A 144,179-nucleotide genomic window follows, 5' to 3' on the forward strand; every position below is an offset into this window, starting at 1 on the left:
TCTGTCTTGAGTATATGATTGAATGTGACATGTGACTCTCCTCTAAATAACCTAAATATTTAAGCTTGATTGAACTTTCTTTACTTACATTAACTACTGTTTGAAAGTCATGAAACACACCTCAACTATGTGCTGTAAATTGTAGGCTGCACTATCATATTATGATTTTAAGATATCATCATTGCAAGGACCCAGTAAGGCTCTGAAACTGCATCATTATGCTTTGAACACCTGTTATCCTGTATCTAAAAATCTATAATAGGGAGTCACTCCTGCGAGAACAATAAGAAAACCCTAAGAAGTTCTCCGCTAACAACAAATTTCATGAGAACAATTGGTGGAAGTCCCTTGACTTCTTCTGGGCCGGGACAGGTTAGGACTCAGAACAATGAGCGAGAGAGGGAGGGAGAGAGACAGGGAAAGAGAGGGGTTATGTAGTGGACATGACCAGAACTCACTGAGCACTGATACTGTACTCTTGAGTTGAAGCTATTATGTCAGAGTGGTAAAGCCTGGGAAGCAGCATTCAGGGCCATCATGGGACACAAACTCTCATTTAAAGTCGACACCAATTTAATTATATCAGAGATAGCAGCTCTTTAAGAAAACATGAACAACCCCACCGAGCAAGAAAGCTCTTACTATTTAGAAGTGAAGGAATATTTTCACCAATGTAATACATATGAATAGTATCTTCAAAAATAATCAATTATATACCCTAGAAATATACCATGTTTAATGAAGAATCAATTGTGGTCCTGTATACTTACAAACCATCAGTCTAACCACAGCACCTACATTCAGAGCAGCCTCTTGTGAATTCACCATGCCTTAACCTCAATGCAAATTTGACATTTATTATGGGGAGTGCATGAAACTCTGCAGACCATCAAGAAATACAGCAAAACTCAAACTTATCATCGTGCATTGCGTCTGCTGTGTTCATGCCATGTCATTTGACAAAAAAAATCTGCTGTGTTTCATGTAGATTGACAAAAATGTCAATGAGATTCTCATCATGTAACAGCTTGCCAAGTTAGTAGCCTGATCAAACTGATCAAACAGAAGGACAAGCGGTGCCTTGCAGGGTAGATTCTTGGCTCAGAAAAAGCTAACAGGTGTGCCTTTCTCAGTTTTTCCATTCTGCGGCAGTTAACAACACCAGTGTGAACTATCTCCAGAGTGTTGTTTGCTTTATTATTGAAAGTATTACCCATCTTATGCTCATTTGCAGAACTTATCTGCAAAAACTTTAATAATTTCAGCATTTGCGTTAGTGAAACCTGCTTTTTCAACTGTGGGGCGTTGGTTTGCTTCCTGTTGCTGATGGCCCCTGTGGTACATAGTGTGCACCGCTACATTTGGCTAGCAGCTGAAGTGAGCAGTGCCCACCTGGTGCATCTGACTCATAATCTGAGATTTGCAGCCTCAGAAGAGGAAGACAGAAGGGCATTAGCGTGCTGTGAGTGCACTCAGTGACACCTCCACCTCTTGTGTGGTACCTATTTGCAGTTTATTTGGGTGAAGTGTGTTGCATTTTCACCATGAAACTATATAGAATTGTCCTTTAACAGTGGCACAAGGTAGTAAATATAGTACCGAGTTAGCAATAAAAGCCCTATAAATCTCAACGCAGACAGGGCCTCTCATAGGTAAACAGTGTTGCGTGACATTCATGAGCTTTTAAAATTGTTATGGCTGGGCAGAAATATCGTTATAGTGCTTGTGTTTTAGAGGACTTTTGCTGTGAGCAATGTTCGCTTGAATTTTCTGCGTTTCTGCCCCAACCTCTGACTTAATCTTTGATGGACTGTGGTTTGCTTTGGTCTAACGTCACAGCAACAGAAGCCAGTCTGGCTTTTTCATGCTTTCCCTGACAATTTATCATTTGTTTAATTTTCCTTACTTATGTGTGATTGTAGAGCTGGGGTGTCTGGTTGCAGCTTTAACCTTTTAGAAACGATTACGGATATTTACAGAATGATAGGCATGAAATCAAAGTGACGTTGAACGAAACTTGACAGGATGGCTTTATTGTTCATCGCGCTTCATCAGAGCAATCATTTCAATCACCTGTTGTCTTCAATAAGCAGGAAAGGAGCTGACAGGTTTCAAGTCAGTCATTTGATAAGAGTGGTTAGGTGACCAGTGAGCCCTGCTGCCTTCTAACATATCTATCTTACATTGTGTCATGCTTTATCAACCAATAAACCTCCTGATCTTATTGTAACCTGGAAATAAATTTAGAAATAGATTTGAGTCTGTTGTGGTCACATCAAAGAATAGACTAATGAAGAGTTATGGCGAAAACGTTGGCAAATCATGTAAGTAAGTCACTCAAAGAAATAAATCAAATTTTGATGTTTGTGGTGACTCGTGGGCAGTGATTCATGAAGGCATGTCAGGCTGGTGGCCATAGGGCTGTGAGTGACTGCATATATTTGTCAGGCGGCCCAGATTGAATGTCAGCTTCTGAGGTAACAGGTTGGTCATTTACCTTTTAACAAACTCTTTTTGAATGGTTGGGACGTTCACAGTAGTATTAATAATAAGAAGAACTACTTTATTAATCCCCCTCGGGGAAATTCAAATTTCTTTAACTTTTTTTTCATTTTTACAAACAGGCCCAAAATAAACAGCACAGCAAATGTCAGACATAAACACAAAGTACAGGATATGGACATTTGTGAATGCATCTTACATTTCATCCTGAACCTCTTTTCCCTGCATGAGTTTTAAACTCCAAGCCATCCTTTCTAACCATCAAGGTTTATCAAGAGACAGAAAAACAATTACGTCATCTGCAAAAAATTTTTTTACGTTTTTCTTTTGTATCTCCGAATAGGCTTGTGCCGACCAACTCTCTTGTGACTACACTTGAAAACAAAATACATCTATAGCCCTTTGTTTGCACGTTTTATAATCATTTAGATATTCTGAAGAACAGGTTTGCCAGTGTGACAAATTTAGGCTAACACAGCTGGCCGTATATGAGTGCGCACTACAGTAAGTAATGAATGAATGGACATGGCATACAGAAATGCATGCACAGCTTGCATGGCTGTATCTTTCAGTTGGGTGAACATTTGTGTTAGTGGCCAAGGCTTTCTGAACAGGGATGCCCAAGTACACACCTAGTAATGGCGACCCAGAAGTATTGGATCAAAATCTGCGAGGTTGGCAGTGCATATGCCAAACATTACAAATTGTTATGGAAACAGCAACCTCATTAATGATCCTGCTGCAGTTTTGTCAATCCCTTTGATCAACAGGGAACAAAATAGAATCTCTCTTTAGCAACTGGATGCACAAAATGTGCATTATTTTCTCTCTGTAGCTGATGATTATGCTTCCTATATTCTCCCAAACCTGTCATTCTCTCTTTCTTGCACCCTCTCAATCTCTCTCCGCCCCGCTGTGTCTTCTTCTACTCAATTTCTGTCAGTCTGACTCTACCTCTGTACCTCTTTCTGTCTCTCCTTCCCACATTCTCAGACACAGTGAACTATTCCTGTGTTACTGAAATGTCATCAGCAGGAGTGGGTGAAGAGAGAATAGATAATGACTACAGTTGGCCAGTGCCATGGCAACTGTTTCATGTGTGTGCCTGTGAGGCGCGCTAGGTTGCAGGGAGGAGAGACGGGGGGGGGGGGGGGGGGGGGGGCGGCACACAAACATATGATGCCATGCCTGTCACATGAAGTAAATCTGAGAGGGAGTGAGACAAGGGAGGCAAAGACAAAGGTGTGTTATACAATACATGCGTCCGTCTCTGCCCATGTGTCATTTCAGGATTACTTTAGAAGGAATGTCTTTATTTAAAATGTTGCAATCCACTTGTAAACAAAAATACTGGAAATATAATGGAATAAATGAAAAACTCTCATTCTTGCCTTTGTGGCTGCCAAGCATACACTGAATCATTCATGCAGAGATGGTGGGGTGGTGTGTGAAGGATAAATAGTAATTCCACTTTGCACAAAGCAAACACTGCTCCTCTTAAATTAACGAAGAAAAACCCCTTGCTCCCGCATCCAATCCTCCGCTGAATGTTGCAAAGCATCGCTGCAAGATACAATATCTGGGTATATGGACACAAAGGACAGAACCTGAAAGCTGCTGGATTAATGAGTGTAGAAGCTCGGTTTGGTTCTTCACTCTTCATGTTTCCCTCTCAACCATCACGACAAGCATGAAAGCCTTATCAGGCTAAACAAAGACAGTCCAGCCCTCGCTGAAGCGGTTCACACCCCTCTGACTACCCAAACAGCACATATAGACGTGCACTCTTCAGTGGAGTGCTGACACTCAATGGACAAAGGAATTACCACAAACAGCTGCTCTCCTATTCAGAAAGGGAAAGGCTAACATTTGTGCAATTGTCTCTGCAGGGGCACCGCCGACACACTGAGAAAATACCCATGTCAGATTTACTTAAAGAAACCTACCCAAATATGCAAAGAAATACTTTTCTTACCTTTCTGGGTCTGCCCCTCATCCATGTCTTCTTCCATTGTGCTGATTCTGTTTTTAGAGCAACAAGAGATATGTAAAGCAAAATGCCTGTTTGGGCTGCAGGTTCAAAACCTTTTATATTTTTAAGGGGTAGTCCACAAGCACTTCCGCTTTCTCTCGCTCTGTCTCACTTTTCCACTTTATCTAGATGTCCCTACTGAGTGCCAAGATCAGCCTGTCAGCTGTGGTTTCTGTCAAGCGTCCGGGCGATGCGAGGGATCACTGAGTCTTTGTGGTGCTGTCCATTGCGAGCTGCCGTGGCAAGTGCTGAAAACCTCCTTGGTCCCTGGTGGAGGAGGAGGAGGGGGGCTGGATGGAGCAGAGGGTGGTCTCTATGGTAGGCAGGAAAGCGCATGTGTGACGGAGGGTGTGCAGTTGAAGAGGCAGGTGTGGGAAAAATGTAGAATTAAAACATTGAACGCATCATTGGAATAGAAACTGAGCAGTGAGTCTAGACCTCCTTACTGTGTCATGTTTAGACAGGGGTGTTCATGAGTGTGGGTCACTATTACTTGCCCGGCCCACCCTAAACACCCCTGGCTCTCAGACAGAATGGTTAAGCCTGTCGCCCCCCACGGCAGTGACTCTACTGCATTAACTCAACCTCTCCTTAAATAAGGGGGGGGGCATCTGATTTCAAAATGGGATTCTCCTAATCTTATTAGTCATACAGATTCAATTATACGATCACCAAGGAGGTGTCATTGGATTCTTATCATGTAAATGCACACTATACAAGCAGACAGACCCTGCATAAGCAAATTGTTGCCCACGTTTGGTGATTTTAAGACGTTAACTCAAGGTTTTACAGCTCATGGTTGAGCCAAGGTGGTCAACAGATTGCTACTTTTCCTAATTTCCCCAAAAATTGATATTTTGAGAGAGATGCACTCCGTCATGGGTTAACTGCCTCAAAGTGTTTCTACACTGTACAAGTTAGTTCCATGTTAAATTCCATATTGAATTTAATGTTATATATTGAGGAAGGTTGTGTAAAAGTCTTGAGCAGCAAACAGTGTAGCAGCAAAATGCATAATACAGAATGAATGATTTGTCAGCATTTTCTGAAAGTCATAATTTAATGCAATAGATACAGAATAGTGATAACTCACAAGGTGGCTAATACCTTAGACTGATAAAGACCAGGGCCAAAGGCCAAACAACATACATATATTGACAAATTGAAGGATGGATAGAGGGATGGGAGGCATAGAGGAATGATTAGAAGATCATTGAGGTACATTAAGCTGCTGTGGGATGAAATGTGCAGTATTAATAAAACCTGACTTGACTTGAAGAACAGACAGATGGGTGTATAGATGGATGATCAGACAGGTGGATTAGATGAAACTTTAATGATCCCTGAGGGGAAATTGAGCTCCTGCTGCAGCAGAGAACTGGAAAGCAATCAAGGAGGAGGCAAGTTAAGAGTTCTGAGAATGATATAAATAAACACATTGAATTAAATAATACAGGGATGGATTGGTGCAGGGAAAGACCAGTTTGTTATTGAACAGATGGGAATTGCTTTTAGAGTGATGGTTTGACCCCTCAGAACCAGCCTAATTGTTAAATAAGGTAATGGATGGTCTTTACTAACACATGAACATGTTAGAAGTTATCTTTTCCTCAGCCTTTACATTGTTCTTGACCCACTGTATATCCGCCCTAATTAAAGGTACTCTAACACTGTCATTCGTAGGCCTTCTAGAAGAATCCCCATCATCTTGATTATGGTCTTTGTTTATGGTAATTATGCTAATGTTTCAAAATGAATGTCATATTTTATTGATGTTAAAATGCAATGCTTTATTAATGTTTAATTGCTTAATGCAACATCTTTAATTAATAATTGAATTAGCCTTCTGTAGCATATTGTCCAACCCAATGGTCTAACCTCCTGTGTCCACTAAGTACCTCTTGTTGGTTTCATTTAGCAACTTAGCTTTTTATTATCCATGCTAGCGGTATGGCTCGAGGGATGGCACTGTCTGTCTGTTTGTCAGCCGTTATTTCTGATGGTTGGCAACTTGGTCGGTCCACCACTTTGATCCAAATCAAGTTAGCCTGGACTCTCCTCCAGAGAGAGACTATCTGCTGCCTAACCCCCATGTGCCACACTGCAACAGGATGAAGCTTGTACCTCCGGTCAACAAAATTCCACATATTGGTGACATTCAAACATCCTTGCACCTTAAAGCTTGTGGCCTGTTTCAGGAAATGGAGCCTGATTGTTTTCTTTGGTCAACACATAGTTAAAGAAAATAAAAAAAACTTAAGTTGTGTAATTTGTGCTATAGGCACGACAGGTAGGTAGACGTTTGAATGGATATTTCCAGGTAACCTGCCTTCAGTGTGGGGGAATCAAAGCAAATGTTTCCAGTTGCTGTAAAATTAGCCAAGATTTATTGACTTCTTTGCCTCACTCGGTCTTAGTCTTTGGTGTTTATATCAGTGAAGAGCATAGATAAAAAATACTGACTGTGAGCAACACTTTTGAATATGTTTTGCCTTTAATTATGAAGGTAAGCTTTTCCTAGTATTGGGAATTAACTTGTGTATATGGAGACTGATGCTGCCTGATATCCATCACCTACCCATTTAACCGTGTATCTTGTGTAGTCATGTCCTGCAGTTTTCAATTAAATTTGGTGATATAATTTGGTCCCACACTAATTCAAATATCACTCACTCTCCACAAGTAAACTGCACCGCAGAGTTTGAAATAAAGTCCAAATTTACTTTATACGAATGCACACTTTGGAGTATACAGAAGGGTAATATATAAACATCTTTATATATACATTTTAATTCTGTTTTTAGTGGGTTATTGTACTACAAAGAATTGTTGAGATATGACCAACTAGATCAATTCACCAGATGTACTGTGTTGTTGTAAGAACTGAAAAGTAAAGTAAATGCTGGTTCAGTATGTAAGACATTTTCTTTTCTTTTGTTTGACCCAAAAGACATTCTGCCTTTGTCTTGTATTTTTACTTTAATGTACCTTCCTGTTGCCGTTGCCCTTTCTATTGTGAGTCTAATTCTAGCAGGTTAGCTCACTCAGCTGGGCAGTTTTCTAGCATGTAAAGGGTATTGTGGTCACTTACTTTCACTGAACAGAAGTATTTAAGGGCCACTATTCTTCTGCTTAGTAACCTCATAAAGTCAGGTTGCTGAAATGTTCTGATTCAGTTGTTTAGTTTTTCCCTTTCCTGTTATCATTAGTCACAAAATAGGAACTTCATTACAAGCCCACTGTGCTCTCTTGGTACTGTTTTTCAATTTTGAAATAATCTAAATTCTTGATCTAAATGATCTAAGTTCTTATTTTACACAAAATATTATGTCTTTCATTTTGAGTGTTGTTCTTTAATATTAATATTTGTAATGAATATGATTTTAAAAACTGCAAATAGCAGTAAAGAAAGGCTGAATTGTGTTCCAATCTAATGAATAATGTTTAATATTTGGTATAAGTGGTATTGTTTGCATGTAGCACATAAAAAAGAAATACTCATTTGCACTTAATTAGCTTTAGTCTGCTGGGATTGTGAAAATTAACAACAACAGGAGCCAGCAGCTTGCTAGTGACGAATGCATTGCAACTAAATTGAAAATATGTAAATAAAAGCAGTTCATTAGTGGATACTGAATAAATACATATGAATATTAGAATCTGACATGCACATGACTTTTCACACTACTGTCTGCATGCCAACATGCAGGCTCACAAAGTGCCCCACCCTTGGCCTGGATAACATGGCCACACACTAGCTTACCGTGGCTTTGTTAATAGGGGTGGGAGATCTGCTGTGGGGGAATGGGGGAGGGCTTTTTTTCTAGGGGAATCCTAAGCTTACAAAGACTACCCCCCCCCCCCCCCCCACCCCAGCTAGTCGTGTTCCTATCTGTGCTTCCAACAAGGCCCCCCTCCCCTGCATCCCCTCGCCTTCGCCGCTAGAGCTTCCTTCACACTGTGGGTACCATGATGCCGATAGGAAAAATCGGCAGATGGTGAAACACTTTCTTAGGGCATTTTAGGCATCCTCCGTTTCTAACATCAGTTGCCTGGCATCTCCGATTTTCATCACAAAATGCTGTCTGTGTTTTGCACGACTGTAAGTGCGTATTTATCATCTTGAATGAATGTGCGTGCATATTTCTTTGCATGCATGCACGTACGGCTTCAAAATCCTGCAGCCACTGCCCATGCTCATGACCAACAGAAGGAGCCAAAGAAGCTCACAGTAAGCTTATTAATGTCTCCTGGTCGCTCTCCAGTATGGGCTTGCTAGTTGCCATAGCAACCGGGCCCTAGATATTGTTCAGGAGGAGAGGCGTGTGGATGTAGAATAAATATAAACATCACCCTGTAACCCTGGCCAGTGCTTTTTATGTAAAGCAGCCCATCTTACTTATCATTATAAGTGTTTACAGTGTAATTTATTGCACATTACAAAAAGAATATATCAGGACTCTATTGTGCTATTCTGTAGTATACGTTCATTATTTTGCTTTTATATGGTATCTGCTGACTCTAGTTGTACCTAGCAATCTGGATTTTCAGGATAAACAAATGCAGCCGAATGTGAGGCTCAACACTGGAAATCCAAATTCCGATGCTCATCTCCCAGCGCCTGCAGAAATCAACAGGCGACAGTGTTCCTCGTCTTAAGTGCTGATGTGTGTTCACGCCCAGTCAAGCTGAGGGAAATCAAAAGACACTGAAAGATTAAGGAGGTCAGGTTTTACAGCTCACTGGGGGAGGCAGGGAAAGAGGCTTTACCAGCCATTGACTACCATGGAAAAAAGGACGGGCTGCTTCCACAGAGACATGAGATATATTACACGAGGTTGGATTTGTTCAAATGTCAGATATTCACACTTACACTCAAATGGTTAATAGATTGATTTTTAAGTGTTGTTTACAGTTTAACAGTAGCTGTTGTAATTGTTTGATTTTGCTGTTGACCCAAATGCTTCCCCCCTCTACAAAAATGTAACAGTCAACTTCTAGTGTATAGCTATAGCAGCAATAAATCTCATGGTCATCTGTAGCTAATAGACTGTTGAGGCTGTGGAGATCATATCATTACAGCATTGTCCTATCTCTCTGTTGGAAGCCCAGGCTCTTAGACCACATGAGAAGCCAGGCAGTCAGCCAGAAACACTTACCATCCTGTCATCCGTTTTTCACTAGCTTCACAGCTCAATTGTACTGTACACTGAGAATCCACGAGTGCTTGGAGATTTGGGGCCAACAGAGTGATCGGAGTGGCTTTGGCACCAGAAAAGAACTAAATAATGTTCTCCATCAAGTATGCAAAAATAGACACACAGGAGAAGACAATATCATTTGTTTTGCAAAGGTGCATTGATCTTTATGCTGATCTGCCACAGATTTTCATGGATGTATACTTAGTAAATTCAGTGTGGATTCAATTGGTTCTAAAACTGTACATCCATAAATCCAATAGTACTATTCAGTGTGTTCTTAATGCAGGTTAGACCAAATTATTTCTCTTAGCAACAGCAGTAACCATAAAGCATATTCAGAGTCAGAATCAGAATCAGAAATACTTTATTGATCCCCAGGGGAGAAATTATACCCCCTGGGGATATTAGTGACAGAATTAAATATTACACCATCAGACAAGTCTGTAAATGCTGATTGATGACAGTACCAGCTGCCTGCGTAAGGACCAAAAATCAGTTATCGTATAGTAAATGTAATACAGCTGATGTGTGTGTGTGTGTGTTTGTCTCCATTTGTACATCTGTTAGCCTTTTGAGTGAACAAAAGCTATAAAACCATACAATTTTATTGTCCTCAAAAGATAAAAGCATCTTGCATACATTTAGTTATAAGACGCTGTTGTCGAAAGGCCGAATAAATCCATCAACCACCAGACCAGAGCAGAAATTCTCCTCTGTAACTGTCTCACAATGACTAAATAATAAACTGCTGTGGGATGAAATGTTTTCTATCCTGATACACAAACTTCTGCAGTCATTAGCGTACAGATGAGGTGACGTGACACAGCCTTGAGGTGATCCAATGAAAGGGCACAACATATGGTGCCATTAACGCCGACACATTGGGATCTGTCTGTCGAGTAATTCAATATCCATTCAACAAACCCAGGATGCATATAGAAAGTAGACTGCAGTTTTCAAGCTAAAATATAGGACTGGGTTATGTCTCTCCCCCCATCTTCCTTTTCAGTTTTTTTAATCCCTTCCTTAAAAAAGGGATTAAAAAACCTGCTATACAGTTATTATCACAGGTATGGGATTTATTTTGCCCCACAATTACGATTATTGAGCTTGTTCTGCTGCTCTAGATGGCACATGAAGATGTGTCAGTACATTCAATTCATGTTACCATGGGCAGTCTTAAAAACAGCAAAACATCTTTGGCCATCAACACTTTTGAAAGTCCAGGCCAGTGATTCATCATTCAGTATTCCTAAAATATAGGCAGTCCAGTTCATATGAGGGCTGAAATGTTTTCTACCAAAGGCGATGACAATTTGGAACATTAATGATTAAATGAGACAGAGAAAAGCTTTCATGTCTACATGCCACAGTGACTGGTTATTCTCCAAATCTAGCAAGCCATTTTAGGAATTGGTTATCAGGAGCATACATTTGGCAGGTGGCTGATCAAAATTTCCTAGAATGCAGATTGAGAAAAAGGTCTGTCTGTTGCCTTAGTAATGGCAAATGAGGGAAGATGCATAATCATTAATGGTTGAAGGAACTCTAAATAGCATTTGAATACTTTGCACAGTGAACACAAACAGATTGACAGTAAGGCCGGTCAAGTTTTGCTGCATACACTGGTTTATTTCTTCTTTTTGTCAATGATACACCTACAGCAGTGGATTTTAGTCTCAAGAACCATTGAGGAGAGCTCTGCTCATGACTCAATGCTGCCGCCTGCTGGTACAAACAGACATAGCCCAAACATGATGGTAGAGGCACTGAACATTACATAAGCCAAAACAAACATTGACGTCATCTGTTTTTCAAAACAAATTACACTTAAGTAAATACTTGTGTGGAATAATCATTAAAAACAATACAACCATAGAGCACAGATCTCCGTCCAGTTCCTTTAATAGTTAACCAGAGAGCGTCTGACAGGCTGCCGCACCTTTATCTCCTTAAAGGAAACAACAGCTCCACTCCATGTTGACGAGGAGCACGACTCTAAAACAGAAGATATGGGAAAATAGATTGGTTAAGTTATTTGGCAACAATGGAAATAACAAAACACAGTAACATTTACAGTATGGCAAAATAGTGACAAATGGCCATTTGCAATTGCACCCTTAATACAGACATCTAATGGCATACTGACTCTGAGAAGTGAAATTTGTATTTTAAATGTGTATGTCTTCCCCTCTCAGAGAAACTGTAAAAATGAGCACTGTGTCGTTATGGCAAAAACATTTGCATCTGCTACTGTTGAAAGAGAATATACGATTTGACACTTATTTGATGTTGTAGTGTCTCCCGATATAGGGCTGTCAAATCACTCCTTACTGTAGCTGGATGGCACAAGATTATTGGCTGTCAGCTGACCCAGATTTGGCTTCCCTTTAAAACGTCCTGTCACCAAACCAAAAAAATTGGCAAAATTGTGTCAGAATTCAGAGAAATATGACTTATGAGCTATACAAACTGCCATGTTGAAGATAATGAAGTTCTTATATCGAACCTCATATCCTAATCCTTAGTATGCCAATATTCTGTCAGTCCATGTGACTGTTACATCATTGTCATAATAAAGCACAGTGCATCAGTGTGACATTATCTGACGTGATTTGGACCAAAGAGAAAAAAGGAAAATAAAAAAGTATATTATAATATTAGCCCCCACAGGAAGCTCAATATGACCCCTGGGTGGCTCACCGGGGTTGAGAACCCTCTCTGCAGCCTTGTGCTCCAGGTGCCTGTGGAGGATGACTTCTGCCTTCCTGTGATTTGTGCTGATGTCGGGCTCAGCCATGATCTCTGTTATCCTCAGGTTGTTCTTGATGGCCTTGGAGGCCGTGGAGCGGGCCAGTGGGGGCAGAAGTTCCTGATACTCTTTGTCAGTGAAGTCTGACTCTGGGTACTGAACATCTCTGATGCTGAGAAGGGAGACCTTAAAATATTAGAATACCTACAGGATTGTATTTTTATATTTATGTGTTTTGCATTTGTGTGAGTATCATTTTTACACTGTGCAAATGTAATATATACCAACTGACTGGCATCCTTTTCAGTCGTGTTTTCACAGTTCAGTTGGGTTCAAGTGCACTAGAAGCCAGTTAGTGGAGTGTTGATGAGTGTTTTTCATCACCCATATATTATTATATAAAATATCTTGGTGACCCTGCTATAGTCATTGTACGGTGTCAGCATCCTTTCATTTTCAGTTGGAATACAAAGCACTGAAGTGTGTAAGTTGTAATAGTAATGCCTTTGATCTTTCCAGCAACATCGGTATTAAATGAAATATGAGAATGTGACGATCAACCCTGTGACAGTGTCACAGGAAGGTTACGCTTATATTAGTATAGGTTTATGAGTAGTTACATCTAATCTAGTAATGTCTCAAAACAAAACAAAATCGAAAAAGAAAAAAACAAATAAAAGTCAAAACTGGGAAACTTAGCCAATAACACATGAGCTCAACTGCCTTACTGATACATTTCTAATGTACCAATATCAAACTAAAAAATAAAGATTATACAAAACAAAATAGTTAGAACAATTAGTTTTATTAACCTCCAGGTATACATCAGATGCTATACAGTATAAACATCTTATCTGCCTGGTTAAAAAAAGAATATGGCTGATGAAGTTTTGAATCTGTTAATTTCCTGCCCTGCTCCCAATCCACTCTTACCTCTGGTTAGTTAAAATAGTATAAACCTCCTGCACCAACAGCTCAGCTGCTCCTGGTTTACAGTGGATGGTTCCATCAATGACCTCTTTCATCAAGTGCAAATTCTGCTTCTGTAAAGACTGGGACATTAAAAACTTTCAGTAATTATCTGAGTCAAAATAAGAACTTCCTGTTTCAAATCCCTTAGTACATGTAGGTTAAGAATAAAGAAAGAATATCATTCAGTATAGATTATTTTATATCATTTGCTATTTAAGGATTTGTGCTGTTGTGCTGGTAGGTTGAGCATTTTCACAACACCTAAAAGTAGAGTCTTTTTTAAATGCTAATTCAGTTGTCTACACATGTAAAGGGAAAGTTAAACAGTATTAAATTCATCATATCATACTGTACTGTGTTTTCCTCCTCTTACCCTCTCTATCTGGCTCCAGTTGCTCTGTTTGGCCGAAAGGGATGTTCCTTTGTCATATGGATGCACTGGAAAGTCTTGGGGGTAATAACGAGAAAATATCTCTGCCACAAGGTAACCATTGGAAACATCTCTGGAAATAAAAAGGAGGGAGAACAGAGTGAGTATATTTACTCTTCCAGTGAAATCCCCTTTGAACAATTTGCTGTCTTGTCAGCATTGGTGTTTCTCTACACCTTGTTATATTATATCTATTGGACATTGTTTCTTCTGATTTGTTTTGTGATCCTTGATTATTCCACTCATATTGTATCTCATTGTAATGAGTATTTCATTACAAGTCTGTTATGTGTTTGCCATGTTTCATGGTGCAACAGTAAAATAGATTTTTAATCTCAGTGAGGCCTTTTCCAGATTAAGAAAAGTTATCATTGCATCAAGGGAGGAAATGCTCAATCAAAACGACTATGGAGCAGTTGTTGAGGGCTGATGTGGAGATGTTTAAGTCAAAGGAAGGCGAGGTGTGTATCAGCTATAGGTACAACGTCGGCGAAATGTGGTTGGATTTGTTTTTACACATTTAAACACACATTACAGCAGCTATTACACTAGCTATGGTTAACTAACAGTTAACGCTAGCTTAATCCTATTGAAACAACAGTTAACGGTAACGTTAAGTTACTAAAACCTGTGAACAACTGACTTTTCAACCAACTAAAGTTATTTATTTATTTAAAGTCTGGACATTGACCGGCAAATAGTTTTTATCAGTGCTTACTTGGAAGTGTATACTGAAACTTAGGCTAGCTAGCAATAGCTTAGCTAGATGTTTTATGTAACGTTAGCTAATTCTTTACCTGCGCACATTCTTCGGATAAAATGACAAGTCGAGGCTTTGCAGCCATTTCACCACTTCTCTCGCCAGTCCAGTCTTTGTGGGGGACTGTGCATAAGACATGCTGCTCTGAGCCTGACAAAGTCCAGAAACCAGGGATGTTTTTATCCGTGTAATCTTGCTAAAGCCTAATTAACTCGACCAGTTTCCTCTAAGTTACAGCATGCAGGTGACGCACTGGACTTTTTTTGTTTATGTTTCCATGGCAACGACACGACACACTTCTTCGACGTGTGGCAGCACACAGACAGCGGCGGCGCTTCACTGCCCCCCAGAGGATGTTTCGCTTACTAGGAATTCCAATTAATACATTTTTACCATTATTTAATTTTACATATAGAAAAGTAAGACATTATGAAATACATTACTTTATCAATACAGGTGCATATTAATAGCATTTATGAAAATATGCCAGAAAGGCTAATTTCCATCGGCAGTCCCTGGGCAGGTTAGTTAAAAAGAACTCAGCTGAGTATCATGAAATGTTATTTCATACTGCTACTTTATTCATGATTATTTTGATCATAATGCCTTGGGAGCGTTATTTAATTGCAGTATTAGCTATTGTCTTAGCAAAATAAACAAACGCTGCTCCACCCACTCTTATTTTCCATTTGGGACTTTCCAATAAGGTCAGCCTCCTCCAGTTGTCAATACTGAGTAATCCAAGTTGAAACTCTTTTTGTTTTCAACATTTTTGAATGAATAATTCTCCTTTTATCAACCATTGTTAATTACCAACACAGCCTGCGCATGTACTTTTACAAAGACAACATATTTTGGAATGCACCAGGTTTCAAAACAATTTTAATCATCTAGTAGCGTGCAATGCATTATATATCAAATGCAAAACTACGAATACTCATTCACATTCATTCATTGTACATATACATAACAGTATAATCTTCATCTAAAGTTTTCAAATTTCATCACTCTCTGGTAGCTATTGCAACTATTAAGGCATCTTCTAAATACGGCAAACCTGAATAGCAAATAATATTATGTTTATTATATTTTTTGACCAGGCAAGTCTACAAGCTCTTTTAGAACATCCTGCTTTACATTCATCCGGGTCCACAATCACATACGGGATGCAGGCCAGCTCAATACAGCTTGGTACTACCAGCTACTTGGTGGCTACTCTGTGGCTAATTTCAATTAACTGCTCTGACTGTATTGACTGGTAGCTAAAATTAAAGGTAGGAAGAGTTCATAGAGTTGATGTGCTCTTTGTGTCAAGGGCTTCTCTCTGTAAGTCCCATTTAGGCAGTTTGGCAGTTTACAGTTTGGTTGTTCTGTCTGTCATTGGTACTGCAGGTAGTTCCTGAGCCTGTTGGGCAGGGGAAGGTGGGAAAGAAGGTGGAGTCTGTCACGGCCGACGCAGTTCCTGATGCACTGACGACACACCTGACTCAGCAGTCGTGGTGTAACTATGAAAAGGAGACAATGAAACTTTATATAAACTGGGCATAACGCATAGATTACATCTCAAAGAAAACCATTGACTTAGGTTGGACAGCATTTTTCACGCTACGAGCTCAGATAAAAGCACACTTTTTATATCTGTTGATGGAGATGTTCAAGCACAGACATAAATATGACAAATTAGACAAAAAAGATCCAAACATAGGACTATAGTTTCTCACAAAAACAAGTTACAGTTGTTGTCGTACCTTCATAGAGCAGCAGGAAGCCCTCTGTTAGACTGCTGGGCGGTGCCACGTCTACTGGCCTCTGAAACTCGGTGTTCCGGGCATTAATGTCTGCACCAAAGTCCAGCAGCAGCTTCACTACTGCTGTGCAGTCTTTTTCTGCAGCTGCATGTAAGGGTGAATCCAGGGATTTGCCTTTCTGTACATTCGCACCTGTATGCAGGACAACTTGATTATCCATTCTAACATCCAATACTTCCACTGTTAGATATCATCAATATATGTTGTTCATTGTAATCCAGGAGTTACATTGTGACTACGTTTACTTATTTACATGTATGTACTTGCCTTCCCTCAGCTGCCCTTTTCTACCTAACAATTTCTGTCATTTCCCAGAAATGACTTTCAACAGCCCTGAGAGAATGGACGTGAGCTTGTTACTTTCAGTCAAAGGTAGCAAGCAATGTGGGCTCACAAATAGCTTGAAAATGTAATCAGTCAGCTGTAGGCTATATGTAAGTGCTGTACCGCTTTTTACTCAAATTGCAATATGTGATGTGTCAGCGTCGAAATAAAAAAAATGGTTTGCTTCCTCTGATTGAATTACCCGTATACGATCTCTAGAAAGAGACTGTTAGCAGTCTTGGAAAAAAACTGACAGACTAACACCTACCGTTGGTGTTTACCATTGCCTTGATGATTTACATAACTGGCTGTGCTGGAAATGCCATCTGCACTAACACAACTAAGTAACTGCTCACTTCAAAAAGTTTTGAGTTTTTGTGCGTCTATTCTTTTTCAGAGGCTTTTAAAATCCACTGTGCATTCATATGTGTTTGTGTATTTATTTCCTTGTCTGTGCACAATAAACGTGCTTGTGTATCTGTGTATGTATGTTCATACAGGACGTGTGCCTGTCCGTATGGAGATGTAAAGATCCACACTGTGTTGCGAGCTGACCTTCCCTCAGGAGTTTCCTGGCACACTCTAGCTCTTGGCATACGCAGGCTGTATAGAGCGCTGTGCCCAGGTGAGGAATGTCCATGTCCACATCTGCCCCCCAAGTCACCAGAGCCTCCACACAACCGTAATGACCTGGGAGTAATGGAGCATGAAGACAGTAATCAGTAAGTGACAATGAGAGATAATTCTCGAAGCTGTCTGCTCGGGCCATTTTGGGATTTATTTTTAAAGCTGTTTCTCAGTGCAGGTTTGTTAGAAAGTACTTTATAGCACAGCCAAGGACACAAATACAGATTGAAAGACAGGTTGTAATGAGCAGAGCTGATTGAATAACATATAGAGTGGTGGATATTGAATATCAGCAGCAAACAGATAAAATGGTATTTCAATTGATTGCCCTTAACCTGAACTTACTTGTGACAATTAACTGTCACTCAATGCTGTTTAGATGTACAATATAAATAGTCAAAAGAAACCTATGCAGTTGCTGATATGCATTTTGTCATATATGCGGAATATTTTGTCATAATATACCTTTGCACGTAGCTTCATGGATTGGTGAGGGATGGTATACAAGGCTCTGGGGTTTTGCTCCATTTTCTAAAAGAATTTCAGCACATGCTACACTGCCCACTGTACAGGCGTTGAACAGAGGCGTGACTCCATCAATTGTAGAAGCATTGACCTGTAAACACATTTTTTTAACTGTTATTTTTAGGCCTTGCTTAACCATGCAAGTCGACTAATAGCAACAGCCTGGGGGAACAGTTGAAGGGGAACAACAACCTAATAGCTCTACAGTGACTGTAGAAGAAGAGCAGTGCATTGCTCATTTGTTACCCCAACCCAGCTTTTCCCAGCCAAGGAAATGACATTTGACCTGTGCAGCATAGCAACATTAAAGGCCAATACATGACTTACATTAGCTCCTGCATCAATTAGAGCTCTGGCACAAGCGACATGGTCTCCAACACAGGCCTCATGAAGGGGTGTCACGTGGTCTATAGTCAGAACATTTACACTGTGACCCTGGAAACAATCAAACAGCCACAGACATTTAGATGTTAAAAGGGGCGCTAAGCAATACATGACCTTTGTCAACCTCTATTGGTGAACACCAGGTATTGCAAGAACATCAATAAAGCTCCTCCTCTGTAATTGACAAACTGTATTGTACAGTTTACACAGTCACAGTCACATTTGAACAATAGAAATTAATAAGCTTTTTAATTAAAGTGCAGAATCAAAAGGGTTCTGGTAAAGAGCTAATAAATCACTGCATACAATATTGTAATTATATCACTGCTTTGTCATGAGCTTGTCTGAGTTAAGAACAAGGCATTGTTGGCTTTGTAGCTGAAATGGCTTACTCTCTTGTAGCACGCTGCTCAATCTGTGAGCAGCTGAAAATGCAAGTGAGAGAGTGGATTCTCCCAGTCTCCCATTTATTAGTCTTCAGCGCTGATAAGCAATTCTGTCCACCCCCTCAGATACTTTATATAATGCTTCTGTAATATTGTATGTTATGGTTATTTTGTGCGGTATGGCAACTAAGATGTATTATTTTACTTACTAAAGTGCTGTATCTAAGATGAAGTCATGGTTTTCTAAGCTTACACAAACATCAGCTTTTCACTTGACATTTACTTAAAACACAAGATTTATTATTAATAGCCAAATGTTGCCTGTTTACATTTTATGCTGCAGACATTTATTATTATAACTTACAACTTGTGTAACAGCAGAATTGCAAGCAACCAGTAATGGCCAAGAGGAAGCTTTGGCTTTAGACTAATAATGAAAGACTGATATTTGCTAATCATACAAGGTCAAGTTAATCTTGTTATACAATGTTGTTATTCTCAGTAAAAGCGAGAGGTATTCTCAAAACATACTGAAGTCTTGACTTGACTGTAGGAATGCCACAAGTTAGTGTTGTTTATATATTTTTTTAGATAATTACAGGTAATCATAGATCCTTATTTTCAAACCTCTTTTTCTTTAAAATCTAAACCGGGAATCTACAACGGCACTGATGTAAATTTAATTGCACAAGGGACATTTAAAACAGACTCCATGTGCACAGAGGAGGAGATGCACATAACTCTCTCAGGGGATTGTGTTCTCTGCACCTGTAAAATGAGGGTCCTCAGAGCCAGAAGGCGGCCCTGACTCGCAGCATCATGTAGGGGTGAGCGGTCTGCCCAGGATCCTGCAGGGAGAATAAGAATTAATGTATTGTTATTAGGCTAATGCTCTTATCCAGAGGCATTAACAGAACAAGCCTCAAATCCTGAGTTACTAACAGTACGAGAGGATGTTAATTCATCGTGTCTTATAATATTATAATTCCTTTATTATTTAACCAATTACAGTGGTTAATGAAATTCCAACCACAAACCTGAATTAGATCAATTCTCCATCTTCTTTATATGTTTATCAAAGTCATATTTTAACCTTTCAGGTCATGTTTTACCCTTCACCTTCCAAGAGTTAATGCGTGGGGCAGCATATTATTATGTGACTAACAGGGCTTGAGAAGTCCTTATGCAGTCAACTCCACTCATTCACACTCCAAATAATAATAAAATAAATAAGTGTGTCTCATTAAGCACACCTGAGTCAATGTCCAGAATAACAGCTGATGCATTCCACACGTTATTATCATCATTCCCATCTTCCTCCATTTTAATCATAATTTATAGATAATAATCGACCTAAAATTTCTATAAAGCTCCAGTTCTTTTATTCATGCAGCCTATTCTCCTTGACTGACATTAATTTGAAATATGGGTATAAAAGACCTAGCTGCAGACATCAAACAGATTTCTCAGAACAAGGAAGACAATATCTACAGCACTGTGACTAATACTCTAAGCTTGGCTAATTAGTATTCCGCGGAGTGGGTCTACTTTAAATTAAACATCCCCTTGAATGATAGATACAGATTATGTTGTCGTCGTGTCTCTCTTCCCCCAGAATGTGCCTTCGAACCGCCTGTCCCCGAGAATGTGGAGTGTTGTTTTGGTTGCTGTCTGTGTGAAAGGGTGCACTGCATAGCTGGGAATGGAAACTAGGGCAGGATGGGGGTGGGGGAGGCTGAAGGGGGGGGGGGGATATCATGACTGTGTTCTATTAATACATTAGAGAAAAAGACCTGCCAGCCTACAGTGTCTTCGTTTAATATTGAATGTACAGTTCAGGATTTATAAGTAGCTATTAAGCTAATGAAAGAAAAGAAGGCTATCATTTATATCTACAGTATATATTAATGTGAATACAATTAATGGCTCTTATACTTGGATTGGATTTTCAATGCAGTATTTATAGCTCATTTGTAAACAGGGAAATTGTGAGTGTGTGTGGTTGTGTGTGAGAGGGGAGCACTCTAACCTTAACATTTTAAAGGTAACAATATTAATATTTTCTGCCTATCACCATATACGCCTGAGGTCAAACATGTTGCTTGGTGTATAGATGTTAACAGAGTTGTATTGCGGTCACTTTTTACACCAAATTTGGCTTTAACACACACGTACATATGCTTAAAATGATGCAGTGTGTGGAACAAAGAAACCACCTTAAGAAAAAAACAACTCTTTAAAGCTTTTTATGTTTTTTTCTCAGAGTACTCACTGTGTTGCTGACCATAATCATAGAACTCTGCTGATATCCTGGCAGCCTCTTTGCGGTTCCCACGGACAATGTAGAAGTATGCCAGCAAGTTGAGAGAGATTTTAACAAAGAGCTTAAAGCAGAACAGTGCCAAGATGCTGAGGTAAACATTGGACAACTGTGCCGCAAAGGGCTTGTTGGGGAGTTCCTCTGTTGGGTCTGACATTTCCTCCGGCACGTTACAGAGGGGCTTTGGTTATGATGAAGGCAGGATCAGATGCCTCTCCAAAAAGCACAAGAGTAGCCGACTTTTTCTCCCAGTGTACTCACTGGTTGGCTGGTCCTGACAAAGTACAGGCTGGGAAAAAAAATGCTCTGCAGCTGCTACTGTGCCTGTGAAGCAACTACTGCAATGTTAGTGTACAATGTGTGTGTTCACAAGTTATACAAATGACATGTTACATATGGTGGTTCCAGTTGCAAATGTGACATAAAACGTTAATTCTGGATAAATGAGATTTAGAAAACGTTTTGAAAAATGAATATTTGCATTAGTTTCAAATCATGATAGTACATAATTCTGCATGAATGAAATGAAAAAATATTTCAAGAGTACATTTTTGCATGATTTTTAAGTCATGATAGTATAAAAACAACAAAATAAAAATGTAAAATCCGGATTTATATCTATATAATCAATATAATAAATTAATTATTAATTAAGTTACTAATGTATTTATTTTTAATAGCACTAAACAGGTCCGTGGTGCCTGCTTGTGAATGGTACGTTACTTTCTGTTTCCAAGGAAGCGTCTCTTGATCGCTGCGCATGCGCTACAGATAACGCCTCACCTTTTCCGCCAATATCACTTTTTTTATTTACTTCCCTAATACATCCACGTTTTATCTCTGAATGTTTTAACCGACAGTCCTTCGTCAAATGAGGGTCGGCCATCCGTATTTAGTTGTTATAGCAACCGTCTCCACACTCGTTTGTCCTCTGTGTGGTCAAAATGTGAGCTCGGGTGAGACTAAGTTGAATGGCTCTGCAGTTGATTTCGAGTCGTTCAGAGATCAGTTTCACCGCATGTGTAAAGTCAACCGCGAGGAATTTAACCGTCGACATCTGTATTTTCAGGTAGGAGACCAGAGAGAGGGAGACAGCCAGCTGTGTAGAAAAACTCTTCAGTTTTTACGCACGTCTGTAAACAAACGGCCGCGTACGTCACTAACGTGCAGACAACGCCCACTCGTGTAAATGAAGGAAATGTGTTTCTATATGGTACAAAATGATATATTGAATTTGGTGGAAGAAGCACCGAGACTAACGTTCACACTTAAATAAGTAACGTTAGCGAGGTGTACAGATGTGAAGACATCCTATACATACCTATATTATAATATACCTATATTAAATACATCCGACCTTCTTGAAGGTTATAATTTGTGTTGTCAAAAAAGGAAAATAATCAGCTGTAGATGTGATGTTTTTTCATGGATTTTGTTCTTTACCTTCATGTCTGTATTATTTTATGCCAGATTTTTTACTTAAACAGCTCACGTTGATGACTGGAGTAGCCCACATTTTGCTGCCCCTTCAGTTAAGTTTACTACACCCAATGTGTCATGTGTGTCATTGCAGAATGCTACAAAGCGCCATGCATACCTAAACGCATTCTCCACAGTACCACAGTCTGCCAAGTACGGCGTAAACCAGTTTTCCGACCTCTCACAGAAGGAGTTCAGAGGTAGGCTGAAGTTTTGTTACATTTTGTAAGTTTGCAGAATTGGATTAGGTACATGTACTGTATCTTGGTTTATATCAGCTTCATCAAGCGAAATGTATTAACTTATATCTGTTCAGTGGAAATACTTACTGAGCATCTTACTCCCCAGATGCCTGGGCTGAATCTGCAAAGTCAGTGTTTACATGCATCTTTGTATCCAGGAATGACTTTGAAATGTATCTGTTATCCACAGATCTCTACCTGCGATCAAATGCTGACAGAGCTCCTCTCTTCTCTGGACTGAAGACAGAGGGGCTCCCAGCCAAATTTGACTGGAGGGACAAAGCAGTGGTGGCACCGGTCCAGAACCAACAAGCAGTAAGGGTTACACTGAAAGTACATATACTTTATAGGTAGGAACATACTGTAGGTACAGAGGCACAGTTGGGTTTCGTTGGAACAAATGAATGTCCATTTTTTTATCAAATCATTTTCCATTTTCCATTTCATGTGCTCATAATAGGCAGAAGTCGCAGAAATGATGCAGTCAAAATGGTGATGTTTTCCTTGCTTTTCCATTCTTACTAGATATAAAGTTCATGATGTCCAGTGAGAAATATTTCCATGCCTCAGCAGTAGGGATCATCAATTTCAATTTATTTAAGATCCCCCTCAGGCATGTTTTAAGGTGTATAGAAATAATCATTATACTTTTATTTATGTAGAGCTTTTCAAGCTTTAGCAGAAAGTGCTTTACAGATTAAAGGATTTACACAGCACATACAGTATGTAAAGCAGCACTGAGCCCATACATAAAAAGCTAGAAGCGCAAGTGCAAATAAAATAAATAAGTTCATATATGTAAATAAGTAAAATGTGGATAAAGAAATAAGCTCATATAAAGCAGGTAAAATTAGCAATATTTCCTTTAAGAAAAGGAAATAACCACATATATAAACAAATAAGACGCAAATATAAGAGATGATCTCATACAAGGCAGATGTATAATGAGCTCATATGAAGCAGATAGAAAAAAAGAACAAACTCTTGAATTTAAAACAAAAGTGCAAAATATATGGAAGTGCATAGAAAAATATTTGAATAATAATACTAAAACAAGCACAATTAAAGTATTTAATGACAATAAAGTTAAAATAAAACACCATGAAATAGTAATGTAAAGAGGAAATATGAATGAGATGCGATGGAGAAGGAAAACAATAAGTGTAGGCCATCTTGTAAAACTGAGTTTTAAGGAGGCACTTAAAAGCTGCAGTGCAGTCTGCCGATCTCACACTGAGTGGAAGGCCGTTCGTAAGCCGAGGGGCCATAACCGAAAACGTCACCCTTGGTTTTCAGTCTGGTCGGTGGAGCAGCTAAAAGGTTTTAATCAGCTGCTCTTTAGGGCCTGCCAGGCTGTAAGGAGTTAAAATGTATTAAATATATCCTGGAGCCAGACCATGGATGGTCTTGTATTGGTAAATATAATGGGCAACTAGTTAATAATACTCTGCTTGGAATAATAATTTGTGCCCGATATGGTTTATCCACAAGAAAGTTAGTTACCTACTCCTTCTCCCTGATTGAAAAATTTGGAGCCTATGAAAATGCAAATATTGTTTCAAAAATGTAAGTACTGGACACATGATGTCTCCTACTTCACTGGAAAGTCCATTCTAGGTGTACCCTGAGGCTTCAAGTGTCCACATCACACAGTATGATTGGCTTCCAAACCTGTTGTGATATCACAAATTCATGATTGGACGAACACATCTCAAACACTTTTAAGGTGAGCACAAAGAACCTTTCGCCCTTCAGCTGATGAATTTAAAAACAGCCCTCTAGAGTCGAACTCAGCACAGGCATCATTCTGCACAGTGAAGGTCAGACATCCAAGTGAAGTAACAATAAGCAAACCAAATTTTTGAGTGGAGAGGGACTTTAATAATGGTCAAGGAGCAGGTGGAAAATGATAAACTAAGCCATTAAGTGTGACCTTTGCTGAGAGAGCAAAGTGAACCTGGGGACACAGCCAGTGAGAGGGTTAGTGAGATGGAGCTGCTGCTTGTCCTCGCTGAAGGTTCACTTTCTGCTCCTTTTGTCCTTAATCTCTTTAGCCAGTCAATTTGCCGTCAGGGACGATATTTTTACTGTAAAACTGTTGTCCTGAGGGAGAGGCATAGACCATACAGGTTAAAGCCAACACAATAACATATGTTTTACTCTCTTGAATTCAGCTAAGTCTTACCACTCCAGGGAGAGTTTGTACATGACCACACTCACCTACCACTCTGCTGCAGTTTTTCTGCCCAGATTTATTTTTCTCTGGCTCTGTCTGTGGACCTGCCTCGGCTGAGTTTCCACAACAGATAGATAGATGGACGTACGGAAAATAAAATGCAGTACCATCCACAAAGACACAAAATATCAACCCACTCACATCTCATGAATTCTTGATTATGAGACGTGAAAAACTTGATCCAGTTTTCCCTTATCTTGATTCCACTTTTGTGATTGGTGCGCTTCAAAGGAGAGAGCAGATGGTCCTAATATTTTGTATACTGAGCAAATACTTATCTCCAGTCCAAGCAATAATGACTGATTTTGGTTTCAGTATTGATTTTAAGCCATGGCACCATATTGAGCAACAAAATATTGGATTTTTACATGGAGAGCTCAGGTTTTCATCACATTTATGGGAATTTATGCTGAGCAAGTGAACTGAGCATAGTCTGATGTTGTTTGGAGAACGAGATTGCCTGTGCAAAAATGCACTCTCACATAATGAAATACTGTATGTTTTGACTAGCTGACTAGTTTCAGGAAAGCAGCGTAATCTATATCAGATATGAAGTATGAGAGCAACTTTTGCAATCAGAATATCTCAAATGATCCTCAGCCTGAAAGCTTAATACATTAAGTGAAGCAAGACACAGTATACCTGAGGTGTTTCTGTCAGTAGATGGCAGCAGAAAACAATTAGTCACAGTTCACTCAGACTGGACGGATCATCTGACCTCATCAACATCCGCACCCACTGTAGAGATCAAAATGTCTTTAAAATATAGATTTGATTCCAAATGCCGTCAAATCCAAAATTGTTTGTTTCGGAACAAATCTTTCAAGTTTAGTCAGTTTGTTTGCCACCATTTCAAAATGTCTATCTAAATGTTGTGTTTCATGTTCAAATGGTGAATTACAGCATTGATTTGGACATCAGAAATAGCAGAGACCATCATTCAGCAGAATTCAAGTCTTTATCCTGTCTCAGTTTCTCCTTCTGGGTATCATAAGATATGACTGTATTCTGGAGTTTGGCTCCAGTCCTGAAGGATTTTTCAACCTTTCCTTTGTAGTTTTGTTTTTCCTGATTACTGTAATTTTACCTCTGCAGTGTGGGAGTTGTTGGGCTTTTAGTGTGGTTGGTGCCATGCAGTCTGTCCATGCTATTGGTGGCTCGCAGCTGGCACTACTCAGTGTGCAGCAGGTTCTGGACTGCTCCTTCCAAAACCAAGGCTGCAATGGAGGCTCCCCGGTCAGGGCTCTGAATTGGTTAAAGCAAGTATGTTGATTTTTTTTATTTTTTTTACATAATTTCAGGCCTTTCACATATTTTCAGGTCTGATGCTTCAAAATGGTTTACAGTGAGTACAAAGACAGAATAAACCTTTTCCCTGGCTGTTTATGACAGAGGACACTTGTGGGAAGATACATCCATGCTGTTTTAAATTGTAGCTTTTAAAAAATAAGGTAATCTTGTCATGTATTTTAATTAGAGAGATATGTAGCGGCAGTAAGCAAAATAAGATTGCTGTCTATAGTCAAACATAAATTAGGAAACTGCCTCTGCCAGGATCTTTCATAAACAAGATGAATGGATATTTTGTATTCAGAGAACACACTCACTGAGATAAACGATTTTCTTTCTAGACCAGAGTGAAATTGGTGCCTCAGTCGGAGTATCCCTACAAGTCCAAGACAGGAATTTGCCATTTTTTCTCTCAGTCACATGGTGGTGTTGCTGTGAAGGACTTTACTGCACATGACTTCAGGTAAAAGACACCTTTTTGCAAGTTGTCTCTAAGCAATAAAGGCTAAAAATTAACAATGGTATATTTCAGTAAAAATCATATGAAATGTGGTTTTCACAAAGTACCAAGGACAGAGGAGAGGGGAGGGGGATTGGTCCTGTGCAATGACAGACCACAGTGTTTACTGTGTCAACACAGACATGGATTGCTCAGTAGCACAGAGGTTCTTTACTCTGGGCCAAAGTGACTGGCTCACAGCTACCTTGAGTTAAAGTGAATCAGATCTTTATTTAATATTGAACAGGGTCATGACTCACACTCTTGCTATGTAATGCCTGTTATTTTTGTTGTATTGTTACCATAGCTAGGATCAGGCTCCTCTGTTGAGACTTTCACAGTTTTGGTGGAGCAGAGTTAACAGTGTTTCCAAGATTGTTACATTTGCCAACCTATTGTAACATTTTTCTTGTCTCTCCTTCTTTATAGTTCCTTTCCTGACATACAACTTTGTGTTAAATGGAGCTTTTATATTTTTTAATATAATGGTATCTTTTTTAAATGATTCTTAAACAGAACCTAAAAGTAAAGATGCAATAATTTTCAAACATAGTAAATGTAAATACTACTAAAAGACCTCTTTATCTCAACAAATTTGCCTTTTGACTTACCCCCGTCGTCAGAAAGGTCAGAGTGCTGGATCATTGAGTACATCAAGCTGCTGGAATTGGGCACTTCTGCAGGGTGGAGACTCAGGGGTCATGGGGATGTCTTAACCTTGTGGTTAAGAGGCTCATCAGCCAGATCTTTACTGCTGCACTGCCAAAGAAAAACAGCATCATAATGTTTTAACAAGACAAGACTTCACCTCACCATGAATGGGGTGTAAAATGGCTTTTTTCAATATAGTTTTGGCACAGACCTAGACTCCATGGCCCATATGTCATGAGCCTGGCAGAGGAGGGCATCACAGCCATCCCCAGTGTGGAATCATCTGGTAGAAGGACAAGGTGACAAGATGAGGTTGCAGAGAGGGTGTCTGCATATGTGCAACAGACGGAATGAGGAGAATACCAATTCTTTATGAATGAGAAATAGTGCAATAGTTACATGATACATGATAATGCAACAAAAAGCAGTGTAATCACAGGATCAATGTTGCTGCCTCAGGAGTATATTTGTTTTAAATTTTCCTTCAGTGGTCAAGAGGAGGCCATGATGGGTCAGCTGGTGGAGCATGGCCCCTTGGCTGCTATCGTGGACGCTGTCAGCTGGCAGGATTACCTGGGTGGAATCATTCAGCACCACTGCTCCAGCCAATGGTCTAACCATGCTGTCCTGATTGTTGGATACAACACTGCTGGTACATGCTGTCCCTACACTGGCATGAGAATGAATCATAATTCAAGAAAGAAAGCAGGGATTTTATATTTTACTTGAGCTAACGCTTACCTTTTTAGGTCAAGAAAGTTTTGCAACCCTCAGGCCCTGTGAAAGTAATTTAAAGCTGCACTAGGCAAGATATGTAGGTAAAAATATGCCAGTCTTAATCACAAATGGCTGCTGCAACAGAGCAGAGTCTTTCACCCCCCATTAAGTGCTAAAACAAAACAAATTATTAACAAGCCATTAAGCTTATTATTGAGCCCCAAAATTATGATTATATTGTTATTCATATTGTGAAAGTGAGACAAGTGAAATATCCACTGCATGTTTCCAGCGACATGCCTTACTCTGTCTTGTTAGAAGATATCGGCACTCATTTCTAGAAAGTCCTTGGAAGAAGTAGAACTGCTTTGGAAACATGTCATTATGTCACACCACTGGTGGTGAAATATTTCTATTCTGTCTCAGTTTTAAGAAAATTAAGAATTGAAAGCAGAATATGAAGCTCAGTTATTGTGAACCCTACCTTTGGCCTTTTCTTTTGTGTGTGCTACTAAATGTCATGTTACGAGACGAGCAGTTATACTCACTGTTTATACCTTGTTCACACACATCAGTATTTTATATTTCTTGACATTAATTATTTCACACACACTTTCTTTGTGGGTATTACACAACGATATGAGTGATGATGTAACAGTCTAAAGTGGTTGCAGCTGCGGTGCACACACTCACACACACATCCTGTAAATGATTAAATCTTGATTACATGTTGTCTGATTTAGGGGATATTCCATACTGGATTGTGCAGAACTCCTGGGGAACCACATGGGGGAATGAGGGTTATGTTTATATAAAAATCGGTGGCAACATTTGTGGTAAGTATGATCTTTGCCTCTTGTCAGTTTCTGTTCATATCTCCTTGTAGTTTGGTGTGTGTATGTTGCTGTGTCCACTATCCCCTCAGGGATTAATACAACATCCTTCTTCTTGTTTCTCTTCCCAGGTATTGCAGATTCAGTGGCAGCAGTTTTTCTTTGAGGAGATTGTGTATTTTTGTCTCTGTCAATGTATGTGTTTGTGTGAGTGACTGTGTGTGTGTGTGTGTGTGTGTGTGTGTTCACTGCTGCCAAAATTTAAATAATCTGTTTGTCTTCAAGTGTCACTTTCAGTAATGTTTTTATTGAAATGTCACCATGTTACATCACTAAAACAAAATAAATTGTATATACTTTATATGCTGATAAGTGTTGTATCATACCTGAGCGATCAACACACACAACACTGCAAAACTATAATAACAGATGATAGATGCACTGTACAAAAATGTATCTTGTTAAATACACAAGGTAGATACATATTATGGGTGATATGGCTCATAACTTCTCTATACAGAGATCACATCAATCACTACATAAATACATAAAATAAATGTAACACCATACAGTATACTATACAGAACACATTATTAACATTATGTACACATTTTGTGGTTCATATTTTATAGTTTGACATTTATGCTGTGAAAATGGTTCTATTTTAGATGTTGATATCGATTCTTTATACAGAGGTTTCTTATCATTTTATGTTCTCCTCCTCACACCTAAGCCACATCCCAATAGTCTGAAATAGCTCCCTCTCTGACACCTTCCCCATGACATGAAAAATAATGCTTTCGTAAAAACCCATCATCGCCACCAGTTTGATCACTGCTCTCACCGATCCATTTTCTTTCAGGTCAGTCACAGTGAATTTACATAATTGTATTGAGAAAACATCTAAGCAAATCTTATCAAGGAGCCATCTGCTATACTTTGTGACCAGTCAAGATCAGAGATTGGAGTAAAATACTATTATTTGGCTGTTTGACTTATTCAGGGTCAGACACTGCGTCGCCAGTTTCTGAGGTATGAACCTTGGTGCTGCAGCCTGATGTAACTAATGAACTGTTCATTGTTAGCATAATTGGAGGATATTTGGAATGCTTTTAGTGTCACAATGAGATGAAAAAGAGATTTTTCATCTTGCTTGATATTAACATTAAAAGGAGCACATTTTGTTATTTTCCTGTATTTACATGTCACAATCCCAGTACTTCCTTGAAAAGTAGATATTCTAAAAGTCCAAACCAATAATACCATAGATATTTTGATGGTTTACACTGCCCCGTTTTAAAAATGCCATCGTATCAAGTATGAAGAGTTTCCTTCATTATCCTATGTAGTATATTTAGTATTTAGTATTTTTAGTATAGTATTTTTATATCTGCATTTATTGTATGTATATTGTTTTTTAAAAAACAAACTGTGTGTTTCTGCACCTTTCTGTCTTTGCTGCTGTGACTTGTAAATTTCCCCGCTGTGGGATAAATAAAGTTTATCTTATCTTACCTTATCTTATCTGATTTGAGAGTTTTGTGCAAAAATTGGATGTATTTTATGTATTTCTTGAGAAAACATACAATTTTTCAATGAATGGGCTTTCTCAGGTACATCACCCTGCGTATCTGAGCTCCCATTATTAAAATATTGCCTGTCTTCTCAACGAAATTTGTGTTTCTTTGCATGTTTCGATGGCTACCTGTGCACCTGTCCTTCGACCTTTCAGCTGTGCAAAGTATCTACTGTTGTGAGGTCAGTTACGGTGAAGGAAAGGAAGCCAGGGCAGACGACTGAGAGGGCCCCTAGTCTGAGTCTTCACTGCTGCAGTAAGAGCTGTCGCAGCATTCGGCCATGTAGAGGAACGTATGAACATTGGGATTTAACTTTGGCACCCAGTGGCGAGGTATCAGGAACGTTGCCAGGTTGAACAGATCCACAAACACTTTGTAGCGGTCACTAAAGGGAAAGAAAGTAATTTATTAAATATTTAACTCAAGTACTCGTACAATTTAATTGGGCATCTGTTTCAAATTGTACTTTCTGAAAGACAAGGGCTAACTAACTGCTGAAATTGAATGGACACTGAATAAAGGACTTGTGTCGTAGCTCCTTTTGAAATTAACTTTTAAGTATAGTTTGTGCATGTCAGGTGGAAGTGACCATATGACAGGTTAATTTAGATAAGCACAGAGTAGTAGTGTCCTGCCCTTATCTAAATTAACTCTGAAGTGTTTAAGATACTTGCAGTGTAAAGTGTTTAATCAGTAGGTTAAAGTTTATTGCATACAATACCTGACAGTAGATCTCAGGTAGTGGTAGCCAGATGAGCCCCCTGTGCCGGCTTTGCTGCCAATCATACGATGCACCATGCATACATGATTGTCTAAAACAGGAAACAGAAATATCCTTTATGATATCAGCAATGTTTTGGCTCTGCATGTTTCATTTAAACTGTAAATTGTGAGTAAGACATTCCATGGGAATAGGTTGTTGAATTCTTCTGCTTGAACAAACTTTTAGCTGTGTAACACACATTTTTCTGTTCTTGTTCACTGGTCAGCATATGCAGCACCTGACAGGAATGCTACAGTACTTACATCTCCATTTTGTCATGAGGGTGTCAATATCCATGAGGGATGTGAGCAGCTGGAAAGGAACCTGGAACCTCGGCTCTTCCCTAAAAGGTAAAATACGACTTTAGCATTTGAGGATACCTTGTACAGATGATCAAGTGGTGCATGAAAATGTGTCTAAGTGGTGCGACTGACTATCACCTTCTCATGACCCACAGTGCAGTTAACATCTTTTACCCAGCAGTTTCACATTAATTATCACCATCCAGTGACAGTGTCACACCACTCTGTTGACTCTCATGGAGCCTTAATGAGTCTCATGTGACGTGTCCTTACTACACAGGTTTTTAAAGCGTGGTTACCACACCTTTTAGTAAATCTGGCTCTCAGATGAAAGACGAGAGATCTCAAAACTGTACAGCAAGTCCAACTGCTAGTGTTTCTGACCTGGATGACTGACAGGGTTTCAGAAACATGCTTGTGACATGGGAATTTTAGGTTGGAATAATGAGAATAAGTGAGTAATCCTGCCTCGGGAACTAAAACCCCAGTGAAGCAACAGTAGAAGACTGTGTATGCTGTGCAGCTCTCAGGTGTAGAAGTGTAGAACTATATTAATCTGAAGCAAACATAAAACAGATGCACTGCGTCAGCAGAGTTTCACTAGGCAATTAAAGGTGAGGGATCGCAGTAAAAACCACATACCTGTAGAAGTAGATCATCAGGGCACCTTGGAGAGCCTTGTAAGAGAGCCGCCTCTCACCTTGTTAGCAAAATTGAAAATATATTACTTTTAAAGTAAAACAAATTGTCTTTATTTATGTGGTTTTCTGAGCTATAGCCTAAATGTTTAAGTTCACAAAGTAATATAAAGCATTGCTACAATGTTGAGTCAAATCTAGACCACAAATACAGATATGTGAAGCCCTGACAAACACTGGATTATGACAGTTGATTAATCGGTCTTATTTTTCAATTTGTAGAAAGCACTCACCTTTGCTAATGAGATGGTCATGGCGCTTTTCATCAAACAGAGAAGTGAACAGCTCTTTCTGTTTGACCAGCTCAGCCATCAGTTCCTCCTTCTCCTCAGAATCTGGCATTTTCTTTTCAAAAAAAAAACCCGTAAATAAAAATACAGTCGCTGTCAGTCATCTGTGCACTCCAGGGGGAGCAAAGAAAGATTGTTCTGAAAGCTGGTGTCATCTCCTACCTCAATTTTCTCCTTCTCCTGATTCAGCCCATCAAATATATTGATTTCCAGCCTTTCCCAGAAATTGAATCCATCCACTTCCAAACCAGGAGTTCTCTCCAGCCACTCCTGAGAAGAACAGGCCATTGTTTCTATCACAATTATACCTTGTTCAGCAGCAGACGAGCTTATGCAGAGCAAGATACAGACAAACACAATGTTGAAAAAATAATAAAATGATGCCTGCTTTAATTAACTCTTGACGAAGTTTAAAAAATCGATGACCATGCGCAGGTGTGTGGTGGTTGTAAGACGTACCTGGACTAGTTTCAAGAGTGTTGGCTCCTGTTCAGTGGCGAGCAGCATCTCACTGTCATTACCCTTGAAATTGTCCCTGTAGTGACGTCTGTTGTACGGAACCCTCTGATTGTCCGGGACACCGATTTTGTTCTCCAAGAGCCGAAACTGAAGGCTTTGAAATCCAGAGGCTGGAGACAGGTATTCCCTACAAAATAGAAAAAAAAGCAGACGTAAGCATACATGCACACAACACAGACAGAGTGCACTACCATTGAGGAGAGAGCATCTTATAAAATTTTTAGCACTGAAGTAGAGAGGGCTCGACGTTATTTATAAGCTTACCTAAAGTCAAAAAAGTCCAAGGCTGTCATTGTTTCCAAAACCGCAAACTGGTCGACCAACAGTCTGAAGATCATAACAATCCTGTGGATGCGAGTGTTGACTTTGAGCATATTGCGTTCGTCTCTGACCTGGAGGAATAGTAAAATATTTAAGGAAATAAATTACTAATCAATAGTAAAGCTTGTAAGTCAAGATATCCTGGCACAGGAAAACAATCTAATTACTGAAATAATTAGAGTTTTAGATTGTTTGCATCATTATTTCATCAACCTAATGTGTGTCTCCTCTAGGAAAAAAAGTAAAAATGTAATGTAAAACATTACAACAGTTTTTTTTAGCCAGGGTGATGCACAAAATGTCTTATTCTTCCCTGACTGAACTCCAAAGCCAGATTGACTGAATAAGACAAATAATTCCTATTGAAATTCCCTTTGAAACAGAGGTACTGCGAGATCCGACTATCCTAGTGTTCTCCTTCATGATGATTTTGTACTCTTCAATTTATTTCAATTGTTCTACTTTGTGATTTCATATTGTGAGCGTTTGATATTCAACAGACAGTTCACATCTAAAAAATTTGAATTTCGTGATACAAAAAGTTTTTTTCTATTTCAGAATTCTATCTAAGTGAGGGTACTTGAAAACTAGAAAATGCAATTTTTTTTAAATTTGATTCATGCTAATTTTCCTTCTGTCTTCATAAACAAGACATAAAAACACAATCACACAACCTTTGTAAGATTCTTTCACTCCAGAAATGTGACTTACATGCCCACTGATGAAGATCTCTCGCACTGAGTCAAGTTCAAACAAAATCTGTTTGAACCACAGTTCATAGGCTGAAATAAAACACAAACAGTTTAAGCATCAGAAACATTTTAGGATAATATTACAAGGTAAACAAATCGGTCAGTAAGCAGTCAGGGCTAATTACCATTTCAACAGGCTACTCTTTTGTATTCAGCTTTAAATACAAGATGAAAAGAACAATTCTATTTCTGTGAGACAAGTACAGAAAATGCTCTTAAATACTACAAAGCTATAGTAGTTTTACCTTGATGGGTGACGATGAAGAGGTGCTCATCATGGATCTTATTACCCTTTACTTCACTCTGCAACACCTGGGCTGAGACTATTTTGTCGAGCTGAGAGTTGGAAAGAAATGAAGCACTTAACTTAAAAACACACATTCCAGTACTTGAAAGCGGCTACAAAGACTGATACGTATTATAGGTGGTGTTTTGTACCTGCAGGTAGTCTCCATAGATGATTCCTCCTTTACTGGCCTTGTTAACCCCTGCCTGTGAGGCATCCTCCTCTTCTTCTGTTTTGGGAGGCTTGTTTTTGAATAACCTGCAGTGCGAAGAGAGAGCCTTTTGTTACTTGGTGTTTTCTCATCATCATTAGCAATGAATGAGGGCTCCATTTAATTTAATTTGAAAAGATTAAATAGAAATGGAAAAAAAAAAATGACAATTTGAACGTACAAATGCCTCTTCTCAAAGTACGGACATCCACTCATGGCTTGTCCAAATCAGTAGTAGCAAAGATGTATTCTTCTTCCTCGACTATTATTTACTAAAATTGTCTTCAACGCAAACCAGATTTTTAAAGTTTCACCTCATCCAATCACTCATGAGAATACGGTCACCATCCGGCCCGCCTCTATTTGCCCCATTGAGCTGTTGTTTACCTTGAACCAGGACCACCTTCTGGACTTTGTTTGACATGCTGAAAGAACAGTCACAGCACCCTTTTCAAATAATAAAATGGAAAAACAACAAACACTTTCATGCAAATAATCAACTTAACTGGAATATCAAATATATTCAACATAAGAAGATTTTAAATGCTCAATTACAACCTTTATAATAATGGAAAAAACTGTATATTCAGGACACTTCTCTGTGGACGTTGCTGTTTCGGTCACGGGGTGTCTTCAGTGTTTACTCTCCTGGGTTTGCTGTTTATATCTGTATGTTTTGTCTCTTTCAAATGGTGGACTTGGTTATATAAGTGTCTGACTGAGGCGAGTGGAGTTACGTATATATATGTCCTGTCTGGCAAACCTGACATGCACTCTCTATCTTTTTTATTTTGACATGAAAGTTTCTAAATGATAAATATCATTTTAAAAACAGGAAGAATATGTAAAAAATCTGTTTTACTTAGAAAAGAGAGCTTGTTTTCAACCACAACCACCCAAGAGGTTTGATTTCTATTTGATTAATACTAAAAACACATCCTTGAATTATACTGTAAGATGCTCAAAGAAAAATAGATTTAATAGATAGATTAAATGGAGTTAATGTTAACTATGTTGACACTACTGTAATTTCTAACCAAGAACTCTTGTGACAGTCTTTACCAACTGCAAATGCATAAACAGTCTTTCAGTCTTTCTATGACAAAGCTCTCTGGGAATCATGATGATGATCACTGGACTCATCTGTAAATATTTGCCATTTGGTTAATATTTTATTTACCTCAGTGAACATCATTGGGGATGTGTGGTTCCGAGGTTATTGAGAAAGTGTGTGGACTTTACATAATATGTTCTTAAAGTACACTGAGCTCATGTTTGTGTATGTTCCCGTGAATTTGATGAATCAGATATACATACCTTTATAGCTGGAGCTTGTGACCACCCTAAGCTTGTGTTGTCCTGTATCCTGTTAGGCCTGTGCTATCTGCTGTCACATGAAGTTCATGGGAAATATCTGTTTGTTTTCATTTACAATTGGCTAAATAGGTTAAGAATAGTCCCTCCCTACCCCCCTGAACCACACCACAACACACTGTCAATCGCAACTAGCAAATTCTTTTTGAACTTTTGAACGAAACAGTTAGCCCATATTCATCAGCGTAAAACTCAGAATCCACAATAATCCACTCTCTCTAAATCTCTCCAAGATCATTAGTGCCCTTGTTTTTCACCCACACCCTTTGTAGACTCCTCTAGTACAGTCCCAACAGCCTGTGCAACTGTCCTCAGAAGATCAGAGGGATGATAACAAGCAGCTATTTCTGAATTGGGACATGGTACAAGCCTAGCAATATAAGGCTGCAGACTGAACACGAAGAGCAGAAGCAGCGCCAAAATGCTTTGTTCTGGTCCCATTTAGCTGGGATGAATGCGATGTTAGTGAGGGGGGGGGGGCAGTGGGTGAGACGCTTGAGACAAGATGAGACAATCATTGTAAATCTCGAAAGCTTTTACAGACCTGTCCATCTCACTGATAGGACGCACGTGTCATTACACATTATCTCCAAGGTCTGAGTGAGTCATTGATTAAAAGAAAACAGGGATATGGTCTGTTTTTGCCTTACTGTCACGTAAAACCCCCAATGAAAGTTGAACTGTTTTCCTCTGTGTATGCCCTCTGTCCTTCAACTCTGCAGTTGTGCTGTAGGTGTGTAAACTGTCGGCTGACTTCATCTCCACATCAGTTTTGATTTTAGACTTTTTGTACTCTCAAACCATTATTATAAGACCTTCAACAACAATTAAATCCAAACAGAATTAATATATTTAACACTGTATTTATTAGCAGGTTGAACTATCTGGGACTGACAATGCTGTTTTGTTGTATGCAAGTTTAATGAAAGTTGAATTGAATTGAACAGATAAAAGGCAATCAACTAGAGATGTTATATGTTTTATTTTTTGCATTATATTGTAGCCTAACTGGTTTACATTATGTGAATATTATAAAGGAATTACAATTTGGTCACTAAAACTCACACTATTATGTGTAAATATTACAATATTGCAGCAACCTAAGCTACAGTAACATTGTGTCATAATGAGAAGCAACATAAGTGGTAGAAACTGCTTAATGTCTGCTGCTTATACATGATGACCACATCAGAATGAATTCATCATTGTACTCATCTAATGTCATTTTAGGTTATGTCAAGATCACAAGATTGTAACTTTGTGTCCACAAGCTTTGTTCTGAGCTTTGACATAAGCTCTGTTTTCTCGTTATGTCGAGATAAAATAATTGTTCTGTGATCTCCAGAAAACAAAGCCTGCTGGCACTTTTGTGACGTCTGTAGTTCAAACATTGTCCATGTGTTTGAAGAAAATGTCAGCAGTTTGTGTAATTTTGGCACCTGCACGTACGGCAATCTCAAGATAGAAAAGTGTTTTTTTGTCCTTTGCAGTGAATGTACAGTAAATTGGTTTGTATAGTGCACAGAATTGAACACAATACTTACAAGGTCACGAGTGCCGGTGCTCGATTCATTGTAGTAGTATCATACCTAGCCTTTCCATTGTCCATAGCAGATTTCTTCAGATTTCTTATTTTTATATTTTGTACATACTTTTAGTTCTACATTATGCTACTTTCTACTCTTGAATGGGAGCACCGGTACTGTACAATTTCCCCCCGGGGATCAATAAAGTATTTCTGATTCTGAATCCTTTTGCTTTTGGAAATTGTATATGCATTGTCTTCTTAATTTATTGCATCCTTATTATCTGGAATCATTTGAGTCTCAGAGAGTTTTGTTGAGTTTTCCCTCTATAAAATCCCAGGTTTAAGAGTTAAATTCATACTGTATATATTTTGAAATCCTGCAAAGAAATAACTTCAAATGATTTAGAGATGGAATTTTGGCTTTCTGTCACATACCTCAAATTTAATTTACCTCGACAGGTCCTTCTGATTTTGTGTCGAAGAGTAAGTCCGCAAGTTGTCAGCTGAAGGTGAGTAAAAGCTATAATGAACACTTTCACCTCGTGTGAATATGAAAATCGAATAACTCTGGTTGGCAGAAAAAGCAGGTCTGGCAAAAGTCACAGAGGGACATCGAGACTGAGATGAGTTTTACAAATTGACATACAGAGTATTTGTTGAAATGTATACCATAAGAGGAGGAGAATGACAAATAAAGATTGTGTAATGCCTTTGGAGAAGCAATCAGCTACACTCTGTTATTTTATTTACTAGAAGCTCATTAGAGAGCTCAATCTGTTGACTATTCCATGTGTTCATAATTATCTAATCAGCTCGGTTGATGCACTCGATCGCACATTTCTAATATCTCATCACAGTTTGCTGTATTACTACTGTAAATTCAACTTCACTTCAAATTACTGTAGCATTCCTTACTCTCAGCTCTGCGTCGTATGATCTTAATTCAATTTGAGTGGCTTTTAAAAAATGCCAAGTCCAAGCATGTTTTTTAAATCCCTGCGCCCACCAGATTTAAACCTGCATGGATGCAAAATGTATAGTTATAGATATTGTTTCGCTTCAGTAACCATTTTGACACACATCAAAAGTCAAAATCAACCCACTAAATAAATCCAAGCTGTGTGACGTCAAACTCAAACATCATACATGATGTATAACACCCTCTTCAGTGCTGTATTGCTTGATCGTGCCTCCAAGATGGAATCGTTACATGTTTGATTCCATATGGCTACCTTTTGTGTTTTGTGCATAAAATGAGGCTCAATTGAATTATGAAACATGCCTCATTTTTTCGATTGCTCTGATGTGGCTATTGCATGATGCTTTTGGGTCTTTGATGTTCTTTGCAAAGTTGAGCCGTCTCTTTTATATAAGCCTTTGAAGTAGCTTGAGTTGCACTGCGTAGTGATACGCCGCACTGTTGCTTTGGCAGTGCCTACTGTGGTCACAGTGTGATACTGCAGCAGTACTGCGGATCATTTTAATATTACTGGCTTATCTATTCCATTTGATTTCTCTTTAAATTAACCTGCAGTATTGAGACGTGATTTTCAGTCATTTTCCCCCAACATCTGCTGCACTAATCATGAGAATTCGACTGAATTATTTGAAGTTGGAGCTCAAAGCAACAGCATTTCCTGACCTCTCTGACAGTACAGTGACGTTGGCTGTTATAATTTGTGTATTGCCACATGGTATGTAGATAAACAGTCACCTGGATGACTTTCTGAACTATGCACTTTGTGCCACTAGGGAGCATCAGAGGACTTTTAAGAGAATGACAGATTTGAATGCTTTATATTTTGGAGAGCTGAGTTTAAAGATTTGAAGATTTTTCAACAGGGTTTTGGTGGGGTGTGAAACTCTTTGTATGCATATATCAAAACAAATGGGGGGTTCACTGTAATTTCAGTGTGAAGGAACAATAGGCAATGGCTCACAGGGAAACTTCAATAAGACATTTCATTATAGGTTGGTGGTGAAGGAGGGTGGTATACCCTAAGGGAGTCTGATGAGAACTTTGAAAACATGTATTTCAGATTTTGAGCTGAGCAACATTCAAAGAGATGCCACTTTGTTGAGCTCTATACATCATTAAACATTTTTAAATTTCTGAAACCATATAAAGAATCTGTGGGATGCTGGAGCAGCAGAGAGGAGGTCAAAAACAACAGCATAAAACAACCTCCCGTTTGGTTTGAAATGCTGTTTGAAGTTTACCATGAAAAAGAAACCACTTTCATATGAAGGTGTTATTTTCAGAATGATGCATTCCATCGTCAGAACTCCTCTGTGCTTTGATGAATAACACCTACCATGAATGTGGAAAATGTAATTTTAAAAATTGAGCTATCAAATGTTCACACATAAACTTACCTAAAATCCTTTTTAATTATGATTATTTAGATTGTTTTCTGTTTACATTTCAGTTACACTTAAAATTTCTTCAGCTAGAATTCACAAACCTCATTTAGAATAGCTTCAAACAGCCGATTTAAAATGAATGTTGCATTTGTCTCCTTTGGCTTTGTAGCTCAGATGTATTTTTAATCATTTATGTACTTTATGATTTTGATATTTTTTGGAATATTGAGGCCATGCATACATAACTATTTGGAAAGACTTTAAGCATCAATGATATCCAAATTAGTGTCTAAGTAACCTGCTACCAAATACCACATTTTCTCACTTCTCTCGTTCATTTAAAACAAAGCAGTCGATTTGTGAGATGACAACAAAAAGCAGAACTTTGTTTAGTTCTTAAAAAAACAACACACCAAAAAGAACCCCAATATCATTTTAATCCATGAGTGCATTTGACATTCAAAAAAAATTATACCTACCGAGAACATGGATGTGATCTATATTTGGATCCACTGTAACCTTGTTTATGTGAGATGGGTTCATGAAATATTTGTGTTGATGAAATATTCATTGGACAGGAAGCCAGGTCAAAAGGCATTATGCCCAATAAACATTAAATTTAGTGGAAATAATAGTTGACTGCATGTTATAGATACATCACCACTTGTAAATACTTGTCACTACATGCACAGGTTTCTGTTAATTACTTAAACAGAGCATTGTGAAAAAGCCTCACATTAGCCATATTAGGAGGAACGTAGGCAAAAAAAAAGCAATGCATGTTTGAAAAAAAAAAAAATGAAAAAAAATCAAAATCAGCTGAACTTTATTTGTCATGTATAAACACAACATAAATTACTGTTAATATGACTAGTACAGACATTTATTCAGTTTCTTAAAAAAACAACATAAAACTCTTGCATAATTTACAAAACATGGTGTCCCTGTGCTATCCAAGACACATATGTGCCCCCCCCCAAACAGAGTTTTCATACCTTTACTGTCCTTTTTTCACAATGAATATTGGGTATTCAAACATGGAAACTGTGTCATTTTTTCTGTTTAAAAACATCTCAAAGAGAATAAGACAGTTGATATTTTGATGTTTACAGTGCTAAATCTGGTATACATAGTGGTTGTTTGGTGAGGATATCTCTAACGCCAGAAACAAACATTTGCTCAAGGACGCTGCTTGCTCTCGGAGTGTGAACTCTCGAGCCCCATACTTCTAAAGAAGTGCAGATATGCATAATGTAAACATTTCCTTTGCTATTATACTACTTGCTGTTGAGCTCAACTTTTCTTGATGAAAACAAAAGAAAACAATAAAACACCTAAATTAGCTCACTGTTTCCCCAAAGACAGCACTACTCTTCCTCTGCTTCAGAGTCCGGAGTCCAAAAGGCTTGTGCAACAGAGGAACTGACCTGTAATTGCCATGTTAAGGCTTGGTGTAGTTATACATTTACTCTGTAGTCCCTAGGTCACAATGCACAGCATTGCTTTTGACCCCGTGTATTTTTTCTCTTTCTTTTTTTTTTTTTTTTCTTTTTTACAAAAACACATCGACACTCAGGGTACATAACCGCAACCTTTTGATTACAGTTGCTTTTCATTTTGTCCACTAGTATGCCTCTACCAAAACTAAGTCTCTTTGGCAGAAAATGCACCTCGTATTGTTACCTCTTCCCGATTTCACTTTGCCGAAGAAAGTGGATGTTATTAGCGCTGTCTGCTAATTCTGGGTACTGCTCAATGGAGAGCACATAGTATCCGTCATACCCCAAAACTTTTCCACTACTCAGAAGCTGCCTCTTCTCCCCCTCTGTCCAGGGGCGGACCCCCTCCTCGCCATCTCGCACTCGCTGCTGTTCTCTCGCCCAAGCACCTGCGAGGGCACGCTGACGAGCGAGCTCAACGACCCGCGCTTTCTCCTCGTCCACCGTGGATCCATAGCGGATATGAAGAGCTAGAGCACCGGCACGAATCTCCACATCTGCAAAACGCCGAGTCCGACTATCCATGACTGTGGTGGACTGGGAAACAGTCACATTGACACCATTCTCCAGAGTCTTGTGTCCACTAGTGAGGTGCAGTGCAGCAAGGTCGGCATCTGGAAGGCCTGGTTTGACAAAGTAGTGTGTGTCCCGCCCTTCTATAGTGAAGTGGAGGTCTTCCAAATAGAAAGCGTTGTTGAGTATTGTTGCAACCTTGATACAGTCCTCACTGGCCACGTTGAGTGTGTGAGTGTGAACGCTGCCCTTGTAGATAGCAAACATAACGGCTCTTCCGATGGGAGACATTGCAGCTGAGAACCACAGCCAAGACTTTTCACCTCTGCGACCTCGACTGAGATGGACCTCTGGCAGCCGCTCGAATGACAAGAGAGAATGCGCTTGTCTGGTTACTTCCTGCTGGACCCCCGAGATAGACTGTAGGAAAAGTGCAGTGAAACGTTAACGCCTGAACATGGCAGAACCTGACTCTCCAGGCCATTTAGAACCAGCTACTGCTCTGCTTCAGAGAGTTTTTCATCCCCGTCTAAGATAATGGTGTTTTCAAGCTGTGTTCTTAAGCCAAAAGTAGATAAATCCCCCATGACAATTTTACAGCAACACTTTGTGTTAATGCCTTAGACCAAAGACGACCTCGCATAAATAGCTTCAAAAGATAGTTTTAACAGTAGCAATATTACATAAAAGTTAGACAGTTTTAAAATGTGTTCAACTGGTAACTGAAGCAACGAGACGGTGGAAAGTACACTCTGTGCTTATTATGCGTACTATTATGCAATTGTTATGCAAATATGGCCCAATTAAAATTGATATTCTATGAAATACATAGCAATCCAATTAAGAGATGGCAGCTTCAAAATACTGACGTAAGAAAAACAAATGAAGTCATTTTTTGTTGTCTTGTCTGAACCCCTACACTTTCAAAAGCATGTTGTCTGTTGGCTGAAGGAATATAACAGTTGCTTCTTTTCTTTTCTTTTTATTTTGTGTTTAATATGCATGAGAGATATTAATTTTACCCACCGGCAGATCATCCCAGCGCTGACTCTTCCTCAGTTCATAGGATGGCATGCTTAAATCAAACTTTGGGACCGGAAACCCAGGAATGGTGTTGTGAAGATGAAAGCCAAAGGTTACAAGCCAGCTGTTCACATCTGTGCAAGAGAAATAAATGATATGAATATCTTTGTAGCGTACCATACATTTTTATTAGAAAACCTTTTTTTTTGAGAATTTTGATAAAACCATTACACTGTATATTGAGGCAAAAAAAGTAAAGCCAAGTAAATTATTACAAAATAAACTCAATTCAATAAGTTAAGAAGTACAGTTACTAAAATCCTTAAATTTGATAACATCAATAATGATCGTTGGACTCATGGTCAGATAAAAAAAGGATTTAATATGCAAATTATAGTGGAACGTTTTTCATTATCACAGGTTATGGATAAATGGATTAATGGAGAAATTAATCTGCAGAAAAATCGATAACAGAAATAATCATTTGTTGGGGCCCTAATAATAATCATCAACAGTGCCAGCAGATGCCACTGTGATATGTCTTACCTGCAACATATTCTCTCACTTCATGGACTTTGCTGATGGGGTTGTTATTTCTGAACATATATAAATTAAAAGGAGCTGGCTCTTTGCCAATTCTTTTCCAAGTAGAGACATCTGGTACAGTCCACCTTCCAGACATGATATCATAATCTTGCTCCCCGAAGTGCAGCAGTTTGGTCAAGGGTTCATACAATCCTCCGTGAAACCCGAGCACAAGCTGGAAGTCTGGGTTTGAATCGAAGTAGACCTCCCCGTATGCTGTGTACTGGAGCTGTTTGACCAGGAGGCCGTTGCTGGTGAAGACAGCCAGAGGTGTGCCGGTGTTATCACAGGCGATGTAGAACTCCTCCCCGCTGCTGATTTCCATAGCAAACAGGTGGCCTTGGAGGTCATAGTAGAGCGAGGTGATCTCTGAACTGGAGTGGTTATATACATGTGTAATCCTGGCTGTGTAGCTCAGGTCTGCGTAGAAGTATTGCAGGTGTTGGCCCAAGCTCGTCTTGGTAGACACTCTACGTCCGAGTCCATCATAGCGATACTGAATCGTCCAGCCACTGCTCTTGCTGTAGACCCGCACCAAGAGTCCTTTGGAGTTGTACTCAAAGATTTCTGCTCCCCTCTGACGGAGGAAACCGTCTTCATCCATTCTGTATTGGATATCTCCAAGGCGGGTGATGCGGTCTCTCAAGTCATAGCGCAGAGGAAGTAGTCTGGCACTGTTTCCTGCATTCAGCAGGTGCAGATTTCCATTAAGATCGTACGTGTAGCGCCACATAACTTTTTCGTTCAGATACACAGTCTGGAGCTGGCCATCCACGTCATACTCATAGCTGTACTTAGTGGTGTTGGCAAAGGGGCCGATCTTGATCTCTCGCTTGGTGACTCGGCCCACATCATCATACTGGAAAGTGATCCAGTACATGAGTGAGCGGAATATCTCATACTGGATCTCCTTGATGCGTCCATGTGCATCAAAGTGCTTGGTGTAGGTCATGACTGCTGTGGATATGATCTGATTTATATCATAGTAGATCACCCCAAACTTCCCAAACTGTTCAACCTTTCCTGAGATGTCATCAAATTGGTATAGATCGATGGGTAGTGGTGTTTCGTTGATGACGCCTTGCACACTGGTGACACGCAGGCTGCTGTCATAGGTGTAATCAAAGCGTGCATTGACCATGCCATCCTCACTGAAGCGGAAAATCTGACGATCCACCAGGGGACCCACTTGACGATAACGAATGGAGCAGATGAAACCTTCATTCTGCAGGTTGACGGTCTTCAGCACACCTGCCGTCTCGTCGTAGGTGAAGCTGACCCTCGTGCTGTCATACAGGATCTCTGACAGTTTGTTCTGCCGGCGGTACCTGTACAGGACCCTACGGCCCGTGCCGAGGTGAGCCACCCTTTGCAGGAGGCCATCTTCGCTGTAGTCCACAGCCACTGAGGCGTTGCTCTCTGGGGGGTGATAAAGGTTCCTGTAGTAGCCCACTGAACGGATGGTCTGCATGGTGTAGCGGGCTACGCTTGGCATCGTGACAGCAGCAAGCCGGTCCAGAGAGTCGTAATCAAATATGTACTGCCGCTGACTGTGGAGCAGGAGAACCATGGACTAGAGGGAAAAGAGCAAAATAGCAAGTGTTGTCTTAAGTTGCATAATATTTATACATAATATACAGTACGTGTAATGTCAGGCGGGGTTACTACAGGCAGGGTGAGCAGAACTTTCCTGTTTGAGAAAAGGAGAAAGAGGGCAAATGAAAAATGCACTAGGTAGTGTTAACCATCACTGTCGTGAGACAGCAGCTACCAGCTGTGCTGCCCATTGTTTAATGTTTATCTATTATCACAAGTACTTGAATGATATATTGATGTTAAATACTACATAGAGCTCCTGTCAAGAACATTTACTAAGAATGCTGGTTTGTTCTTTTAAATGTTCAATTGTTGATGATGGTCTAGTAGTTAACATACACAATCTGACACAAGAAATGTTTACTTTTAACACCTATTACCCACATAGACTACTTTAATTCATTTAAAGTATATGCAGTTTGGAGAGTGGTCTGTCTTCTAAAGGTTTGCCACCCTTTCTGTTAAAATGTCATGCCCAGTCATCCGTTGCTACATAGAGGTTCCCTGTGCTCCCTGAGCTCTCTGTGTTCCTTATGTCAAGATTGTTGACATGGCCTCTCCAGGTCACGCAATGAAAGGACGCGGCCAGGAGTGACTGAGGAAATCTCTGCATGGGTTTTATAGCTGAGCATCTCAGTGCAATCTTAAATACACTCTACAAAATAACTAAAGGATATTTTTGCGGAGGAGATGGATGGAGTGATATGTTGCTTTTTGACATGATGGAACAGCAGCATGCAAAAGACCAGAAGCTACCTACAATCTTTATTTTTGCGGAGTATATGTGTGTCATGATAAACACTACGTACATGATTAAGCCTCAGTGTATTCTTTGTTATTTAGCAAGAAAGTATATTGCTAGAATTTTCTGTAAAGCTAGAAGCAGACCTGAAGACTACAGTACAAAGACTGGACAAATCACATAACCACGATTTCCTCAAACATTTGCACAGTTTGAGTTGTGGTGGTCAGAAAGGAGCACACATTTGTGTAAATACAGACATTAAATATGTGAAAATTGTGCATTCACAGGATTTCATATAATCAAAGCCTGCCTATCACCCAGTGTGTCGTCTCCGTTTTTACTCAGTCTTTCAATTCGCACTCCTCTGGCTTCTAAGACTGAAAACGGGTGGAAACAGTCATTAGGTGTGGGATGTCCAGTCTTTGTAGGCTATTTAATTAAGGTACTTCATTTTCTATTTATTTATTTATTTTATTTGTAAGGGACCATAAACAATATTAAGTACATATGTTTGCATTTGATATACTGTACCAGAGTTAGCTTAAAACGGATTTTCATCTTCAGTCCCCTGGCAGTGCACAATGCGCTTAACAAACTCCCCAGATGTCCCCAGCTTTACACACAGTGATTTAAAGAGTATACTGTTCTATTGCACATGTACTATATACTATACACTGCTGCCAATTTATTTTGAGTTAGTTCAGGAAGCAGAGTTGCGGATATTGCCATTCAGTTCAACCTACCACACATTTTCTAGGACAAGAGATATGTTACTAAGGCAGAGATGGTCATCCGCTCTACTGTTTAAACCATTTTTGGGCCTTGGTTAACCTTGAATTACTGTAGAAAAGCAGTATTCAATTTTTATACTTACCTCCTCAGTCTGCCGCTGAATTTTAATTACTGGGTAGAGGGTGAGGTGTAGCTCATGATTACAATCCTTCAAAACATTTTTATATCTAGAGCTTGTAAATGATGCTCATTAATCTGCAGTTAGTGTAAAATGATTACTGTGTTTGCTAAGTACCTCTATAATAAGCAGCATTATATACATGGAGCTGGTGATTATTGCAAAATAAGCCTCTTGAGTGTGACCTCTGCTACATGTCAGGGTCTTTCTTCACCCTGTGGTGATAATGACAAGCCTGCTGTACAATATAGCTTACATATTGCTTCCTCTGGTCATGTTATTTTCTCACCTGCTCCAGGTAGGTGTAACTCCATATCTTCCCATCAGCAAACACCCTGGAAACCAGGCGGCCTTGGCTATCATACTCGAGTCTCTCAGTGGTGGGACCTCTCTGCAGGGCACTGATTTGCCCACTGCTAGTGCGGCTCACATTAACCGGCAGTAGCTTACTGCTGGGCACCCAGAGTACTGGGTGGCCTGCTGTGTCGTAAATAATCTTTAAGAGGAACTTCCTGTGGTCATCATAAATCTTCTCTGTCCTCAGGGTGCGATCATAATCGACAGAAAGAATGTTCCGTCCGTTCACCTGTGGGAAAGATTTGATTTAAGAACATGTCAGACAAAAATGACAACTACTCCTACAAGTGACAATAATATAACAGGCAGATAACACTTAAAAAAATGACACAACCAAATGCACATTTACTTACACACAACAGTGCGATATTGAGAAGAAATTCTTGGTTTTGATCTCCCTGTTCTTTGTCTGGATGGCTCTTTAAACTGTATTCACATGGATTTTCTCTACAGTTGTCACAGAGATTAACACCCCTTCCCGAGGCTCATTAAACTGAGAGACACTCTGGCGATTGTTCAGGTGCACTTAAATCACAAATTTAGTGGAGACTAAAATTACTCGGAGGCAGAGTAACCACCCAAGTTAAGTTCATGAAGTACTGTAAATCATAAATCTGAGTGTCAGATTCTAAGAAGAAGGAATAAGAAAAGGTGGACATGTGTACAGTACTAGAATATTGATAACTCTCTATATCAGGAAATAAATGTTGATGTGACTCATAAATTTCAATGGAAAGAAAGAATTGCAGACATATTTTTGTATGGCTGCAACAAGGGCAGTGACACAGCCACAGACATAAAATAACATCTGTCATTTTTCGGACAGTTTGATTTAATTTTTGCATAAGTAACCTGCAAGTGATCCCTGTCCCAAATAGTGCCACTGCCATAATCTATCTACCACTGAGGTAAGCAAGGCCACAAGAAATACTCACTTTTGTATGCATCATTTGCGTATGCCACAAGGAAGAAGAAGAAGAAAAAAATCAAACATACCCTAAGCTTGCGTCCAAACACGATAACTTTCCCTCTGGCTTGTTCTTTGCGGAAGCGCCACTCAACCAAGTTTTGCCCACTCTCCCCTGGCAAGCTCATGTTGCGTCTGGCTACAGTTGGGTTGGCGGCGCCTGCCAGGATGTGGGGCTCTGTCTGGTAGTGGGTGTCCATCCCGTTGGCATAGGTAATCCTCAGCGAGTTGTCAAAGCCCACTTGATAGCTACTTCTACATTGGTCTGTTGATAGTAAACAAAAAATGAACAAAATGTGCAACTTAGGACAAAGCTATAGGTCACACACTGGAATTAATGAAAGAGTCCTGAGGTAATTACATGTTGTACGTCATTATGCTTTATGTCCTTTGTATTTCAAATTAGACATTTTTCAGATGAAAAGAATCAACATGAATGATGTGCTGAAATAACTGGACCATCTGGCTCTGGCAGAGAGTAGAAACCATTTAGATACAAGGTTGATGCGTCTCCCTGACACCCCAAACTCGTACACTGAGAGAGTAATCATTTACACTGTCGTCTGTCAGACCCTCTGAGCTGCAATGATACACGACTTAAGCTTACTCAACATTGCCCCGACGACCCCTGAATAACAAATAACCGCTCACAAAATAGCTGCCTGAGTTGGGGAGATGAGTGTCGCGGCCTTACCCTGAGACAGAGTGTAGAAGGCACGAATGGTTGAGGTATTCGTGGTGATGCTGATTTCTTCTTCAGTCATGGAGCTTTCAATGTCCACTGTCAAAGTGCTGTATATGTCTGTGTACAAGTTATTCACCATTCCAGTGGGGAACGTCACATTCATTAGCCGTCCTTCACTGTCATAGCTGTTTGACAAAAAGAACATCAAATGACAAAGCATTGATATGTATGAGGGCTCTCAGTGCCACAGTGCATTCAATTATCAGCTCTTTACTTGCTAGTAAGAACATCGACTTTATTGTAATTTAAATGTCTTTTTTTTTTCTTTTTCTTTTTTTATATGTTCAATTTTCATTGCCAGAGTGAAGGGGCGTCTGAAACAACCCAAGGGGCAATCCAAATATTTGTAATGGGAGAATGACACATCTCATCAGCTATCAGTTTTACATAAAAAAAAAAACCCAGACTTGTAATGAATTCAATTATTTGGATGATTGATGTGTCATTATAATCTCAACTGAATGCTTTGCTTTTTTAGTTATGGTGAGGATATCATTCATGGCATAATGTGACATGACAGGGAATTACACAAGGGAGAAAAATTCAATCACAGAGAGGCAAAAATAAAGTGCCATATGATAGAGTCCAGGTGGCTCAGTATAAAGTCATTATGTTCAACTTTACTTTTTTTTTTTTTTTAAACGTATGCATGTCAAAACAATGTCCTATTTAACCAAAACTTCTGTAGCTCCTCCTCTGCTAACTACAACATAACTGCTAACTTCACACATCTGAGGCAAATTTTATAATTAGGTTTCAATTAAATGTGTAGCCTAAAGCAGTTTGCAGGTAAGTACGGTTACCAATTATAGAGTAAACTTGTACTGAGCTGTGAGATAAGAAAAAACACAGACAGAGTTACACACATGCAAGTACACACAGGGAACATTTTTGTCTTTGTAACTGAGGTTTTAGCTTATAATTAAAAAAGGGATATAAATATTTGTGTCAGTTACAGCCAAACAGTAGGTGGCAAGCTCAAACAAAAGCTTGTTTAATAAATTCTTACACTGCAAGGCTGTTGATATTGCCTCCTCATCCATGAGAAGCAGGGAATACTTTTGTTTTTATAACTAAACATTAACTGTCAGAATGCAAAGTGCATTTGTTTACATAATTTGTATTAGTATGCAAGAAGTAGGAGGTGTTTAAATTTGTACCATGGGCAGGTTACATATGCAAAAGGCCTAAATAAATTGCATTCATTCATTCCTAAATCAGTCCGACTTTGGCAAGTGATGTAAAGATTTCCGCAAAATGATTCCGCCAATCTCAATTATACTTACTCGTAGAAAGTTGTCCAGCCAATCTCTGATGTCTTTGTAGCCAGCAGGCCGTTGTTACCGTGGTAAGTGAGAAGCACTAGCTCCTCGCCCTGCGCTGTAAGTGTTTTCAGTCCGCCATTGGTGCCCATGGTCAGCCAGATCACTTGGTTGTCAGGGGCGACGATACGCACCGGTGTGCGGTTAGGATCTCTGCGGATTCTCAGGGTGTTGCCACTGCTGTCAGTTACAGCTGTGATATCATTCTCTGTGCTGTAGCTGAAAGTATATTTCAAGTCGCCAGTCAGCAGGCTTGCAGTGTGTTGGTGGGTGCCATTGCTGTCAAACACATACAGCTCCTGGGCATCAGGGGAGGCCACCTCAAACGTACTGGCACTGGAAGTCACAGTTGGCCCATTTCTAGAGATGGCCCGGATGCGGATGTTGCCCAGGTCGGCCACGTAGAGTGTTCCATCTGGAGCTGCCACTAAAGAAGATGGCGCATTGAGCCTCGCATCTTTGGCATAGCCGTCCCCTGTCTGGTAACAGTCACAATTGGCATCATTCTTGCAATCGCAGTCGGAGGGAGCCCCGGCCAAATGAGTTATCTCACCATCCACAGAAACCTTTCGGATCCTGCTCATCTTTCTTTCATCTGTCTCTGCAATGTAGATGGCCCCATGATAAGATATGGTGATGCAAACAGCAAATTCTAGAGGAGTTAACTGCGCCCTTTGACCACCGGCCACACCGCGCTCCAGTCCAGCCAATGGGCAGTGGATAGGTCGGCCAGCTGCAATGCTCACTTGGCCGTTCTCTGTGATGCGCAACACAATGTTGTTGTCCAGGACATACAGCGAGTTGTCCATGGGGCTAACTGCTAGGTCCGTGGGCCACTCCAGAATCACCTGAAATACAAGACATAATTAGTTTGTTTTTTGTCACAAGATCAACATTATTATCCATTTGAAACAAAAAATGTAATAGCTGCTTACTCAAAGTAATCATGACTCATAATTGATTTAAATAAATACCCATTTTGCTAGCCCTTTTTCTGATTAATAAAATGCAGCAGTGACTCAAGCATAAGCCCAGCTCATGAACAGTAAAACACCTTCCAGATTTTCATGGTGGGATTGTCTAAAATCAGCAAGCAAAGAAAAAACAACAACAATGTAGTGACGACTATGATGAGGACATTTTCAGTCTAGTCTCGTATAGGCTGATATTCAGAATGACTTAGGCTGTGAGTAAGCTATAAACAAACTCCTGCTCTTTGAAGCTATCCACTGTTTCACTAGCCTTAGACAGACAATGTATTTTATTATTATTACTTTATTTTTATGCATCTTTCTTAATCGGTGAAATATATCAAGTTGAGGATTAAGACATTGGCTGGTGTGGAAATCAAACATGACATTTTAGTTGCAGGGTAGTCTCTCTTTCCATTATACTAGTTTGTTTATTTCAGTGAGTCAGAAATAAATATTTTTTTATACCTTTGGGGTATATGATATAGTATAGCTACATTTCTGCTGTACTAACTGGTGCTGCAACCTGAGAGAGGGGATCCCCATTGGGTGATCAATTAAGTGTATCAAATTAAATCAAAATGAAATAATAAATATTTCACACACAAAAAAATGGAAACAATATTAACAGCACCTTGAAAAAATAAAAAGTAGATATCACAATCCAAAGCTTTAACCCGGGCCAACCATTACAGTCTGCTTGTCAGAAACGTGTCAGTGGATAAAAAGCTTATTTGTAACGGCACAAATGACTGGCCTGGTCTTCAAATACATAAATGTGTCATTAAAACTGTCAAAACGCTCCTGAATTGTGCTTTTCCACAGGGTGATTAATAATAAAACACACTGCCTTTAAGGCTGCCACTAGTTAAACTGCACTGAGCCAATTCTCGAGCTGGGATGCCTGAGGATCATACCGTCTCGCCAAAACCATGTCTTTATTGGCTCAAACCAAATGACTTGGTTAATTAGCAAAAAGTGACAAGCTTAATCCTTTGTCTTCATGTTCTCTTATGTTCTTCCCCCTTCATGTTCACCACCCACACACACATACACACACACAAACACAGATTGCTTTCTCTTCTGTTCACATTAAAATGTTCTTATGCTGCCAAAAACGCCCTTTAATTTTCACCCTAGCTCCTATTTCTGTTAATGCATTTCTATTGTTATCTAACCTTTCAGCAAGACAAGAATATTTGTGATATCTGCTGTCGGGGTCATTTGGTTTTGACTGTTGCAGTCCTTCCTATCTACTTTTGAAGTGTTTTGTTTGTAGTCTGTCTTTTTGTAACCTGACCTGCATTAGAAAATCTAATTAAAATGTAAATTGGTTAGTTAAAAAACAAACAAAAAAAACACTGTTATGTCTGGTGTACACATGTAAGAGGTGGGAGAAGGTGGAGATCCTGCGGCAATTTCATTTTCAACAGTCAATACGCTTACAAGTTCACTTTCTGCACAAACAGGATATCGACACTGTGAATGCATCCATTTTCATATGATAGATGATGTGATTTTCTGTTTTTTATTTTTCTTCATTATTCATGAAGTCAGATCTCAAAACTCTAAAGAATGAAATGAGGAGGGATATTAATGTTTAAGTGCAAGGAGCTGCACTTCTGCTTTGAAAGTGTCAGAGTATTGTAATGTTATAACCTATTGTGTGGGGTCAGGACGCTGCTTTTATGTTTCCTCATTCGCAGGGAGTTGGTATAATTTTGTTGGACAAATCCAGCCGTTGTCAGGTGCTGCTGAAGAAAAGGTTTCATGTGCGGTGAACTCGCTAACGAGTGCTGCTTCATTATCATGTATGGTGTAAAGTGTCCTCAATCCTGAGTATTTCTAGTGGAACACTAAACACTAATTCAGCTCCAGCCACATCAAAACAAGCCCCCCAAACTGAGTAATTATTCTTCCCTCCATATCATCTGCCGTGACCTGAAAACTCATCTCCTCAATAAACACTTCAAGTCTCCACTTCCTGCTGAAATCACATCTTCCTCCTTGCACATATTTTCCTCCTGTACTTTCAGAGAAAATGCTCTGCTCTTGTCGAGTTGAGAGCAAAAACACAAAAGTATTTTTCTCTGTTTTTTCTTCACGAAGCACCTTATAATGTTTGTGTTCTAGGAACTGGAGCTTATTCCACTAATGTCACTATATGTTTCTCTGGAGATCTGTCAGTTAAATGTCTATTTTGAAATTTAATTTAACCAGGAAATTCTCATTGAGATTAAAATTGTGTCCTGGTCAAGACAGGCTGAAATAATAATGTTACAGACCAACATCATAAAGCAGACAACAGAAAAGATCTCACAAGATCAGAATTAAACAAAAACGGGATTATAAAACCATAAATACAATTGCCAATAAGAATCATTTAAAAGACTATATCCTTGAAACATACTGAAAAGGCTCTTTAAAAACAGCCTAAGGGCAATCTAAAACCATCAATATAAATAAGAATAATCTAATCCTATCGAACATAAATGAATTACACTAAAACATCCCGATTCTAATATTCTCTCAAATAGCAGCCAGAAGAGAGAGCATACACAGTTACTGCAGCGTTGATTTAAATTCCCAGAAAGAGACCCGTTTTTGCAATTTTAAATTTAATTGCAGAAGGTTCCAGACAGAGAGAGCAGCATGCCAAAAACCTCTTTTACCAAGTTCAGTGAAGAGTTTGGGGACTGTTGATAATAATGTAGACTGGGAGGTAAATTAAAAAAAATGCCCCTTGCTCTCACTCGAAAACCAGTTGCCCAAAGAGATTATCATTCATGAAAAGATGAGTTATACTGCATATGTAAAATATATGCAGTTATATAACACTGCATATCAATGATGAGTCATGTGTGAGCAAACTGAAAGAGGGTTAGAGGGGTGAGGGCAGAAGGTGGCGCTGTGACATGCTCTGTGTGAGCATACAGGCAGGGTTAACAACTGTCTGGCACTTGTGCATATAAAGTCACCTGATTGATGTCCATGCTGTTGTCACAGGTCAGAGGGCGAGCCGATGTCAGGTCGTTGGAACCGAGGAAAGTGGAGATGATGCCGTTCTGGTCCACTTTTCTGATTGTGGTGCCGTCAACAAAATAAATCAGGCCATTCTTGTCCACGGCGATGCCTGTTGACATCAGGTGGGGTGGGGGGGATAACAAAAAGAAAAAAAACCTGTGATAACATGAAAACATGGTAGATATGCGGCATCTCAGCTTGCATGACTCAGTGGACAGAACAAGATGGTTACATGTGTCAAGCTTGCCTTCCTATTATTCAGGTCACTGCAAAAAGCACAGCCATCAATTATTCACGGGCTGCTTTTCTGGTATTAAATAATTTCTCAGGCAGAAGTGGGAAAGGCTGTATTCATACGGTATATATGCACTTGCCGCATCTTGTAACCCTCCTCTCTAAAAAAAGGACCTCAGGAGGTGGGGGGTGTCAATGAGTGGTGAGTTTGAGAGATTTTTTGACATCGGCAATCATCAACAATCTGCACACCATTTGAGAAATGAATGAGCGAGGGAGCGGAAATGACAGCTTCGGCCAATTTTAGATGAAAGGGGTGAAAGACAGGCAGTTGCCATGGTGACAACTGTGGACTAAATTGTGTCAATGATTGAGTGTCAGCTCAGAGTTGTAAGTTGCAGCCGAGCCAGTGTGGAGTTGCAATAACCATTTGTCCCAAACTGGGAAAATACATTAACGGGCCACGCCAGCCTCCACATCGCTCTCCGTGTCACCGCGCTGCTTAATAGAGACCAGCACCTGTGGGAATTCAATCACACCTCACATGCAGGGAGACTAGTTTCCATTCTCCACATTGGTTTTTACATTGTGGTTTTAGGTTTAACTCTAAAGACTGATGTCAGGAACACGTATGTACAATGGGAGATTGTTGTTTAGTTTTTGGAGGATTTAAAGTGTTTTGAATGAGCTTCAGCTTCAGTTTTACCTCCAGAGTGTGATTTCTCTTTCAATGCAGTCTTTAAGAGCTTCTATGGAAGGTGAGTGGTTTGGTTTGACCTGTGGCTAGGTCTGCACAAGATTGCTTTCTGCTAAAACATTGACGAGCCGAGGGAGCCCACGGTGAATCCTTGGGAGCTGGCTATTTGACAGTCTGAGATTCTCAGACAGATGAAAAGTGTCACATTTGAGCAGAGTTCACCAAATGTCTGGGAGGAGAAAAAAATGGAGCCATCTGCTGTTTCTTCTCTGGTCTCGGCTTCCACCCACTCCATCATTAGAGTCGCTCCCTCAGATTGCCTTCACTCAAGCCTTTATCACCCAGCTGAAGCTGAGCTATTGCAGTTGGCATTCAGAGTGGGCAACAACTATCGCAAAACAATTCATCTTAGCCTTTTCATCCAGAAGAATTTATGGAAAAGTGAGCAATCCAACCACAAATAGCACAAATGGCCATGTGCTATTTGAATGCGGACAACTGGTTGTGCATAGCGGTTATCAACTTGTGGATAGCTGTCACTTCAAGCTTTAAAGGCCTGGAGACTTTCACACGAGCCGCTTGAGAAACAATCTTGAAGAATCAAGTATACATTTCAAAGGATATTTACAAGAATATCCAATTATGGAAAATAACAACAATAACTTTTTGAAAGGCAACAGTACACAGCCTGAATTTACAAAGCGTCTTTTACTTTTTCTTTTTTACAGTTAGCAGTCCTGCTTACTTTTACTTCAACACATGACCCACAACTCATCCATTAAAATAAGTAGAGTTGGCACAGACCCCAATGGTGCACATACATTTAAAGTTAACAGTTGCCACTCTTGACTGAGAAACCCATCACTGTGTCCCGCCCCTCCATTTGAGTACAACATCTTCATTAGTTTTAAACGATACCTTTGGGTCCAGTGAGAGAGGCCTCTGGAGCTTTGCCTCCATCGCCACAGTGGTTCTCATCAAAGGGCAGACAGTGCTCCCCGGTTCCTGCCACCACCTCTGCGTTCGACTGCAGATCCTTGGTCCCCGTTAAGGTTTTTGGACGGTAGATCCTCCGGGAGTTCGTGTCTGACACGTACAGCTGGCCAGTTACTGGATCAGTTGCCAGGTAATACCGGTGTGCCGGGTTGTTACTGCATTCAAGACAATATCTTAGTTATACACTATACACTGCCCTTTTCTTTCAATGCAGCCAAATAGTCCTTTAATAGTAATATAATTACAATCAAATCAAATGCAATAATTTGCAATAATGTGAAATAGTTGAAACAACCTCTTAACCCCAACTAACCCCTCATGAATTTTTTTCCCTCTAAATAAAACATTTAGAGTCAACAATATTAAAGAGATGATTCAATTATACCTCTCCAGAGAGTTAACAAAGTTGTGTAGATAGAAAACCCATTTTAGAAAATATTCTCCGAACATTCAAGGGACTGTAGAAAGGTGTATTGTTTAAATACTAACAGCAAGTCCTGCGTACTTTCACACATGTTTTAAAGTGTAATGGAAATACTGAACCTTCTTCAGGCTCATGTTTTGTTTTGTTTTTTTAATTGCATTAAAAGAGATGACAGAAAGTTAATGACAATGTTCAATCAGGTTACGTTCCTAGCATTTAAACTGTCATTAAGAACGTTATTTTCTAAAACACACACCATAAATGGCTAATGAAGCGTAACTGTTTATTTCCAGTCCAGTCGCAGCTTAAAATATAAATCTTATTATCAACTTGTAGCATTGTCATCACTAATGAAGTGAAGACGGAAAGAAGGTCTATTTTTAATGTTGTGGAAAACTGTGTGAAGAATTTCCACAGCAGGAAAAAAAAAAAAGGTAGAGCCTTTGTGAATGAAAAATAAAAGACAAAAGACAAAAAGTGAAACAGAGGAGGTTGAAAAGATGGAAGTCAAACAGAATTGAACAGGATACCACTGCAGTGGGCTTCCAGTTTGCAAAGCGAAAATGACAACTTGTGTGCCAGATCATTTCATTTGTTATCACTTCCCTGTGGAGAAAAGCCTTTGGAAATTACAGAAATGACTGGCTTATGTTAACAAAGTGCAACAACTAATGGCGTCGCATCTGGCTCTGCTTCTTTGCATTCTTGTCTCATAATGGAACCAACCCTTTTTAATTCAGGGAGCAAATGTGTCAAGAATTCAGAATAACAAAACTGATATTTAGACTTGAAGAAAGTCAATTAAATTACTTTTTTAACAAATTAAAAACAATGAAAAACGGTTGAATTAACCTTTTCTATTAAGTCAGAGTTGATCCATAGCAGGTGCTCAAGTGTCATTAAAGAGCTAAAAACAGAGGCAGTTAACATGAAAAATTGCTTGCTTTACAGTGCAGTCATAAATATGGCTTCTCTGGTTGTACTCCAGCGTAATGGTACCTCAGTCAATACTGGTTGGCTTTGAAAGTGGGATAATGTGACGGCAAAATAAATGTGGCAATGAAACATCTTTGTAAAATGATGAAGATGGAGTCATAAAACCTGACAGCTATTATGAGTCAAAGTAAATGCCCAAAATAGGGGGCTGCTATCAAGTTCCTATAAAGAATTCAGCAAGACGTACATTTGTAACCCTTTCTTTTACAGTCAACCTTCAGGGGGTGGACACAATAAATGAAACACCTGTATAACATTATGCAGTCCAATATAACAGCCCTGCAATAAATAATAACGTTGTGAAGCGTCCGTTGTTAAGACAGATAAGACAGGTAAGCTCTAAGGCTTTATTATGTGATCTGGTATATAATATTTTGTTTTATAACAGTCTGAACAAAAACTACATCTCAAAGGTTCCATCATACCTGTCCCAAGTTGTGGTCCAGGTGCCAGTTAGACTATCACAATGTGCTGTTTGCTGGCATTGCTTCTCAGGCAATCAGAAGCGTCCAACTGATCCATAATTCAATTAAATTAAAAATCCAATAATGAAATAATGCTTCTGCTAAGATACACTTAAACGTCTCTGTTAAGCTGCACAGAGGAGGGTAACGTGGGTAACGGTAGGTAGGCTTGCAGAGGAGCCAGCGCACACACCTCCCAAATCTCAACAATGTGTCGTGCCGACGTGTGCGTCAAGCAAGCTGATTGGTTCATTCAACTCTTTTGGGAGGCGGGCTCGAAACAGAGAAGAAAAAAAAATGTAAATGAAAGAGGCAGTTTCCTCCGTCATGTCTTTCCTTCATCTAATTCTAGCTGCTCAGATCTCACGCAGTACAGTTTTGATCAACGCCTGTATCAGAGTGTTTCCTTGTAGAGGAGATATATAAAGCTTTCCAGTGCAGTGAAGTGAGACATGACATGTTATCAGTCACCAGAATAAACTGTGTTTTGATTCTCCTCCAAAGGTCCATGTGGCTCTGATGATGACCACTGCTCAGGTCACTGTCAGTCCATGTGACTTATGTTTCTTTTAGGTTTGTTTTTGTGAACCCTAAGTGGACTACACCTAAAAGGCAACAGCAAATCTTTTTGTTTTTATTTTCTTTGGTCCATATCAAAGGAAACAAACTACAGGTGTGAACACACTCATTTAAAAAAACAGGAACTAAAATTAAATTAACTTGGCTGCATGAGCTCGGGAGTTTGAAGATGCTCATAACTTTTTTTCGATTTTAAATTCAAACAAGACTCACATATTCATATCACATACTCCCGTTCTCACAGCAGACACCAGTTTACTCTCCGTGGCACCTCTGGCCCTTATGGTCAAGTTTACCACTGGGACAACCTAATTGCCACCAATGTGCATCTTCACTTGATCTGATGCAGTTGTCTTAATCATGAATACAAAGCGGTTGTGTAAGAACCCTCTGGATAACAGCATCTGCTGAACACCATCACTATAAATGTAATTATTCACAGTGGTACCGTTTATTGCAGTGCTATTGAATTGGACTGCTATATTTACCTAACTTCCTTTTCTATGTTTATACCTTGAAATACTTTAAATATGCAAAGCAGTGTATGTTGTAGCCATTTCATGTAATTGTCACATTGCACAAATTCCGACAGACTGTGCACTCTTCCTCTTGTTTAGATGTAATCAAGCCATAATTGGCTTGTTATAATTACACATGGTAATCACTGGTGCTAAAGGCGACTGTAAAAGACAGAGTTATCCATATACTTAAAAAGAGAATGATAGAGATGATGATGTGAACAGAATACTAAAGCAACATGCACTGAGATAATACACCTACCTGTGTCTAAAGTCTTTATTTCTATGACAGGGTACAGAGGGAGCAGGGAAAGAGGAGAAAGAATCAAGACAATGAAATTGGTAAATCTTAAGGGGCTACTTTTACTTCTCATTTTCAAGGTTGTTACTTGCCCAATCAGACGGTTTTCTTGTCATAGGAATAACTTATAGGCTTGACTTGATTTAATGCTGAAAGCCTTCTTATTCCTCATTGAAACCATGAAGAGAAAGTGCTAACAAGGACACAACATTTAGCAATAACATAAAACAGCCTTTTTTCCCCCTCACAGTATCTACTGAGGAAAAAAACAAACAGCTGAAACTCAGAGAGTCAAAGTATCCCCTTGAGGAATCAACACAGCCACGAGAAAGTCGCAGGCAATGACAATCCGTCATCCAATCCGTTTGGCAGGAATCAGAGAGGCGGGACTGTGGCTGAGAGTTACAACCCACAGAGAGGAAAATATGCGCTCCTATCTCCATAAAGCCCCATCCTGCATTACCATTGTTTATCTCAGTTTGACCACTCATATTGAAATATTGATTCGGCCACTTGTTACTTTGGCCACTGAAGCCAGAATCTAAACACAGACTTCACGCTAACAGCACTTGAAAGATGTTCAGGGAATCCCATATGGAGTGTTTGAACACTTACATAAACAAGCATGCATTATACATACCACAAACTGAAACCACTTTGGTCTTTAAATGTTTGGAAGAGACTAACATCAAATTCAAAATAAGACAGATGTGGTACGTTATGCAAAGAAACTTGCACTTTTTCTACAGTACTAGTTTAAATATGCACTGCAACTGCCATCATGTGAACAAAAAAAGTCCTTAGTGTGTCTTTTATGTCGGACTAAATTTAATTTGGCAAACACAACAAGTCTTCATAGCAGTGCTTTGTGTTTCTCCTTGTAAACAGAGTAAAATAGTTGTTTGGAGACACAAACCATTCCTTAAATCATTATTTATCCAGGAAAGGGTTGCTGAGCATGCATGGTCCTTTCCTGCAGCTCCCTGCCTCCCATTCACACTGTGCACACATTTCCCCACATTAGAGAGCCGCCTATAATGGCTGATTACTGCACAGGTACACTGGCAGGTTCACAACATGGAGAGGAATGTTTTTCAATCACTTACCCTCTTAGTTTTTTGATATTTGGTCAACATCCACACGTGTAATCTTAACACTAATTTACAGAGTGCTTGATGTACAACTACCTGCCAACTTTAACGTCCTTATAAGGCAGTTTTCATATGTTTGTCATGTATGTGTCTCATGGAGGATGATAGCCCAATGTACATTTAATCAACATCTGCCACTTTGAAATAAGCCAACTGGCCGAATCAGAGTCATTGCTGAGAGACGCCAATTTGGCATGAGGGCGTAAATCATCCCAATTACATGCTGAAGACAGGATGTTTTTCCTAATTATGGAGACGGATAGGGAAAAGATTTCAAATTTATATGGGTAGGGGAGAGATGCATGTGACTGGAAGTCAGTCCACCATGCCACTTTAGCGTCCCTCTCCACACTGCGGACTAAATGTAGAAATGTAAAGTGCGATCCAAACTATTTAAATGTCCATATTTTCCATGTCTCAACATTTTTAGGGGTCAGCTTCAGGATGTTGCATGTTTTTGTTTGTTCTTGTTGAACTTGAGTTGGAAAAAATATATACAAATCAATATAATACATATAAAATCACTATAATGTTAATACTATAACACAAAACATGATGATATATAAGTATCATCTTTTTTCATTTCATCTTGACTTTATACAAACTCCATACAAATTCCAAGGTTAATAAAAACCTTGGAATTTGTACCATTTGATGATGGGACAGAGGTAAAGAGTCAACAGGTTGCATAATATCGACAAATCGACAAACTAGGTGTAACATGCAACCAGGCCTTGATCTTACCTGAGCTCCATGATACTTGTGACATTGCCAGATGGGTAGATGCGTCGGATGTAGTTGAAATCTCCGACGTACAGACTTCCATCGATGCCCCACGCCAGAGCCACCGGCGCCAACAGCTTGTTGCCTTGGGCCTGTCCATTACAGCTGGGGCACGAGATGCTTCTGCGCCGCCCGTTCCCCATGACAGTGGAGATCACAGGGGGCTGGAGAGAGATGAACTGGTTCTCCCCGCTGCCTTTGTAAAGAATGCCTGGGAAACAAAACAGCAGTTACTTCAATGATTGGTGTTTGTCACTGGTAGCAAATACTGGACATATTCCTCCAGAGATGCAGCTTCTTTTTTTTTTACAAGATCGACCTCGTCAAAATGAATTACACCGGAAAGGAAAGTACACATATTCAATTCACAATAATAACATTTAACATTAAAGAGATAGTTTGACATTTTGGGAAATATACTTGCTTGATTTCTTGCCGAGAGTCACATGAGAAAATTGATAACACTTACATGTCTGTGTGTTAAATACAGACCTGGAGCTAAGAGCTTAGCTTCACAGACAGGCAGCAAACAAGAGGAAATGACTAGCCTGGCTCTGTCTAAAGTTCAAATGTATGCCCACCTAATTAACGTTGTGTCTCGCTTGTTTAATCTGTACACAAAATGACAAATTGTGGTTTTAGAGTTATGTGCTGTAACTATTTCTTTCCCACTGCTTCCGGTCTCTATGCTAAGCTAATCTGGCTCTGGCTCCATACTTAACACTTAACTGGTACAGATCGTCTCATCGAACTCATGGCAAGAAAGCGAATGAAAGTATTTTACAAAATGTTCAACCATTCCGTTAAAGAAAGACATGGAATAAACAGAAGCCTTGCCTATTTAAATAACAGCATTCATCTACGAATCTATGAGGTGAATTAATTTAACTTGTGAATTCTCACATATACTGTGTAACTAATTGCTATTTTAGGGCTTATTAGCTTAATATGCAAGAATATCTTAAGACATTTATTTCACTTCACTAGTTCTTAATATCCACAAAGTGTGCTGTAGCTGACTCAGGTTATTGCAGTCTAAATGTCATTTCACCAACTTGGAAACAGAAGTAAAACTAAGGCAACTACATTCCTTTGGATCTGCAGTAACTAGACACTTTTTTTTTTATCATAACTAAAAAAGATTAATGAGTGAGGTGTTTATTACACAATTCAAGGGTGTTTAATTAAATGTGCTTAATAACTTTTACTCCACCATAATCCAACATTCTGTCCATAAATAATTTAAACACAAATACATCTATGACAGCTTTAAAGTATTGTAGATTGGGAATATGTTTTTCATAGAAGTTAAGAAACGATGACTTAAATTAGTTTTGTTTATGTTATTGTGAGTAAAGATCAGACAATGATTTACACACAGGAAACCTACTGACCATCAGTCCAACTGATATACCCTAATACTTCACTCCCTTGTATTATTATAGAACTGCTTCCTGAAGTGAAGTCAATTTCAAGTAAAATAATGTTCTTTTAACTTAATAGGGAGATGCTTTTCCCCCCCAAGTAGCAGAGATATGGTAAACATAAATACAGTGCAGTGTACCTCCCCCTAATAACAGTGCATACCTTTTCACCGAGGACTCACTCAAATGTGGTGAGTCACTACAGATTAATATTTTAACAAGAAGCAGATATAACTGGCTTTTTATGGGGGGTACTGATATAGTGCGACTCTCTTCAAAGGGGGGAAAAAACACATCAAAGGGAAGAAGTGCATGCTGGAAGCCCTTAATTATTCACATCCAACAAGTTGTTTGAATTCACACTGCCTCTGTCCTAATTAGTGGATCTATGACACCACTGAATGGCCACATAATGTCGTTCTCCCACAGCGTTATCCCATAAGCCATCGTAACCCTGGATGTATGTGAAATCGAGCATGCGGCCGCGCTGCTTGTCCCTTCTCTGATTAGTTCCTTTCATTGATTTAATTGATTGAAGGGCAAATTCAAATGAAGGCACGGTCCGGCGAGGCTCTTGACAGGACGATCTGACCAATCCGTCTTTTGTATTCGAGAGCATTATACATGAGCCTCTAACAAAGACAAATAGGTCCGGGGGACGGCTTTATGCGTGACGCCATCAAACGCGCGACCTTGGGACTTTAATTGAACTGTGATCCATGTGTCTGCTCACTGAAAGAAACGCAGTGTGATGAGAACTCTCACTGAGCTGAAAGGTTGACGCTGCACCCAGAAACATAGCTACAAATAACAAATAAGCTATGTAATGACTAGAATTTTAATGTCTGTTTGTGTAATAGCTCCTTAACATCCTCTGGGAAAACAAAGACGTTTCTAATATGCAGGAGCCTAATGCAGTGTGTAGGACATGGATCAGTTGCAGCAGTACAGCAGTTTGGCTGACGTTCAGCTTAGAAAAAAAAAAAAAAATTAATGGTGAGGTCATTTTGGCAAGCCGCCGTGGTCCTCTCTATTTACACTTCCATCCCAGTTTACTGTACACTCAAGTCTTACCATAGGCTATTAGACAGCGTAATGGTATGGATTAAATACACTAATCAATCATTGACTACCCCCCACGATCACTCCACACTTAGCATGGACGCTATACTCTTTCACTTTCATTTTCTCACACAACTTCTACCGCTCTTATGTGGTTCAACTTCGAGTGAGTGAGCAGATTATGGTTCAGTTTTCTTCCCTCAAGGACACTTGGTCATGACACATTACTGCTGATGATTGTTGCGAGGATCAAGCTTGTGACGTCTCAGCTGGAGTGCTGCACTGATGGGAATTTTGGCGTCTGACTATCCAGTGCCCCAGGCGGATGTGGGGGACTCCTACAGTGCCCAGACTGAAATGGCTTCAAAGTCATCCAATGTATTTAGAAATATGTTTTACTTTTATTTCAATCTGTTATCTCTTTTTGAAGCAGAGTTTGGGCAAAATCTTTAAAACTGTAAACATACTGTTGTTATGTGAGACAAGCAAGTTCTGTTTTTCTGCACAGACTGAAACAAACTAGTGCTGCTTCGACAGATTTTGCAGAGGAGACAAAGTCAAAGTATAAGTATGGCAGCTGAATGGATCAACCATTAGGGATGTGTCTGCTCATTGATTAGCGAACCAATGTGTGGAGGCGTGTTTGGGTTTTGGATAGAAGTTGGTGAAAGAGAAAAATCACTAAGAAAAATCTCTTGGCATAGTGAGAAAAGGCTTTTTAGAAAGTCTGAGAATCTGTTGTCTCTCTTGCTCCAAGATCACTCCAACAGTGCTCCATCCAGCTAGCACACAGCTCATAATGTAATGTAACTGCACGTCATGCAGCTTTTACCACATTATAAAACACTCAGACCCAGTTAGGCTCTGACAGTAATATGGAATTTGCCATATGATAACCGAAAGATATTGAAAACAATCCAAAATACAAATGTGTATGAAAATAAAAGACAGTGAATGTGAATGTAGAGACGTGCATCAACCGCGAAGGCCGTTTTCTATCATAGAAACTAAAGCAGAAAAAAAAAAACCTAGACAAAGAGTCCTTACAGAAACATTTGAGCAAGCAGAGGAAATTTCCGTTGTCCTTTTGAGCTGATAATTTATTATATGCTGTCACAAACTACAAGGCCACCTGTGAATATGTGTATTCACTCATTGATGACTATTTTTTCAATTGATTCCTTTATTAGAATCATTATAGAAGGTGATAATCTATTTGATAAAAGGCTAATTTGAGTCGTGTACTAGGAAAGAATGCCAACATCACAGCTTCCAAGATGACTAATGGTACAAATGCAAGGCAGAGCCTCCATACCTGATAAAAAAACTGGATTGCCCTGAGCAATGTCACCTTGGTGACACATAGAGACTACATAGATTGGTAGGGGAGGAGCAGGAGTGTGTCTTAATTGCCCCCTGTCCTTCTTTATTCTCCTGTGCACTGTGTCATTCTCTAAGATACCACCCAGGCTCCCACCGATCCACCATGATAGAGGCTAAAAGTGGGCAGGAAACCTCTCAGTGCTTCAAATGCAGCATGCATGCGAGCTGTACAGTAAGTACAGATCCGAGATACTGAGTCGCTGAACTCTGGCTGTGTCCAACAAGAATCGGCTATGTTACCCCCTGATAGAGACAGGCTGCAGATTGTGGGGAAAGCATATCCACTTGTGCTGAAGAAAGGAGGGGCAGGAGGACATGACTAAAGCACAGACACCGGCAATTTGCCTTATCTAGTTTGACAGACTCTGGAATGGAGGCAGACAGCTTTTGCTCGGGTCTTTTGCCACAAACGATGAGAGAAAAAGTCCTCAGATGTTAGAAGTGGAGCAAAAATGAAGCAGGAGTCATAACAAAGAGCGATAGCAAGTGTCTAGAGTTAAACCGCTGTGCAGCTGCAGAGGACCACCGCTTGCTAACATGTTGGGTGAGGACATTAGTCAAGGTTTACAGCATTAAAGAATCAATACTGGAGCAGCAATGAAGGCAAACAGTGATATTTGGATTCATCTTCGAGCCAACCGAGGATATCGAACGGCATTCCTTGCCCAAAAACCCATGTGGGCCATAAATCTCAAATGTCAAAAAGTGGCTGAATGCAAGACTGAATAATTCAGTTTGGATTGAGAAAATGCAGGGGGGAAAAAACTAGGAGCCCACTCACAACCTGTACGGTAAAAAAATTATATGTGTGAGGGCAAAGACAGATAGGATTACAGATTGGGTTATGATACTTTGGTATGCTAGTTTATACTGTTCACATCAAAGTCGCAAACAAATACCTTTCACAGTCTTAAAAGAGCCCACTGTCGTTGGGTTGAGCCAATAGGATTGTGGCATGAAACCCTTTTGGCAAATTGATTGAGCTCCTGTCAGACAGGGGTAAATGAGACAGAACAACACCAGTTTGCTAAACTATTTGTGAATCTTTTAAATTTCGTCAGACTTGATGCAATTTATTTTTGGGGCGGTGCTATAATAGGACAAGTGAAAAGTGTGAAAAAACCTCAGGGAGGCTGCAGCATTTGCTGCATAAGAAAAACTCGACACCATCTGGTTGTTGTTTTATTTCCGTCATCACTGTTTCCATGTACACATACAACACTGCACATGATTATTTTTCATGCACAGTAACATCCAATTTTCTGATAAATCCAGACACCCAGGACAGCTCAGTCTAATAAAGGATGTAGCATACATTAGCATATCACACGTACTGCACCTATCTGTTGATCACAAACGCATCTCACAACAACTACAACTCCAACTGTGATGCTGCCACAGTGAAGGCTTTGGAGATGGGTGTGCTATACTTTGAGACAGGTGGGATGAAACGCAAGCACCAGAAGCAGTCAAGCTAGAGGCATATTTCAGTGTTCTTTTACACACTTCACAAACTTCACGTTCTGGACGGCTTGACAGATTGGGTACGGCAATGGGCCCCTGTGTCTGTTCTTTTAATGTTCAACAAAGAAGCAGGACAAAGTAGCATCAAGGTTTGAACAAAGTAAAGGAAGACTCAGTTTCAGAAACTGGTTCTATGTCATGTTTTCCAGAACCGCACCCGACAAAAGACAGTTTGTGCAATCTCTGAGATGTGAGAAGACTGTTATACATGCAGAATACATGGATGATATTACTGTGCAAACCCACTGAGCATTGTGGGATGAATAGTGTTGCTCCTGCCAATTGTGGGTGTGCATGTAAGATGCTATAAAAGACTATATTCAAGAAGTAGGCATAATGGAGTTCTAGTTACATAAACATTCCTTGTTGAAAACACACCTCCTCTTGTTGCCAAAATATCTGGTAACAGAAATAACCTCTGAGGTTTACTTTGAGCTCCATGGACCGGGCCAAAGAGACACTGGCTGAAGCCAGATTTATAATTTTGTGTCAGGCGGTTGCGGAGGATAGGTAAGGAGGCTCTGAGGCTCCACCAGAGCTCGTGTGAACCTCCTCATAAATGTAACTACACATCTGAGCTGCAGAGACACCACACAGAGAACACAAGATCTTTGATTGGTCAGCTTGCGCTTGCATTTTCTCCTATTTGTTTCTAATGCCACTACAGATTAAGAGAATACATGAAGCAATTCAAAGTCGATATCAGCACCATGAATAAATATAAAAGGGGTAGTCCATTTTCACGCACAATTAGCCACACAAACACTTTAATAGTGTGCTGTTAAACCAGTGAACCTCATTAACCTCTTCAACCTCACGGGACCCGCTGGTGGTGCCTTATAAAGTACTACTATTTATTCACACACTGAGGTTGTGTCATTTAGGAACCAAGCCTTCGCAGAACTGCAACTGCAAAGCATCAGACATTGCACTTGAACGAAAATAAAGGAAATGTAATTTTTAAAGCTGCTGAACCAACCTGTTGCCCGATAAAAAGCTCACTTAAAGCTGAATTTGTACAATTTTGCTGCTTTTTGAGGAATTAACCTTATTTCAGCTGATCAGTACGACCTCTGAGTGAGTGAGTATAGGTGTTCAAAACAACTCTGCTGGGTGGAAGTTAGTGCAAAGGCATACTAGGTAACGCTCAGTGTTTTTGTAGGGGTGTTAAAACTGAAATCATTGCATATCAGGTCACATTGCCCCCTCGTGATCGTCACATAAAGAAACGTTTCATCTTAAAATGAGATTCTGCACTACAAGAAGGGAGGTTGATAAATTAGCACTTTCTTGCTCAATCTCAACATTTAAATGAAAAGTTACGTTTAAACATTTATCTTCCTCAGAGTGATGACATTGGGTTTATCTTTTCTTCAGCACAATGACCTCTAAAAACCTGATGATGGCTTAACAAAACACTATTTCAGGACAGTTCAGTCAGCATGCAAACATGCCTGCCTGAACCTGCTCTGTGACTGTCTAGAAACTGAGAATAGAACTGGTCCACATCTACAAATTATATCATATATTATATCTGTAACATTTGCACTGATTTACATTTTCTCTCCCTGAATAATGAAAATAAAGTTGAATCAGAAGAAAAATCAATCCTAACCACGCTAGGCTCCTCAGCAGTGATGCTATCGCTGTAGGGAACATCAAAGAAAGTCCCCAGACTCTGTGGCTCAAAGACACAAGAGTCTGGCTAGAACCTGGAAAACCATTACAACAGGCATAATTACCAGTTTCTCAGATGCATTTGTTTTTTCTTGCAAGATGTAACATATTCTGTTAGTGGCCAGTGAAACAGAAGAAATCATTTATTTATTTCTGGGTGCCATTTGGAAGTATCTAGATTTGGTGATATCTACACTATCTATCCATCCATCCACCTATGTATATATGACTTTGCAAATGCAAGTGGTTAAGCAAGTTTTATAAAGGGACAAGTACATTTGATTTAGCAAAGACACGCTCTAAATGCCCACTAAAACAAAATAAACATGCAGAAAACAACCAATAATAATAAGTATCCAGTCACAAACTCCAATCTGACAGTGTGAGACTAGAGACTCTGCTGAAGCCCATGACTGTAACCTTGACTATTTTCGAGATGAAAGGGACACAAATTGTGTTGGACAACTAGAACAACGATTGCGAACCGGAGTGGGTTTAATGTCAAAACAGCGGCCTGGCAAACTGACAATGCACACTACCCTGAGGCCCCCTTCTTATGATTGCAGTCATATTACTGCCTGCACAACTTAGCACTGAATTCTTCAGATTATAGAGAGTGACCCTTCTGGTGCTGTAACCCAGCAATGACTCAGCCCTGTATGTATATTTGATAGTTTCATTATGCATGTTTCACTTTCTCATGTCTCTGCACCAGCACGACAAAGACAAACTCATGTCCATTTAATGTACTTGGCGATTAAAGCGATTCTGATTGATGACGGAGCAAGAAATTAATTTAGTTTATTTAATTAATGCGGGAATTAAACATGACGCCTGTTCATCAAAAGCGTGAGCCTTCATGAGCAGCAAAAGGCCGTCTTCTTCCTAAAATAGCTGAGTTGTGTGGAATCGTATCGAGCCCCGCACCCTGGTGACTTAGTCACTGATTTATTCTGTCATTACTGTGAATGATCGGCCCTTCAAAACTCTCCTCTATTATCTGTAGATGGAATGACGAACCATATTTCATTTTGATTCAAGTATTTATGGCGGTGATTCAGGGTAAAGACCACCTGCCTGTAACCCTAAGAGGCCACCTATCTCTGCCCCACATGCACACACAAACACATATACTGTATATATGAGCATTTCCTACCGTTCTGAACGTCCAATATGTGGTGTTTGTCCAACATCCACCCTCCCATGTTGGAGGCATCCAGTTCATAGCCTTGTAACACCGCCGTCCTCTTCTCCCAGAGCACCACATCAAGGCAGGACTCGTATTCATATCCCACTGACACTGAAAGTAATGATGGCAGATGCCTATGGTGAACAAGGTTGCAACCTCCTTACCTGACACTTATGGCAGCAATGAGGCTTGTAGCCTATCAGACATTCAGCACACATTGTGGCTGTTTTCTGTATTTGCTGGTTCTGCTTTCGCTTTGACTGTGTCATTTTCTCCAGCTGGGATGATTTTACAAGACCCGCGGGGTCTCTGTGTCTCACCTGCACAGTTTGTATTTTATGTGCTCTCCTCTCATTTGTCTGTTTTATCTTGTGTAAATGCAAATAAACCACAAAGCAAAATAGCGTGTAAAGTGGCATGAATTATTTAAACAATAAGGACTCAGATGGAGCACATTATAGTAAATATCACAAACACTGTGATATGGTCGCAGCCATAAGCCATGAGTGAATCCCGTTGATTGTCAGGGCCGTGAGGTTTTTTTCTCTGTAATATATAAGCCGGAGTGCTCTAACATTCATCCTTCTTAACAAAATCCCTCAGCCCCTTTTCAGATTTTGAAAAGTTTTTCTGCAAAACATTAAGATGCAAGTGTTACTGCATGTAGTTCTGTAAATATGAACACACAGTAAGTGCATCCTAATGCAGTATAATGCTAATTAAGATATTCTGTAATGTATGATCTGATCAAAAGATTCTGTTATTATCTGTGGTGAGTTTTTCTTATGACTATTGACTCTTGCTGGATTTCTTTTCAAGCCACTGCCTCATAGGCAATATTTTAGTCGGCGCACTGCTGCTGAAATATCATACATGCAAAACAAAGAAGTCAGCAAAAGAGCAGTGGCCTTCAAAAATGCAGCACTGGGGGATTTCAGAATTTCACACCACCTGCTAAATCACATGGTAACAAAAGCAAAGGCAAAATAATCCTCAATTTAAAAATAATAAAATCAATCTTCAGAAGTTCAACCAAGGTTCATTGCCTGAAGGTAGCGCGAGCATCTGACAGTGAACCTACGCTTACACAACATCTTCAGTCGGCAGCTTCACAGCGGGTACTCACCCACAGCCTCTGCCAGGCCAAAGACCTTCTGATTGTAGGCGTCTGTTTTATCCCAGATGAAGGTGTATGAGAGGTCGGGGAAGGCAGGGAAAGACTTCTGGAACTGACGGCCCATGACGGCCACCATCAGGTGGACCTTCATCAGGCCAAAGGGGAGACGGTCCTGGGTCAGGAGCACCTTGAGGATGGGCTTGTAGCCAGCTGCCCTGGAGCTCAGGTACACCAGGTTGAGGTCACTGCCTGGTATGGCCACTTGCTCATGAAGAACCTATGATTTTAATTAGCAGTCAGACTGGTGCCAAATACACAGTGTGGAGTATAGACTTAAATAACAGGAGCAACAGGAGTTCGCCAGTATTCACAGTATATAATACATAATAATAATTCAGCCACGTAAGAGAAATTGTGTTTGTTGCCAGGGTTACACAGACATGCAGTACAGGGTAATAATGTTATATTCCATGCACTGCAGTCATACTCACTTTAATAATTGACAAGTTCTTGACCAGGTTTCACCTCAGACTGCCTCTATGCTCGTACTGAAGCATTTTCCAAATTCAGATTTTTGTTTCTCTCGCAAATGTTACACAGATCATTTTTTTCCTTATCAGTTTTAACAGCAAAAGCTGCAGAGTCACATTTTGCATTTAGGGATTTTCAACTCTGTTTTGAGCCAAATGGATACAAACCAAATCCTGAGGCATGTAACCTCCATGCCATGTGCCCCAGAATTTATCAGTATTACTGTGAGACAATTTATGGCTTAGTATTTGGGGAGACGCCTCAATTCAATCAAAGCTCAAAGGCAAACTGAGAGGCAAATCGGACTGTTTAAAATAAGCGAGAGAAGCCATGGTAAAAGGAAGATAACAGCATTATCGTAACTCTGTGTTTGTGTGTTTTCAACACTGCTGCTTGTAATGTTGGGATCAAACATTGGTCAAATTATTCAACACAATCAGATATGAGCAGAAATTGCAGAATTGACCATAAAAGCCTATAATGTGATCTCCCCAGGTCACCTCTGTGACAGCAGTCTCACCTGGGTTTCGGGGATGATGGGACTGTCCTCTGGGGAGGTCTTGTACAGAGTGGAGAGGGGCGTAGCCAGGATGAGGGGGTTGGGCCTGATCAGGCCAGTAAGGTAGCAGCTGGGTATGTCGTTCTCCTCCCGTTTCATCACCACTGTGTCCATCACATGGAAAACGTTCCAGGGCAGCCACACCGTACGGTACAGTGTCGGGAACGGGGCACGCTCGTAACTCAGCGTCAAAGAAGCTCCGCCGTTGGCCAAGAGGTCAAACCTAAACACAATATCATGACACCAAAATAACTGGATATTTAATTAATTAATAGCAACAAATAGACTGTATTTAGTACCATCTGCAGAAACAACTTATAAAAACTTGGGTTTTTATTGTCATAGTTTTGTCCATCTTTTCTATTGGTTATGATATCATTGTGCTCACTAAAGAAACGCTGAGCTCTGGGAACATGGTGTCATCACTACAATGATTTGAGATGTTCTAAACCATTTTATTTTGAGGTAAAACAAACTAAAAAACGGTAGGTAGGTTTGTTATTTATTAATTTTGTTGCTCACATAGACTTATAAGACTCTACACTGTGTTGTTTTTCATCAAGTTTGTAATTTAGGTTTGTGCCAAACATCAACAGACAATCTTTCCTTGTTCATCAGGAACAATTTGCGCTTAGCATCATGAATATTAAACTGTAATCTGTTATTAAAAAAATAAATAAAAATGAAGAGTTAACCTCACTAATCCAGGGGTGACCATGCAAAATGTCCCAATTAAAGATCTTTCTAGTGAGCCGCTGTTCAGGCATATTCACAAGTCTGTTTGAAAGTCAGATCATCTCATAATGCCTCATTTCACACTGTGTACACGCAAAACTGCGGTAAGCGTATGAGCCCCTTGACTTCCTTCCATTGAGCTCTATTATTGTATGTCTTTAACCATGATGTTTCAATTTTGCAAACAAATAAAGAATTAACAATAAAGGCTAGGTCACATTGGAACCCGGAAGGGACGGGGGTACGTCTGAGTCCCGGCTTATCTTCTCACTACTCATGTTTCTTGCTCCATCTGACTTTTTATTAAGCAACATTATAATTTAATTACTGAATGATGGTCAGAACTATGAAAATCAGGCCTCAGGTTGTAATAAACTGGAGTTTGCCTTTAAGTGCAAAGTAAATATTTATTACAGGATTAAGCCTGATGATGCTTTTTCAATGGAAGAGAAAACTTTCCCTTATCAAGTGTATTCCCTCTCTACAGGCTCCATATATCATTATCATTCACTGAATCTAATTTATGACTTTTGTTTAACCAGGCATGGTGTAAGAAGACACTTTATGGTTGGAGTTTGGTTTGGAGTCTTGAGTCTTAGGAGTTTCCTCTAGTGAACTGGTTTTAATTAGTACGACATTACTCAGGGAAAAGTTACTGGTTTGGAAATGAAGGGCGAGTCTTTGAAGTGCTGCTCTATATATTCGGCGAGCTCCACTACCCAGGGGGTAAAGCATCTGTGTGGTGACATTGCATGCATTCACATGCACAAAAACACACACACACTCACACAGATTCTGATGCTTATGCACGTCTCTCATGCATGCACCCACACCCACAATGACACACACACACACACACACACACACACGTTAACAGCCAAGCTGTGCAGCTGACCTAAAACAGCTTCCTTCTCAAGCTCTCTCCACTTTGGGCAGTGGGGAGCTCACAGCTGCAAGAGGCCAGGCTTTGATGCTGCCCCCCCCTTCTTAACACACTGAGCGGATCTGTTGGCTAACCAAGTGTGATTATCCCCAACCATTTATCACGCTCCTTGTCAGAAGAGTTACAGGGCGGAATATCTGAAGAAATCAGCTAATCCTCAGCTATCTGGGGACCCGAGGATTGTGCTTCATAACAACAGCTGTACAATTCTCTGCCACTCATAAGCCTTTTATTCCACACTGGCAACACATAAACACAGCCTGTATCTGCTGAATTTGAATGAAGGCCTGGTTCACTATCTCTGATGACCATCTGCAAAATAAAGCTCCTACCTGAGGTGAACCCCACCTGTAAAATATATGACATACGTTTGTCTTGTATGTGTTTGCACTCCCATTATTAAGGACCCGTCTGCGGTAACAGCAGCAGAAGGTCAGACAGTAATCCCATGTTTTACTACACTGCAGGCAGATTGATTCTACCCTTGCTGATTCAATGCATTTTAAACAGCCTGGTTCAAAATGGCCTCCACCACTGTGACATTTGCATGAGGAATTGTTCTAGGGCACAATGTGCTGCCGTTTCAATTTGTTTTGAGCGCTTTTTGGATAACTGCCAGGACGACTCTCCCACTGTTGGACAGCTTTTTCTGCATTTTTCCATACTGGTCTGGGGACAGCAGTCTTTGCCACAAATAAATCGTTCCAAAGGCAAAGGTTGAACCTGAGGGCTGAGCTAACTATGAGAGAGTGCTCATGTTTATTTGGACATGTAAATCAGTGTTGATAAATGCAGATGGATTTCTGTGTGTCCCGGCATGCCGCTAGCTGCTGATGCATGTGTGCACAGAGAGTCTCCCTTACATGCCATCTTGCCGTGTGATGGTGTAGCCGTACTCCCGGTAGTGCAGAAAAGACACGTTGACTCCAATCAGCGGCGTCCCATCTCCCGTGAGGACTTGACCCCGGATGACTGACGCCAGGCTGTGTGGGCAAACAAACACAGAAAGGGCTGAGTAAACAAACAATGCCAGCCGGCGTCAACACGCGGCCACGGCAGCGACGCTGCAAACAACTGTCATCCCTTTGCCAGCCGCACCAGCAGGGAGGTATGATTTACTGACCGTTAGGAACACACACGTCAGTGGTTGTTATTCATGAAAATGCCACCTTACAGAGCACCTCTCTGTCTCTGTTTACTGCTTTTAAAAGCCCATAATTCAGTGGGATGAGGTTTTCCAGACATCAAGGACTGTTAAGATTTTGCAGCATCTTGCACATGTATTGCAGCATTTATATTCCACAAGGACACAAAAATGGATGCAAAAATGGGTTCATTTTTTTTTCCCTCACACTTGAGCGCTATTTTCATTAAAAGTATTATTAGTTAGAGACAAAATGTGACACACAGAGCCATGTATAGCTCTGAGGGCAATTCAGCACAGAAAACAGTGGGCATCAAAGCTAAGAGTGGAAAACACACAGCACATTAACTGGCCAACCAGATTCACAGTTAAATTATCAAGTCTACTAAGCAAAGTCAACTTAGTAAATGATGTGTACAATATATTCGGCAGTAGGCATTTCAAATGAGGTTCATGAATGAGATATTCACAATGTTGTTATCACTCTGACCTCGCTGAATTAAGAATTTCCCCTAAATTGTATTTTTAAGAGGGTGTGATCCAAGCATGATTATTCTTGCAAGTACTTTTGCTTCCAAAAAAGAGCCTCTTGTCAGTGTCATAACCGAGTCTGGTGCTCGCGAGTGTGATAAATGTCTGTGGTAATACTTGTGATGAAAGATAATATATCAACAAGAATTGTGTTAGAACAAGCTCTTCAACTCGGTTACAGATATCCTCTTGATGTGTGAAGTTCGACGGCTGCCATGTCAAGAGCCACTTTATAGGAATTCAAAACAACAAAATGCAATGCTGGAGGCAAACTGTCACAAAGAAAAAATAAATGAAAAGGGGTTTGAAAAAAGAAATGCAATGGTATAATACAAAAGAATCGCCACAGCAGTTTAGAAAGGTGAAGTCATGTGAAGAGGAAATGCAATTTCAATAAAGAAATTACAAAATGTTCAGCAGTGGAAAAGTCAAAATGTGAAGGTTTTTGTTGGTTTGAAGTCTACGGAGGCAAAAACCTGCTCCCATTTAAAAAAAAAAAAAATGTAGGAGAGGTTTTCTGAACAAAGATCCTCTTATCCACCAGAATGTTCCACGTACATTCACACCTGGTGGCTGCCTTATATAACCCACCTCCTACTGCTGGCCAAAGAGCAGTGCCACCGGTGCAGGTGGGGGGGTTAAATGCTTTACTTAAGGCCCACCTCTATGGTAGTTAGTGTAGCATGGGAGAGCATTACTCATTCACTTTGCCCACCCAGATTTTCCCTGCTGGCAAATGGATTTGCCTCTGGTCAAAAGGCTCTCCACGTCCAGCATCCAACTCCCTGCTTTCACCTATAAAAAAACTGTATTTTCTTTGGCATTTTTTGCTTCATAAATCACAGACACGGAAGGTTCATACATGATTAAAGCCTCAGATATCCTCTGTGATTATTCAACGTGACTGCAGGGCCTTCAGGTGAAACTTGCCTGACGCTGCTTCTCGTTTGTATATTCTTAAGTGTGAAGTAATTTGTTAAGTCAGTCCTTTGAAGCTAAGAAGGGGAGACAATGCGATATTTCTCCATCAACATTTAATCATTCCCTACCTCTCAACCATAGAGCAGAATTTTAAGTGTTCCCTCTGCATTTGTCACTGGTGGGCAAAAGATGTCTCATTTTGCCACTTTATCTCTGGGTCATTACGTATATGAGACGGGGATGATCAACAGCTTTAGCCTCTCTTATTTCCCTCCCGCTCCACGCCTGGCACAACCATCTCCCATCCTTTATTTACCGGCTCGGGGAACAAGGCCACTTAAGAGCCCCGGCGAAGGTTCACTCTCTCTTCCCTGTGTCTCTATTAATCTTTTGAGAGGCAGACGGATGCCGCGAGAGCCGAACCCCCAAACAAACGGCAAGTCACACCACCTGCTGAAACCCCAGAAATGAATCATATAATTCATGCATTCTTATCTGTCTTTGTCTCACACTGGCTGTAGAAAAACACCATCTGAAAACCCAACGGGAGACTTGTGTGGGGACATGTGATACGGCTAGGGGACTAGTGTGTGTGTGTGTGTGTGTGTGTGTGTGTGGGGGGGGGGGCACTAAACCACAACACATGTTTTATTCTCTGTGCTATACAAGAGACAAGTTTACTGCCGAGTTCTGAAACCTGACCGCACACTGAAATCTGCTCCCTTTCTCTTGGCTTACACAATGGCTTCTTAAAAAATAGAAGGACAGGAGTGACCTCTGTTTCCCATCTCTGTACCGTTAAGACATCAGATACTCTACGACTAAGCATAACAGTCACCGCTGCTGTTGGAAGTCCTGATGCTGTTCTGGCATTGTTCCAGAGCCTCAGAGACTTTTTTTATAATGTATACTCTGCAAAGGCTGTCAATAAATTATTCAACCTGTAACCTCAAATGAATGAATGTTTGAAAAATATGGGTCTCCAAATAAACTCTGCCACCACTAAATTCTAATTCATTATCTGACTCTTTCAAAAAAATATTTCAAGTAAGCAGTGTTGATAAGATAAAGTAAAAAATTTAATTTTAATTTTTAAAAAATTAATTTTGTCAAATTTGGTGGTATGTATGTTTGCAGAGCCTCGTGATATTTTTGACCATAAAACTAACTTCTACAAGGAGATAAAAAAAAGGCAAATGGATATTTTGAGCAAGAGAGCTAATGCCACTGCCAGACATGAAATCGACAGTAAGCTGAAGACAATGAGGATGAGGATTACTGAGAACTCGGCTGGGGGGGTGGGGGGTATGGCCTCATTCTATATTTTCAGTAAAGCATGCTATTTACATAAGGATTACTTTAAACTATTGGAGGAAATATTCCCAAAGCCTTCTGCACACAGTTGGCAATCATTTCCCTCTCCATCAGTCACAAAACAAACTCTACTCTGATTCTGAACAGATGTGAGAGGTTTTGGTGAAAAATGTAACTCTTTCTCCTCAGTTTGCACTTTGATGTAATGTATTCATTGGGTATGGTATTCTCTTCCTTTACATCAAACCTTTTTCATCAGTGTCTTTGGATGATCACCTTAAAAGTTTCATTCTTGCAACAAGCTGAAGAAAATGCAATGTCTCGTGGCAAAGGTTTCACTATGAATAAAAAGACACCAGAAGGTCACAGGTTTTACTCAATGTCAAAATGTCTGTGAAAGACATAAAATCTCTCTCTGCTCTGCAGGTAGCTACTGTGGTTAGTGTATCTACGTTTTTTTGAAAGAGATGAAAAAAAGAGTCTACAGCCATGCTAGCAGCTCACACGCCAGTATTGTCATATTGTTTACCATGTTCACCATCTTAGTTTAGCGTGTTAGCATGCTAACATCTGCTGATTGGCACAGAACACAAAGTACAGTTGATGTTGATGGGAATGTTATTAGACCAAAGTATTGGACAAATTGAAATTTTGACCTGATGATAGAGCGAGATTGGAAAGTTAAGGGATCAGCATCGTTATTAAAATTCATCATGAGGGGAACATGAATGTCTACCAAATTTCATGCCTGCTGGCAATCCATACAATAGTTGTCAGGATAATTCAATGAAATCCAAAACAGGGGATCTCCAAAGTCAGTAGAATTCATCCTCTGGAGACCATAATTGTCTGCAATAGCTGTTGAGATATTTCAGTTTGGACCAATGTGGACTGACCGACAGACTGACATTGCCATCCATAGAGTCATGCCAATAGCACTGTTAAAAAGTAACACTACTGAGTCCTCAACAGACCATCAAAACAGAAAACGGGACCTTTATGAATTGTGAAAACAAAAGAAAGCACTAGAGACTGTAAAGCAGAAAATGTTTGTTATATAATACCAACAATACTGTGGGTCTAATTTCTGTAAATGTTGTACCCATTAATAACATAGGAACCAAAAATGCATTCACTCTAGTTTGATGTTAAAGTGCAGAATACCATTAACTTGTTGGCTCTTTGCTGACTCGCTGTGATGGGACGGATTTAACGTGGTTTTCTGTTGGAAAATAATTTCTAGAAAAAAGACCCTTTCAAGGAAATATCAAAGAGAAGTCTATTTAAGTGTGTCGGCCTCCGATATTCAAATATACTGTGTGATGGGCGGCCCGCTGATGATCAAAAAAAAATGGTTCCTGATAAAAGATATACATTAATGTGCAGTGAAAATGGTCTCTTCAGTGAAATGTTTGCTGTGCCTTCCTTTCCAATTCAGAAAACCACATGGTGGTTATCTCAGTGTAAGAAACCTACTCTTTATGTTTTCACAGTCACAAGTGCTGTTTTTAAGCAAGGGAGCAAGCTCGCTCTTGAGCTACTTAATCTTGACTGGTAAAAGAAATAAGCGCTCCTGGCAGCGACACCAACGTAAACACACTTGTCACTGTGACTGCGAGACAAAGAGATGTGGGATTCTTTGACGTTTTTGGAGTGGCTGCACAAACACAGGTGTCTCTCTCAACTGGTAATGAGACAGCAAACAGCTAACGTGACCCAAATAATTAAAGAGCCGTCAGTAATTCATCAAGCCACTTACCTGCTGTTGAACGGGTTATCCCAGGGTATCACGTGACTGCCGCTGGGACCAATCAAGAAACTGACGCGATCATAAAAGCCCTTGGATGTGGGCTGGGCTGAACTCTGGCCCTGGCCGGCGATGGCAGCGGGGTCAGGCGATCCGCGACAGTAGGTCTGACCCTGGCAGGAGATTTGAGTGCAGCAGTCTGGGTCCATGCAGTCGACGAGCCCATCTGGAAAACAGGATGGACAGTCGAGACAGGGAGGGAAAAGCATTGTTGACCTGGATGCATTAGGAAGCGTGCGAGCGTCTCCATTAGTGTGTTGAGCTCTAGCGCGCACGGATGACTCCTAAAGTGAACTTAAGTTCATTAAAATGACAGCAGAGATCCTGAGCTGACATGAAAGCATGAACTATTTCAAAGTATGTCATCTACTGTAATATGAACCTCAAAAGTTCTGGGCTTGTTGATGAGGCTGAGGAGCAGTTTAGCTCCAGAGTATTAATATATAGTCTCAACTACTCTTTATAATTGATCTACTGTATATTTTAACGCATGCTGTTTAACAATCTGCTTTGCTACAACATTTGCATATTCTTTCCAGTGATGTTTTATGTATGATTGATTTGTTTTGTTTGTTTGCACTGTCACAGAGGAGCCACATCAAAGCCAATTTTCTGTCTTGCACAATAAGAGATACACAGACAAGTTTTTCTGAAGCTAAAAGACTATTTGTACGAGGCTTTTACTCCTTCCTACCTCCCTCGTTATCCTTGCCATCTGAGCAGAGCGTTTCGGTCGCTACATCGCATCCCAGCCCTCTCCATCCTGACTGGCAGATGCAGTGCCAGACGTTCTGATCCAGGACGCACCTCCCGTTGTTGTTGCACAGCCCGGGGCAGCCGTCTGTCAACACATCATGTACGTGTCAAACAGCCGAGCAAGTAAGAACAAGGAAATCAGGAGGAGAAGGAGAGGAGGGGGGAGAAGACAAGAGCGAAGGGGGCATTTAGAGTGGACAGGGGCAGAGGAGGGACAAAAATGATAAAAGACAGTATTGAGTGAACATACAGTACGATACACCTCTGACAGGACTGAGGATGTAGGGGAGGGTGTGAGGAGTTACAGTCGTTTCACATGAGTTTCAGGAGCATGTAGAGCTACACTGAAAAGTGAAATGTTTGGAATAAAAGAGGGGGGAAACCTGCTGAGCTGTTTACTTAGTGTTAAAAGGCCAATGGGAGGCACTGTGAATGCATGTTGAGTCTAATCCTCACGGCAATTGGAGTTTGAATGATTCTTTATGAGTTCAAGTGACTTGTATTTTGGTTGCATTAAGTCTCATAGTGTGATTTTCAAATCAAGGGCTGCCTTGGAGCCAGACCTTTGAGTTTTCTTTTTTTTGGATTTGAATCAAGATTTAAAATGGAACCCTTGTGAGTTCAAAGTTGCACAAATCCCATTTAAGAGGCTGAGCATCAGTGGCTGTCTTGGAAGTTCATTGCTTTCGCCTGCAAATAATTAAGGAAGGAATAGCCCATTGCAGATGTTAGAAACACTCATGTGAAGTAACAGCAACATCAAAGGGAAAGGGAAGTATATATGTAAATAGGGGAAGAAGTGTGGGAAGGAGGGGGGAGGATCTAGAGCCTTCATTTACAGAAAACAGAGCACTTGCTGCCAGATCGCATTCCTTCTAGTGGAGGGTGGAGACAGGGAGCCGAAACATGACTAAACCACACCAGTTTTGGGCGTTTAATCTGGCAGACACAGGGAATTAAGACAAGGGGGGGAGAAGGGACCGTGGAGTCTGTGTGAGACTGGTTAAGACGGACAGGAGATGAGGAAACATATCGGGGGAGCAGGATCACAGCAGAAACATTATGATCGACTTGGACATAGAACAGGTGTATAAACGCCGTGCTAGGAAAGACAGAGAGCAGGGAGGGATTGTTCGTGACAATCTCCCTTGGGGGGGTAGTGGTTCAATTTACCTTTATATCCTATCTTGACTGCTCCTATTACACAACCGAGGAAAGGGAAACATTTGGAAAAGAAAATTATTTATCTCTGAGGAGGCAGAGAGCTAAGACTGACAAACACATTTACTTATTGTAAACTTACAGGGAGCACAAAAAGTGGAAACGGTTGCTGGCATAAAGCTGATGTACCTGCCAACTTGGTTTCAATATTTAGAGAAAAAAAAGCTTTGCAGGTAGTTTTTTCCCCAAGATTATTGTTGTCTTTGCCACGTTTTAGCTTCTGCTCTAATTTCAATCTCTGGAAATCACAGAGTGATTGAGCTGAACAGCTAATACTAAGCATGAGTGACAAGATATGACTGGAAAGCTGCGAGCTCACCCTTTTTTTTTCTTTTTTAACAGAGTTCACATATTTTAAGCAAAATAATGGTGTTCAGCTGGATCAGAAAAAAAAACATCTTGCATGAAGAGTATAATTCTCAAGCAAAGTGAAAAGTGCTTTTTTACCTGATACTCTGGAATCCAGGGCTATACATGTAAGCCAAGAGGGAGTTGGAGAGAGACAGATAGGTAGGCAGACAGGCATACAGACATAAAATAGAAAAGAGAACGGATATAAGTAGGAGTCAGGCAGAGAAATGCAAATAGAAAAACAAGTAGAAAATTGGTTTGAGAGAGAAGAAGAAGAAAAGAGACAGAGGCTGCAGATTTAGATCAGTAGATTTGTAGTTTAGTTGCAGTAAGGGGGAGAAATCCAGTATTTGACAAACGTAGAGAGTAGATGTTAATTAAAGCAGCAAGTGATTAATCAGAATTATAGATGCTTCCATGGTCAAAATCACCCCATCTTGCTGTTAGATGATGATTATATATAATTCTGTCCATAGGAAGCAGCCTAAATGAACTCAGCATCTTAAGCTCAGTAAAATATTCATTGTTAACACCCTCCATCTGCTTTGCTTTGCCAAAGCAAGACAGGCCAACACAAAGAAGAACACACTGTTTCTCTTGATATCCGAGTGTTATAACACTCTTTGTTTTTCAGACTATGTGAGCCTGTTTCATCTGGGCCTGCTTCAAAACATTTTACTGTCTGCTTGTCAGGGGATATGTAGCCTCACCCTCAGTCTAATATGAACGCATCATGAAGCAGCATACTAAACTTCTTCTTTTTTGTTCTTTCAATTTTGCCGTCATCTCCACTTCAGTGATTTCAACAACTGCACGGCAATGGAGCAGCAGTACACTAAGACGAATCAAAAACACCTTAGTGGTAAACTGCATTGCTGAGAAAGCAGTGACAATGGGTTAAGCCTTGCATATAAAACAGGATCTAGATGCTTGTGACAAAAGAATGGTCAAGGAAGTCCTCTATTCAAGCTCTGGCCATGTAATGTGATTAAAAGGCGCTTTGTGCAAATGCCGGTTATTCAGGGTTTGAAAGACAAAATAAGCTCCCGGTTCTCCAAGAAAAGGTAACGCACTGCCCATTCATCCCCGCTGCATCCAATGCAAGGAGTTACTTTCCTGACAGGAGCCTTAAACAGGAGGAAAGAAAGAGAAAATAGATGGTGCACTGTTGGCCCAGAGGAGGGAAAGATTAATAAGATCAGGAATGTGACCCCTCCAACAACTCCCTCACTGCAATCTCCTCTCCCCCCAGAGACGAATCCACGCTGTGGACCGGGGATTGCCGATGAGAGAACTTGTAAATACATAATTAGGGTTCAATAGTTTGGAGTGCCAGATCTTTGTTTCACAGGGAATATGTCGTCATTGAGAGGTTGGAGATGACACTTGGGGGAATGCTGTTTGACGCGGCGTGTCAGGGTTTAACTACGGGACCTTTGACGGGGGTAAGGTGTCGAGGAAGTTTGAGTTAAAGGTCAATAGGAAGTGACATCTCAGAACTCATTATCCTCATTAATGCCGGGTGAAGCACTGCCATTTCAGAAAAATGATATTCCAAGGAGGCCTACCCGTGGCTTTCCGGCTCCCTAAATACCTGCCCTTGACTCGCTAATACAGGAGCATCTCTTCAGCAGTCTAAAAGGTGGAATATCTAAATGGATGATAGAGAAATTACAAAGTGGATGAAAAAAAAAAAGATATTTTCAACAGAGAGGAGAAAAGTGAAAGGTATAGCCAAAACCAAGGATATGTCACGTGTTTTCATCATTTCTTTTTAACAGTTTCATTTAAAAAAAAAAAGGTAAAAAAAAAACAAACCCAAAAAACCCCAACCCAAAAGAAAAGAAAAAGAAGATTTTAACATAAATACATTTTTGTGTAGATTCTCTAAATTGCCACAATTAAATATTGGTTTAACACATACCCATACCATTTCATTCAAACTTTTACATTTACCGCCACAGTGTCTGGAGATACTGGAGCACTGGCCAAGAACAGGAGGTATGAAATATGTTAAGTAATAGTGACCACGGCGAGTACTCAAGGAAAAACAGCAATATCACAACATAAATATACTCCATTACAAGTAAAAGTCCTGTAATTAAAATATGAAGTAAAAGCACACCAATATATACTAAAGTAAAAGTACTTGCAAAGTAAAAGGATGCACAATGGCCCCTTTAGGAGTGTTATATTATTATATATATTATTCAATTGTTTTCAATGATGAAATAACGTGTAAAATGTTATATTGTTGCATCTGGATGAGGTGGGTACAAGTACAAGTACCTCACAATTGTCACAATGGCCTGGCCACAATGTTTGATTCAGTGACCTCTGGAAATTGAACTGCAAGAAACACATCAGTTTACTCCTACAGTAAGCACTGAACATACCATCAGAAAGTACAAAGGTACTTGTTTGGAGTAAGTGGGCGGCAACAGAAGTGTGTCATGATCTGCTTGAAACTGCTCGGAAAATACTGACATTCACACTCCAAAGTTGCCCTTTTAAGTCTGTCCGTGAATGCATTTCCTCTGTAGTTGGTGCCCTTCTGTCATGTGTGTGTAGGTGTACAGTTCTGTATGTGTCACTGTGGCTCACCGATGGTGCAGTGTTCACCCGTCCAGCCCTGGTGGCAGTCACACTTGCCCTCTCGGCAGACTCCGTGGTCGATGCAGCGTGGGTGACAGTCCCTCTGCTCACATTCTGGTCCTGTCCAGCCTTCCTCGCAGTGACACACACCACTGATGCACGAGCCGTGGGGACCACAGTCCACAACACACACCTCTGTCGCAAAAGAAAAAGCCATGGAGACATGTAGCTTCTGTTCTGTGAAAAGGCACTTTTTTTCTTCTGCAATGGTGTATTTTTGTATTCTGTGTAGATGCATCTGCCACTGCTGAAAAATGCTCTGATGTCTGCTGAGAAGTGTTGACTCCCTCGGTTAAAGTGGGCCAATAAGTTTTTACTGTAAACAAGAAATGTTTTAAACACTATTCCTGAAAAATGTGTCATAGAAAATCGTGTTATTGTAAAGGCAAAAAAAGATGCGATGTCTGATAATATTTCATGTGAAGAGACTCCAAATAACTGCCATCTATTAAAGGGAAATTTAAGAAGCATTATTGTACATGGGAAAAATATCAGGACTTTATCGCTTTCTGTTGCTTTTATGGATACCAATGTACTTGTCAAGTACACAATTCTTTTTTAAATGTGTGTAAAGCCAGACATATAGTTACAACATGTCAGAGCATTGAAATAGAATCCCCAATCAACTTTTATTTGGCTGCCAATTTGCCCAAATAACACAATGGATAGTTGAGAAAGAGAAAAAAAGAAGATAAATCTTCCTCTAAAAAGTATGAAATGAATCTTGATAGATAGTGTTATTACTTTTATGGGTTCAGGAGATAATAAAGTCCCTTAAAGTGTCAGTGCTTGACATTTAATCTATAAACCATGTTCTCCACAATGCAGCACAGCAACACACTGTCAGCTTGCATTAAAACCAGTTCACACGTAATGAGCGCATGTTAGACGGCACATTTAAGAGATAAAACTTTAAATAACACATCTAAAAAAACACACTGTGCATTGTAATGTGTCCTTATGATGGCAGATGGGTGATTTCTGATTCAGTTTACATCTATTCTATGTCAAATTTATTCAACAACAAATTCTGGAGGACTTTAATTAGCTTATCAGCAAACGGATCCAATCAGTGTAACAACCACTTTTTTTCCCATCTGAAATGACATCAAAGCTTATCACACAAAATGTAAGTGTTTCTCTGAATAATCACAGTGGAATAAAAGAAAATACTTTTCTTTCCATGCCCACGCAAGAGCAACACAGGTTATTATTGTCAATTTTTGTTTAACTGATATTTATCAAAGAATCCAATAATTTCGTAAGCCACTTTATCTCTCCAGACGCCCTAAAATAAAACAAAAGCTGTCATCACTCAAAAAGTCTGAAGTCAGAGCACAAGACCAGTAAAGCACAGCAATTACTTTGTGCATCTAAAAACCTCCAAAACAAGCACTTTCCAGGTTTTACATATTCTGGAAGCTCATTTGCATGGAGCCTTGGCAGACTGAGGCGAGAGTTATGGATTTAAGCAGGTTCTTATGTCTGGACTCTGAGAGATGTTAGATCAACATGCTTTCTTCAAGTATGGAGCATCGGAAACAGCAGAGCAGCTGTTATGAATCTGTGTTATCTTCAGAAAAATAAAATTCAAAAGATTGAATCCATGGGTGGTAAGTAAGTCAGGTCTGTACTAGGCTGAAGTGAACGCTCAACAAGCTGTGGCTGCTCTTGTGAGAGAATAAGAAATGTTCATTTACTGGAACCAAGAGCTTCTATCAAAGCTTTTGAGCAGAAGAGCCATAAAGCTTTCTGCTGTGACAATAGCCGTCAGTGTGCTAGAGGAAAGTAGCTCAAGTATGTCCTCAAATTTTAAGTGACGATGATGCTCCAGGAAATTTATATAGCCCCATAACCGAAAAGTTTGTGACTTTTTAAAAACTTGGTATTGCCTGCAGGGAAAGCAAATTAGTCCAAGAGATATAATTCTGCCAACCAAAATGTAATAAGTCATGGATTAAATATCTACTCATTTTGTTCATGTATTTTTTATTTTTGTTATTTTTTAAGCCAATCTACCCCCACTGCTTTGCCCAGCCTCTACTGAGGCTCCTTTAGCTGTCTGTTTCCAGCTCTCTGAATAGAGTTTTTCTTCGATTGAGAGACCTTGGATGGTTCTGATTAAGTCGAGCCGACACTGTAGAATATTAAGCATTCCTCTGGAGGGGAGTCATTCGATTCCAAAGGGATACCTCCTTCCCATAGAATCTATGCAATCAATTTTTCATTAGTGCAAAAGTGTTTATCTGCCTTTAACATGCCCCTGACTCGAGCTGGATAGGGGTTGTGGGCGGTCGATCCATGCTACTCGCTTGTTAATTAAAGTTTATTTAATTGAAGAAGAATCGCAGCATTAATTAAGAGGGAATTCTCCACCCACCCAGGTGGGTAAACTTTCTAACTTTCGGACAGCACCGAGGGTAGCCTCGTCACTTCCATTACTGGCAGGCCTGAGATATCTTGCTGAGTGAGGGGATTGCGTCTGGAATTTTGAAAACTTTAACAGAATAACAAATTGTTCTCTTTTAAAAATAAAATAAGGTGAGACACAAAAGGGAAAAAAAAAAATCCCTGTTCACCAAAATAATCATTCTTTCTGCTTGTGCACCAACCCACCCCGCTGCATGCTGCTTCAAAAGGTCTGAACACCCATCTATCATCTGAAACGCACCATCCAGCCTCCTTATGACTTCATTTTCAGTTGAATTTCAGAGAAAATCGTTTTATATCGACAGGAACAAACTGCAACTTCTGCTTTTAATTGTGCGACTCAGTATGCCATTGTGTTTCCCTCTGGGTTTAACACACAAAGAATGAGTCTATTCTGAGCGGCAAAACAGCGCATAAATCACCTGAACCTCATGCACAGATAACAGATGGGAGGGGCCAGCCTTTGAACTAACATGTCACCTACCTGTGTCGAAAGACAGACCCTGTGAATACAAAGCTGGTAACAAATGAAGAAAGCCCTGCTGCGAGCAGATGGGAATAAATGATTGTCTCCTCTCCTCTAAAAAACCTGAAGCTGCTATAAAAGGACACTGGCAGTCTGAACAAATCTATAAGTTTATTGTAGAACAACACACATTTGTGTTAAATTTCAAAAACAACATATGCTTGGTCGTAACGTGTGGAGCCAAAGCTTTGTTGTTAACATATGCACTGAGTTAAACCAACACGTGCTACAACAAGTGTTGATTACCGTAACTTTAACGTCGTGATCACACCCACAGGTTGATTTATTTAGTCCAAAACCTAATGAAGCAGTTGCATTTTTGCAATTTGTTCATTTAGGTCCAAACTAACAAAATGAAGGCAAATCAAAACAATTGTCACAGGGATTTGCACATTGCTTGATAATAAAAATCAGGTCTCGTAACTCCATTTAAGCAAAATCAGACTCAGTTTTTTTATGTAACTTCTGTGGTGAACATACGGCAGTAAAGAACACAACATGCATTAACTAAATATGAGCAGCAGTCCAGACTGAGGTTTTGGCCTCAGTCCTTTCTTTCGTTATACAACACTTTCCAAGCATGAGTGACTCCTTGCTATCAGATGTCAACATCCGTCTCCTCATACGCGTGAAAGCTTTTGTTTTGGGTTTGTTGTATGTAGTGGGTTCAGGTTACTTTCTTACTCCTACTTTGAGGATATCTGAGACTTTTTGAGGCATTTCAGCACGTTTATGTTGTACAAAAAGACAGTTAATGTTCTCACATGGATACATTAATCAAATTGCTAAAAAAACTACAGAGTGCTTGTTATGAACACACCCTCCTCATCATAACAACACTTTCTTTTCATTGTGGATTTCTTGTATTAATGATAATAAATACTTCTGTCCAATAATTTCGCCCCATCACACCAAAGTAAAGCTTTACTGAAGGTGATGTAGGAGAGATGTAACCTAGAGCTCATAAAACACAGCGCTGACAGTACGGTAACATGTATACATAGCTCATGAGATGAAACACTTCTGTCAGTCAGGCTCCCATTCATCATCTTTGGAGCAAATCCAAACTTTTCAATGAAGAATTTTGTTTCCTTCATGTGTACCTATGGGTGGAAGCTGAACGTTACTGATTTTTCTGTCTGTATTATTCAAAGTGTGACATTTTAATTTAGGAAAACAAATTGTTCGGATGTTCACTAAATGAAATTTCAAAAACTAATAATTAATTACCTAAAACCTTTTAAAATATCAGATTAATCATATATCACATTGTTTTTCTCATATTTACAGTTTCTTGGATCCCAAAGCTGAATTATTATATTCTTTGTTAATAAGACACCCACATGTAGACAGAATGTTCTGTATGAGAAAGAGCTTTTATTTCAACTTAGTCTTTAAATATCGGCTTATATATCTGCTGTTGTGGACACCTGGTGTTTGTGGTGTCTGTGCACGGCAAGGGGGGAGTTTATTTGAAATAAGTACAGAAGAAATTTGGTGCCAATTACTTGTTAGAGAAAATCAAACACTACCCACAAAAACAGTGAAATAACAGACATTATAGAACTGACTGCACTGTTGGCAGGGATTTGTTAGTACAGTAAAGATAACACTGCAGTAATGGCATGAATAAATGAATGAATGGAATAAAAGACCTTCCACATTACAACTCTAATCAGATTAATATGTCCTTTAATTCTTTTAAAGCCAATGTGTAGACTTTTGGCGGCGTCAGTGATTGTAGCAGAAAAGACACAGATTGGCGCATTTTTCTATAAACAAGAACTTATGCCATCAGAATACTTATAATCACATTAGAGCTGAGACAATTAGTTGATTTATCGATTTGACTAATCGAAAGAAAATTAATCTGCATTTATTTTGATAATGAATTAATCATTTGAGTAATTTTTATTAATTAAAAAGCCAAACATTACCTAGTTCCAGTTTCTTTGTCTTATTGTGATTGCTACTTTAACATATTTGGGTTTAAATTTGGGACAAAATAAGCAATTTGAAAATGTCAACTCAGGCTTTGGAAAGTGTGTTGGTCACTATTTTCTGACATTTCATAGACCAAAATGTAAAATGAGAAAATGATTGGTAGATGAATCAATAATGAAATGAATCGTTACTTGCAGCCCCATGAAAAGGCTACACAGCTTTGAGTGATGAAAAGAAAGTGAAACGTGTTCTGACCTATGGAGCAGTCGGCCCCCGTCCAGTTGGCCTCGCAGATGCAGGTTCCCGAGTCGGTGTTGAAGGTGCCGTGACTGGAGCACTGCTCTGGACAAGTGCTCTTCAGGATCTCGCAGCTGATCCCTCCCCAGCCCGGGTTACAGTGGCACTCACCATGATGACAGGCTCCGTGACCGGAGCACATCGGGTCCACACAGTCCACTTAAGACACACAACGAGGACAACGGCGGTCTTAGTTTACCACTTCTAGACAGGACATCAAACCTACTTATTCACCCCGGCCACTTTGACTCTGCTGCCAGCCAAAACCATTTTTATGTGAGTGAGTGGAAGTGCTCTAGTGCCAGATGATGGCTGGTGAGCCACAGCTGAACGTTTTGGACTGTTTAGTGGTGGCTGATAGTAATTTTCCACCCTATGTTCAACTAGCTCCTCTATGGTATATTATAGGGTACTTCCCATATACTGACAGCATAATTATGCTCCATTATTGGCTCTAGGAAAAGGAGCACAATTAGTGTCTAGACAGATATAATCAATTACTATTAACAATTTGCAGACTGACTGGCTGATCCAGGTTAATAATTGGCAATTATGACCAATATAATCAACCCATTACTAACAAGGGATCATTTGCAACATTACAACAGCTTCCTCTGGAGCTGATTGCTCTGTGTGTTTCCATATGTACTTGGACACTGATATCGATCATTTACCTGAACCAATTCATCACACCGGAGCCCTTACATGCAAGCTTGAAACTACAAATGCTATCTTCTCTCGTCTATATTTCCTCCCCATATCGCTTCACTTCAAAAGAAAACCGCAATGCATTCATTTAGTGAACTCAATAGCTTTTTACACGTAAGGTCAACCGTACATGTAAATCTGAGCTGATAATTGCCTTTTGTCTGCATGGGGATCAATAAAGTTAAATGCACTGAAGTGAAGGGGGAGGTGGAAAAGGTTGACAAGAAAGAAGAAGAAGCTCTTTCTCAATAAACGGAGGAACAGATGCCATTGACTGATCGATCTGAACAGGTGTCTTCAGCTGTGGAGCATTCCAATAGGTGACTGCATCAATGGGCACCGCGCAATCTGTTCCAGCTTGTACCCTCATGTGGTCTGAGCACTAAGAGGGAGTTAATTTATACACACGGTATCAATATCAACCTCAAAAGCATTATCTGCTCGGTGGAGTTGAAAACACCGATTGTTTCACCAATGGACTGTGTCGATTCCCCCGGAGCTTCACACAGAATTATGTTGCATCTAGCTGCTTCCTTTTTTTTCATTTACCTTGTTCACAGTTAGTCCCTTTGTGGCCGGTGTTGCACACACAGTTGCCCGCCACGCACAGTCCGTGTCCACCGCATTGAGGATCGATACACTGGGAGGTAGGAACGTCACACTCAGTGCCCTTCCAGCCGCTGTAGCACTGACAGCGCCCCCTGGTGTACTGGCCATTACTGCTGCACAGGACCGGACAGGCAGCTGAGGAAAGATGACAGCTTTAAAGAACTCATCTCCAAATTGTAAAATGTAAAAATGTAACATCAGGGGGCTTGTGGTATTACTTTTTAAAATAAGATTTCAATAATATGTCTTTTTTAATAAAAAACTTCAAATACTGTGGTCCAGCCGAGAGTTACGTATGAAGATTGTTACCGCTCTAACATCTGTGCGGTAAATATAAAGCTGGAGCAAGTAGCCTTAGCATAAAGATCGGAAACGGGGAAACAGCTAGCCTGGCTATGTCCAAAGATAACAAAAATCTGCCTCCAAGCTCCACTAAAGCTCTCTAATTAACGTTGTTTCTCTTTTGTACAATTAGCTGCTAACCCGCCATGAGAGTGGTATCCATCTTCTTATTTAACTCTCGACAAGAAAGCATATTTCCAATAATGTCGAACTATTCCTTTAAACTCAGTGGTCTACAGCCACAATGTATGATTCGTTTCTAAAGGGTCTCTTCACGCACATAATCTTCAGTAGTATCCAGCCATGCAGATAGCTCTGGTTTTGTGTGCCCAGATTTCGGCCATCAATCCTATACAACGGAGGTGAAAGGAACTTTTTTTTGGTGCTTAGAGCATTTTCATGAGGACAATTGTTTTTGGTTTGAAGTAGTTTCAATAAAAACAGGTAGCTGAGACAGTAGTGCCCGGCTGATAGATGATTTTTAAAGGCAGATTAAAGAGTTACATCCAGGTACAATTTTCAGCCGATATTCTTTTCTTTGTTTTTTTATTTAATAAATACATGTTATTGATAAGGATCTCTTCATTTAATTAGTTCTACAATTGAAAAATAAACTCAGTGCTCTCTGGTGGACAAACTATGTAATGTTGAGTGTGTCTAAATGATCTCAAACACATATGGCTTTTCTGCACTGGCATTTCTTGTTACTTGGCTGAATAAATATATCTGCTTTAAGCTAATATTGGCCAATACATCTGCCCAGATAATTTATCCACATAGCGGTGTGAGACACGGTGATATTTTTTTTATATATATAACCATAAACAAAATTCCATTAACCTTCACTGTGTTGAGGTGGCAGCAGAAATCTCAGAAACTTGGCAAATACAACCACAACAATCTGCATAGCTGGATACCACATAGATAGAGATAGATGTTTTGTAATTTGGGGTAACTGACCCTTTAAATCATGCCCTAAATTGACAGAATAAGAGTAATATATGAGCTTAATAATTACCTCTGGAACAGTACGGCCCTATGAATCCTGGGAAGCAGTGACAGGATCCCGCCACACACTCGCCGTTCCCATAACAGTTGTGTGTGCACTCCGTGACAGAATCTGTGGGTAGAACAGCGAGCAAATCCAACTATTAATAACTCATCAGATTGTCATATTAGAGCAAATCTGAAATTCCTCCTTAATATAACATTTGACAACTGCACAGTTTAAGAAATACTGCGAGACAACCAAGATAGTAACTTTTCTTTTCTTTCTCCCTGCATGAATCTAGGCTTTCTAAGCATCCCTTATCTGCAGTACTCCTGTCAGGCATGGCATACATTTACAGCTATTTGTCCATGTGCCACTAAGGTCTAAGCCTCCATAACATGTATACTGCAGATCGACTGTTCTCCCATCTAAGCCATGTTAAGTAAAAGCCACACAGGCATTTTAAATTACACCAAATAATTCCATTTCCATGACACATTTTCCTGTCCTCCTGTCTCCTCTGCTGCCTCCCCCTCCCCCCTCAACCCCTTGAATGACTGATCATGCCCACACAAGCCATGCAATCTCTTGAGTGTTTACAGCTCAAATCCTCTCTCAGTTGAAGTTAATCTGACATATCCTACAGACAGATCTTGTGTTCATTCAACAGACCATCGCTCATAAAAGGCACCCCCAAAAGACCAGGACCCTCATTTTGATCTGCGTTAAGAGGGCAAACTTTTTTGTTATTACTCTGGCGTGTATTGGATGTTCATTGAGCCTGTGTCGGACCCAGGCAATTTTGACCTCACACATCAATACCTTCGTATTTGTAGGGCCGGATCAATGGAACTCCCCAAAGGAAATAGAAAAAGAAAAACGTTAACTCAACCTTAGTGTTTTTCCTACCTCAAAACCCACAAGGAAATTTCACAGACTTCAGAACACTGAAGAGGTTGTTAGGAGGGAAGGATCAATGCCGTGTATGGTCTCGTACTATAGTGTTGAGCACAATAATCCACTACCCTCCAATGAAAACCTGGTGCTGCCTCCTAGGTGGCTTAAAGTTTGAAAAGCTCAGCTTGTTTGTGTGGCAGCCAGAATTTCCAACAACTTGACTGTTTGTTCATGCAGGCGCAGCTGTTTAAGGAAATTAAAGTCTTCCAAACATGTCATTACACATCATTCCAATCACACTCATCAGCCATCGCAGCAGATGCGTGTCCTCGTACCCTGGATGATGGTGTTGTAGGACACCGCCTCCACGTTGCGTCCATCATTATAAAACGCCAGGTGCCACACTCCAGAGTCCAGGTACTGGATGAATCCAGCTTGGTGGATGGTGACCGGATGATCCAGCCGGGACCTTGTCTCTGGTTCACTCAGAGTCCGATGCTCTTTGGCAATAAGCCGGCTGCCATCCAGCAGCTCCACGAAGTCATACTGCAAAACAAGACCCAGGACAGATTCCTACAGATGAAGCTGATTGTTATTTTAATGTCGGTCTAATTAAATCAGGCAGTAAAGAGGCAAGAGAGTTCAAGAAGTTTACATTTTCCTCTACTGGATGCTTTGTATGCAGCTTCTCTAGTGATTTCCCTCACAGGCTGAGAGGAAAGTCGCAATGCAAAAAACTTTTTTTCAATGACATCTATACACATCTATATTATTTATCTTCTTTTAATTAAAGTCAAACCATCATTGGTCTACAGACTGTGAAAACAGATGTTTGATATGTTTTAATTGTTGGAGTAAATTGGATTGAATTGAATATATTATACCTACAGTTAATAGTCAAAGCAAATATGTACTTGTTGGAAGGTCAGAATTTTTCACAAGAAACTAACAGATGTACAGTAACACTAACCCAGAATACACAGTACATACACGGTATATATAAAAATAAATGTAACATGGTATTCCACCTCAGGCTTATTTTTCTTTCCTTTATATTGGGAATGCAGCATAACAGCCTCTCTATTTTTTTTTTCAAACAAACATTGATTTACAGGGTAAACAAGGAGTAACGAGTCATTCCTGCCAAGTGAAACGAGTAAAGCCGAACCTCATTTTGACTGAAGCTGTAGGGTACGGAGCACTGCAGCAGAAAACAGTGTAACACATACCAGCAATCCCCAAACAGGCTATAGGCTGCAGAGGAGCACGGCAGATGCAGACAGATCCCCTGGATAAAGCAGTTGTTAGCTACACAGATGCACTGAGCCTATAGTCAAAACTCAGGGTGGAAAAGAGTCTGTGGGGTGCTTTGGAGCGTGATGCATACATATTGGCACTGTAGCCGGCTTTTAAAAGAGCTTGGATTTAAATCCAATGATGATGTGAAATGTAATGTTCCCAAACATCAAAAAGTTCTGTTTCCTGCAGCAGGAGGACCCTGGACACTGTAGATGACAACAATCACTGGGCTCACATGGCAAGAACAGCTCTAAACATCCATCCAGTGATAACAAGAGAAGAGAAGGAAATGGGGGAACCTGCAAAATAGCTCATTTTGTTGCAGTCCCCCCTCAAAATCATAAAATATGGGAAAATTCCAGAAATATTTTTAATATTTTATTTTTAAAGCTGCAATAATCAAGATTTTTCGATAGTAGTATTCCATCAAATGACTGTGTAATACGTTTTTTTTTACCCAAAACCTAATTTCAACCTAAACATGCAGCTCTATTGAGCTTTTTGTCTCTTTCAGCTCATTGTATTGGTTTTTAGGGCCCCATAACAAATCAAAACAACCCCTCACAAACCCCAATTCCAAAAGGCAGCAGAAAGCCATTTCCAGCAAAAGAAAGCAATGATAAGCCGACTGTACACCACCTGCTCAGCACCAAATGGCAGACAAAGTTAGCAACTGGCTGAAAAGTTCTAGCCACTAAAGAGCTGGATAGTTTTTCTCAGGAATTGTTGGGAGTCCAAACCAGAGCTAAAAGAAGAGTAAATGTTGGATTTACATCCATCAGGTGGCTAGAAACAAAACAAATGATGCTGATGTTGCTCTGTTCCTGTTTGATGTGTAAGTCGGTAACAAGTTGCAACAACAACACTACAAAAAAAACAACTTAATAAGTTGGTCATATGACAGCGCTTTGTATCCGTCATCTTGTTATTGTTCTTCTCTGCCTGGTGGCCAAAAATGCACTAATGCAGCTTTAAATCAATATGTGCACAACATCCAGCCTCATTGAAACACAATGGACTTCGAAATAGTTGAAAGAAGGGGACAAGAAAATACATTAAAACAGGATTTAGCAAAGGAATGTCTCAAACATGGACCCAAGCAGCCTTTCTGTTGACTTGCAAACGACAGGAAAGAGAGCATTAAGCGAGGGGCAGGTGAAGTCAACACTGTGATTTAAACCCCTTTGAGTAGAGCATGGGGGCAGGGGAGGGATATTAACCTGGCGGAAGTTGACTTCTTTGTGTGGTTGGCTTGAGGGGAAAGTAATAAAACAGTTCATCCCACGAGCCCTAAACCTCCTGGCCAAGTGCATACATCTCGATTAGCCGGTGTGAAAGCCCCCCCCAACTCATCTCAATCCAACAATACCAGTGAATAACAGGCAAGAGACCAAGCGTGGAGAGACTGCCGGATACCCCATGGACAGAGGGGGAACGCTCAGAGCCTGTACATTCTTCAGCCTTTAGATTGAGTCAACTTAGCCGGTGCAAATTCTTAAGAAAATAACCTACAAAAGTTTGTTTCTTCAAACTTGTTTGGTTTGTTTGTATCAGCGCAGACAGACACTCAATAGCAGATGGAGGAAGTCTATATGTGAGAAAGGTGGAAAGGCTGTTGCACTTAAATGTTGTCTTGTCTTCTAAGCTGTGAATACGACAAACAGTCAATATCTCACATTGGGGTCTTTCATGCTCAGTTAAGTAAATGCATTGATTTGTGCCCCCGGTCCCTGAACAGTATGTAATTTAGAGGTGGCCACAATGGACACAGTGTCCAGCATTGACAAGCTTGAGTGTCTGTACAACAATTGGCTAAGACATAAAAGTAGTGTCTTGTTAATTAGTACCCTTTGGTCTTTGATTTTGTTGGGCTTCCTTTTTTCACCTTGAAAGTGCAACCCAGCTCACCTGTTGTCACTCGCATCGGACTTTGTTCCATCAAAGAGGGGCCCTAACTGTCTACACTTGAGTGAAGCCCATCTTTACTAAGAGAGAATGTCAAGAAGGTGAAGCTAAGAGCTTTTGCAGTCAAGTGTGGTGGAAAATGGCCATTGTCTGAGTGCTTCCATCACTATCACCAGACATCGGACATTCGGATGCCCAGAAATGTCATTCAAGTGACACATCAGGCATTTTGGAAACACTTCAATTTGCAAATGGCAGGCATTTAGTGGAAGTGAAAGATGTACATGCCCACACACAGGCAAACAGAAGCTGAGAGGGGATGACTAAACTACTGCCCGGATCTAACTCGCAAATGCATACATGCCTGGAATATAAATAAAAGGATCTCATAAGGGCAGATAAGGAACCCTATTAAATAACATGTATTTACATTGTTTAATGCAGTTTTTTCTTTTTACTTTAATGTACAGCTTTGATACCGCTTAAAACCAAGCTTCTTTAAGACACAGTGAAATGGCTTCTTTACATCATTAAAGCTGTTATAATAATTTCCATATATTAACAACTGCTATAATGTGAAAGAGGTCATTGTAATGATTGGCACGCAGAGAATGATTATTATTATTAACTCTTCAGTTCCCCTCCACTCCATGGAGCATTTCAGCCTGTTTTAGCCGACAGCCCGCAACTTTACTGTTTTGGCTCAGTCTCACCGCTCTCACCAGGGTCATTTCCAGACACAGCAGGTAGCTGTTTCTCACCAAAAAGACAAAGAACCCCACTGCACTCTACCTGCACAGAACCAAAATGGCAGACAGACAAAGTTAGCGACTAGATGGTGAAGATAGTGGAGCATTTAGCAGCTAAAGAGCCAGATATTTTTTGGAGTTGGTGGAGGTAAATATTGGACTTACATGAGGTGATAATTATGTCAATGTTGTGCTTACGGCTTTTAGTGCCCCCAAGTGGCCAAACGAACAGATAAATAATGCAGGTTTAAAGATTTTTACACCCCTTAATATGATGTAATTCCTGTAGAAACAGGAAGTTGTACAGGACATAATGCAGATAGAGATCATTTTCAAATTAGTTAAAGAGAAAAGCTGTTTTGATTTGATTATAGGGGCAAAGGGTGGATTTACCAAAGAATTTAAAAATGTATTCAAACAGTAGCATAAGTATGGAGACCAGAGACTTAAAGCCAGTGAACTGACTCAGTAACGTCAGTAAGACAGCAACAACTATCTCAATTTGCTTAATTTGCTTACTTGCTAGCAAGCTACTGGTCATGTCAGAGCAAGTGAGGCAGTTTCTGCAAAACCCCTGAACATTTTTATCATTATCATATTCATCGCTGCTCATCAATTTGACTGATTTAAAAACATTTTCATGAAAAGCTTTACCTGAGTGTGAGACGGTGCAAGCCCCTTTCGTCCATAGACTCCAATCAGTGCGTTCTTCTGTACCGAGATGTTGAACTTAAGGAAGCGTGGTTGCTCCATGCTTAGTTGAGAACGCCAGAACACCCCTGGTGGGACGCTCTGACCGACCCTCTTTCCTATGTCGACCTGTCCGGTATCGATGGAGTTGTTTTCCTGATGAAGCACGCTAGTCCTTCCTAGAAGACATAAACACACCCCCACCCAGATTATGTAAGATGTTACAGAATCAAAACAGCACAGTTACGGTGATGTGGTATAAATCAGTCATCACAGAGTCTTTCATGCCATCAGCTGAAACCTTCACACTCACATCTAAAATACAATCTTGGCTTTTGTGTCTTTGATCCCTCGATTTCAGTAAATGCTGCATTCTATCTTTTGCTTTCCAGCGTAATCTTATTCAAGCAGAGACTTAACAATAAGATCAGTCATATCTTTTCCAAATGAGCAGCGAGCAAGCAAGACAGGATTAAAGGTTCCCTGTGGTCCATGATGCACTGCTTCCCAAAGAAAATAAAAAATGACTAGATATAATTGGTTTTTTATAACAATAATGATAATAATAATAATAGTAGTAATACATTTTATTTATACAGCACTTTTCAAAGACAAGTCACAAAGTGCCTTGCATGGTTGAACCAGGATCAAAAAAGCAAAATCAGGCAATTCAAATATTATTGAAATAAAATGGAATAAAACCCCAAGATAAATACTAATATTAAAACAGATAAGACATGTTGGCAATAAAATGGTGTGCTAGCACTGATAAAAGGCCTAGACTACAAAAGCCCGGTTTTATAACGACTGGAACAGGCGGCATCTCCCATCTTTTCTCTGGTCCTGGTGACTCAGAGTTAGGCTTCATCTCAGATAAGGACTAAATGGAATCTGTCAAATATACTGAGCGTTACCTTGCCAGAGCAATAACAGCAAATCAAAACAATTGTGCGAATGATGTCCTTAAACTGTGTCCTTACAGCGCCAAAGATGGAGAGATGGCCAGTTTTAATATGAATCATGCTCACATGAAAAACTGCAGTCTGCAAGGTGCTATTACAAGAACAGATTTCATTGTTACGAAGTAACATTTGTAACATTTGTAAAGCATTTTCAAGTCCTCGCCATCAAAAGCTCTATTGTAGAAGGAACGCTGCTGTGCTCTTCGCAATTTACTGGCAATGGCTTGCCAGGTGAGTGATGCTGAGTTGTCCAACATAGCAACAACTCATCCTTTGCTGTATACTGTAGCTGTGAGTGTACCTGCTTGTGCCAGACCTCCATTATTTGCATCTCTCAGTGTTGTGTGTGTAATGAGGCCATTGCCTGTCACTTTAGCTCCAGTCAAAGTGAAGACTGGAAGCCAAGTTTACCTCCAGGGAGAATAATAGCCGGCTATTGATTGCCTTTAAACAGTCCAAAACCTGCCTCATGCTATCTTAATTAGCAGTACTTATGAGGATTTAAATCTAGCCGAGTTTAAACAATTGAGCTTTTGCCTGGCCTACTCAACTCAATTAATGCTTTCGTGGCCATGCATTCTAAATACCTCGGTGTGGTTAAAGATTAATTTGGTGGCTTTTGTTGTAAAGGTGAGCTGAGATCGCCTGTTGTTGAATATGCAATAGTCCAAGTAGCAGTACAAAGCTGTCTGGAATCAGTCGATTAATATTCAGAAGGTGAAAGATCTCAATAAACTCTAAAAGGCTGACTGGGCGTCGAGCACCAAACATTTCATTCTGTCATTCATGAGGCCAAACGCTTTGCTGTTGCAATTTGTCAGTCTTAGCCGTCATTGGAACCTTTACTTTTATTTAATTTATTTGTATTTTGGTGCTTTAAAGATCCTGTAACCTTATCCTTTTTTTTAATTAGCATTTTATTTCATAAAGCATTAATTACAGACAGCCTTGTTTTCTTCATTTCTATTTGCACATTTTCTTTGTCAGACAACTGGTCGACACCCTGCTTTTGCCAAGCCATTAATTTGTTTATTCATTTCATTTCTGAAAAGAAAACCTTGATAGCCGGATATATATTCAAAAAGCAATGCCAACAACCATAACCAAAATACATTTCTAAGATACAGGGAAGCCAACAAAAGAATGCATCTTGTAATTAATACTGTTAAGGCTTATTTGAATGTTAAATAGCGGTTTATTCAGATGTCAGTCTTTTCCTCACCGTCAGCAGCCAGAGCTGTCACTATGCTCGACTGAGTGGGCCCTGTCTTCCCAACTCCTCCGTTTTCAAAAGCCGGCTGGTTGTCCAACTCTTGGAGCTGCCAGTTGAGGCCGAAAAGGTGCATTGCTGTGAAATACACAAAAAAGCTGCGTGGGCTTGTAGAAATGGATAAACAAATAAGCAAATACTTGCAGAAAAACAATCAAGCCACTTAAGCACAAAAGACCTGTGGGAGAGCACAATGGATGGATCCAATGCAGAACAAAACAACAGTTTAACTTCCAACTTTCAGTTCACTGTCTGTTTTTTGAGGCTGCTCTGCCATGGGCGGTTTTTGTTTAAACACAGCACTGATAGAGGCCAGACAAAGTCGTTTCAAATCAATACTTAGGAACCCTGTTGCTCTAGTTTCTGTTTCCTTGGGGAGTGCTGTTCATTAACGTACCACAGTGTCTCCACACAAACTGATACTGTATCAACAAGAGATTTTGACACAAAGCTTTCACTTCAGACAATCAGACGAGATGCACGGGAAAAGTCTTAAATCCTCGAAGTTTAATACAAAGCAGGAAAGACAGAGATGCAGCTACATGTGTGAAAGAGTGTGATAGAGGAAGAGCCAGAAAGACTTTTAAGAAAGTGTAAGGCAGTTTATTGAGACAGACAGTGTCTCAGCAGGAGGAGGAAGTGAGAGGGTAAGACGCTGCAACACCCCTCTAGTTCTCTTACATAACTAAACTGTGTCTGGCTTTCATTCAGCCAACCTGCTTTATTGTCACAGTATTGGATGCAATCAAACTGTGGTCTTGTTGTTTTGGGAAACTGAGGTGCTTCTGTGAGCGCAGCGAGAGGGCCAATCTCCTTCAAAGTCACCAGCCGGGGAACATGCTGAGGAAGCATCTTGATTTCCGACCGTTTGATCTGCGAGAGGAACTTTTCTCCAACACTCGTCGCTTGCTGGGAAGATGGATATCGACTGCAGCAAATAACTTGAGAGGTGAGCGTGGGGTCAGAGAGAATATCAAATGTGAAGGAGACCAAAAGAGAGACTGAAAACTGGCATGGACAGTGTATCAGTCGGTGCTTTGTTAAGAAACCGGGCATGTGTTTTGTTTAAAGCCTGCTGATGAATATATTTGGCATCAGTTTAGTGAGAATACACACAGGACTGTCCTTGGTAGATCACACAAACAGGTGCTCCGTAGCCTTGAATTCCAATCAAATAACGGAGATTTAACATTGAGTGATAATGTTTGGCTGTCCAGTACAGTCAGGCAGCATCACCCTAAGTGTCAGAATACATTTCAGTGGCAAGTGATAAAAACAGCAACAGAAATGAATGCTGACTGGTCCATCAATATTTTGTCCGACTTTTCTAAACATTGGACTGACAAGGCCTCCCAATGTGAAAAACCTGCAAGATCTGTGCACTTTTGTTTCCCATATTTATTTCCCATATATGTTTCCTGTTGCTATTGATATCATGGTTCTGAATCTTTCTCCTTCTTCAACCAGATTCAGATCAATCTCAGTACCGATGTACAAATTCACTGGCAACACAGACAGACACAGAATAAATCTGAAACATAACATAATTTGCCAGACAAATTCTCTAAAAATGTTCTCATCTGTCCCCAACAGTGAATGTCCAAACGTACAGAACATTCTCCTTGGTCTAGTTAAACTGTAAAAACATTTAAATACCAACTTTTTCCAAACTGCAAACAATATTTTCATTTCTTAGGCTAACATTTGGTGGCTTTAAACTGAGGAAAGGCTTGCAAGGATCAACTGAGGACATGGAGCATTAACTCAAAGTAAAATACCCTCTGCCTATAAAAAAAGGGACACCTACTCTTGCAAAATGATTGACAGCATGAAATTAAAGCAGGTTAAGGTATTACTTAGAAAATAAAAGGGAGCATAATCTTTTTCTCAACAAAACCGGTATTTACAAAATTAGCATTACGTATTTGGAAAATAAACCTTTTTAATGTTGAGAGAAAAATCTCTCTAAGCTGACTGGCAGAAGACAGGACATCACACTTTATCAAAGGAGACATGGAATGATAGACAGTGCTCTGAAACACAAGGGGTTGTTGCCTTATAGCTGAAAACGCAATAAAATAATTATAATTTTATTACTAATGCACATATAAAACTACAAGTTTACAGCCGTGCCAGCAGATCTCTGAGGCTGGTGAACATCAGCATGCTAACATGCTCGCAGTGACAATGCTAACATGCTGATGTTTAGCAGGTACTATTTGCCATGTTCACCATCTTGGTTTAGCTTGTTAGCATCCTGACATTTGCTAAAAACAGCTGAGGCTGATGGAGACGTTATTAGATCTGCAGGTATTTGGTTATAAACCAGTGTCAAATTGAAACTTTGACCCAATGATGGTGCTAGATGAAAAGTCAGGGGATCACCAAAGTTGTTAGAATTCATCCACTATAGACAAAAAATATTTCACTGCATTTCACTCTGAACTACAAATGTCAGCCTCATGGTGGCGCTAGAGTCGAAGTCAGAGTCTAAAAATATCTTGACTGGCTTTGTTCCTGATTGTAGACTGCACTTCATTTAACATGATAAGTCCAGACACTCTCCACAGCTGAACACTGTCCCAGTATCACCAACTTTCCACCAAAGAGGAAACTGTGAGTGGCAGTGGGCTCTTGTGTATCAGACACGCCACAGAACCACCAAGAGCATTCCCCTCTTCACTGCTCTTGGTGCACCAAGGCCTGAATCCCCACTTACCTCATCAACAAATTGCTTTGAGGTGAATAGCCCTCAATTTATTAATTTGCATAAGTTATTCCTGCAGCCTAGGCCAGTTCAATTAATACTTATGGGCCATGAGCAATTCTCTTCCTGAGCAAGAAGCTGGAGCAGCTAGCCTCTAATCTCTGAAGTCAAATTTGCCCTGTGGAACACCTCCATCGAAAATGAATGGGCAGTTGAATTTGTTTACAACATGTTCGCTCGAGCTCTGACATCAACATGGTATTTAGTTTACAGAAGCACACACACTTCTGCACTAGAAAATGCAACATGAAAATCCTCTGGGCTGCTCTCACAGCAAATTTCTCATCTTGTTCACATGGTTTCTTGGTGGTGTTGTTAACACAGTGCTAATTATGCTACAGGTGAATGTTCTATCTCGTCCTTACAGGAAAAATAAATCATATTATTCAGCGAAGCAACTTGAGGCATTAAACAGCATAAATGAGTATAAAACTTCTTGAGGGTTCCCTGTTAAAATATGCAAAGGATGCCCTTCTGATGGCCATTGTCACCGGGAATAATTAGTCCATTTACCAGAGAGAGAGGTGGCCCATCTGGAGTCACGGTGTGCCAACAACAACTTGGAGCTCAACAGCCTCAAAATCATCGAGATAAACATTGTTTTATGCTGGAACCTGGCTGCACATCTCCCCAGAAACGTCCCTGGGGGACTCCTCGAAAATAAGCCGCACAGCACAGAGCATGGTTAAGATGTTTCTGTTTTCTGAGATAGTGTCTCCAACAACCTCAAATGGAATGACAACATCTCTAACACAAAATCGACCAAGACAGGGTTTGTTTTTTTGGTCCTATGGCAATTGAAGCAGGCTCAGTGTCTCCTTCTGTTAGTCTCTGTGGGATTTATGGAATTTCTTATTTGTATTAGATTAGTATCAGTCTTTTTTTCCCTCAACACTGTACTCGTCATGAGTGGATCCACCTGTATCAGCCACTCTCCTCTGATAACTGATTAAAAACAAAAAAACGTGCCGACCATGTCAACATTTACAAGAGCCATCACTTTAATCAACCAGCCTCCACTGAAAAACACATGAATAACTCCTTGATTTTCTCCTTTTCCGATAAATTACATTTTTGTGGTACAAGGTTTCAGGGAATTAGTTTCTTCCTAAATTATACATCTGTGAGAAGCACTTTTACAAAGCAACTGATAACAGAAAATAATTCATGCTTCATTTAAAGACACTTTTAATTAAAATATTCTGTATATATATGTTTGCATTCAAAGGCAAATGTCAGACAAAATAAGTATATCGTCTTCTCCTTATGAACGTTTTGATCAAACATTGTTCACATTTGGTTTTGTTTGTGTGGTTCAATTTAAAGTGCATTTCCAAAGATCCACATGCTGTTTCTGCATCCAATCAGAGCATCAAAGCTGGACTCGGTCCTGATTGGCCTCCCTCTATCTGAACAATTGCTGAAATCCTTCCAATCAGGCTAGTTTGCAGAACTGGAACAGGAAAGCCTCACCTCAGCAGTTTGCCTCATTTGAATTACAGGAGCTGCTGTTGTCGGTCAGCCAGGTTCCAATTTAGTTGCACATTATTCTTCAAATTAATTCAATAAAGAAACATTTTATCTGAACTATTTGTTTCTAAAATATCATGAGGTGTATTAGACTTAACCTGAGCTTCATAACAAAAACATTGAGTAATATGGTACTGCAAACTTCCCATTTTAACATATATCAGATGCAGGTGTGGCTGTATTTGTCTTTGTACTAATGGGACTGTGCAAACTGACAGTAGGAAAGTATGAGTGCACATTGTAGCTATTTGAGTCATTGCACCTGGCAGGTGAATTGGCGGTGGATGAAAGAGAGGAAGTGGTGGAAACACTCTCAGACACCTGAGGCAAGTGGCAGAGGGCTGCATCTGTTTAACTCACACAGAGAGACACACATACACACCAAAGGAGCTGAAGCACCAGGCACACACTCTGGAATCAGACCAAAAATACAATTCCCAAACATCCGACAGGTCTACAATTAAACAAGTCGGTGATTGTTGGGATGAAAATGTTGTAAATGAATCCAATCTGCTACAACTGTTAGTGACAACAGCTGAACAAATGACCTGCTTCTGCACGTTTTTTCCTGTGTAAACTGAGCAGATCTGTCATGAGCACAAGTACAAATAAAAACAGCAACTGATTCTTACACACAGAGGAGTAGCTCAGTTACAAAAAGTATGTATACATTCACACTAATTTTATGATACGAGATCATGTAACAAACAAGTAACAAAACAGTTAAGTCAATAAAGGGATTGTGAATATTGATATTGATATAGTGCGTTTATGACCTCTCCTCCAAGAGAGCACCCGTCCTCTCTATACACCAATAAAACACTGGTTATAGGATCTTCCCAACAACCCCATATTTCTCCTTATACAACTGTGTCACATTTCCCCTGCCTCCAAGCTGGATGAATACTTATATATCCGCTCGGGGAGAAAGCCACAGTGTAAAGATTAAGGGCTTGGATGACAAGGCAGGGCATGAGCAGAGATGAATCTGTAACAGGTTTATTGCTGTGGTCAGGATTCTAAAGGTTAGCAAGAAGTCAGCTTTGACAGACGCTGTAAAAAAAAACCTGCAAAAGCCTTCTCATAGGAAATAATGCCCAAAGGAGGGGGGAGAGGATGGGCATTAGTTTATCTTCCTGACCGAGATAAAAGTATTTCCTGTTTGACAGAATATGCTAGGTTTGGTTCTAGCACAACAAAGACTTTGTGGACCAAGGTCTTCTTTAAAGTTCAAGTGTTTGGGACCGCTTCCTTTGTTACAAGAGTTCAGTTCCTCAACTTGTGTTTCATTTTGACGTTGCCATCTGTGCTGGCCATTTGAACCTCCCTGCCTGTGTTTTAAAAGGAACCCCGGAGGACATAAATTGGATGTCGTTCTGTGAACTGGGGATCAGAAGTGCGGGGATGATGCACAGCCCTCTGTCAAAGGGAAACAGACAGGAATGTCTTGTTGGAAACTGTACTGGGGCCATGTCTGCATATCTGACTGAGCGCTTAGTCAGACAGATGCTACTGAATCATATCAGGACATCTGCAATTTCTGCAAAAAGAAAAAGGCAGTGAAATAGAAATACTCCTGGCAGAAATGAAACTTCTAGGCAGCTTGTCTATCATTGGTTCCATTTGACCGAATGACATGTCTAAAGATTGTCTAATGGGACCGTAGATAATGGAGTCGTGTTTTCTCTCCCGAGAATTCAAAGAAATACGTCGCTTCTGGCACGAAAACTACTGGTTTTCATGTACACGGGTGACAGCTTGTGCTGCACCTCCACATTAGACAATAACAAGTATTCACTGACAATATCTAAGCCAAAGCCTCGATGTATAGTTAATTTTGTCTGGCTAGATGGTTGATGTGTTTAAAATGCACAGGTTTAAGATGTAAACATGTCAACAATGTCCTCATGCCAGGCTCTGGTATTAAGGCAGATCTTTCCCTGAATTGCCCCTCCAGAGAATCAAGGGAAAAGTTCTCAGTCGGTACAGATTATAATATCTGGTAATGTGGGCAGTTTACAGATACAGACTTTCACCTCCTGAACAGCTTCGAGACACAATCAGGGACTGAACTTTCTAAGTGGACCAACATGGGGAGGAAAAGAGCGGACTTTTTTAATTGCTACCATGGAGCTGGTGTAGCCTGCACATTTGAAGGACAGCTGTAGATAAAAAGGCAAGCAGGAGTGTGGCCTTGAACTGATGAGGCTCAAGTGTGGTCAACTGTACAGATTAAGAGTTGAGGAAGCGTGGGTAAAAGCCAGACAGGAAGAGTGTGTCTATGATTGAGACAGGAAGAGAGACATGAGCAGTTTTTAAGTGTTTTAGGGTAGGTCCAAATCAAGCTTCAACTCCTTGACAGCAAGTCCAAGTCATAAACAAGATTGCAAATCAAGATGACCATTAAAATGGCATGGTTTACGGTTTTGACATTTTCCCTTCAGAGCTGTTTTAATTGTGTTTTTACCATTGCTGGGACCAAGTCCCTTCAACACATAGGTGCTGTTGTGTTAATTTTTTATTGTTACAGAGTTTTGCCGAAGTCTCAAATCCAAATTTGAGTCTTGAATGTTTTTGCTTTCAATTCAAGACTTCAGGGAGTCTGACTCTGGAGATGTGTGTGTGTTTAAAAGAGACAAAACTAGCTGGTATGTATCTCTCATTAATATGATAATCCTATTAATGTCCCTTAATCTGTCATGCACTGTTTTTTCTAATGTTGTAATCTGGCTGTGTTTGTGATTTGAGAACAGATAATCAAGTGATAATTCTCCTCCTCCGTATGTGATGCAGCTAGATTTCAAAATCAAACTTCAGAACTCATACAGTCTGATCTCAGCCTTACCTATGCAGTAGCAGAGAATGATGGACAGGACCACAGCTATCCCCACAGCGATCAGGGCGGTGCACTTCCAGGAGCAATGTTTAGGTGACTTCTTGAACTTGAAAGCCCCTCTGGACAGGCTGTTTCTGGGCAAAGGGCGCGCCGGTGTGGAGTAAACCGTCCCCGTTGCCATGGTGTAACCAGGGGCCGCTGCGCCAAAGAAAGGTGTCGTTCCTGTGCCCGTTTTAAAAAGAAAATGCCTGCAGCAGGGGAAAAAAAGAATTAGGAGAAACGGTATGGTACAAATAACTGTAAAATGAGTGACGGTTCAAAACATCATCCACGAAGTCAAAGGCCTGATCTCTGAAACTGCTCACTGTATGTGACAAAAATACATTTTACCCTCCAATACCAGTAACCCCCATGTGTATCACACTGCAAGAAGAACTGGGTTATATTCTAATATTCAGTATCCTGACATTGGAAAAGGTGAACAAAAAGTACCTCATAAAAACAATCATCTCCCACTTGCCCTTTTACAACTGGGCCTTTGCTAATAGCCCATTATACCTGGGGTAATTAAGAGGGTTTAATCAAATGCACTACGGAGTGATCGTCCTATTAACTTTTAAACCCCACGTGAAAAGCTCTTAAGTAAATGAATTAAGCCTTGTTGCCACTCTTGCCACTACTTAGAGATTAATACCCAAATGCCTTCAGGCTTATGGGGACGGCCAGGGAAATTGGACAGATTGACCATGCATTGCAAATGCCATTCCAATCCTGAACTGTGGAATTTGTCAATTTTTGCAATTTAAATTTAAATCAAATTGTCAAGCAATATTTTGTAGATTAACTACTCGTTTGTGTATTTTTTTCCAGATAATAGATAGCTCTAAATCAAAGCCTTAAATCCTTCACCAGGATAACTTAAGGAGTTGAGCAATTGCTTGATTGTAAAACATGACTTGTGCTAATTAATTACACTAATAAAAACTAGAAAAACTAGTTGTACAACACAAACTTTATTATTCAGTTGAGGGTTCGCTCTGCATGAATCTCTCCTTGACACTCACGCACAAAATTACACCTGAGAGTACCTGCCCAGCACCACAACAATAATATATTTTCAGCTGGAACAGTTGTGGGTTAAGTGACTTGCTGAAGAGCACCTCAACATAGAGTAAATAAAGTGGGGAAAGTGCTACAAATTCACTTCCTCATTCTTTACTCTCCTGTGATCTGCTGTTACCAAAATAAAAGTTAAAAGCACTTTCCAAACTGTACAAGAGGTGAGGTCAAGGGGTTTAAAACAACCATTTACAAAGTAATCTAGCAACAAAATACAGACAGCCAAATGCGGCAGTAAACAAATGCTTGAATAAAAGTGAAAATATAGTTATATAAATTTAATATGTACGAGATCATGAAAGAGTCAACTTTCAAAGGTAAGGGCCAGAGAAAGCACAGTCGCATCCTCGACTTTCTGTAAAAGTCTTACACAACGTTTTACTGTCTTTTATGTGTTCTATAGATCCCAAGAGGAGCGGGTTGCCATGGTAACCGCTAATTCAAATACACCAATAAACTGATAAAGCAGTGTTTGCTCATCAATTATTTGTGCGGCATCTGTGAAGTCTCCTTGTAAGTTTTGTGAAGGCTTTTTTAATCCCGACTGTGAATCTGTACTAAAAGGGCTTGAGAACGGCTAATTGAGTGCATAATCTGAAGCTGAGCAGTTAAGGACCGAAAATCCATGTAGTGACACAGTTTCCTGATTATCTGATAGGAACGGTGGGTCAACATGCTTTAGGGAAGCTGTATTATAGTTAATGGAAACAGTTTAATTAACGCTAATATTTTTTCAGTTGGACTAAATGTCGTTTCTGAAGACTTTCCACTCTCAGTGGTCCAAAAGCACACTAATGGAAGTTAATCAGGTAATTGTAAAATAGTATGAACAGACTTGCTTTACAAAGGACAAATCATAAACCCACACCATAATGCATTGCTCAAATTTCCGCCCTGCCGCTGATATTTCAGCTACTTCCCATCTCCTACGAGGATATCTCTGGGCTAAAACCTCCTCTGATCAATTCTTGACTAAAAAGAACAAATGTCAGATTTGGATCGTCTGGCTCCTCGATGCCCCGATTGACACGTGCGGCCGCGGACAGACAGGGATTCCATTTAAAGGTTACAGCGTGTCACTGCTGGAATGACAATGCTCTGGGCGTCTGCAACCTGGAGAAGTTCAGATTCTTCAATCTGGAACAATCTGTACTGTAGCGGCTCCAGACTCTGTAATACGCAGTTGGGTATGAATTGAGGTCAAAACTTGCACAACGTCGGAGGCGGCAGACGTGTAGTCAGACACGCAGGCAAATAGACACTGCTATCTGGGGAGTTAAGCGTAAGTGGATGCAGGCTGATGAGGTAGACAGACGTGTGAACGTGTGAGTTCATGTATGTGGGGAGGTGTATGAGGTGACTACCCATTACAAGTTGCGGAGATGATGTAGGGACAGTTTTGCTTGTGAATAAAGGTTTCAAATCTACCTGGGCTCTTATTTATGCAAAGATATGAGTACATAATGTTCACATGGCCTCAGTGTCAAAGACACCAAAGGCACATCAGTAGTAGAGTGCTACAGAGCCTTTAACACTGAAAGCTATTCGAGAGGCCATAATGTTATATCTAGAATAAAAACATATGTAAACAAATCATAAAATAGTGTTTATGTGCACAATTTAGTTGACTTAACAATCTGCATGCACATATAATTACCAGAAAATATTGCACGACGTGGGTGCTTTAAAACTAGAAAGTCAGCTATATTTCAGTCATTTATATCCTTTTCGCTTTGTACGAGAGAGTGAAACTGAAAGTTGTCAGAATCTGTGTGAACCAGCATCACCGAGACAAATTCCTCCGCTGGACATTTATTTGCACTCTGCGTTTAAAGTAATTCTGGTGCTCATGTATTTCATGTCTGCCTTTTTTTCCCCCTTTTTTCTAAAGAGCAGACTGAAGGGGTCTAAAGATGAAATGCTGTTGGACATGATTAACAAACAGCGGAGCAGTGTAAATGTCTGCAGCTATACACACTGGATGACCGGCTGTAATTGATTACAGCCAGTGTGATGCAACAAGGCACATTACTATGCTAATCCAGTCAGCCCTAGTGATAGAAATGTGGTGTGCTGAGAGTGAGAAAGAGAGAGAGAGAGAGAGAAGGAAAAGAGACAATCAAGAGAGTGTGAGACTGAGAGAGAAAGAGAGTAAATGAATGGCTGCGTGTCAGTGTGATCGCAGTGCGCTTGTGTGCACGCCTGTCTGTCCCATTGAGAAGCCTGCAATACAAAAGCAGCAGCCAGCCTGGTCTCCTCTGCTCTCACAACATTGCTTGTCATCAGGATGACATTTGAAAACATCCTCACAGAGGACAAAAGACTAAACAGTGAGTGGGTGGATTTGTCTACAACTAAGCTCCAGCTGGAAGGGTGAGAGAGCACACTAGAAACAATGCGAATCGAAGCCCCCAGAATATGTAATCTGTCTATTAGTCGCTGTTCTGTGTTAGCATTAGCATTTCAAGGTGAGAGCTGGAATAATCAGGCCGCTTTAATCCATGACCGCAAAAGAGACTACAGATGTGGAGGGCATCGCAGTAGCTCGTTTTCACACTCGCTGCCGTCGCCGTCGCTCTCCCCCAGATCACCACCTGCCCTCTCGTCAGGGGGCCTGCTAGCAGGTGCTATTCTGGTACCGCTAGCTCTGCAACCGCGTGATGGTATTTCAGGCGAGCTTTTTTGTGCCATCCTGCCCACGGAGATCAGCGTGGTGCCATCTTGAGTCGCTCGCTCAGAGTGCTCAGATTGTTTGCACATGGAATTTATCATATTTAACGAGTTTGATTAGGTTTGGCATAAGAGGGGCTCAGCTCTTATGTACATACATTTAAGATGTTTTTTTGGATCTAACTCTGGGCTCGAGACAGTTACTCTGTGGCTTAATCTTGAGGGACAACTGTGGTGTGGACATGTTTCACTGCAAGCCAAATGCTGGTGTATTTTAGCTGCTGCAGGTTAAATTTGTCACGTGAAATGACTTTTTATATGAATAACTATTTACATTACTCTTCACTATTCATCCTCTGTTCATGAAAGCTTTTGCATTTGCTGGCAAAAATCATCTGGAACAGATGCACTTTGTGTTGCCAGCAGCAGCAGCAGCAGCAGTTTATACAGTAGCCTAAAATAAGAGGAAAATATTGCAGAACTCTGGAATCACCACAGAAATGTGTGCTTGGCACTGAAGATGTTGGCAAAATAAATGAAAAGGAAAACACACGAGAAAAAGAAAAAAATACGTCTTGAGGATTACCACTTTGTCTACACCGCCATCCACTTTGGCAGGTAACCAACTATCAGTGCAAGCTCCTTTCTATTCCAAAAGGCTAGTTGGCTGGTATCTTACACATGACTAATCAGTCCTGGTGCAATCCTGACACCGTGGCTGGTGTACAAAAAAAAAGTTCAATTTTCCTCCTCTGATGTGAAGCATGACTGTCTGACTCATGATTTACATGTGCATCCCACACAAACAACGACACACACTCACGCGCACAAAAACCAAATCCTACTTGGATTACCTCTGCTATTCTTTTTTGCCCCCGAGAACAATTCCAGCACATTTTCCATCAGGAAAATGTACTGTCTGTGGGACACTGTACCACACGATGATTTTAGAGCCGAGACATAATTTCATTTCACCAAAGGACTTCCTTGACACATGACTCCAATGGGGATTGACAGTACATTTATAACTGCAACGTGTGGCTGGGCAGGCCTTCAAAAGATTCATTCTGAAATGTCATCGACAGTTCTAGCTGAATCTCATTGAATCTAAGTGGAAAAAAAACGCTGAAGTGGGCTCCAAAGGACATACATATGTAAGAGCAGACATCTACCTTTATCTTATCCAGTGGAGCACTTATTGTGCTTATAGCTCTCACCATAAAGGCGGCAAAAATACAAATTTCACACATACTGGTAAAGTCTATTTTAAACAAAGGATTAAGTACCGCTCAAGAATAATTACAGTATATGTGCATCGGTCTCTTAAGGGACATGGCAATCCATTTTATAATGAAATTCAATGGAATATTTCTAATTGAAAATATCACAAAAATCTATTTCAGTGAAGACAAGCAGTTAGTCGGAGAAACCTGGGGGCTTTATTAAAAGTACTCCACACACTTTAAAGACCTGAATGTCTCCTCGGCACTTAAGAAAAGCAACAAACAACTAGTTGAGCCCTTAAACGGAGCGGTCTTAGTCAACATACAGTATAGCAGAACACAAAGCTGAAGTAGAATAATTTCATGGAATTATCTGATGTGTAAAACCAGCATTTCTCACAGTAACAGGAAACCGTTCAGTGGACACTGATCCATGGTCTGCCAAGGGATCAGGACTTCTCCTGCCATCGTGTTACTCAAGTTTGTTTCAGTTCATGAGAGACAACTTATAAATGTTTGTCAGCATTGCTGGACTTTTTATACATATAAAATTTGACTGACAACTATGGACTAAATCCGAATCAGTTATTCTACCCGAAGTTGCTCGTTATTATTCTGGGAAAAAAAAGAGAGCGAGAGATGAAAAGTACAGTATGAGGATGTGAAAATATATTTCATTTTTAACTATATGCCAATATTAAATCAATTTGATGCGTTGAAGGCACAACTGTTTTGCCAATGAACATTAGGTTGGAAAATACAACGTTTGCCCGATTTAACATGACTTCTGGTAGAAACCATGCCCACTTCCAGTCTTCCATCCGAATACATTTGGTTTCATTTTTCTGAGCTGTAAAAGAAGGCTTCATTTGTCTGATGCATATATTGGCTCTTTTTAAACTGCAGCAGTAAATGAGCCAAAATCAGACTGACAGTATGATCACAGTGAGATCACTGACTTCATTCACTCACCATATAATAATGACCAGTCGTTATAGTAGTAGTTACTGAGTGCAGCACTTCACTCATTTAGAAGAACACTGAAAGCTATTCACAGTGAAAGCGAGTTGGTATTGAGTCAAATTAGCCCGCTCGTGCTTTGAACACCAACACTTCTATGAGAGGCTACACACATATAATTCATTACTGCTAATTGCTGTAAAAGTAGCTAATGCTGTCAAATGAGTGCTTTATTTTCAAGGAGGTCAAGTCACAGGAAATATATTAAAGAAGATCATAACATTGTGATATAAATTTGACACTTTTTTTTAATCAACTGCCTTGTACTGAATAAATTACTGTCTGCACACGTGACAACGTCTACTGGCCTGCGGAAGAAATGAAAATCCATGTTGATGTTGAGGATTTAAAAGAAATTAACCTCCCTGCGGTACCTGAGGACACCTACATATGTGCTGTGCCAGGACTTTGCTGGCCCAAAACCCCCTGAAGGCAGCCTAATAAATACTTTCTGGAGCTTCTGTTTACATTTCCCAACCTGGTGGTTTTCTTGACATCTGCAATTATGTGGTGAACCGGGTCTTCCCTTTTGGCCCCGTTGGTTCGCAGCAGCCCCCTGTTCCCACCCACTGACAAGCACTTGATTTAGAGTCCACTGTGGTGATAGTGATTTATGCCTCATCTGATGATAGGTGTGCACATATTGTTTTGTCGATACAGCTAAGACAGCTCAAGGTCATTGCGCGGTTAGTATTCAATCACTGCATCTTCCCCAGAAAGCCAAACTGTCACCACATATCCCAATTGATTCAGTCAGATCATAAGAGGTTGTTACTCCGTGCTGCCACAGAAGAAATTCAAAGTTTACATTCATCTAAGCCTCGGAAAGGGTACGCTGTGCCAGGGAAATATCAGCCTAGAATGCAATCATCTACTCGAGGCCATTTCTGAGTCAGAGCGCAATGTACCACACTTCATTAGCCAGGATATTTTGAGCTCACTGATTAAGAGAGATGTAATTGATGTTTCAGGAGGAAAACTTGGCAGAGGCTCTTATGACAAAGTAGAATCTTGCACAGCACAATTTTGGTATAGCACACAATCCCCTTACCAAGTTCCTTGTTAAGTTATAGCTTCTTTGATTTGAACAGGCAAGCTCTCTGATATTCACATAGTTCCCTCTAATCATGCACCGTCCTTCTGTAGAACTCAGTAATCAGGCCTTAATCGCAGGTGCATACAAGCAAAAAACCTACGGACACTTAACAACATTATTCTCAACAGAAGAGAAACAACAACCATATTTTTCAAACTCAGCAGGAAACATATTATGCCATGCACAATTTGTGGCATGATAATTTGTCCTGATGAGGTGTAGTCCTTAAAATAGGCCTGAAAATCATCCAATCTGAAATATATTTTAAATCATGGAGTGTATTATGGTTTTATTATCCACTCATGTTTGGAGGAGTAGCACTAAAAACATCAATAAAATCATTAAGTGAATTATTGTTTACTTTTTTCTTTCCTTTCCACCATTTAGTCAATTCTCAGTGTGTTCCACAGTACCGGTTATTGCCAGTTGCCAGTTGTCTAGGATGTAGACTACCACGAGACTCATACACACTGATCTCCCAGCAGACAGCAAGAAATGTCACTGCTGGAGTTTAACATGTGCTGAGGGTCACGCAATCTAATACTGAGCTTCATCCTGCCTCGACGGGTGACACTTATTGTGTGCTTTCCTGAAACCTCTGCAGGTCGTACAAATGATAAAGGTGTGATGGAGCCACAAAAGTGCCAGTATTAACGTAAAGCTGATGATTCATGTTTGTCAACAACAAACACACTGCTCATTCAGTCACGACTGAGTGAATCCTGACTGTGAGTCTCAAAAACACATCAAACAGGCCAGTGGATTCAGCAGACAGACCAGATTTTGGGGTAACCAAAATGAGGCAAACAAGCTATCAAATGAAATGAGTAAAATATAGTTATAGCTTCTGTTTCCTTCCTTGATTGAAGTAAAATGTATGAAATTCAGATATGGGATAGGTCTGGGAGCACACTACAAAAGCTGCTCAAACTGAACTGAAATTAAAATAAACATTGTAAACAGCAGCTTGGCCCCCGCTCACTTATTTCACATCATTGTGTTTTCTGAGTCAGTGAAAATGGCTTCATAATAACACCTGGACCTGAATTTCCCTGCTCTGTCGCAGGTCCTTGTGGGTCACTCACCTGCTCTCCAGGGCCACATTGCTGCCCAGGACCCAGCTGTCCTGCAGCTGGACGCATTCCGCCGTACTCTGCAAGTCGGCCGCCAGGCCGGCTGTGGGCGGAGGGCTCGGGCTCCTCTGATTGGCCAGTGAGCTGCGACTCAGGGACGTGATGGACGGATGCTGCTTGTGTGGGGGCGGGGCTGGCGGGAGAGGAGGTGGGCCTTGCTGACTAGAGAGATGGTCACCTGGTGTGAAGCAGAGGGAAAGAGACATCAGAATATTAGTTTGTATATTCTTAAAAATCAAAAGCTTAAGTAATTTGCTTTGCTGATTAAAATTACAACCAAGAGCGTGGATTGCTAAGAGACAGCAGATGGATAAGAGTATGCATCTGCCTTGTATGTAAGATATGATAGCATACAGCCACCTAGCAGACCCAGAAAAGTAAATACAACCAAGAGCAACACAGCAAGACATTAAAATGAGATGCAACCACTGCAAAAAGAAGGGAAATAAGAGTTGCTTTTATGGCGACACACATAATAATTGTCGCAAAACGCCACACGGCTGACAGTTGGGTTGTCTTAAACAGAAGGTCACTTAGAGAGGCAGCTGTTCTTTTATGGGCGCTTAACGCAATGTTTCACATTTGATTACAGCCAGAGAAGACTCTCAAATAACTAATGACCAGAACATCCATTAGAGCTCTGAGAGAACAGGTTTTCCAATTTCACACAAAGCTGTGTAATTGGCCCCCAGAATGGCATGTGGTGATTATCTATCCATCTTCCCTGTTTAAAAGGTAAAAACCCACACTGCTGACAATTCTGATTTGCTCCAATGAGCCCCAAATGGGTATCGTCTTTCTTGCCTTACAGAGGCTTGGAGTAGATTGAGAAAGCTGGGAGTTGCGTCTTTTAGGAGCTGTTGTTTTTGCATTGACAGCATGAATTTTTATGAAGCCTAAAGGAGTTAAACCTGGAGCATATGAACACTGGAGGTCGGTTCTGGTGCATGATGTACCCTTTGCTTTCTCAACCATGCATAAAGATCTTGTGAACTTAGCCAGGGATCAAAATCTGCTCTGTGCTATTGGCTAGACAGAACAACTTCATTGAAAGGACACGAGTCATTGTTTTGAAAAGAGCATTTAATGACCATGCAATTTTTGTCCTTGTCTATGAGCTTATGCTTTTCACTGTGCCCTTCTATGCATGAAACAAGCGGTTCAATGCAAGCAAATGAGCTTTGGTTCCACGGTGCAAGGAGGAAACATGTATGCCATTCAGATCCTGGAAATCATTTCCACCACTTTGAGTAAAAAACCTTCAGGCTGCTGTATATGCAAGCTATTGGAACGGATGAAGATTATTTCTCTCATATTCAAACGAGGAATACATCAGAAATATACTGTAAGGAATATTGTAATAAGAATGATTACAGAGAGTAAAACTCTTCTCCATGAGTTAATTGCTAGGGAGAGTGGCAGCTGTGATAAAGTTTGGCAGGGGCAGGTTGAACCTATCATTTTTGTGACAAATTACTTGCATGGATTTATTGTTTTTATAACAGAATACATTTTTAGAACATCTGTAGAGACAGACAGACAGCTAGACAGACAGCTAGACAGATAGATAGAAAGATAGATAGATAAATAGATGAATCATGAATGATGAAAAATTAACGGTGTGGAGCAGAATCAGAAGTGACAAGAGTGCACAGTGCTGGTGCAGAAGGCCATTCTACGATTAATTAATTCCCGATTAGAGTTTGATCAAACCCAATCAAATATGATCCCCTCATCACCCCACACCACCTTGTTCAAAGTCAATTCTGAATCCTAGCACATGAATTACCAGTGATCAACTTCAGTATTGGCATTTGAAAAATATAAGGCTGCCATGACTTAGTGATAATGAATATAAGACATCCCACTCATCTCCTGGGCTAGACTGTGAGCCCTATTAGAAAAGTGCTAAGTAGGCTAATAGAAATGTGGATTATCTACCAACACTGGCTGGTTTTACTTCACCTCTGGGCCTCATTCCACTGTTTGAGCCTGTAGCAGGCACGAGCTCCACTTCACTTTCCAGCAGAAGCATTTTTCTCATTATCAAAGCACACTAGTGCAACAGTACAATGTCAATGAGGGTGTAAAGGGAAATGAAAAACAGGAAATGATCTAACACGGAGGTAAGCGGAATGATGGCCAGAAAGGATTACTTTTAGAACATTTGAGGAAAACATTTTTTTTTTATAATCAAATGATCAAAAACAAGCTCAATATCCATTTCAAGTAATCAAATGAAATCGGATTTCACTTAAAATAACTGCAGCATCCTCTTAAATACACAATAAACGCTCCTCTTTTGCAAAGCACATAAGAACTCCTGTGCAAACATCGTCTTATTATCACACCCACACATGCCAAAGTGAATCCTAGTAAACAATCCACCCTCTCATTACGCATTACAAATAAAGATGGGTCAGACAGGCATTGCACAAATCAGTATACATTTATCTTCATGTCTACATATTGATCTATTGGCATATAGTGCAAGTCAACATCTTGATTGCCCTTGTTTGGTTCACAGGCTTTCCTGCTGCAGCACTGCTCACACTGAGAGTTTGAAAATGCAGCATACTGTACAGTCATTTAAAAGCCATAAAAATATATGTGGTGCAGGTGCATTTCGGTTGACGGGAACAGTCCCGGCACAGCAAGTCCAAACACTCTCACTATCACGACTTCATGGTCAACCTTTAATCAATATCTGTTGAATCAACGTATATAAAAAGGCATGCCTGTACTGCAACACGAAATGAACCGTGTTTTTAGGTGAAAGCACATGCTGAGCATAACGTTCTCAAAAGACAAAATCCCAAATACCTTCAAAGGAGATTTGACATGCAGCAAATCTGACTGCATAATCCCACAATGAACTAAGGGGACATAAAACCCCATGAACTGAATTAAACCTTCTGTATGCATACTTTGCAAAAAGCACTCAAAGCTTTTGGGTGTAAATAAGGTCTTCCAAATGCTGCGTTTTGAGTGAGTTGGCTGTAAAGCAATGAAGTAAAACTGTTTTGGTTTTCTGTAAAGCTAAAGAAGCAAAACAAAAGTCTAAACTACTGAAATAAAATGAAAAATAAAAAGTCTGAGAAAACAATGTTTTAAAACAGAGAATGTACAGTTGGTCTGAAACATGAATCCAGACAAATACTTTTTTCTTCATCCTCTGAAACGTAAAGATGCAGTGCTTCGCAGACAGTAACAACAATGATCCAAAGCTGCTGTTTATTTAATATTTTCAAATGACAAAAATTGTTTTGTTTTACTCTTATATAAGTGCCATACAAACATGCCAAAGTTCAGCAAATGTCCTGGATCATACTGAGGAAGAAGCAACAGCTGTGAGAACTAAATTCTAAAATGGCTTCCAAGGGGTAACTGCAGTGATCACTTAAACCTCTGAGATATTACTTAACACCAAGTTATGCCCTTTTAAGTATTTAGATGTGAAACTTGACTCCCTGTGGATTTTAAGTGATTCATTATGCAAACATTTTTCTCAGTTAAAGGGGTGTTCACATCCCCTTAATCTTTATCTTTGTGAGGTCAAGATCAAATGGTGAAATAGCTGCTTTTTTTAAAATTAAAAATGGAAGTTTGTTTATGATTTCTCAACAACAAATCAAGTAAGCGCTGACTTCACGTCTTTTTATATTAGAATTAACGTTTTATTTGCATGCTCCATTTCAAATACTCGATGTACATCAGCACAAATGTGAAAGTCTGGACTGTATGCTGGTAATTTTTTTTTCTTTTTTAAGTACGGACCCTTAAGAATATACGACACCATGTGTTTTCTCGTGTACTCAATTTCCCTGCACACAGTAGGTGTCAGTATGTCTGAGTGGTGTAAGCTGCTGTGCTTCCTGGTCTCCAATTTGAGACGTGGGTTTGAATCCAATTTCTGACAAACAGTTTTACGCTCAGGGAGTCTCCCTATGAGGAAAACCTATGAGTGATAATCTCAATGTGATTCCATGTAACTCAGCGAGCAAAATGTAGCACCAGCAGTGCAGCGGTTCAGTGTGCATTCACTGTGTACTTCACCAGCAGAGTTGGAGGTTTGAAAGCCACCGGGGCAAACCATGCTAAAATATGGATTTTTGGCACTGTGGCACTTAGAATTAGATTATCCACTGCCTCACATATGTTGGATTGTGTGTTTTTAGAAAAAAAAATAAGCACACTAAACAATGAGCCTTTAAGAAAGCTTGGCATTGTCTTCCATCAAGACGTGCAGGGAATTAAGCTGGCCTTTAATGTGCACGCTCAGTGACTGGGAAAGCAGATGAAACAGCTGTGTGGTTTATGGAGTTTGGCTTTGAAATCAGATCAAGACGATGCCTCCTTTCCATAATTCCTCAATGTCAGCTTGTCATCATCTCCATCAGCATCATGCTTTAAAAAAGGACCTTTGTGATTAATACTGCATGCCAGCTTCTGAAATGACAGACTCATTTCCTTCTTAATGATGTTTGCAATTTCTATCAAATGATGCTTTATGAAGCCTTAGTGGTTTTACAGAAACATTTCCAGGAGTAGATCTTTGTTTTAGTTGCTCTTAATACTCTGGTTTGTGGTCTTAACATTGACTCATTACAAGAGAAAGTAGCACTGTGCTGTATTTGTCAACCAAAAATGTCAATGAGCAGGAAAATACCCCACACTATACAGTTTTCTAAGAAAACAGTTTTTCTGATATAGTCAATGATATATAAAATGTTTTGGGCTTGTCCATTCATAGACTTTAGTCCATTTCGAAAAACTGTATCAGAGGCAATCACTGTGTGCAAGCTGAGTTCACATTGCACCACATTTTTCATGAACTTCTTGATGCCATGTCTTGATAGTCTGATGTTTAGGCCTATTAGGCTTCTTTGATGTTCACTCCTTTGAAAATATCTTTTTTTGATGGAAGCATTGACAAGCCTTGAGTGCTGCACATAATGTTCCAATATTGAGTCGGGACACAATTAAAAGCCGTTTTGAACTCACTAAGCTTGGCAAGCTTGGTGAAAGCCTTTTCATATGCATTGTGTAAGTACTGCAAAAGGTCTTGTGCCATTTTACTCTCCATTAAGAGACTGATTCAACTGCTAATGGAATAGAAAGGGCATTTGCTTTGATTGGCTTGCCCTTCACCAATAGGAAAATTGCAGTATGTGTGCATCACAAGAATCCCATCAAAATAGATCACACCCCTCATAGAGGCCACAGCTTTTCTATTACCACTTATAGTGTTTATTTTTACATAATTGCGTAAAAAAATGTCGCACCTCCACTCTGCAAAGTTCGAATTTTAGAAAACATACTTAAACAAAAAGCGAGACCTCTAACAAAATCCCTGTTTGATTTTATATGAAATTAATAATGGATGGATTCCATGATAAAATGTGCCATTTGGACCAGGTAGGATGTTTATATATGTCAAATCAATAAATTCATTCTCATCAACGCCTGGTTTCCCATTCACCTCAGCACAGCTCTGGCGCCTGGTTGAAGGCAGTGGGAGTATTCTTGAGTTGAAAAAGAGACAGCAGCGTCTCGCTGTGAAGCCCTGGCGGTGGGGTGGGGGGGTGGTGTTGAAGGGGAGGCTGTACCCGGTGGGATTCGGGACCATTTGAACAACCTTGCCCTGGGTGAGTTTTGGGGATTTACTCTGCAAAGAGAGTTGGCAATTTTCAGGGGCTTGGGGTTTTGAGAAAAAAAAAGTAAAAAAAAAAAAAAAAAAGAAGCTGTGTGATTTCCATCATATTTCCTGCCAGAGTACCTTCACTGCTCTCACAGACTTGCCCACTCTTCTTCTGACTTTCTATCCGATCAAAGACAGACATTTCTTTTAAGCTTTTTCTCTGCAGGGGAATGAGGATGTAACCAATATTTCAAGGATTACGTAATCATTGCGTTATAGAAAAAGACATCATTCCATTTATCCATACATAACATGTTCCTACACACTCATATCGAGGCATTCATCAACTCACATTTGATGCAAATCCTAGCCTGCCATTCATCTAAAATGTATGATTTGTAAATACACTTACACAGTAGAACCCACTGAAGATGTGCTGTGAATATAAGCAGCTTCACATTACTTTTGTCCATCTCTCTCTCTCGCACTCTCTCTCTCTCTCTCTCCCCCAGACATTGCTACAGATGGCAGATCATCATACAGATGATGACTGCTTAGCAGTTCTTTCTGACAGCTCTCCGATTACATAGCAATTACACTCCTTCTCTAAAGCTGCTTTGACAATTAGCCTGCTGACAAAACACTTAGTTGTATTTATTCATGTGTGGACAGCTTTGGCTTCCTTGTTTGTCCAGAGAGATTGTGTTCACACCTAGGTAAAATGCTCCCGTTTCTAACTTCGGCACAGGCAGCACGGTTTCTACTGTTAAGTACTGACAATACATGCATCACTGTATTCTCTTAAACCTGCACAGCTAAAAAACCTGGCACAGTCCACGGGGAAGTGTGCCAGTCTTCACTTTTCTGAAACACATTTATACTTGATTTGTGTTCACACAGCCATCAACTTCATCAACCAGTCACCATAAGTTAAACACAGCATGCATTGATTTTAAACATGCAATTACGAATTGATTTTCATTGTCTGACAACAGCTAAAGACTGCCACAGGGCTTATATTTAAAGGGTGTCACAGTACAAATTTAAAATGTTCTTGACTACATGATGACAATATTTAGCTGCTTATAACAATATTTCCACTTCCAAATCTTTGTGGCCACATGACATCATTACAAAGGCACACACAAGCACCATTTAACATATGTGATAAACCCGACCAGTCATCAACCAAAGTGTAAAAAGCCGGTTATAAATAAACAATGAGACAAGCCATTTTAGGACCCTGCAGAGGAACATTTGTAGATTTGATGTTTGAATTTGGAGAGAGATACTTAATGGATTAATGGAGTTTTTTGACCACTTGAGGGCAGCACAACAAGCTGCAAACACAAGATTGACATATTATGACCTTATAAAAGTTGTCGTCTCAAACGTGTTAGGAAATGGTTGCCTAATTATACATCCAACAGGGACGTAGCCCCATAAATATCAATTTAAAGTCACGTGTCTGGCCAACTGGCAAATGTAAGTCCTCCACTGCTCCAGTACGTTCACCAGCTAGTCGCTAACTTTGCCTGTATGTCTTTATCAGAGCTTTTTTGTGGAAAGCAGCTGCCTGCGTCTGAAAGGACGTCATGAGACTGAACTTCTTTCACATTATGCTACTGTCAACCAGTTACATTTCTCATATTATATATGTATATTGAGAAACTAATGAACCTACCCAGCCTCTAGTTTAGGGCATAAATTTGCAATCCCAGCCGGCAGTCCTCATTGCAACATTCATGTTGGTTACAAATTCTTGGCCCGCCAGTTTGTTTGCACCTTTGATGTGCTGTTATAATCGCAACAACAGCAGCAACCTGCCACATCCTGTCAATGCATCATCCTTTTTTATCCTGGAACAACACAGTAGGCTACAATGTCTGAAAATGTATAATATAAACAAATCACCAACAACGAAGTAGGAATTTGAGACACTGGAGACACATGCTCTCATCCAAAGGTGTCTCTGCTCAACACTGTGTTGTCAATCTGTTTTGAAAGGTTGCTTTGGCATTATTTTTGAAAAGAAGCTGCCAGTTTCAATCTTTCTCCTGTGTGTGTTTGAACTGGACTGGCCTTGAGAGTAGTGATTCACTCCATCTAAATTGTTGTGGTGGCTTGAATGGCTTGTGCCTTCAGTAACAGCCAGTAGTTGTGACAGTGACTGGCTGATGGAGCCAACATGAAACATTGGTTAAGGTGGTCCTGGCCACCTCAGGGAAGCTTTTGAACATTCAGAAGCTTTCTGAAGGATTTCCAGCTATTTATTTCCAACTGCAGTGTCAGGAACAACAACAAACCACCATTATCCAGTTCTACTGAACTGTGAATCACTTCTCCGAATAAAGCAATGTATATTTGAATTAGTAATTGCACAAAAAATGTTGCCTGCATCATCTTAGGGGTCATAGAAATGTGACATGTGTACTTGGGAAAACTATTCATATGCCTCCCCATTCATTTACAACTCGCTTCCCCAATCACTTGAGAAAATGGTTGCAGGAAAAAAACAAACCACTCATCGTTGTAGTGGCACAGTCTTTTCCAATGGCTGTTATAATTGCATTTCCTGTGCAAATCGCTCCGTTTGTGGAGAAACCAGACAAAGGAAACAGTATCCATCTAAAAATGGGAAAGCCCATCTTTTCCTGATTAATTGTTGGCATATTGTTCTCAACTGGATGCACTCCACTTGCACAGATGACTAATCTTCACCTCCATTGTGAGAAAACTTGAGGAGAAAGAGATTTATACAGCGTATATCTTTCACACCACATTGAATAAACAAATAGCACTATGAGACATATAATATTCCACAGAGGTTGATGTTTTTTATACTCTGCTTTTTCATAAGGATATAAAGTTTCAGCTAAGTTTTATTATTTAACCATTATATACCCACACGGTCCTATGACGATGAAAACTCTTTCACGTACTTTCAAGGGAGACACCGACAAGAGTAAAGTATTATCACAAACACAATGCAACAATGTGTTAAGAATTACACAAAATCCAATGAAATGTAAAAGCCGCTAAATTGAAATTAAAAACGAATGTGGATCTGTAGGTTTGGAGTAAAGAAAATTGACTGACTTCTTAATTGGTTAATAAAAAAATCACCAACTAGGTGATCACAAGACTCTACCAGCAAAACTAGCATACTTGCCTTTTTGATATCATTTCTTTATATTACTGCAACTTATGATTATTTTGACTATAATGCTCTACTGTATCATTTTCTCAATTGATCTATGAATCGCTTTGTCTATCAAATGTCAGAATATCTGTCTAACTTTCCCAGACTTTCCCATATTTAAGTAGCTTGTTTAGTCCAAAACCCAAAGACAAAGGAATGCAGCAGATCCTCGCATGTAAGAAGATGGAACCAGTGAATGTTACTGAAATGTTACAATGAAAATTACTCAAATGATTAATGGATCATCAAAATTGTTGCCAATTAATTTTCTGTCACTTGACTAAGCTAATCGTTTCAGGTCTGAAAGAAACATCATTTATAAATCTCAGTGTAGCATTTATCTCCAAACACAATAAGATAAACTGACTACCAACTGTTTAACACATTATGAACCAGTTTATAGGTCAGCATAGATACACTAATTTGCAAAACAATAGAAGATGTCTTGCAACTGATAAATACATGGTGGTGCCTTTTACTGTGTGCATTAGTTCCAGATTCTTCATTTATGATTGTATTACTCATACAAGTCTCTTTTATCTGATGAACTACAATGAACAAACAATGCATGCTGGCTCCTTTATATCTCCTCCTGACTGACTCCTCCAAACATTCCCACATATAGTTCTCCAAGCCAACATTTCTTGCAACGTCTGGCTCCAGCTCACAGGCTGAAAATCCCTCTGCTTTCCAAAGAGTTTTCCTGAGGCCAAGGCTATGAATTGATACCCCACTGTTGCATTACTCTTGGCCACAGAGCAGAGCACGGGACCAGAATAACAATAGGACGAATCGTTTGTAATTCTTATACTGCTCACCAACTAGTGCGTTATAGTGGTGAGAAGGGTCGTGCTGGAGATGTCAATATCCCCAGTGGGCATAAACGATAAACTTTTACGTCTGCAAGCACATGTTAGGATATATAGTCCATGCACGTGCACACACACACCGCACACACACATATACTTTAAAGCTCACTGAGAAAAGCCTTCCAGCACTACTGATGTTTTAGAAATTTCCCCCAGAACACCCTCTGCTTCTCTCGGCAAGAAGAACTAAGATGCAACCTGCGTACCCTCTGAGGCTTGGTGCATGCTCAATCAGCAACATGATATGGCCCACGGCTCTGTGCTGAGGTCACTGCTGGAGTCTTGAAGACTGATCATGCATGAGGTAGCAACACAGTGTTTCCCCACTAATGTGCCAAGCTAGCCATGCTGCTTCTACAGCTACTATTCCGCTGCATAGACTGAGCTCCACCCCTCAAACTCTGTGCTCTGTGCATCGACATGGAAAGTGTAAAAGATTTCAGGCATGGCCACTGAAATTATAAGCAGCTCAGCTGTCAAATATCATGACTTGTCAGAGAATTTTGGTCATGCTATGAAATACAGACACTGTACAGGACCAGTCCACTCTAATTAAGATGACTTTACTTTTGTACAATCCCGGTTGGAGACAAGGTCTCTTGAGTGGCCCGGCATTACAATCAATTAGTGAAACTGGTCTTCAAAGTTTAATCTACCGTGTAGCCAGTCTAAATTTTGAACCGCATCCCCCTTAAATTTCAGAGTGGCTCTCACACATGTCTGCAGCATGTTAATCAATATTAAAACATAGTCAGGGAAGGCAGCTGTACTGTCCTTCAAAATCACTATAATGCCGGTTTACTTGACAAAAGCAGACAGGGCTGCCTGCGTTCCAGTCTTCATTCACCTTAGAAAATACCACCCTAAGCCTCATCTGTCATGTATCGGCTGCAGCCTAACATTTCACTTTGTTTGGCAGACATTGATTTTTACCTCCAAGGTGTTGTCAAGGAGGCATCCAACTCATACATACCTCCTCTGCTGTCTCTCCAGAGGCTGCTTTAGAAGGAATTGCAGGAACACACACACAAAGGAAAGCTCAGAGAAATGACTACATTTGAAGGTAGCCTAAAATATTGCCAAATCTGCTGAATACGGACTCTGGTGGGGATGAAATGTGTTGGTGATAACCCGGGGCTTATCAAAGAAGCATTCTTCAGGGCCCATTCTTGTTGTGTATTTAAAGGTGTCTTGTTCATGTACTGTAATACGCTTGGCAGCATGTAATCCAGATTCAAATATATCTTGTAAATACACAGAGAAGCAACCTGATAGGACGAGGATCAGTGTGTGTATCAAAGCATATGAGATCTACAAGTGAGGACCTATTGTGGTTTTATGGGTGCTGTTCGTGCCAATTCTCTCAGCCAAAAAAACTCTCAGGACATCAGACGTCACCAAAATGCCTTGAATCTATTTCACTGGATTTATCCAATCCTCCATCTCATAAGTTGAGGGTGTTTTCCACCACAGCAAGTCAGATAGCAACAATTTATCAACCGCTGTCTAACCACAACCTCCACCCGCCCTCTTCATACACAAACACACACACATTTGCAACGTAGTTGAGCAACACTTTATATTCATTAAGTGTCAAAATGTTATAACAAATAGCTGGCTTAAAAGAGCAACAGTATATCTTATTTAGGAATTATTTGGCACCAAAGAGAAATGATCTATGAGGTAGCCTTGAAGATAACATCCTTCCACAGTTTGATAATAATATATAGAGCAACACTAATTATAATAGAGTAGGTGTGCTTTTCACTTTTATTTAGGTTTACAAGTTATAATAATAATATAACTTCATAAAATGCAGAAACCAAATAAGAACCACAACAAACAAAAATGAAAAGTATTACTGCAGCAAATTGAGAGCTGAGAACTAGTTTTAAACAAGACTGAGAGTCTAAAGCCAAGCTAGTGGTTCTGTGAGGCTGTTCACCATCGTAATTTAGCATATTAGCATGCTAATATTAGTACAGCATGATGGCAATGTCATTAGTTTTGCACATCTTTGGTCATAAGTAAGTATTGGACAAATAACATTTTGACCTGATGATGTCCTAGAGGAAAACTCAGGGGGCTTTACAATCTGTGCAGCATACCACAACCTCTGTCCTAAGACCCTCGATTCTAACGAGAAAAAACTCCCCTACAAACACTATTAACAATTGAAGAAACTTCGGGAAGAGCAACAGAGGAGAGATCCCTCTCCCAGGACAGACAGTCACGCAATAGATGTCGTGTGTACAGAATAGATTCACAACAGAAAACCATAGCATATACAATTATGATGACAAAATGTAATATCTGTACCAAATTTCATGACAATCTATCCAATAGTTGTCGAGCCATTCCACTCAAATCCATGAATGTCAACCTGCTGGTGGCGCTAGAGGAAAAGTCAGGACCTCACCAAAGTCATAATGATACATCGTGTGGGCACAAAGAATGTCTGTAAAAGGATTTCATGGCAATCCAGTAAACAGTTGTTGAGGTATTTCAGTCTGGACCAAAGTTGTGATCAAACCGTACGCCATCGCAGTCACTGGAGCCACAATGCTAGCATGGCTAAAAATAAGTTTGAGATAAGATCTACATACACAAGAACAACTGTATAGTCTATAGTAGTGACAACAATTTTCTGTGAAAAGACTGCAGAAACAGACAATTCTACTTTCTTTTAGTGCTACAGTGATTTGTGCTCTGAACAAGCCTTCCCTCTTTTCCCTCCAGATTCAATCTCTTTCTTCTTCTCTCTTTTAACATGTGATCTTTGTGTGGTGTTTTTTTTTTTTTTTATTTCTTTACGCTATCAGCAGTTCAAGAAAAGGGACAATAAAACACATTTTACACAGTTTTGTACCTTTCGTTGAAAAAAGAATCCCTAATGATGACACAGTGTCAGCATCTCTTTTTCCAAATGGGCTCCATGGAAAGAGAAAGAAAGACACGGGCAATGTTCGGCTGTGCGTCTCACAGCCGCTTATTTCTTGCTAAGAGCAAGCATCATAAAACCTGCTGCGTTTTTAAAAGTGTGTGATAAATATCCTGAATTTTTATGTAAATGAAAGAGACCGGGGAGAACAACTTCATCATGCAGGCGCACAGCAGACTGAACTGTTTCCTACAGTTGACTGGCTTATACATTAGAATTCCTTTCCAAAGGAGGTCAAAAGTTCAACTCCTGCAACAGCTAAATCTTTTTTTACTGTGCAAGACACTGAATTGTAACATGCCTACTTATTGTAACTCACTCTGGAAGAACATCAACTAAATGTTTTATATGCAAAATGTATTTTTTACTGCATGCTAATAGCATAAGTAGCCAAAACTATCATTTAGGCTAATGGTTGCAAATGCAATCATTGCTATTTAATGGCTTTGATGAGTATATGTGTAGTATACTAACAAACCTGATGAGGAAACTTTTGTCTCCATAATGGAAGTGAATCTGCATCTGTCTCTACTGCAGCTTCAGCACATGATTTCTGTAATACATTATGTTTTTTTTCCTGAACAACAACAACTCTGCAGATTTATTTAGATACATTTACACAGACAAACAAGCTTAGGTGAATGCATGTGACATTATGCTGCGTGAGTGGGCAAATGGTGTTAAAATGATAAGAGCAACAGAATAGCAGGGAACAGGTAGCACTCGTGTGTCGACAGCATCCATTATGCTTCTCTGTGCACATTCTCTATTTAACCTCTTCATATGATTCCACAGGGCTGTGCATATCTGCAGTTTGGTTGCTGTACTTGTAAGCTATGCAATTTGTGTTTCATGCCACAGCAGGCATCAATTAGCACCTCTCTCACGCCTCTAGATCTGAACTGCATCAAATTTGGTTCTGTGCTGCTTGGAACATGATGTGAATTTGTCATGACTCGACTGAAAGAGAGGAAATGTTCAACACCGAGGAGCTTGCTTACTGCTCACCTTGGGCTTTTAAATCAAGAGTAATTGTCAGCCATTGTGCTTCATGATTACAGATTGAAATGGTATTCATCGCTGTTGCTCAATTATCTGAAAAAAGGTGATAGAAAGAAATAAAAATATATTTTGTCTGGGATGCACCTGGATATTTTAATTACACAACACCTGTGTAAAGCAAAGCCTTATTTGCACAGATATTTAATAAGAGTGAATTATCCCTGAACCATTGCATTTTGTTCACAAAGATTCACAAAGAATAATGCTTTTGTTGAAATCACAGGGTCAAGACTTCAAAACATCAGATTTCTCATCATATTCCACCACTGAGGCTGAAAGTTAACCTCACATTTTATTACACCAGGGAAATCTATCTTTACCAAGTAATGATGCTGTAGGTAATTTGCCCATTACTTACTACTTATTCCAAATTACACAAAGAGCAGATTCACATATGATGAAAATCAAAAAATTGAAGGACATCCTATGGCAACATGAGAGTAAACTGTTTAAAACGACGTGTGTATGTTGTGACACAGCAGGAAGTGGTGTGGAGATCCGGGAGGATATTTGGGTGTACAAGGTGACTGACTTCGACAAAGGAGAACAGGATCTAGGTCCTATAGACCCGAGAAACCATCAGTGTTTGTTTATGTTAGCCACAACTGAGATCTTTCCATAACTTACTTAACTTACATATCTTACTACTAAGTTTCAGTTGTCAGTTCAGAATTTAGTCATATTTTCACCGTGGGGGTTAAGATCAAAAACCACTCAGGTGTTTATTTGGATAAACAACCAAGTATTTTGTTTGGGTATGAAGAATTTTTGGAATGAATGAAAAGAGAAAAAAAAGTATTTTGCAGTCGTGTCCTTTTGTTGAAACAGCAGCTTGATACTGTCGTCAAACTGTGCTTCCCCGCCTCTCAGCAGTGCAGGCAGCAGACTGTGCATGACTGTGAAACGTCTCTGCGGTGGAAGACACTGATCGTCCTTCGGATTGGGCCTAATCATGTTTGCTATGCCCCAATTAGATAAGGGAGGTGTGTCGTCAACACACAAGCTTTCTCATGTCTCCTCTGATGGTCCCTGTGCTTTTCCTCCCGCTCACCAAATGGTAGCAGTAGGAGGCAAAGGATGGTCCACACTCACACTCGGCTAAGTCATTTCACACTGGAATACATCCATCAGAATTAGGATCATAAGACTGACAATGGAAACTGAGAAGTGAAATCTGAGAGAGAAGGCGGCAGCGGGCAGCATATGGCTTAGTGAAACCATAAGTTGTCAGTTTATAAAAAGGTAGCAGCTGGCTAAGTTTCCCAGCTAGGATTAATATTGTATGACCACACTGTATGTTCTTTACTCTTGACCAGATTAAACAGCGCAAGGCGTATTGATACAGCAGCAAACCCACAGTTGGCACCACAGTCTGCAGTGTTGTTCCCAGTATCACGTTCCAGCCATAATGAACAATGGACTGTCATTATTAGCATAAGCTTTCCCCGTGTGCCTTGATAACATCTTAGGCATCTGCAATTTCCAACCCAGTATATGAAGCCGAATCAAGACAAGATACAAGACTTCAACACAATCTGTGCTCAAATAATTCGAAGAAGCTGAAGCTATGTTGCAGTGTGGAAAGGCCCAGCAACAGAGACGATAACAAATCTGGACTAACATGCAGCACGGGCAGTGAAATGATACACTTCACACCCAATCTGTAATGCTGGACACAATCTGATACCACAGCTAATCACACAGCAGTATCCCTCTCCCTGTCAGCGCTAAAATCATATCAAGATCTGATGTTTAACGTTGAATTATGATAATTTCATTTTATAAAATAACTATTCCACACGAATGAGATATGCTTTAAAATCCCAACATGCTCCAGACGCTGTGCAAATAAAGAAAGACAATGAATTTTGACCTCATCCTGATGTTTATTCAAGGCACTGTCAATAATGTAATCCCTATGATTTAGTTAGAAATCACATCTGCCACATTCAGGTGAAGGCCACTTTGTCTCCTACATATTCATAGGCAACAATATTGACTAAATGTCTTGTCTGGCTAAGTATACAATGGGAAGAGTGAGACTAGAGGATCAGTTAGTGTGAATATAAGTAGAACAGAAATGCATACAGGAGATTCTGGGATTAGCTCTGAAAGCTAGTATGCTAACGCAGTCTCCTCACTCAGGTCTGGACACTGACTGACACCGAGGACTTACTGTAGCAGACGTTTGGCAGACAAGCTAACAGGGCAGTACAACTTCCTAAGGAGTGAGGAGTTAGAAAGACTTTGAAGTATCCCGCGTTGTTAGTGCCTAGCGGTCAAAAACAACAGTCTCCGCTCTCAAGACTTCACGCTGTAAATCATACCCGTAGCAAACAAACCTGCGGCTACAGTCGGACTCTACAACAGAGGTCAATAACTATGGCGAGGCACATTTACAGAGAGTCTTTGTGTTCCCAGAGTGACAATAGAATCTCATTGTCAGGTGTTTAGTCAGATAAGGTCGCACACCCGCAGGGATTAGCGTCTGCTTTTCATCAATGTAATGCTTTAAAAACAGGTTTAGCAAACGTGCAGAGGATCAACCAATTTAAATGCTAAACCTCTTTCTCTCTCAGAAGATTGGGGCCAGGGGCTAAACACATACAGATAAACAAATCAACCTAGCTGTAAGGACTTGGAGCGAGGCAAAACAAATAAATGACCCTCACACCTTTATTTGTACAGGGAGTACTGGGGAAATGGTGATATGGCTCGCAAAGTGTTGAGGTGAGAGGCTGATTCCCTTGTTTGGCGTGATAATACTTCCAGTGTCAAGTTCCTCTGTTAGACAGAGCCGTCCTGAGGCACTCTATTCAACCCTAAATATGCATACAGAGCTTCAGGAGTTTGTGATAACACCAGGAGGCGGTGATTCAGAAATGTCACTGGTTCTGGTTTAACATAACGCTGTTGTAGCCACTTGTATGTACAGTAACAATATGCACCACAACTGCTCATATGCTACCCACAGCAGTAGTTGAATTAGAAGCTGGCTGGATCATGCTGGGAAGGGACATTACTCTTTGAGAGCAGCATAATGATCACTATCAATCTCTTCATTGTCGAGTCACATTAGTGAAATATCAGGGAGGAGTACTGGAAAGGGGAAGGAGACCGCCGAGAGACATCCTCCACCACGGCGGCATGGCAGTGCATTAATCACAGTGGCGGGACCCTCTCGGTGTCCAGGCTGAAAACTGTCAGGGTAAACACTTCAGCCGACAGAGATGCAACTGTTATGCCGGAAGAAAATTCCTTGCTGGTGTCCCACCACATTGGCAAACAGTGCCAGCCCTCTTTTTGCAACACATAACTGTCACAGCTTTGTCATTACAGATTTACATTTTCCTCTCGGGCTATTTCAAAACGTCGCTGCTGATATCTTCAGTCATCTTTTTTTTTTTTTAACAAATACAGAGGCAGGCAAGGAGACAAAACTGTCATTATTTCATAATCATCCAGGCTCAACAAAGACTTCTTGCTGCTAGGTATTCAACTTAGTCATTCTGAACGTAATAACAAGCAGCAAAGATGCTGTATTTAAAACTATAACACCACATTTGACGTGCACCATGAAACAGCTGCATGAACGCTTCATGACTTTCAAAGGAAATATAGAGAGCAATGCCGGAGACCTCGCAAAGACTTCATCCATTAACTCCATCAATCTGAGTTTGCTCCATCAGTTTCAGTTAATGCTGACTGTCTCAGCAGTCTGTGGCAGGGAGAGCTGCTACAAGTGTCCTCGCTAGGAGGAAAATTTGGGGAGAGAAACTTTTTTTTTTTAGTCTTTCCGTCTAGTATAGCAGCACACATGTCATAGTCAAGTGGTTTATGAAACCACCCGTTCCCCGACTCCGCTACTGCCATCTAAATAATGAATACTCTGCCACTTGCAGTAATCCTCCAGCAGCCATCCCCAGAAATAGAACAAAGTCAGATAGAGCACTCGTTCTCTTCCCTTCACTTTTCAAAACAAATACTGCTGATTCCTGAAAAAAAAAAACATTCAAATTGCTGCCATTCCAATCATACTGCACGGTAATGATGTGCAACACTCAACGTTCGCAAACAAAATATTTAGTGTACTGTTCGGGTTATTGCGGTGATTCGACATTCTCGGCCACATCTAGGTCGTGACTTCAAAGTTTTGCTTAGTATCCATTTGAAGGCAACATCAAAGCGTGGGTAAGCCAATGATTTCAAAAGGCATCAAGAGCTAACCAAAAAGGTACAGTAACTGCGAAGGGCACCTTTGGGCTTCCTATGATGGATGATAAGAAAGAGAAAAGACAGGGAAGGAGAGAGAGGGAGAGAGAGAGAGATGCGGGGGAGAGAGAGGTAAGCGAGATGGGCAAAAAGAGAAATTACAGGGGAGAGAGGTGAGCTTATATGAAAGGTATCCTTAATTAGATGGAATGTTTGCCCTCTTCCACAAATTCCTTCATGTGGTGCCAGGAAAAAAAGACCAAAGCTGATGAGTCTTGGGAGAACTATCTACCTAAGTGGCCTTTTATTGAGGGATAAAAAGCTCCTCTTTGCCTCTGTTCCCATGCACTGCCCCTGATTATGGAGGATGTGAAGGCGGATGAAAGGAGGGGCCAAGGATGTCTGACGTGTCCTATTGTATGCAGATGTGATGACAGGCCTGGCATTTGGCAGATGAAACCTATGAACTGCCTTCTGAGATTTCAGCCAATTATGACGTGAATAAAAACTAAGGGAGAAAGCACAAATCTTTTACCAATATTCTATAAGAAATACTTTAAATATTTGTGATGTTATGCAGATGAACTAGTGTTGCCTGAAGATTACTTATCACATTCTTGTAATCACTGTTTTGGCAAATATTTTACACTCGTAGGAAAAAATATGCCAGACAGCATATGAGAGTTATTACTTTCCTGCGTTCAACTGCCGCCAAACTATCATTATAATGTCTTAGTGATGTCAACTGTGCAGCATGCTTATCCAAACTCATCTTAAATGTCAGTTAAATTAGACATAATGGGAATCTGCAAACAACAATGATGGCGTAAACAGGTATTATGGTTATGTACTTTCATCTAAAAATGCGTCAAACTTTGGCACTCGCAGCAGTGTTGATTGATCAAGTGCTGCGCTAATGAAAGCTGTGAGACTGAGGGAGATTAGATGGCTGCTAAGCTTTGACCCTGGATGTGAAAACAGCCAGGGCTGGGGATTGCTATCATAAAGCAGCTAAATGGCTTATTTCACCTCCAGCTCTGGTAGCCACCCACTGGCATCACTGTTTGGATAATGATACCCGTAAATGCCCACAGTAAACAGCTGAGAAACAGGGGCTCTGGCCCTTCCCCATCACCATTACATGAGGTAGGGATGATCATTATGGGAATTCTGTTCACTACAGCAAGACAGCGACATACAAAGTTATGTGTTACGAATGAAACATACACACAGACAGACACATCTTAAAAAACTTTCAATTTCCTTGCTTGGGTAGAAAGTTTTTGCGATTATTTCAAAATTGTTGCCACCCTGCTAAGTATATGATACTGGCCCAAACACTGAATACACAGAACATAAAGCTATAAAAAAGGAGAAAGAAGAATAAATTGAATATCAGACCTAAAAAAACCCAAAATGTTACTCCTGTCAGTCAAACTGGGAGCAAACTACACAATTTAAAGCCAAATTACTGTATAACCACAATTTGGTGATTATGACCGATTTTCAGGACAGTGAAGAGTTTGCACTGGTCTGCAAAATACGAGACAGGTCACAAGCGATGGTCAGCAATGACGTTATCTTACGGCATGCAGATATTTAGGATTCAGATATCTTGCCTTTTGACTATCAAACAGGTTAGGGCCATCAAGATTACAAGAAGAGTACAACCTGAATATACCAAAAAGTAATCCTGTAGTTTGAGATGATTGACAGTGTACAGCAGTGGAATGTAACTAAGTACTACACATACAGTACTTTAGTATGTTACTTTATGCTTCTACTCCACAACATTTTAGAGGGAATATTGTAGTTTTTATCCCACTACATTTATCTGACAGCTGTAGTCACTAGTTACTTTAAACATTAAGATTTGACACACAAAACATTGGATTATCTTTTAAAATATGATGTATTCTTATAGATAAAATCACCCAATAGTATATGAAGTAAAAAGAAATAATAACACAATAATACTATACATACTGTAGTAGTTAATGCCGAATTTTTGCTTTTAATTGAGTACTTTCTTCAGTGTAGTATTGCTACTTTCTTCAGTGAAGGATGTGAATACTTCCTCCACCAATGACAATGGAAATGTAAAAATAAATGTGCTGTGTGAATTTACTTGAGTTTTTGAAGGTGAACACAAACCACCAAAAAGCAATGTCTAGCTTTTGCTTGGAAGATATTTGACCACAATCCATGTCAATACTGTTCTACTATGACAATAATTAATAATACTAAACCTCACTCAATTAATGTTGACATAAGAAGTGAACAATGTTGAATGTGTATTGTATATGTTTATTTTGTTATAATTCTAAACAATCTAATAATTTTCTATTGTAATTATATTTCATATTTTAATTAACCTTTCCCAATAGACTCTGGTTGAAGCTTTCAGGTGAGCTGATTTCCCGTCCACATTATTTGACTGAGTTTTAATTAAAAACAAGGGTTCAGTGTCTCCCAGATGACATTACTCTGAGGACAATTTCACACTCACATGCTTTCCAAAAACCTTATTAAGATTATTTCAGATGTGGATATGAAGATAATGTATGAAAAACAATGTTATCTTTGTCTTTTGAGGAAGCAGACACAAGCACTTCTTCAATCATGTAATGATCCACCTGCATACCTAATTAATATGTGTACAAAGAAATTACAGTATGTACTATATAAATATACAGTAAGTATATATATTCATGTACAGTATGTATGCATCTATCTATCTGTATGTTTTTGGGAGAGGATTTGAATGCAACACACTTCCTTATGATAAATGCTATGGAGTAATCCCAAAACTTTTTTCTAAAAAAAGAAAAATTCTTGATTTTTTTTTCTTTCTTTTTTTTGTGTAGAAAATAAAACGATTAGTGAACTAATGGGATTTCAGGGATTAAAAACAAACCAAAAAGTATTTTGAGTATTTTTTGCTTAGAGTTTTGAGAGCTAAAGCTGCTGACGTGCTTCTGAAACGGATATGAGTTGAACATGAACACAAATTCAGAGGTCCACATGGAGGGATCCAGCATTGCCCAATCAACAGATACAAATAGCCCTCATTCAGACATCACATAAATTAAACAACAGTTTATCCTTTTATTACATAAATTATGGAACGGTTCATCCAGAAACCACATCATAATGCACAAAAGCCTTTGTTGGCTAAGGCTCTCGCTGGCCTTGAAGTCCTGACATGTGTTTGCCAGTAAGACTAAGAGGAGAATAAGGCTGTCAGAGCTGCCTGGTGAAACATGAGATAAGAAAATTAAAACAAAAATTGCTCAGACCTCACTGTTAATGTGAATGCCGAGCAGCTTAGTCCATTGAGAAAACCATGAAACAAAAGCAAGCCGGAGCAACCTATTGATAGTCCATCAGCCCATTATGTTTCATGATATTAAAGTTATTATTCCTATTCTGATTGCACGTGTTGAATGTCACCATTAAAACTTCACCCCTCCTCTAGCATATACCACTCAGCCTGTATGGAGTTATATTCGCTTCTTTCTCCAGGGACACAAAACTACTTTCTCAATGTAATTACCACTGACATATATAAAGATGGCTGGATCACAATATACCCACCTCCTCAGCAGCATGCCCACCCCCTCAATTACCCCTACACACCAGTGCACAGGCAAACATGGCCAGAGCCCAGCTATAGAAAAACTAATACCACCACGAGACTGCAGCAAAATTATACGACAGATGGATGTTAAAATGAACAAATAAATATACAATGTAATTAATCATTTCCCACTCATTCAGGCAGCTAAAAATATTCCTGCTTTGCTCCACAACTAACCTTATGGCCCGCCGAATAATTCATTGTGATGCCTCATAAGATTCAATGCCCGCGGAGGGAAGGCTCATTGCATTTACCTGCTCACCTGCTCGTATTTACCCGTCACCTGTAAATGTATGTGGGACTGCCACTGTATGACCCTTTGCAGCACTCTCTCTAGTCCACTGTTGATGCATCTGCTCTGCTTACATTGGCCACCACTCGCTACACACCAATTACTCTTTGTCTTTGTAGCTATTGGTCTGCTAAGCACTTCAATCCATCTCTGTCTCCGAGGCTGTGACGTCAACCCGAAATGATTAATCAAAGGCAAGTCAACGCCCAAAAGCAACACCTACAGTACTCTATTTGCATACATTACCCATAATACTTCATGGATGTCATGTTAAATATTGGACATGTGATGATTCTAAAAGAGAGCAGTAGTTTCTTGTGAAGCACGAGCCAACAAACACAAGTATAATGTCTTATCGCTCTGATGCAGTTCGGAAAGCTTAAGGCAATATACTGTAATATTGTATTTCATGCAATATTAAAACCCCTTTTTTCCATTTGTTCCACATAATCAAGCAGTGCTTCTGATGATGTGAGAGAAACTATAATCATAATACCTTGTGTGTTTATGTAAAATAGCAATAAAATTCACCAAAAAAACTCTCTAAAAATGTTTCTAGGTGACCTTAAAGCAACTTGACCCTGCTGAAGTCCAAAATGAGCTTTCTGTTATTCCCTAATGTAAACATTCTCAAGCCTGTGGACACTGTGGACACTTGGGCAAGTGCAAGACACTGTATTATCAATTTACACGTGTTAGGCTGCAGTACCATTTTAAACACAACACGCACACACACACTCCCGCCCCCTCTTAAGGAAAAGAAGATCCACAAGGGGATTGAATGGAATACAATAGACTGAAGCTTTCTGCAGTAACAATAAGGCCCAGGCTAACAGAGGAGCTGCCGGCACACAGCCCTCGTAATGCATTAAACATTATTTTGCCACATCCAAGTTGTAGACAGATGCAATTCATGTCCAGTCAGCACAGATGTCCAGCAAAAAAACAACAGTAATAAAATTCTGTACAAATCAGAAACTGGTAATGTAACCCAGATTAGAAATTGGGTTAATTTTTTTTATGCTCATTATAATAGGATTACAAAGAAGTTGGTGTGTTACCTTAAAGATTGCCTGTAGCAATTCCCCAGTGAGGCTTTGCTGTAACAAGGTCCACTTCTCAGGCTGCGATGCTGCTTTGTATTGGATTTACAAACGCTCCAGATTTCCTCCTCTTCCCACTGTTGCTACACGAGCCACACACTGCACGAGCACACTATCGCACTGACACATGGATGGCACTCAAGCGATGTCAAAAGGGTTAAAACCTAGTGGACCGGAAAGTCACACCAGCATCGTTCTACTTGCCAGCCACCGCTGCCGCACTCTCCAGCAGCTCTCCTCCTTCGCTTTCTTCTTTCCTTTTTTTTCTTCTTTTTTTTTTAACTCAACCTATCTCATGGGCTTCTCCCCCCTCCTTCTGTGAGATGGTAGACGAAAGCGCTGGGCGATTTGCACCACTCTATCATAGATCGTGTTACGCTGTCTGGCTGTAGCGGCGGTCACAGATGATAGGCTGAGGAGCTTTGCGTGTGTGTTTACCCCTCAAAGAAGTAGCGGGAGTAGAGAAGAGACAAGGGAGGGAGGGAGGGAGGGAGGGAGAGGTGGGCTGCCACCCTTAAAAACACAAACATCTGGAACGGTATCCAAAAAGATTACTGAGCTAGGTGACAGGCTTTGACATGAAACCTTGATGTAAATTCATGAGTGGTTAGACCTTAAAGTGACACTTTTAAAAAGGTTCTCCATCAGTCATCATTTGATTAATGACATTAAAATACAATCTGTGATTTATCTTTGTTTTGCTGACATACATAATGAATAATCCTTTGTCTGTCTTATTATTTTGACATATATATAGAATAGATGACATCTTAAGCTCATTAGAACACATCAGTAATGTTTATGTGATACATGCTGCTGCAGACAAAAGCTATACAGAAACAAAAGCCACATTCACACAATCTCGACAGTACACGCTCTCATTATTTGATTACAGACGAGTTTGTACATCAGAACAATGACAGCACCAAAAAGAATTAACACCACACTTTTAAACTGTCTTTGTCAACGCAGAGATGAGAACTAAAGCTATCCGGTCCTTGTTTTGATCTCGTCTAGTTGGCAAGATTGTCAGTGTTGTTTGTTTACTTTTGACAGACTTTTACAAAGAAGGCAAAATATTTGACTGTGGCTCCTAATCAAAAGAAAACAGTTTATTTCATATAGTCCTCTGTGAACTGGAAATGGCCGCGTCCTCATTAGCCTCTCAAAAAAAGTGCTGGATTTTGTTTAATGCAGCCTAAATAAAAGGGGCATATAAATAGTAAACAGTATCACTATGTCCCTCTGTAAGAGCTGTATCTTATCATTTGCTGCTTCCATGCTGCACATTTTTCAAAAATACCATACAAAACAGCTATCAAGGAAAATGTTTAGGTTGCATAGCTTAACTGATTGTGACTGCATTATATTATCTCTGCCAAATATCATAAATGTAGACACTGATTGATCAATAGAGATATTGGCGTGTCCAGGAGTTTTTAATTAGCCTCAATGAAAAAGATTATTCTTTTCCTTCCTAATGAAAGTGGTATTCTAACTCACCTCCTGCTCTGCACATTTCATCCAACTCTGCCCTCTATTAGCAGTTCAGAAAACTATCAAGATGTTGTTTATCTGACAGTCATGAGACGAGCTGTGAGCAAATATGTTTTCCCAGTTTGATGTTTTAGACATTGACAAAGTGAACTTACATTTTTATTAAAGTTGCAATTTAAGTTCAGCTTTAACTCCATAGAAATTCAAAGAATCTAGATAAGCATAAAATATTAGCCTGACTTTACTTAGCTGAGCTCCCTCATATTACCATTACCTAGCTTAAACAGGTACTCCAGTGATTTAATATTGCATTTCCATAAAGCTGGAGGACTCACAAGAGACAGATTAAACAAAACAATGGTTAAAAATTGAAGTAGCAGAGGCCGAGATATCCTGACTTTTAGTCCCTAGCATGGGTCAAACACCAGAAATGCTTTCATTAGACCCTCCCTGCTTTCTAAATGCCCACTTTTTTCAAACCACACCCCCAGTTTGTAACTCAGGCTTTCTCTTAAAAATGTTAGCTCCAAAGGCCAATCTGAGATAACCCTGATGGCATCATTAGGATAAACTATTAAACTGAACATCAGGTTTAACATCTGGAGTGCCTCCTTAACTACAGTGAATTTGGTTAAATGAGCTGTTGAATATCCAGCCTGATGATTGCAGCACATCTAATAGTGGGAAGACACACAATTCCCTGTTCTGTCAGAGTAATGGCCAAACAACTTGTGTACACAAGCAACAGTGAGCAATTTGTGAGTCTAAAAAGACTATTGCTCATATATCGCCATTACAAAATTAATATCTGAGTCGCATTCTTTAAAACGTGAAGATGAAATGTTCACCAATAGCTCTTCAGTTGGTCATAAATAGCGAGCTGGTATAAATCTCGTACTGTAAATTATATTGGACTTTGAGCCCACTCTGCTAATCAGGAGGTGGGCATTTTATCTCTCTATCTATTTAGGATATCAAATTCAGTATTTTTAAAATCACATATGCCCAACTGTGTCAAATTGTGTGATACTAATACGTAATAATATGACGCACATGAAAACATTTCTCCACCCAGTAAACTACTTATCATGGAGAAGTCTAATAAGTCATACAGTGATGCAGTGCATCATATCTCATTGCAAAATCAACTGGGCATTTCATTTTTATGAATTATCATTTGGGCGCAGCAGTCTGTAATACTCCGCTTTCATTAATGACCAACAACTAAAACAGCAAAGGACTGATAAGACTCCTTTGAAGGTGGACATCAAAAGTGGTGCCTCTGGGGTTGAGAACAAGGGAGTGCTTCTTTGACATTTCCCCAGTGCAACCACACATTGACTCAAAGAGCTTGGTCACGCCTGTAGGCTCAAGTGGGGAAATATGTTATGAGTTTGGGCCGCAGTCCTTGTAATCCAGGAGTGTCCCAGTTCCGTACGGCTTGAGTGAAATTCATATTGAGTGGCCCAAATTATTATATTCATCATCCATCCTGAAGAAACGGTATTTGAGACCTGGTATAGGACAAGCTATTTTAAGATGGAAGCATTTCTACATTAGTCATTTTAGAACACCTTGGAGATGATGTCGATTTCTATTCTTTTGGGAATAACAAACGGCCTCATTATAATTCCCACAGGGTGTGTCTTAGTGAGGTGGTAGAATTAAAACTAGACACGGTCACGTGAGCTTGTTCACAATATCCTATTACAGGACAAATGTTCATGTATCAGATTTCTACAACTGTATTTTTAATGATAACCCACAACAGAGCCAAAATACAATCTTTGTGCATGTTTTACCATGTTGCTTGTAATGGGCAACAGGGCACAATGGGATAACAGTGTACAGTATGAATGTGTAAAGAGGGCTTGGTTAGGAACACAGTAATTGGGGTGGGGAAAGTAAGCAGCGGCAACTGAAGAAGAAGTGGCCTTGGGTTTCGCCTGTTCAGGGAATAAATATGAATCTGTTGAAATACCTGCCTTTTGACAGTCACCCGTCTCGGTTTATCCATCCACTGTCAAAGCAGGATTACCCCAGAAGCCCCCACGGATACTGAACCACCTACAGCCAAGTAGCTCATTTTTACTACAGCACCATGTGCAAACAAAGAGGGCGGGAAAAGGTGGGGAAAAAAATGGTATCTGCACTGGCAAAGATGCTGCAGTAAATTTCACCCGAGTAAACAATATGGGAAACGGGCCAGGGTCTTCTTCACATAATATGCTTAATTCTCCAACTAAAGGCTCTTATTTCGACTAAAGAGCGGTTTCTAAATGACGGCTATTCAACCCAGTTTCAATTTTGACATGCCAAAGCTGTCTGAGGTACTCAGTTACTGGGAAGTGGGATGTGGGCGGGGGTGGTAGGTCTCTTTGCTCTCCTTGTGCTCCATGGTCTCAGTCCAGCTGGCCTTTAGAATATGGATTATGTGTTGCCGCGGCCAGGCTCCCACTCCATGGGGGGCTGGACAGGGTGCCCAGCTTCAGCGGACTCCCCACCGAGACCCCTGGGTGAGAGGACGCCGAGAGCCCCCTCAGTTCATTGAGAATGCGGCGGGTGCTTCCCACAGCAGCACCATACGTCAGTGTGTGAAAGAAAACTAGCAAAATAAAAAATAAAAAAAGACAGTGAAAAGGAGGATGGTGGGTGGGTCAGTGGGGGATCGGCGTGTGGAACGTTGAGGAAGAAGCAGAAGCAACAACCGCCATTGTGGCACAACTGCGACACTGCATCACTGCCAATCACAATGCCTGTTCTGTCAGGGAAAAAGAAAGGGGGTAAAAAATAGAAAAAGAACCATGGGAGTGCAACTGTGCAGCAGATTTACCTTTCAAAAAAGTCTGGGGCGATAATAAGTATCCAAATGACAGCTCTGTGCCCCTGCATCCCAGAGTAAAGTTAACCAGAGGTCCTAATGTCGAGTGCCAGCAGCAGACACAAAGGTCTGAACAGTGGGGCGCCGAGGCAGCTAGCGCAGCATGGCTAAATGGGGCAGGTGATTTCCCATCTCCTCCACTGCCCTCAAGGCACAGCCAATCACTGCTGGGGAAAAGTGGCGCCCCAGCCTGCAAGCCAGGCAGCCAGTGAGTGGAAGGGCTAGAGAGGGAGCTGGAGTCTATCTGGGACCATGCATTATTCACATGCACCGCTACGGCACTAAGACCTCCACAAAGGAAAGGCCTCAGGTTCCATCAGTGCCGACTTGTTTCCAATCTATTATTGATGGCAACACTACACCCTATACTTTTCCCTGATTTACTGGATTCTATCATTGTTTCTATAATAAAGGCTATTTCCAGTAAAGTCAGAGCAAATGAGTGGAATATTTCCAAGCTCGGTGCCAGTGAGTGCCTCTTTCACTGGAATCTTTTAGAATTGGCTTTAATTACACAAATCGTGCACAGTATTACTGTATTACTACTAAAATGAAAGATTTTTTTTGCCACGTAATTGTGTAAGTGTGCGCTCACCCTATACTCGGCAAAACCTGAAACCTTTTTGCGAATCATCAATCATGTCAAAGGTAGGTTTCCGAGCAAAATTAATTTCAGCATGGAGACCTCCAGCGAGACCTAAGTGAAATAAATGAGCTATCCAATTACCACATTATGATCATGTGTAGCCACCGTAAAAAAACGGTGTTTATTACTTTAAGTCAGTGATGATCTCCTTTTGCCTACGTAGAGGATATACTGTCATCTATTTTTGTTTTATGTTAAAGGGCAAGGGACACAGACTGAACCCTCACACCACAGGCAAGGAGCTATTACTATCATCATTTTTTTTGTAACATCAGAGCCCCCACGAAAATGTGCTCTCATCTTGTGAAATAACACCAAGAACTTTCAAAGGAGTAATGTGGTGCAGTGATAGAGGAAGGCTAGTCGTCAGATATGAAATGATACACTATCAGTATGTTTGTGTATAGTCTTGCATAGTATCACAAAGCTAAATTACCCTTTAAATTAAGATTTTTATCAGAATATGTTAACAAGATGCAGCTCTTGAACTTAGAGGCTTTGCATTTCATGGCAATGTCCACATTATTACCATGCACACATCAAAGATTTCCCCTAAATCTCTGCAGGAAACACAATCAATCTGCTCAGTATGCGTGGCTGGGACAGTGGGCCATCTCTCCCTTTGAGGATGTCGACGCATTTGACCGATGTGCAGTCGATCCCCCAGATTGTGGCTAATCATCATTACCGGCTGCTGAAACAATGACTTTCCTTCAGCCTGCTCGGCTTCGAGAAGGACACAAGGGATCTGCCGGTTTTTCTTATGGTGGCTTAGCACTTGAGTCTGGATTTGAGGAATTAAGGCAGACTTGGACACAACATAATGTGCACTCTGATCCTCCATCCAAGTCATCAACTATGGCCTGGCTCGCACTGTAAATCTGTTTTATGAATTACCCAAAATCCAGCAATAGGTATTGTATTTTTGGGAAAGTGTGATAAAGTTACAGTTCCAGTTGAGCAAATTTCATTTTATACATT

General features: G+C 40.1%; 5 protein-coding genes across 6 annotated transcripts; 1 reads left to right on the forward strand and 4 right to left on the reverse strand.

Moving 5' to 3' along the window:
- Window positions 1–11,638: 11,638 nt before the first annotated feature.
- spata4 (spermatogenesis associated 4) lies at window positions 11,639–14,787 on the reverse strand. The gene is given in 6 exon segments (XM_070913870.1): window positions 11,639–11,733; window positions 12,016–12,135; window positions 12,439–12,659; window positions 13,421–13,539; window positions 13,833–13,962; window positions 14,687–14,787. Coding segments are annotated over 6 exon segments (786 nt in total).
- A 755-nt stretch (window positions 14,788–15,542) lies between these two features.
- asb5a (ankyrin repeat and SOCS box containing 5a) lies at window positions 15,543–22,065 on the reverse strand. Its single transcript, XM_070913138.1, has 8 exons — window positions 21,807–22,065; window positions 20,976–21,358; window positions 19,472–19,551; window positions 18,261–18,368; window positions 17,874–18,024; window positions 17,337–17,471; window positions 16,398–16,589; window positions 15,543–16,154 (listed from the first exon to the last, which is right to left on the reverse strand). The coding sequence occupies exons 2-8, from the start codon at window positions 21,178–21,180 to the stop codon at window positions 16,027–16,029; spliced, it is 999 nt and encodes a 332-aa protein (XP_070769239.1). The 5' UTR covers window positions 21,181–21,358; window positions 21,807–22,065; the 3' UTR covers window positions 15,543–16,026.
- ctso (cathepsin O) lies at window positions 21,895–29,319 on the forward strand. The gene is made up of 8 exons (XM_070913140.1): window positions 21,895–22,092; window positions 22,597–22,702; window positions 22,935–23,059; window positions 26,076–26,243; window positions 26,612–26,733; window positions 27,909–28,072; window positions 28,881–28,973; window positions 29,102–29,319. The coding sequence occupies exons 1-8, from the start codon at window positions 21,895–21,897 to the stop codon at window positions 29,134–29,136; spliced, it is 1,011 nt and encodes a 336-aa protein (XP_070769241.1). The 3' UTR covers window positions 29,137–29,319.
- Window positions 29,320–30,778: 1,459 nt separating this feature from the next.
- On the reverse strand, window positions 30,779–34,905 carry tdo2a (tryptophan 2,3-dioxygenase a). Its single transcript, XM_070913634.1, has 12 exons — window positions 34,871–34,905; window positions 34,631–34,736; window positions 34,438–34,528; window positions 34,152–34,222; window positions 33,384–33,511; window positions 33,060–33,246; window positions 32,763–32,870; window positions 32,544–32,655; window positions 32,255–32,312; window positions 31,574–31,653; window positions 31,269–31,359; window positions 30,779–30,932 (listed from the first exon to the last, which is right to left on the reverse strand). Exons 1-12 carry the CDS (start codon window positions 34,903–34,905, stop codon window positions 30,779–30,781), a joined length of 1,221 nt encoding a protein of 406 aa, XP_070769735.1.
- A 6,729-nt stretch (window positions 34,906–41,634) lies between these two features.
- On the reverse strand, window positions 41,635–107,147 carry LOC139291455 (teneurin-3). Of its 2 annotated transcripts, XM_070913480.1 has the most exons (25): window positions 106,961–107,132; window positions 99,771–99,896; window positions 97,551–97,765; window positions 93,279–93,489; window positions 92,074–92,175; window positions 90,654–90,848; window positions 89,355–89,555; window positions 84,149–84,334; window positions 79,911–80,057; window positions 79,169–79,382; window positions 74,363–74,482; window positions 71,783–72,044; window positions 70,741–71,008; window positions 69,582–69,725; window positions 61,317–61,566; window positions 59,383–59,403; window positions 56,062–56,294; window positions 54,167–54,321; window positions 50,182–51,065; window positions 48,845–49,020; window positions 48,180–48,415; window positions 47,116–47,412; window positions 43,537–45,148; window positions 42,994–43,124; window positions 41,635–42,387 (listed from the first exon to the last, which is right to left on the reverse strand). In XM_070913480.1, exons 1-25 carry the CDS (start codon window positions 107,130–107,132, stop codon window positions 41,635–41,637), a joined length of 7,311 nt encoding a protein of 2,436 aa, XP_070769581.1. The 2 variants fall into 2 exon arrangements, with proteins under 2 accessions (XP_070769581.1, XP_070769582.1); XM_070913481.1 differs by lacking the exon at window positions 59,383–59,403 and having other exon boundaries at window positions 106,961–107,147.
- Window positions 107,148–144,179: the final 37,032 nt, after the last annotated feature.

Source organism: Enoplosus armatus, chromosome 10 (genome assembly GCF_043641665.1).
Source record: "Enoplosus armatus isolate fEnoArm2 chromosome 10, fEnoArm2.hap1, whole genome shotgun sequence".
Taxonomy (NCBI): domain Eukaryota; kingdom Metazoa; phylum Chordata; class Actinopteri; order Centrarchiformes; family Enoplosidae; genus Enoplosus; species Enoplosus armatus.

Excerpts from the sequence above, each read along its gene's own strand:
- asb5a (XM_070913138.1), bottom strand. The coding sequence starts at position 21,180 with ATGTCAGACCCAACAGAGGAACTCCCCAACAAGCCCTTTGCGGCACAG. Across the intron at positions 18,369-19,471 it reads TGAGGACCCTCATTTTACAG|GGTCACAGTGTAAATGTTCT; the intron begins GTGCAGAGAACA and ends GATTGTTTCCAG. Across the intron at positions 16,155-16,397 it reads CTTCCTGCTGCTCTATGAAG|TTACACCACGACTGCTGAGT; the intron begins GTACGACAACAA and ends TCCTTTTCATAG.
- ctso (XM_070913140.1), top strand. The coding sequence starts at position 21,895 with ATGAGGGTCGGCCATCCGTATTTAGTTGTTATAGCAACCGTCTCCACA. Across the intron at positions 26,244-26,611 it reads CTCTGAATTGGTTAAAGCAA|ACCAGAGTGAAATTGGTGCC; the intron begins GTATGTTGATTT and ends TTTTCTTTCTAG. Across the intron at positions 28,073-28,880 it reads TGTTGGATACAACACTGCTG|GGGATATTCCATACTGGATT; the intron begins GTACATGCTGTC and ends TGTCTGATTTAG.
- tdo2a (XM_070913634.1), bottom strand. The coding sequence starts at position 34,905 with ATGAGTGGATGTCCGTACTTTGAGAAGAGGCATTT. Across the intron at positions 31,360-31,573 it reads CCTCATGACAAAATGGAGAT|ACAATCATGTATGCATGGTG; the intron begins GTAAGTACTGTA and ends TTCCTGTTTTAG. Across the intron at positions 30,933-31,268 it reads TACCTGAGATCTACTGTCAG|TGACCGCTACAAAGTGTTTG; the intron begins GTATTGTATGCA and ends CTTTCCCTTTAG.
- LOC139291455 (XM_070913480.1), bottom strand. The coding sequence starts at position 107,132 with ATGGCAACGGGGACGGTTTACTCCACACCGGCGCGCCCTTTGCCCAGA. Across the intron at positions 99,897-106,960 it reads CATTCTCTGCTACTGCATAG|CAATGCACCTTTTCGGCCTC; the intron begins GTAAGGCTGAGA and ends TGTATTTCACAG. Across the intron at positions 93,490-97,550 it reads TTGCACCGTCTCACACTCAG|TATGACTTCGTGGAGCTGCT; the intron begins GTAAAGCTTTTC and ends CTTGTTTTGCAG.